Source organism: Barbus barbus, assembly GCF_936440315.1.
Source record: "Barbus barbus genome assembly, chromosome: 16".
NCBI classification, from domain to species: Eukaryota; Metazoa; Chordata; class Actinopteri; order Cypriniformes; family Cyprinidae; genus Barbus; species Barbus barbus.
Window position 1 is genome coordinate 15,194,534 of NC_136744.1, and position 122,572 is coordinate 15,317,105.

Here is a 122,572-nt window from a genome sequence, read left to right on the forward strand (position 1 = left end):
ATCAGTGGCACACAGGTGGCGATTTTGCTATTTCACAGTAGTGCCTTTGACATGAAGCAGAGGATTTTGAAGCTTGGATGTATATCTCATTTGTCTTTTTAAAGTGTTCCACCGTGAAAGGGAGTGCATGAGGTCTGATATTTTGAATGCAAACGTGAAGGTGGATAATATGAAAAAAATATCAGTTTATGACTGATCTTGTATGTGCTGTGAATTAATGAGACTCATTAGTAAGAAGCAACTAGACTTATTAGGCTGTTAAATCTGGTCTTCCGTGATTCACAATGCATTTTCTTCTTGCAATTTTTTTTTTCTGCAGTGAGGAAGAATACATTTATGACAATAACAGATTAATGGATGATGCTTTCTCTTGGGTGTCTGTAATTCACACACAAGACATTAAATTTGCTGTCAAATACTAGTGGAGTTTCCATCACTGTTGAAAATCACTGTTGTTTTCTATGACAGAGTTGGGCATCACATAGAGAGCAAGAGACAGAGATTCGTTTGAACAAAAGGGCTTTAGAATCATCATCACATTTCTTTCGCATAGTTGGAATTATTTGTTTGTATAAAACAAATACAGTTGTGGCCCAAACATCGACTTTTAATAAAGCCATGATATTAAAAACTAAGGATACTTTCACAACAATTCAAAGGCACAATAACAAAAAATATTTTTTTGTATGTAAAATACCTTCCTCAGCTACTGACAGTTTTGCTTATATATATATATTCATGGAGGCTGCATTTTATTAACATCTACAGAGTATCAGCACATCAGAACTAAAAATAAACAAGACAAATATAAAGAATATCAATATTAACTACATAAATTTTAAATCACATATGAATATAAAAAATTGAACCACCTCAAACACAAGAATGAATGTTAAAATGATTTTGTTAGGCAGCATGGTGCTTGAACACATTACATGCTGGTCCTGTAATTCAGTTCCTTTGGGTTTAACACAGCAGGAGAGCAGACAAACTAATGTTAAGGACACAAAGCTCTTAACTGTACAAAAAGAGAAAGCGACAAGCTCCAATTTCTTAGCAGCATTTAGACCTTCGAAATGTGGGATGATGAGTCTTGTTGGTCTTTTCATCTTTTAAATTGTGGTTTTATTTTATTTTATACTCCTGTGATGTTGATATCCCACAATATAGTGCCTCAGTTAAAGCCATTGTATGGGAATTAAACAGACTTTTATGACTCGGGTTTGAAAGAGTGTATGAGCCTCCCGAGCCTCTTCAGAGGATTCTTCAGGAATGAACGTGGATAATGGAAAGAGACCAGTTAATCCAGCCTCCATTACTTTTCCATAATCAATAATCAGTGAAGACGATGTAGAGATTTGAAAATATATCCACTAAATTCTTTTAAATTAAGCTAGTAGCTTTTATTTAAGCCTGAGAATGTATTGTGAGATGTTGCCTATGTTAAGCCATCGGACAGTCAGCATGGAGGAGAGTGAAAGAAGATACAGCTTTTTCTTCAGTAGATCATGAATCATAAGCAGTGTATAAAAATCTTTAACAAACAAAATATCCGAAACAACTGCATGATGTGGTTTGAGGCAAAGAGACGCGTCAGGCTATTAATTCTTCAACAAATTCCAGTATGTCAGACTGTGGTCATATTCATATTATTTCATCTATCTTCAGGCAAGATTTTAGACACATATCATCGCTGAGGAGGGTATGACTGTATCATCAGCAGTTCTCTGACACCAAGTCCTCCCACATATCCAGCTCTGTCTCTGCCTTTTATGCTGCCAAGAGTAGGATATCCCTTCCTAGCCTCTCCTTAAACGTTCCGTTTGTTTAACCTGAGTAACACCTCTTCCCTGCCGTTGCAGGCACTCTGCAGTCGATATGTGGAGCATACTGATAAAAAACAATCAGTGAGAAGTGAGGGGGCTCCGTCTCATTTGGCTGAGGAAGTGCTTATAAACAGTCTGTGCACAGAAGCTGTATGCCAGGTAAGTAGTGTGTTTGAAAACATGGAAAGCGTAGCCGCAGCACTTCAACATCCAATTACAGAAGCCACACTTCCTTGACAGGATAGATGCAATTTCATGTTACATATAGAGTATCGTGTATACCTGCCTCTGTGTACAGAAAGCTTAGCGGAAAATAAGTAAACCGCCTTGACTTATAATAGCCTTAGTTTATATATTATTATATTACTTATAATAACAGTATATCAGATTATATGACAGTTAAGGGCCGTTCACACCAAGGATGAAAAGATAACTATAATGATAACTATAACTATAAAGTTTTAATAATTGTTGTAATTCTGTGATCACAGCTATAAAAATAATGACACAGAGGAACGATATTGGTGGAATATCTTTCAGAATTATTCTTTTTCCACCTGATGAATAATAAAAACTTTTAGCCAATAAATATCCACCCGACCTTAAAGAGCTTAAAACTGTTATTGTGCATTGATGTGGACACTAATATTGTTATCATTATAGTTATCATTCTTGGTGTTCACACTGACAACAATAACTATAAAGATAACTAGTATTCACAGTAACATCTGTTGTACTAAATGCGCTACAGTGTCTGTCCCTTAAAATGCTCAATCTTGTTAAAGTCAGGTGGATTCTGATTGGCTGTCAGTGTTTTTATTGTTCATCAGCTGAGGATTTCTAAAAAATAAAAAAAAAGTCCAACTATATCATTCCTCCATTTTGTTATCATTGTAGAGTTCAAATCAAATCAAATCAAATCACTTTTATTGTCACATCACCACAGCACACGTGCCTTGGTGAGTGAAATTCTTGAGAGCGTGCTCCAGACAGTGCAGAAACAACTTACATATAAACATTACTATACATACTTACAGACTTATACAGATGACAATGTGTAATATACACATACATATACCTAGTACACACAGTGTACTATTAGACATACATACAGTTATCGATACACACATTCTACATTATGTGCACATATACACACAATAATATGCGAAGATGCAGCAGATTATATATAAACTGGATACGCAAATGTCATGGATGTGCATTGGATGGTATCCAGTGGTAGCAAAAAGATTGTTGTATTAGTGCAGTAGTGTACTGGTAGTCCAGTTTGAACTGTATGGAATTAAAGTGCAGTGCGTGGTATACTGTAAGGTGGGAGTATGCTGTAGGGTGTATTAGTTCTGACTGTTCATTAGCCTGATAGCCTGAGGAAAAAAGCTATCCCTCAGTCGGCTAGTGCGGGATCGGATGCTGCGGAGACGTCTTCCTGAGGGAAGCAGAGAGAGCAGTCTGTGGGACGGGTGGCTGGAGTCACTGATGATCCTCCAGGCTTTCCTTATACACCGCCTGGCATAGATGTCCTGGAGGAAGGGAAGCTCACCTCCAACAATGTGATGGGCAGTTCGCACGACCCTTTGCAGAGCTTTGCGGTTGCCAGCAGTGCTGTTTCCAAACCAGGCGGTGATGCAGCCGGTCAGGATGCTCTCCACAGTGCAGGTGTAGAGTTTCATAGATAATTAAAATGCTATATTTATCCCTACAGTTATCGTCCTTGGTGTGAATGGGCCTTTAGTTCTTTTCCTCAAATTTAATTGGCTGAGCGGCATTCGATGAGAGCCAATAAACAGGCCAAAATTTCTAGGACTTTTACTCTTAGCAGCACTCTGCGTTTGTCCGTGTTTGCTTATTCCAGATAGACAGATTGCCATTCTATGCAGTAAGATTGTTCAACAACTTGTTCAACAGTTTTCATAGATACACCAATAGGAATGAATAATTAATTCAAATGATTTGTTTAAAAGCACTGATTCATTTAGGAATGATCAAGTGGCTGTCTTTATGAGGGCATCATTGAATCATTCACTTTATTGATTTGTTCAAAACCACAGGAATGAAACGCAACTGCTTCAATTGTAACTATTTTTGTTATATATTGACAAAGTAACTGGCAATATTGTGTGCAAAATGTGAGTTACTCAATATTAACATCTTGTTTATTGAACTGTTAATAAAAATATTACACTTGCAATATCAGCGCAATTACACAGCCATATCGCAGCTGTGCATCAAAACCGCTGCACTTTTGATCGTGCGATAATCAAATATTCAATTCAGCATGCGAGACACAATGTAATTATCCTTTAGTTTTTAATGACTCTCAATTAGCAGTAGTCCCACTCTTCTCATTATAGAGAACTTTCCTCTTCATTTAATAAGCACTCCATACGCTTTAGGAAGACATGCATTTGTGACTTATTCTGTCTCCTCTAGTGAAAATAACACTCCTGTAGTCCCTCCTGAACACATCACCTGGAAATTGCAGCCATGTTTGCATAGCATCTGTTTATTTTTGGTGTTCGACTGATTAGTATTATGGGGGTATAATGGATTCCAGTGTTATTCGTGCAGTTTTGGCAGACACATTGCACCGAGCCATTCTCATGCTGAGCTTATAACTGAGCCAGGGGCCACATTCCCAGAGTGCCTAGCGCCTGTTTGTGAATTCAGAGTGCAGCGAGCCTTGCTGTTTTCACCTGTTTTCATGTAATCAGTTTACCACTCACCCATCTCTTTATCTGTTTAATTCTTTGCAAATTACAACTGTTTTAGGAAGTTAATTGTTCTGCTGTTCAAGGACATTTGAACACAAGACAATAAGTGATTCATTTAAAACTTTGAGTGAGATCTTTGTGTAAAATGACATTTGAAACAAGGAGGCATGGAGAAATCTTCTCATTTATGTGCTGTGTGCTGTATGAAGTTCAAAGGATATACGGCATACTGTATGTTGCGTACAACTTTATGTCAGAATATGAAACTACTTTTTAATTGGCCTTCAATGGTGAAAGAATTTTTATATCCTCATAATACCCCTTAATACTAATACTAGGTAGTTACAGTGTCCCTAACATGATAACCAACCAAACCTTGACAACACTTGATAAAATGCTCCACTGCTCATAATGCATAGTATTAATAGTAGTAATAGTTTGTATTTATAATTGCATTTATGATTCACTCTTAACAAATTTGATTTAGTCTCATGCTTGCTTTTTTTTTTTTGTTTTTTTTTTGCTATGCACCAAAAGCTGTGAAGATTATGTTGTGATTGAAGAGTCAATTAATGCAGTCGGACTAAAAATTCAGAGGTTTGACAGTGATACAATGACATGTGCTTGCAGGAGTGCACTTGCTCTCTCTTATTCTCTGCCATTATGGTAACACTACACACTTGGCAAGTCGACTGAGGAATTTGTTCTGAAAACCAAAGATAATTGCAGGGCTGCAGACAACAGAATCCAACTGACAGATGCTTGTCAATGTAACTGCGCTTTCTCGAGGTCACTGCCAACATTGCTTGAGATGTGTTTCAGCCCACAGTTTATGAGCTGTCTTACTTGTGTATGATAATGTTCTTGTATTGGCAGATGTTGGTGGAAAAGCATAAAAAATGCACCTGAAATAATGGTGTGAAGAATCCACACACACACACACACACACACATAAAAAATGATCTGTCTCTTTTCTTTCCCCACCAGTGTGGAGCTTCTCATTTCCATTGATCTGAATAGAGCTGATCTTGACTGAACATCACTGCAGGGCACAGATGACCACTGCGTAAAAAATAAATAAATGGTGCTTACCGGCTGGTATGTATTGATGCAGAATATAGAGTCCTGTAATATAATCCTATTTTTCCCAGTGGAAAAGATACATTTATGATAATTTGACTTCGGAGCGACACTAAGTTAAGACACATGTTTTTATTGCCTTTTTCAGATAATGAAATCTGAACAGCGTCTTATGAGATGGATGTCACCCCTGGATTGGCTCATTCAAACCACGTAAAAGGTCCAAGCAGATACCTTCAAATTGAATCACATCCAGTTTGAATCAATAACAACATAAGGCATGCCACATATTGTGGTATAATATGAGGCTATGCTGATCCTAACATTGTTTTCAGGTTTTCAATCCTTTCTCATGCACAATGCTATGCTGTAAGGTCTTGCATTTTTTGGTCATATATCCTCTTTTCGCTTAATCTTTTTTATCCCACAGGACAAAAAAAGGACATAATTGGATTAAATGGCTGTTGAAGATAGAGTATATTTTGTCTAAGTACGTCATCTACACTGTCACCTCAATGACAGCTAAATGAGAAGGTTTAACATGGTGCATTAAATCTTGATAGATTTACAACCACTTGCAGCTAAATACTTATAAATATCTTCATGCAACAAACAGTTTTCTTGTATTTTTGGGGTTATAGAAGCAGCTTTTTTCTGTGCTTTCTGCCACTGTGACATCTGTGAGCATATGACTCAGTTTGCGCTTCGTATGTCATTACTAGCAGTGTCAAAATGCAGCACATATTACTCATCAGAACCTGTGCTTTCAAAGCCTGAAGCTTCAAAAATTATTTACCAGTTAGATAATACAGTAAGTGAATTTCACACAAAGGCTCATCTTCATGGAAATGTGTCGTATGTAATCAAAATCCAGTGCATAAATCTACACATATTCTCATTAATGCTTTGAGTTCCTCAGCTGAATGTGTTTTGAGCTTTTTCTCCTTGCAGTGGAAATTTCAAAACATTCAATCTTATTTTTTAAGTGGCATTTTAACGCTGTTTAAGTGCCCTTGAGGTTATCAACACAGTTCAGACCGAATTTTAAAATTCAATATTCTTATGGCTGTACAAATGAAACTGCATCTTTCTGGAGAATGTGAAAAGCTTGTAGGATTCAACGGCTATACCTCAAAGCAATCAATAGTTTGTACAGAACAGTCTATAGGTTTGTCAAATAAGAGCTTGCACACACCTCCACTAAAACAGTAAAGATATCATTTAAGCACATTCTTTCTAGTCATAAATAAATCTTATATATTTAAAACTGCTATGAAACCAGTTTACTGCCAATTTCACTCAGTAGTTGTCAGCAAATCTAGCAGTTCTCTCTGTTATCTATCTGGTAGAGGGAATAAAGGAAATGCTTTTATTTATTCATTAATAGTATATTACCGCTTTTATTAATAAACATAGTAAAAAAACAGGCAGGGTCAAACAACGGCAAACAGGTATGGTACGGGCAAGACACAGAGCAATCCTAGGGCTAGCGATCGACGAACAATATCCAACAGGGCAAGGCAGAGAGATAATCCAGGTATACGAGCAGTAGTCCAAGAGAGGTGCAAACAGAGTCCAAACGGCAAGGCAAAGGATGAATCCAGGAAACACGGGCAAGAATCAAAACACTAGAAAAACACACAATACAGTTATAAATGCAGAACAATACTGGAACTAAACAGAAAAACACAGAATGGCTCAGTAAGGCAGCTAACACTAGGGGAGTGATAAACGCAATACAATACTCAGCAGAGAGGAAGAGGAAGACCGTGGTTTATGTAGGGTGTGTGATCAGTGCAATCAGCTGTGTGTGTCGTCAGTGCAATGGATGATGGGAATTGTAGTCTGAGGTGGCGTGCAACAGTTAATGTGGTGCAAGATTCCATGTGGTGAGTTAACGGAAGTTCATAGACCAGATTCATGACAGGATCAGACTTGTATCCAAAGGTGTAGACAAATAACAGTAGTTTAAAATATACCCCTCATCCAAAGTTTAATATTGAAAAATGTAGGCTGGTTTGTCCTGTATGCATTCTCTGTGTGACAGTTTTGGCTGTCGTATATTATTATATTTATACAGAGTGTTTTCGATACTTACAAGTGGAGTGCACTTCAGAATAGTGACGTTATCATGCAGAGGCATGGAAGAATGCTATAGCAGTCAATAATATATTATAGAAAAACAGGGAAAGAGACTACTGGACAAAAACATAATACTAGAATTTTATTCTATGAAAATACTGAATACTTGTGTGATTAAACCTAGGTATCTGATGCTGGATGTTTCATATAATGCATCTTCTATTAGTTAAAGGGTTAGTTCACCCCAAAATGAAAATTATGTCATTAATTACTCATCCTCATGTCGTTCCAAACCCGTAAGACCTTCGTTCATCTTCGGAACACAAATTAAGATAGTTTTGATGAAATTGGAGAGCTATCTGACCCTCCATAGACAGCAACGCAAATGAAATGTTCCCAGGTCCAGAAATGTAGTAAATACATCGGTAAAACAGTCCATGTGACATCAGTGGCTCAACTTCAGTTTTGCGATACTACGAGAATACTTTTTTTTTTTTTGCGCAAAGAAAACAAATATAACAATTTATATTTATATTTACCATTCTTCTCTCCCGAGTTACGTCGTGCGCCATTTTAGAGAGTATCACAATGCATACGCACACATTCGCCTAAGCGTAAACAACGCTTATTACGCAGCTTTCGTTCATGCGCGCGCTTTCCCCCCGAACGTAAACAACGCTGATTACGCCAAATACATTCTTGGGTACTCTCCAAAATGACAGAAGATGTAACTCGTGGGAGAAGAATGGTTGAGTAAATTGTTATTTTTGTTTTCTTTGCGCAAAAAAAAAAAGTATTCTCGTAGCATCGCAAAACTGAAGTTGAGCCACTGATGTCACATGGACTGTTTTACCGATGTATTTACTACATTTCTGGACCTGGGAACATTTCAGTTGCGTTGCTGTCTATGGAGGGTAAGATAGCTCTCCGATTTTGGGGTGAACTAACCCTTTAAGAACAAATTTTACAGGAATGCCAGAACAATAGAGCATGAAGTGTAAGCCTGTCTGACAGGACTAGCTTTCTCACACAAATGCCTGCAAACACTGTGAGCTTGAGTGTACCATCATTAAAGTGTGCAGCAGACCCTGGTGTGACTTTCTCTGACGTTAATAAATGGTGTGCAGTGCAGTGCCAAGCACAAGCATGTCCCTTCATTAGGCAGCTAGGCCCACTGCTGCCATAAAGGCCAGATGTCACAGGGGTTCTGTCCTGCACAAATCTGTCCCCAGCAGCAGAGATGAGGACAAAATAAAAAGCCCCTTTCTTACACCGCATCTGAGGGCCGTCTCTGTGACAGTGAATGAGCGTGTCTGGTGTCTGGCATCTGGCAAGTTGGAGCTAACACATGGAAAAGGCTGCAGTGGAGCTTTGAGAGGTGCTCTGTCAACTCCAATGTTTAGGGATTTTCATCATGTCTGTATTATTACCGCAAGGAGGGAAATCGGTGTCTGAGTGTCTAGTTATATTGCAGTGCATTTACACTGTTTAAATGGCTCAGCTGTATATGCACTGCGGCCACCGTTCATGAGTTTTCAAGTGTATATCACCCCTATCACTATTATTTCACTTCTCTTTTGTGTGAATAATGTCTCATAAAAAAACCACAAAAAAAAAAAAACTAAGGGAACATATCTCAATGCAAATCTCCTTACCTAATCTAGACCGATTATGAGGCAGTTTTAAGAAATCATTATTCCTGTGACACAAAAACCATTATGATATTACCATATGACTGACCACATTTATATATTACGCAAGTATGTGGATGATCATAATTTTAAAAAAATTCTCTAACTTGCAATAAAAACTGAGCATTTAAATCTGAGAATTATATATATATATATATATATATATATATATACTGAGAAATATATACTGTATATAATTCTCAGTCGAGCTTTGAGTATAGTATAATTCAGTATATATATATATATTGGTTCCATAAGTGTGCAGTCCCTTTAAATGCTCAAAGGGTCATGGACTAACTCCTTTTTGCTGTCATTAACTGCATTAACAATTTTGCTGTCATTAACATTTTGCAAACTGCTTCATTGATAGTTACAGCAACCTGATGGGTCACCCTGAACCTTGCAGAAATACACAGTAAATACATTTATTTGGTTTTGCCATACAATTTTGTTTTCATTAAAGAGAAAATAAACGGGATAAATTTAATCAGCTCTCAAAATATTGATCTGAAAATTGAACATTTGGAGTGTACACCATAAGAGAGTGTGTGTGGAAGCTTTCAATGAGATAAAACAACAGTGTAATAGGTCAAGCAGCACACTTCCTCATGGATGGAGACAGCTTAAACGGTCAGTGTTATTGGAGGATGAACTGTAGTCTTATCGCAAAACAGTTTAAAATTGGAATTTCAATGATGAAACAGTTAATCAGAATTTATCAGTTTTAGTCTGGCAGGAAGCCAGACCTGATGTAAGGATGAGCCGACGGCTCAAATAGGTTCTTTGCTACACACATTCTGACAGTATCGAATTCAAATCTGTCTTTCTAGGATTTGTACTGTTAGCTACAAGCACAAATGTCAGCGATTTATAACTGTTGAGCTCAGAGTGTAAGCTGGAATGTTCCAGACTGCAGCATCCTATAAGCAACATTTCACATAGCATAGGACCGTTTCAAATCAACCAGAGAAGGCAAAAAAAATTTATTAATTAATTAATTAATTAAATGGTGACCCAACGACTCATTTCTACAATCCAGTCATTTTGTCATGTCTTCATCAAATCTTAATATATTGGTTGAAATATTACTATCTTTAAACAATCTTTAATTGATAATCAGTTTAACTTTTCATTAGCCATGTGTAATATTATGTAAAAAAAACCCCGAAATCATCCCCCAGGAAGTGACATGATTTTGGTGGGAAAACGACAGCACAAGAAAATATTAGTATCGAAACTGATATTTTCTATTCTATTCTATATTAGGAGTGGATTTTATGTGAAGTTCTGTGATGTTTTGAAGTGATAGTTGGTTTGTCTCATTTTAAAAATCCAATTCTGTTGATAAAATTACAAAATTGGTTATAATAATATGAAAACTATAAAAAGAAATTCAAGTAGACTCACTCTCAGTGCTTCACTGAGCAACTTTGGATCTTTTTATCATCATCTTAGTCATCCTGTTAATTGTCTTGTCACTGTGTAAATAACCATGTTATAATTAATGAAGAAAATGCCTGAGCTTGAGCAGAGCATATTTCTGAAAGTCTGCTATAACATTTCATAGAATAATTTTATTTTTATTTTTTTTACTGAAGAGTTCAATGTGTACTGCAAATCAGGAATAAACCTAAGATACTCTAAACCTTATAGGCCTACTTACAGTATATGTAAACTGTAACCTGTAATCTTGGTTTTGAATAAAACATATCTGCTACTCATTTATGTCATTCTAAACACTAGATAAATGCTTTTTTACAAAATATGTAGTGTACTCTAATTTCCAACGTGAATGCTTAGTTACTTTAGTAATTTTGCTACTGGCCCATGTGTTTAATTATCAAATATATTTTTTAGCATTTCCTCCACAAAATCTTTTCATGCATTTATCTTGTCCAATAATGATCTACACAGCCTTTTCCTTTTGAGTTGATCAAATAAATGTATTATTTAGTAGGGTTCAAACCCAGCACAGAGATTTGTTTTAAAAATGCGCATGTAGCACTTTATTTTCAGAGCTGTATTAAATCGCCTTTGAACATGCAGGGGTTTAATGCAACAACCTTTATAAATCCCTGGGTCTTGGTACGCTAATAAAATATTTCACATCATCCATTATTGCTGTATTAGTCTTGCCTTTTTTTCCCACATGATAATACAACCCACAAATGGCAGACATGAAATATGATTTGTTTTTAGAGCTGCCGCAATATGGCTTTCCAGCACCATGTTGCTTGCAAATTGTTCATATGGAGAGCACTTTGGAGCAGTTTGCACATGAAGGCAACCCCTCTCCTCTGCTTTGTGGTGACAGCTGCTAAAAATAGGCTGTTAAAATCTCACTGTAGTCAAGGACTCTCCACTGATTTACATAAAAGTAGAACTTCAAACATGTCACTGACAGAGGTAATTTTTGCCTCACTCCATACCAGCGATGGACTTTTCTGTGAGAAGAAGATAAAGAATTTAAAGAGAACATGGTGTGTGTTCCAACACACTGACTAAATTTTAAGGCACAGCGTATCTTCCAAACCCCTAGTAAAGTCTCCTGGAATGAAATATTTTATAGCACGTTTAGAAAAGCTGCATGTGAAATCTTAGCTTTTTCCTGAGGTATATTGCTCTGAAGCACGTCTGAAGTGAGAAGAACCTTTTAACGAGATTCAGTGAGATTTTCACCAGCTGTTCGTCATTAAGGATTCTTTCTCATATGCAGCAACACCACGTGACCCAAAACTCACTATAGCTCCACACAAAAGCATCACACAATACAATGCCTTTATCCATCTGTTAATTAAAATCCTATTCTGACAGTAGTTTACTGTCCGGCATCTGGGATGTCTTCTATTATTTCAGTTTGCTTCAATTAACTATTAAAGGTAGGCTTACAGTAATTTAGGGGCATAGGCCCCACCCACTAAATGAACAGACCCGGACAGTTATTTCACAGAGATTTTATTTATTAAATTATTGTTTTAATATAATTGCAAGAATGATTATAACAACCTAAATCCTAAAATAAAAAAGTGTTTCTGGTTAATGCGTAATGAGTGTGATTGACATCTGTGTTGTTAGGCAATTAGCATATTATCCAGACTGACGACTATTGCAGTTGTGTGTTAGAAAATCAGCTTTTCAGCCAGCAGTAATGTTTAAGCGAAAACCACAATCTGGCCTTTTTCAATTCCAAATCTCATTCTGTAGTCTCATGCTGGCCAGTCCAGCTCCAGAGAAGGTAAGCAGGTTTTCTGGCAAATCTATGGAAGAGGCCATGAATTATTTCCTTTTTCTTTCTCATTTTTTTGTGACCTTGACCCAAAAATGAAAATTCTGTCATTAATTCGTTACAAACCCGTAAGATCTCCGTTCATCTTCAGAACACAAATGTGACCCTGGACCACAAAACCAGTCTTAAGTAGCGCGGGTATATAGCAATAACCAAAAATACATTGTATGGGTCAAAATTATTGATTTTTCTTTCATGCCAAATATCATTAGGATATTAAGCAAATATCATGTTTCATTATATATATTTTGTAAATTCCCTACTGTAAATATATCAAAACTTAATTTTTGATTAGTAATATACATTGTTAAGAACTTCATTTGGACAGCTTAAAAGGTGATTTTCTCAATAATTAGATTTTTTTGCACCCTCAGATACCGGATGTCCAAATAGTTGTATATTGGCCAAATATTGTCTTATCCTAACAAACCATACATCAATGGGAAGCTTATGTATTTAGCTCTCAGATGATGTATAGATCAATAGACGAGGAGACACCACCCCTCACAATGTAGAGCGCTTTGAGTGCTTAGAAAAGCGCTATATAAATGTAATGAATTATTATTATTATTATTATTATAAATTTCAATAAAAAAAAAATTGACCCTTTGACTGGTTTTGTGGTCCAGGGTCACAAATTAAAGGTGCCATAGAATGAAAAACTGTCTTTACCTTGGCATAGTTGAATAATAAGAGTTCTGTACATGGAAATGACATGCAGTGAGCCTCAAACACCATTATTTCCTCCTTATGTAAATCTCATGAATAAAAAAGGCCACTGAAAAATAGGCGAATCAGAACATAACACCGACTGTGACGTAACAGTCAGGATCACTAATAGTTACGCCCCCAACATTTGCATAAACCCGCCCATGTTCTAGGCCAGCCGCCAGCCGAACCATCAGAAGTTCTGCAGGTATTGTGAAGAAACAAGCGAGGACAACAGTGAAAAGGGCAGATCATGGAAATAAAAGTTATGCTCCAGGCTGTGCAGGGGATGTGATGTGCAGGGATGAGTTGGTGTCTGTATTCAGAAAGGCACAGAAAGCAAAAAATGTGTTCAAATAAAATAACACGAGCCACTAAAGGGACACGGTTAGCGCCTTGCTAGCTGTAGCCTGTTACAGTACATAAGATTTCACTTACCACATAAACAGAGTAAGGAGAGATGCCTGCGGATGATAGTGAATGATTTACAGATCCTGAGCACCACAGACAAGCATCTGATCTTGTAAAATGTATGGTAAGTACTGCCGCTTCATAGTATAAACAGAGTACATGCGATCGCAAACCTCAAAAGCAAAAGTAAAATGCGATTGTGCATTCCAAAGTAGTTTCAATGCCCAGCATATTAATAGCGGCTCCCTGATGCCCGCATTTTATTTACAGTATAATTACCCAATGATATAACTGCACAAGAACGTATTGAAATATCTATTTTTTCCCTGTGTTTCCTTCCTGTGAGCTACTGAAATGAGCCGTGCTGTAAAACAGCCAATCAGAGCAGAGCTCAACATTGAGCCGCACTGTGAAACAGCCAATCAGAGCAGAGCTTAACATTATTATTCACGACCCTTCCAAATAAGCCAATAACAGACCATTTCATTTTGGGGAGAATTATTAGGGTTGTAAATGGACATGTAAAACTGTTTCTTGAGAATTTTTGTCCTTACCTAAGCCACATACCTTCTATGTAGATATCAGAGAACAATTTAAAATATTGTATCAACGCATTCTATGGCACCTTTAAGATATTTTTGATTAAATCTGAAAGCTTTTTGACCCTACATAGACAGCAATGCAACTGACACATGGACTACAAAATAGTCACATGGACTATTTTAATATTGTCCTTACTACCTTTCTGGGCCTTGAACGTGGTAGTTGTGTTGCTGTCTATGGTGGGTCAGAAAACTCAGATTTAACAGATTTAAAAAAAAATATATCTTAATTTGTGTTCCGAAGATGAACAAAGATCTTACGGGTTTGGAATTGGGCACAATTTTCTAATGCTAGTTTCTAGTTCCCAGCATGCTTTGCTTCATACTCTAGGAGAAATGTTGAAATTAATTGTTATTTTAAGTGTTTTTGCTCAATATTAATAGGGTTTGTCAGTGTTCTATTTAGTTTTAAAAGCGTTTCTGTTATATTTTTGGGGAGGTTACCACTGTGCTGGAGAGTAGAGCCTGCAGGTCGCAGATGGGTCTGTAGACTATGATGCAGTTATTCTTTTATTTAAAAACAACTATTGTTGTTTAGCAGTGGTAGTGTTTTTGTTGGCATATTAGTATGTACATGTATGTTATTGCAAGTTGTACAGCTACAGCTTAATTTACTGGAGTGACATATTTGGTCTCTTAAGAGAATTGATTTGAATGTTTTTAGCAAATAAGTCGGATTACTGTTAAACAACTATGAGAAATTTGAAGTTGCAGTAAATGTTGCATTAGCTAACTCAATGTAAATTAGTTGTTTGGAATACACACCTAGTATATTTAATTTAATATGAATTAATAAGAGTGTTTAATTTTTTTTTAAGCGAGGTTATCTAATTAGATTCTACAGTTGTTTACTCGTGATCCTTATATAAAACCCAACCTATTATCCAGCAACACAAATTAATTATGATTCTTACAATAGCCAGATTTAAAAAAGTTGAACTGGAGGAGGAATATTATACATACTTGAATTATGATTACTTTCTACAATGAATAATGAGTTAAATCTTGGTACAGTACTTGTCATTTAAGGCTTATAGACTGATTGTATGGACATTCTCACTATGAACTGTCATAATGTATATAAAGGTATGTGAAGATTCCTCAAAAATCTCTAAGCAAAAGGGTTTGGAACAACATACCCTCATAGTAAATGAAAGAAACTATCCCTTTAAAGTGAACAGCCAAGATGTGTAGACTAATAGACTTAAAGTCTGCAGAGACACATTTCAAAGAGACATTTGACAAGAGCATCAAAAAACTATTTGATTCAAGTTAGAGATTTCGGTGCATGCGCCCTTCAGTGAACCATACCCTCACCAAAACAACTGTTTCAATGACAGCCACTGCAGAGTTGCTCTATTTCAACATTGTCACAGCTAAAAGTGTGTTGCACCTTAACTGGGTTTGATTCTAATGCCTACAGACTGCTGTGTCAAAACATAGAGGGCAAAGTAATTCTTCAGATATGTAGAAGGGTAGAAATAATGATTTTATGGGGTCTTAATCATGAAGGTCGTGTGCTTTTTCCTTCTGCAGCATATGTCACACACTCGAGTTCTCGCTGGAGGGATCAAAACACATGACAGCATGATGTATATTCCCCATGTCACACTGTAGAGAGTTCATGATCCATCACAGTGATGTGTCCTCTGATACACCAGCCTTTGCTTATGGGTTGGCAGGTAGGATTGTTGGATTCCTGAACCGAATCAACTTCAGAGGTAGCGTTTTACTGGATAATGACCAAAAATTAAGAGAAAATGACAGTGGCCGAGAGAGCTCAACGCACTGCAAATAGAAAAAACACCTGCAAATTAAGAAAACAACTTCCTCAATTTTACAACACACACGCTGCAAATACTCACAACACAACCAAATAAAGAAACGCACTGCAAATAGAAAAAACGCCTGCAGATTGAGAAAACAACTTTCGTCAATTTGACAACACACACGCTGCAAATGCTCACAACACAACCAAACAAAGAAACGCACTGCAAATGCTCACAACACAACCAAACAAAGAAACGCACTGCAAATAAAATGTATTTGGTTGTATTGTGAGCATTTGCAGTGTGTTTCTTGATTTGGTTGTTTTGTAAGCATTTGCACCACCCGCTGTCAAATTGATGAAGATGTTTTCTTGATTTGCTGGTGCTTTTTCTATTTGCATGTGTTTTCTGAAGTTGCAGCGTGTTGAGCTCTATCGGCCACCGTAGAAAATACTCATGTTCAGGTTTTGAGCTTCTTAATATGCAGCGATTCCTGCACAATCATTATGATTTAATTACAATTTACATACGACTTAAAATGTGAGACGCATTTTAATATAATCCTTTTTAATGACACCAACAATGCTGAATAGAAACACGTAAATGGGTCACGAACAACAAGGCTGATTTGACACACGTCAGTAGTCATTACCCATGTTGACATGTCATTGAAGCTCACTTTGAGTTATTTGTGAATACATTCATTTAATTTGCTTAGAGACCGCAGCACTTTAAATATGCCATGAAGCAATGTGCACACATACACAAACTGTCAGGAAAAGCACAACTACAGACATTTCAGCTGCAACTACAGGGAAAACACATTTATGTAGGTAACCAAAGTAAAGCAGAAATGCATTTGTGTTCTGAGGCCCAGAGGGTTTAAAAAAGATGAAGACAAAGGCCTCATAGAGAATTGATAAATCACTTAAAGCACTTTTCTCTTTTTTAGAAGGGATTTGTTTGGAAACCATTTCGGAAAGCCGCTGGCGATGGTAGTCCCATGCCACAGTCCAGATATCAGCAGATTATTACTTCCTCCGCCGAGCTGCTTTTGTTGATATGTCGAAATTCCCAGAGGGCAAGCGCCATAAGCTGTTGAAGTCGATTATGAGCTAGCATTGACCTCCCCTTATCAATGTGGCAAGCCCTGTAGCCGTGTTTGCTCAGCTTTTGTCTCTTGTGAAAACACCGCACCTCAATTTCTGCAAGGAACAGAAGTGAAATCTCAGGGAGTTCCTGATAGAGACACTTTGACATTTTCTAATGTGTCTTCTCTCCATTTGCTCATGGACTTTAGATCTCAAAAACACATTCACTCCATATAAATGAGAAAGAGGTCAGAGAGTTGTCTTTGGGTGATGAAACTGTGGTTGACCATTTGGTGAACTGCTTATCCTTCATGAATCTCTCAACTTAAAAATATAATCTGTAGAGCCAAAGCTTTCAAGTCAAACGACAAATATTTGTCACAAACTGATGTAAAAATGCCTGAATTCACATTTCTGAGCAAAAAGTTCCAGTGAAATAGTTCTTACAAAACAGCTTTTTTTATTAGTTGTTTGTGCTCCTGATAAACTGCACTCTTGGTATCCCTCATCCTGTGTCATTATTTCCCAGTTTACCTGTTGTGTTAAACTTGGAATAAATGATATAAAGAAATTTCTCCTTAAAAGCTAGAATAGAACACCAGCAAAGAAGAACAATTATCTCCTTTGGGGGCCCATTCTGTCAAAGAACTTAGAATTGCGTGAGACCCGGCCATGGGAATAATCGACTAATTTTGAACAGAGCAAATGGAACTCAATTGACCGGTAATCTTTTCTGCATGAACAGTCTTCTTGACATTACCAATATTATTCATCTATCAATGTCAAGAGGACAATTACAGCCATGAGTGAACCTGGGCTCTCTTATCCAAACTGCCGGTGACGACTTTAAAAAAAAAAAAAAGGAAGAAATTGAGCATATGTTATGCAAATGGAAAAATCAAAATCAGAGATTCTGAAAAAAAGCGGTCCATGATAACTGCAGAAAATACACAGGTCAAGAATGTCAGGCTATATGTTGTTTGCAAACACGTGTGATTCTGATGACGCGCGAAATGCAGCTGGAGGGCAGCAAGTAATTTTTTGTCCATAGGAATCAGTGGCAGAAACTCAAGATGCCTGTGTTTTGTGTTGTTTATGAATGCTCAAATCGGTCAAACAGAGAAAACACAAGGAGATTTTATCGTATACGAAAATGTGTTGTTCATAAGGAAGGAAAAGTCAAGAAATTGACTGAAAAACGCAGGAAAAAGTGGCTTGTAAACCTGCGTCTGCGGTCGGGAGGAGCGATCGGATAAAGCTTGTGTGTGCAAATGGTTAATATAAGATATAATAATAAATTAATAAAGACATATATAAATAGATACAAGGTGACCCAGTCCGAATTCACTCAGTGCTAAACGCCACACGTAGACACGATGTAAATAAGATTATTTGCAGTTCAGAACCGTGAGATTGCGATAAACAGCATTAGTGATTACATGGAAGCGCTATTTGCTTGTTTTCTAGGCTATAATCAAATCAGAATTTAAATAAAAGTTGTTTTACGTGCTGCTAACAGGACCCACGGCCAAAAATCGTTCCTGTTTATAACATAAGGATCACGTAACATTGTGTTATTCTGTTTATACCTTTCTATTGTTATAGCACCTAAACCAGTACAGCACGGACTTCTTCGGAGAGCTCATCCGTTTTCTTTTTTTTTTCAGTCACTCCTGACACTTTGCTGCATACAGGGTTTATGTATGAATTGTTTACGGCCTAGACAGCGAGTAAATAGCGCTTCTATAAAAGCAATCTCACAATGTTCCGTTATAATCGATGAAGCTCTCTGAACTGCAAACATCTTATTTACATCGTGTCTGTGTGTGGCGTTTAGCATTGAGTGACTTCTGACTGTCTCACGCTGAATGCTTGAGGTGGCAGCCTTGTATTATCTATTTATATCTGTATTAATATCTTATTATTATATCTTATATTAACAATTTGCACACACAAGCATTATCCAATCGGCTCCTCCCGACCGCAGCGCAGGTTTACAAGCCACTTTTTCCTGCGTTTTTCAGTCAATTTCTTGACTTTTCCCTCCTTATGAACAACACATTTTCGTACACGATACAATCTCCTTGTGTTTTCTCCGTTTGACCGATTTGAGCATTCATAAACAACACAAAAAACAGGCATCTTGAGTTTCTGCTACTGATTCCTATGGAGAAAAAATTACTTCCTGCCCTCCAGCTGCATTTCGTGGCACAGCAATGACGTCGTGCAAACAACCTATTATCCATCCAAAAAAGTTTTTCTTAGCTGTTACACATTTTCATCAGCTCAATGCAAATTGTTACCCAGGAGGATGAGCTTTTCTTTAGCTAGCTAAGTTCCTCGTTATAATTCTCCATGCCAGCACCGCTGAAGCTCTTGTGCCTACACAAAACACATGTAAGGAGTGATAAAGGCCACCTCCCAGAGAACGTGGGCATTAGATTCAGCGAGAGGAAATGTTCACTTCTGCATACTACACCACAGCTGTTGCACAGGGACGTTTCCTGCTCAACACAAACACTCGCTGATATGTTACTCAGTCTTTCAAGTGTGACTCCTGTGCCTCATTTAGAGCATCTTTAAGGACATCTCTGAGAACTTTGACAAGATTTAATGTGTATACTCACGTCAAATTATACACAAGACTGTCTGTTCAAGTTCCCATGGTAACAAGAAAGTGGATAATGGAGGAAAACAATTCAAATACAGCTTCTGATATTTTCAATTATAGACAAGAATAAAGCAATAAGGTTCTTTCATATCACAATTGTCATTTCCACACAAGATGAGCTCATTTCAATCAACAGCTAGTTCAGTTACATAAAGCACCGAGGTTATTTAGGAACGACATTAGTAGGTGTATTAGCACTAGCTTGCAGACTGACAGCATGAGGTGAATGTTATACATTAAGAGTAATACAGTCCACAACGTAATTAGTGAGTCTGTCAATCAACCTAAAAAAAATATTGAACCTGTCAATCTACTTTCTATTGGAAGTTTCTTCATGCTAGTCATCGTTTTTCTACATAGATAAAATTTGTCAAGAGTGATTGATAGTAATTGTTCAGTTTCTTTTTTTGTAACGTTTTCTGTTTGCTTTTTAATTTGTGATTTAGTTTTGTGTCTAGAAGGGGCACATTTCTCTGAGACGAGGGGATGAAATCCAAATGTCGTTATTTATCTGGTTAATTGGAGCACTGGCACTCTTGTGCAGAGTCTGTAATGCTGCTTTAATTGGTTGTTGTAAAGGTCGTGAAGGTGATGTTCTCCATCTGTAATGTAAGCAATGCAGTTTTCAATTCAACAGCAGTTAGTCAAAATATTATAATATGCTTTCTCAAGTCCGTATTCCTCATCCTCACAATGTCTGTTTCCAAAAACATTTATTTGTTTAAATCTGTGCAATTAAACAGCAAACTTAAAGCAACAGTCAGGTTCAATACAAATTCTCAATTGTGGATAGTGCTGGACCCTCATAAAAAGGACTTCTCTCGTTTTCTTTAAATAAAAAAGCAAAAATTAAGGTTCGTGTGTCCAAATTTAAAAAGGCTTTAAAAGCTATAACTAAAGTTATATAAAAGCATTTTATTCTTCACTTTATTGTCAGCGCCAGTTCTTATTCTAATAAAAGATGTTTTATATCGTTTAAGCTGTAAAGTTGTTTTACAATATAAATCTGGATATAAATAAATATATATATATATACTGCTTGATAAATTTAAAGCAACCCAATTGCTGGTCATTTTGTTTCTACTTTGATTGTGTCCAGTCTATTTATATACATTAATTAGTATACATATATAATAGGTAAATATAAATATGCATATGTAAAACTGAACTTTTTTTTTTTTCAGGGCGTTTCCCTGAATCATTTTTGTAAAGCACTGAAACTGGGCAGTGGATTTTTTTGTTCTCTGCTTGTTTGCATAGGGATAAATCAGGGGAGTAAATGTGGAGTTGGAAATGTGTTATTTTATGATTTGGGTAAAGTGAAAGATATTTAAAAGAGTTCTTGTTATGTTGAGGTACCACTGTGCTGAAGAGTGGGGATTGTGGGTGTTATGTATTAAGTTTATAGTGTATGCTGTGCTGTTTAATGAGCAATAGTTGTAGTAAAGTCAGTGCAGTGACGAGTAACTTCCTGTTTGTTCATTGCAAATGTTTGCTGTGCAAGCTGCAGAAGCTATTTTAAATCTATTTGACAATGACAAACAAGAATTTGTATTTTTAGTAACTAGTCATGCATATATTTAAGGGCACAAATCAACTAAATTACTTTTTGTAATAATAAATATTATGCCACAAGTGCAATACAGATTGATAACTTGTATTGAACTGAATATTTTTTCAAGGTATTGGATTATAAAAGAGTCCTTGAGGGGAAGATAGAATTAGACTGATATAGTGGCAGAAATCATATAACTGTTTGTCAGATGGGCTAATCTAATGTATCACAACACATGCTTTCAGATGCCAACTCTGTTAAAGCTGTTGGTTTCCAGCATTCACACATCTTCTAATCAACAGTAAATATTTATGTGTTTTGCAGTATTGCATTCTTTAATTATAATATCAAAGCTGACAGCAGGATGTCTGGTATCCTTCATTTATCTGAAGATTTGGACATTGTTATGAGTGTTCCATCATGATTTACATGTTAACAATTAGGCATCTACTCTGATATGAAGTGGCTGTGACGTCCGATGAAAAACCTGGACGTTTGCAATGTGCACTGCAATCAGACTCTTTCACAGAGATAAATAAGTACCCAGAAAGGAAAAGTGATTTTAAACCTGTTGTTTACTTTGTTAAAGCTGCAAGGTCTAAAAGAGAAAAAAAAGCAATCACACCTCCCATCAGACAGAACTGTGACAGCTGCCATCTTGCCACGGAACTGTGTGTGATTTTTTTAAGGTTTATATTGTGATGTATTCCTTTATGGCCACAACAAGCTCAACGCTGAGCTTTGAACGTATGAGCACTGATTCTCTTTCTTTTTTTCATTTAATCTATCAATGTTACAGGGCGGTCTGTGGGATTATGGGTAACTGGGTCGCCACACAGTCTCCTGGTGCTTATCTTTGCTCCACTTAAGTCGAGCTGACTCCCCGGCTCTGTGTCGGGTTCAAACAGACACAGACACAGGCATCCCCCAAATCCCAGCCGATGAAAAGAGAACGAGGAAGGCACTCAGCCAGTTGATTGTCAGTGCCATTATGTCTTCCCAGCATCCTCTGAGGACTCCACTCTTGCAATTCACTCTATTAAAAAGAGCCTTTCCACCCTCCATTTTCTTCCTTTTGATATGTCACACTCTGATGTAGACCTGTTTTAATACATGACAGTATTCACTTCACTGCAAAAAGAAAAAAGGGAAAGCTAATTTTCTATACTGGTATTTTGGATGGAACATTATGTGGATAGAAAGCGTCTACTCTTGTGTACAGTAGTTTGAAATGGGCTGAATGGTTTTAAAGGCAGATCTTCATCAGCGTGGGAATAATTAAAGCGAGCGTGCATCACACACGAGTAAAAATCGGGGACAGACAGGCCGCTGCTACATCGCCTGCTCTTCCGCTGCTATTTCTGTGTATATCACGTCACATTCCAATTAAAATTAATTACATGCCCAAAAGTGAATCTTTAGGGAAAAGAGCCACTAACAGGAAATTGGAATCAATTTCACGTGTCTTTTCTTGAGCTGTGGAACTCCAGCGGTTACAAAGTGAAAGGAACTTCCTTTGTGTGGCTTTGTATTGCCACACTGTCTGACTGCAACAAATTAGCACATTTACATTCAAGGTTTCATGATGTCAGCTGGTTTAGACTATAAAAACAAAGAAGGAAAAAACAGCTCTTATGAGTCTGCAAACACTGTCTCGGGGGAGCAAAAATAGATAAAACAGCCTCCAAAAAAACTATTCTGAGGTAGAAAATGAATTTCACTTCTGGGTTATAATTTGATTTGTGATCAGGTTAATGGATGCTTATCTTTGATCTGGTATCACTTGAATCAGCAAATTCTGCTGTTTAATTCAATATATATGCTAACATTTGCTCTGGTCTTTCTGACCCAGAGAGGATTGTCTTTTTCCCAAAAAATGCTAGTAATGTTATCACACTGGACTTTTGAAATGTAAAAATTTGTGTACTTTTTGGGTATTTTTCAAAAACTGAGGCACATAAGTTCAGATCAATCAGGCCTATGACCAGTTCAAAACTTCCAAGTTTCAAATAGAAAAAAATAAATAAAACAAATTGACAAAAATGTTGAATTCAGGATTTGCTGATAATATAGCATATTAAAAGAAAAACTTTTTTTACAAGGCCAGTCATTTCTGTCCAGGAACACCAGATTTTCAGCACAGCACAAGGGCTAACACCATTTTCCCCATTTACTGGACCACAAAGATTGAACAAAATAAGACATTAAGCCAACTTTTGGCACAATTATAACAACAATCACACACTCTTTCTGTTATGTTTCTAATGCTTAGTCCATGTTTTATGTATTTGTTCAATTAATTTTAAAATGCTTAAAATGAAATAAGTTTGATTCGTCTCGAACCTCTGTTCCAGATGTCGTGTCCTTCTGCAGGTTTAATGCTTCTGACAGCAGCGCTGCAGGTGAGGCTTACTGAAATGAGAGGACTTAGGGAGTGAAGTTAATCAAATGTGCTGGGTAGGTCATATGGTTGAGAGGTTAATGAAGCGAACCCCAGTGGAATAATGAATAGTTTACATACAGCCTCAAGAAGTCCACCCCCACTTTTACTACCAGCAGGGTTTTTTTTATTGCCGGGCTGTCCTTTCTAATATTGTCAAGAGGACTTCAGAGCTATGAGCATTTTATGCAATTTGAGAGCAAAAATTTCTTTTTTGGACTGTTATCAATCAATTACCGTTTAGATACAGAAATTAGAATGGCTTGCTGATAACACAATAGTGTCAATAGAAAGAAGGACATACTGTAAGAAAAATATAGAATGAATGAATGAAAGTATATTCAAAAGTTTATACATGTAATTGAATGCTATTATGAAGCAAGGACATTTTGATCAAAAGTAACAATAAAGACTTTTACATTATTATAAAAACAAAGCACAAATGCTTTTCTATCGAACTTTCTACTCAAAGAAAAACATCAAGGTTCAGCATCAGAATGATTTCCGAAGGATCTTGTGACACAAAACTGGAGGAATGATGCTGAAAATTCAACTTTGCCATTAGAAATAAATTACATTTTAAACAGAAAAAGTTGTTTCAAATAATAATATTACCACAATATTACTGTTTTACTGTATTTTTGGTCAAATGAATGCAGCCTTTGGAGTATAAGAAATGTTTTTCTAATTATATAGAGAAATATTACAGATCCTGCATGACTGAATGGTAATGTATATAAAGAAAGATTTTGAAATTGTTAAAGAAAAAAGAAAATCATAGAAAGAAAGAAAGAAATTTACACTTTAATCGATATTTTACTAACTGTAAGTAACTTTGTAACTATAGTCTTTGCAACAATACATTTCAGAATGTGAAAAATGATTGAAAATGATTGATAAAGACAATAAAGTAGAAAGAATTTACAGAACAAAAGAAAATTCATTATAAATGAATTAATGAAAGAAATGAAATTGTATATATATATATATATATATATATATACAGAAAAAATAATTATAGAAAAAATAACAATGAATGAATGAGAGTAAAAACTATAAGAAAAGAAAAAAAAAAGAGAATGAAAGTATAGAGTAAATGAAAAAATAACCAAACAAATGAATGTTTAGAACAGAATGAGATTAGAGATGGAAAGTCAGAGAGAGGAAGGAAGAAAGCAGGGTTCATTTCTCAGGTGATCTGTGCAGCTCTTATTAAGGTAACAGCAGATGATCTTGCAGTAGGACATACAGTAACAGTCATTAATCTGAATGCAGCACAAACATCTGCTTTGCTTGTGAGGATTATAGCTGTGCTCTTTGGCTGGAGCAGTTATTCATTTCCTTATCCTTTGTGTTAAATCACAGCAGTCTGTCTCTACAGCCCAGAGCAGTGTCTAAAGGTGAGAAGAATGTATGAGAAATGTTATTGGTTCATTGGGCTTGAGGTGATCATCTTCAGAGCGGCTCACAGGCACTGTTTACTCTGGGTCACTGAAGGATTTCATTGCCTTAGTTGTATGCAAGCAGAGTTGCTGATGCTAGTAAAAGACCTTCTTATCAAATACATTGCTGTGTTTATTACTTGTGTTTTAAAAGTTTCTGCTTTGTGGCTTTTTAGTATTACGCAACAACAACAAAAAAAAAGTATTAGAATGTCTCATCAAAATAAAATTCAATTATTGTTTCTTTTACTTTGTTCTTCAAATGCTTTTCTATCTGCCTTCATGACCTCCTCTTACTTTGCTTCACAACTACGGGCATGCAGTATATTCTTTGCAGTATACTGAAAGCTTGATCTATTTTTGCAACATCCTCCCTGCTGCGCCTGAAATTCTGTTAAACAGGCCACAGACACTGAAAATTGTGCTGTCAAATGAGAGCTGTTTAAAAACAGCACCACCAGCTTCTATAATGAACGATACAGAGATGTCGATCAGCAGACAATCACACATAAATCAACACAAGCAAGCGTACTTTAGCACATCAAACCGAGGGCAGAGATAATTAACCTTTAGCTATGGAATAAAGTAAAGCTCAGCAAAAAAGGGTGTGTGTTTTTAGGTGCATAAGATTCATATCAGACCTCTGCCCCATCTGCTACTGCAATAGCTCTTCTCCATAATACAAGAGGAACACACTCAAGTTGAAATACTGTATGCCACTATTATTGGGGTTTTCAGACTAGAGGACAAGTGTAAAAATCATTTCTTCCATTTTGCCATTGAGGAAAGTATTTGTATTTACTTTTGGAATAAAGTGGAACATGTTCTTTTATCTGTTTGGACTGTCGTGTAATTGTTTTGTATGTAAACATGCAATAGAAGCATGCTTTTGAGCAATATTTATATTAAAATATATATGTATGCATGTTATAAATTTATGTAAAACTGTCATGCCATCTATCTAAATTAAAATTTTAACATTTTTTAACATCAGCAGGGCTGTTTTTCTAGGCAAAGATTACAGTCATATGGCTTTACATTCAAATTTGAACTGCAGTTCTACATACTGTTTGCAACAAATTCAATACATTAGAATTACAGGCATTCTTAATTCAGAGTGCACAACCTTTTTGCACACTTGTGCCACAATTACTATTACATTTTTGATGCTGTTTCAAGATACTTTTATAGGTCTAAATTAAATTGGCCTTAAGTAGGGTGAACTTATGTCCTTTTTTGCATAAAATGTCTGGAATTATGGCTTTGTTTTCCTATTCCTACACTTGCTGAAGGTAATGACTCAAAAGCAGTTTGAGCAATGGCGTGCAGGGATCGACTAATCGTTGCATGCGTTTAGGTGGGATCTACAGAGAACGGTCAGAGCAATGCAAATACGAGTACATGTAATGTATGAGGTCTGTCGTGTCAATAGAAAATCAAAGCCAAAACCTGGTCATTTTAGGCAATTTAGAAACCCCGGCCAGGATATGTCCAGAAAAAAAGAGGATGTATGGTCACCTTACCATAAAGTGAAGACTTTTTTTGCTTTGTTTGTACAAAATTACATTTTAGGCAGCTAGGTCTGATTTTGGAGTAATTTGTAAGTGATGAATAAGTACAACCGCTGCAAAATGTGTATGTCTCTGGGATTACAGAGTGCTCTATTACAGAAACATCTTCACCTGAGGCCAACCTTTGATTTGATGCAGGGAACAATACAGAAAGGCATCGTCACATTAATGCATGCAAAAACAAAAGATGAACATTTAAAGCATATAGGTCGAATGGTGGTAATTTCAGTTTAAAGCAGGCTAATGTTTGTTGTGTTTATTGGACCAGAAGTGCAGGAAACATGCAGAAAAACCCCCCACTGTTTGTTTGTGCACCGCTGAATGAAAAATAGTTTTAAGACGACTCCCATGAGAGAAGCGTAGTCTGTGCAGGGCTGGTTTTGAGATGACAGGTAAACTAAAGCCCATGAGAAAGAAAGAAAGAGAGACAAATACAGAGAGAGAAAGCAACAGCATATGCTCCTGATGAATGGGGAAGCACAGAGCAACTCATTTATTTTCTTGTTCCTGCAGCCATGGCAGGACATCTTGGGGATTCAGGCCTCTCGCAGACACCCCTACTCTCACCATAACGCCACTGTGATACAGGCACACAACTGCACAAACTTATTAAAGTTATTGGAGCCATATACAACTGGGATAATGATTCTAGTCTGCAATGAATTGACCGTGTCTATCTCTGAGCCCACAAGACAAATTTAGAAAGAAATGTGTGGGAGGATCAACAGAGGAGACCAATGTCTGCCTGATGCATTGTAGATGCCGAGGGTTATGATGGAGGAATGTGTGGCTGTTTTGTTTCTTTCCCAAAAACACTCACCGTGCCCTATTGACCTCCGCTCATGCCACTCAGTCTGCAGAGCATATTTTAAAATGGCTTATGGATATGGAAACCTAATTACATCCCTTGATTATTTTATTGCAGGACTAATTTCAGACATAAATCTCATCGGAAACTTTAAAACGTACCTCTGAGGATGAGATGAGAGTTTGTATGCTTCTGAAATCTAAAAAATCATTAAGAAACAAACTACCGTCAGAATCCAAATCGTTCCGTTCAACTCGTCCTGTGAATTTACGACTTCCTCCCTGTCATTTGAAACTAATTATTTCATCATTAGCATATCTGAGCTTATAATTGGGCGTTAGCTGTCTATTAAATGTTGCACATGAACATTATCTCAGATGAAAAATAACTGCTAAATATCTTTCATCATTTGTGGCGCAAAATAATATCACATTTTTATGCTGCTCGTCATCAGGAATGCTTTTTCAGTATGTGAACAACAGTTACAATGCTAATGAATGCAAATAACAAGTCTAAACACAAGCTATAGAGAAGAAATCTGTCATTGTACATCATAACACAATTCAGACCTAAATGGCACATTATCTAAAAGCACATTTTACATACATTTTGTGATATGACCGTATGTTGTTTTTAAGCTAGCATATAAGATAACCTGTTGCATTTCTAATTAACCTTTCATATTCTGCCTAAATTGTAATGACACACTCACTGAGTTTATTCAGATAAATACAGTACAATTGCATATTGACAGCAAAGGCTGCATGCAATTAAGGTAATTGCAAAGGTCTCCATAGTTGAGAAAATAAATTGAATCAGGAATAATGATGTAGACATATAGAAATAACACTGTGAATCCAGTCAAGGTCGAACTGGCACTGCTGTGAATCGAACTAGTCTAAAAAAAGATTGCACCAGCCCAGAAGCCCATGACCCCTGCTGGACAGGCCAATCACTTCCTGTCCAGTAGCACCATTTCTTAGATCTGAGCAGAACAGATTCTCAAAATGTTATTTTCTAGTTTGAAAATTGTTTGGCAGAGGTTCTTACCTCTGAACCACAGCGAACCTTTGCATATGCAATTTTAGAAAAAGTTATTCAGTTACAACAATGAATATTCATTGATAGCTGAAAAATGTTGACATTTTTCTTTAAACATTCTCATCTTCACATACAGCGAGATTGCCAAAAGCAGCCTGGTTAAAAGAGGTAATATTGAGGAAATGTCCCATTTAAAACTGATGAACTCATCGTACCGGATGTCATGAAAAATTGATTGTTACTTGGAGGTGCCGGGAGGGAGTTTGAAGGAACGAGGCAGTAGCTCAGAGCTCTCCCATTAGACGTGTAAGTGACTCATTTACAGCGGTCCAGGTTACTGACACTCTCCTCTTCTGTCCGGACCACTCATTTGTATCCTTTGAGACATGAGGGGAAAAAATCCAGGGCGTTAATAAGTTCCCAATGCCCCTGTCTCCCAAGTTCATTTGCATTTTTGGAATGGATGTGGGAAAAAAAACCCTGTGATACACAAAGAGGACTGAAGTATTACCAAGGCTTCAAACTCCCACTGGCATTTCTTTGTCAGGGAAAGCAGCTAGCTACCATAATGACCTACTTCCTACTTGAGTGCATGCCGTTCATTCACTTCACAAATTAGATACAAGTGCAGCTGGGAGTCAAGAAATGCCCAGGTTGACAAAGGAAAGAATGACTGGTCTCTTGTTAAAAGTCTTATTTAATACAATGGTTTGTAGTTGGAGAAGGATTTTGCTGAAGTTTGGATGACTGCAGTGCAGCTGTAATATTTTTTTTTTTCCCCCACAAAGGTCTTTCTCAAACATCTCAAAACAAGCATTGTGTAACTTTTAAAACAAAGTGATTTTTTTTTTCTCTTGCTAAGGCTACTTTCACAGCTAACATTTTTCATTTCTAAAATGCACAATAATATATTCATGTCTTGCAAAATTTGGAAATGGTGAATAAAAAATATCACAAGTGATATTGAGCTTATAATATAATACATGTCATTATTTTTTATCACTTTAAAAGTCTGGATTTTACTTTCTAGGGTCAAACAAAATCTATACATAAAAGGTATTTGAAAAGTAGCTAATAACTAATAAAATAAATAATGAAGTTTTAAAAATCTAAAAAAAACAAAAAAACAATATCCCTTATATAACAGTTGTATATAACAAATTCAACATAGTTGAAGAAACAACCAAACGCTCATGCTTTTTTTCCCTTTTTTTTACGAGTACAGGTAAACAATGCACTTCAAATCATAAGAGGAAAAGGAGAAGTGTCTAAGGATGGCTGGTTTCTTATGAATCCTTCAGTTGTGCTTCATTTGATGGAGGTCACATATCTTGAATTTTGGCCTTGTGAAATCTTCTACTCCTTTATTCCATAATTCATTATAATTTCAGCAATATTTTTCAAAGACAAGGAGTGCCATGGGAGATGGTGAACTTTGCTATTGGCACGCATCTCCGCCCTTCTAAACAAACACACTACCCCCTTTCTTGGCAGGCAGTGCAATAATCTATCAGTCCAGGCCTAGATTAAAAAAGAAAGACATGACAAGGTCAAAAACTAATTTTCAGACACAGTTGGGCTCCAAATAGAGACGCATAATCTGTCTGTGTAGCGCGAAAGTTTTGGCTGCCATTTGTCCGTTGAGCTGAAGTGCGCTTAAAAGGGAAAAGGTCATAACATTGTACAATTAATAAATTGGGGCGGCAGTAAATTTGCACTCTTCTCCCTCATGAGAGTTTGAACTGCCCATCCGGTGGGACGGCGAGACATTAGCACGAGCTAGCGTGATTAATGAGTATGGATTGCTACGGTACTGTGGTTTTGAGAGACATGCTTTATGAGAAACACAAAACAAACCTCTTGCCAACACCTCTGCTCTCATTTTAAATGGAATGTTTAAATATGGGTAAACACAATCACGCATTTGTTGACATTCTTGGACAGGGACTTGGACAATAATTGCTAAGCATGTTTGAGAGCTCGTTGGCATGCAAGAGAATTGTGTCCCAAATCTCTAGCCTGACGAATTCAATTCATGAAGTGCATCTCAATGCACTATATTTAGTAGCCCATCTCCCATGCGTCATGGGGGGGTCTAATAAATGTCTTTGTGTCAGTGACGTCATGCGAACTTCGGGGACCATTCAATTTGTATTAGACTAGTCAGTCAGTCAATGCAATTTTAAAACGGCGCACATCAAAATTAAACCAATACGTGCGGTCGAAAGTAGAAATTTTCAGAAGCTGCAGTAAAGCTTTGTCCATATTATAGACTTGATGAAAAATGACCCCCTCTGGGCTGCTATTCAACATTAGAAATCCGAAGGAAATCACTACAATAGCTTGCCTTCATGGACGACTGTGACTTTGAAATGAATAAATGGGTTTTGATTTACCTTCTGGTTGGATTTGGTTGAGCAGAACAATACCTTCTGTAATCTACATGCTTGTAAATAGAGGGTTATCATTTCCCCACTTCTCTAATGGGAAGATTACACATTTTGTGCTTGAAGGAACACATTAATCTCCATGCATGGATTTTGCGATCCGATACTGTTTCTTTAAAACTTCCAATGGAATAAGCTGAAATAAGTAGAGAACCAATTGCTCCTCTTTGACTTTTATTTACACTTTTATCATTGTACAACACCACCTCAACAGCTTTATACAATAAGACAGAACTCGGGACTCGCGGATGAATGAGTAATGACCAAAAAGCTCCTAAAATTACACAACCGTTAATGCTTGCATTTCATTCAGTTCTATGTAGTCCCTCAATGTGAGTTTTTATTCCACAAGTATGTTGACTTTCTGTTTTTTGCTACTGTACGCAGCTGCTTATTACAACAATACCTGCATCGCTATGGAAATGGAAACAGCATGTGCATCCATGAATAATGACATCAAACAACACTGCATTAAAATTCATTATGCGCTTCATCCAGTAAATCAAAGTAAATGGATATTCTTTGGGCATGTATTTGTTTTGAGGCAACAAGATGATGTTGCTTCTATTGAAAGAATGAGGAGGCCATGGACTGATCGCTCTTCATGAGGAAACAGATTAGAGAAAAGCGTGTAATAATGCAGCTTTGTAAGAGCGTGTAATTTAAACTACTCCATTGTAGTCACGTAGCTGGCAAGTTTGGATTCAGAATGCTATATTTTTACTTTGATATTGCTTCTTTATTACACAGCTCTGTGGAATAATTTACTCCGATTCACGCTCTGATGTTGACACTCTCACAGCAATTTGTGACCATTTTTTAAGATTTAGCGAATTCGTTTGAATTCATACAATCTCATTTGCAAGCTTTCGTACAATCTGCTTACACCCCACAGAGGGTTAGATTTGAGAGGACCTTCAGCCTTAATGTATTTCTAAAAATCTACATTTTTCCACAAAGCAAACTGTATGAATTTCTTACAAAATTGACAATAGTTTTGTTTTTAATTTCTTTCCCTTAGTGGATGCTTTAAGATATCATACAGGTAAAATTATAAAACAATTTCAACCCAAATCAATATTTCATGTCCAAGAATTTATTTCTTTGGTAAGGATTCAGCATATAATGTACAAAAATAGGAAATCTAGTCCTGCTCTAGTGCTTATAAGTTGTTCTAAAGAAGAGACTGCAACATAATTTCCATTACATACTGGATTGTATTACTTACTCACGGTAGCTGTAACTCAAGGCCCTACAATGGTTCAGATGTAACCTTCAGCTCTTTAATGCCTCTAAAGACTTCTGTGTGGTGGAGGAAAACCTGTGATTTTTAGAAAAACAAAAAATTAGCAAGAAAGTCTACATGAAGGGTGGACCTTCATGCTTATAAATACATTCTATTGTCCTCAATATTTCATGTCCATGAATTGATTTCTTTGGTAAGTAGCCATGTAATAACCAGGATTTGCGCCAGAGTTGCTAGAGTTTGTTTATTTTGTGATACTGACCAACTTACATTTCATAATAAGCAAACATAGGAAATCTAGTCCTGCTCTAGTGCCTATAAGTTGTTCTAAAGAAAAGATGAGCAACTAGAAAAAAACATAATTTCCTGGTTCAGTTGTATTGGACTGGACTACTTGCAGTAGCTGCAACTTGCTCAAGGTCTCTACATTGGTTCAGATGTAACCTTCAGCTCTTTAATGCCCAGCCTCAACAGATGGTAAGACTTCTGTGTGGCTGAGGAAATGGCTACAACACATTTAAGCTTGTTCCAAAGACTCAGACTCATCATCCATGTGCTGTGCAGATCAGAGCAACACGCCTAACCCACCACCCCCGCCGCCAGCAACCACAACTGCTGGCAGAGGCTCTAGTCAGACTGGCTTTTCCACCAGCAGTGCAGGCTGTCACTGTCACAGGCATTGTCAAAGACATGATCAAATACTCTTCCACTCTGCTGCCTGAAACGTGCGCACACACACACGCACGCGCATGCGAGCACACTTCTCTTCTCAGCTCCCACATACATTGAGACAAACTGTCAAAGAACCAAAGATTAGTAGATGCGACTCACAGCAAACTTATTGTTATGCATGGATTCTGAGCAGAGAAAAGGTGAATAAATTTACGGGGAACCACAGGAAGAGAAGGAACATCAGCAGGATGCGTACAATTCATTCCAGACCGGCAAATGCACCGGAGGCCCGTGCTAATTAGTCAATGTCCAGACATATTAGGTACAAGGTGGAGTGTAGATGTAGCTGCAGGATATTTCAAATCAGTGTAATAGTTTCCCCCCCCAAATCTAACACTATACAGAGACTATATGGATATATTTGGCTTCAGTTCCTACAAGCCAGGATCAGTCTATAAATTTCATGCACCAGTAAAAGCAATTTAGCTGTGAAAATACACCAGTGTAATTGGGAGAAAAAATGGGCTTGAATCGTCATCTGAATTTCTTTGTTTATTTTTTTCCTCCTCCATACCCAGAAACTGTAGATAAGGAAAACAGGGCCAAATATCTCACAGCCCATTCCAATCCGGTAATATTTACACACCCGTATTTATTATTCATATAGGACGGGTTCTTTCAAAAGACAAAAACTTACATGATAAACTGCTGTACCCTTTTCCGAATGTCCTATATTTGAGCACGGCTAAAGCACAGCGAATCAAAAACGCTTCTGTACGAATGCCGGTCTTTATACTTCATCTCTTACACTGCTTACGCCAAGGTGGAATGCTTGAGAATACCAAATTACTCCCTCTAGGCCACAAACAAGTTCCAAAAAGTGCTTATCTATGACATTTCAAGCTTACTTTCTGCAAGATTAGAGGTGGAGAAATTACACTTCCAGTCGATAAAAGCTACCACAAAGAGCCCTACACATCAAGATAAGGGAGGTTGCTGCTGACAGAGCCGTAGAGGGTTTTGTCCATGAAAATGAGAGAAAGCTAAATAAAATTTTAAATGACAGAGCCACAGTTGGAGGCTTCGTGGTCATGAGGTCAAAGTAAACAGCTGCACAGACAGACAGAAGATTTACTCATTACAGTGTTACACACCTTCTTGAGCTGGAGAAAAAAAAAAGTTGTTTAAAAAAAACAAAAGCCATTTCAAATGATAAAAAACAACATGAGATCCCACTTAATCTAAATTAATATTTAAATAATTCCAAACTTCAGAAAAGCCCCAAGGGTTGAACAGAAATGTGTTTCCGACCTTTTTGTCGCATGTACCACCCCAGCCCTGTTTTGAACAAAACAATCCACACTGTGCCTCATCAAGCAGATTCATTTTCCTTTAATAAGACACCTGAACTTGTTTGTCTATCACAATTTTTGACCGTTTCGTATGTAAACGGAGATAAACTTTCTCAAGCAAACTATACCAGTCAATTTATTTAGAAATTAAGCTGTAATTTCTGTGTTCAAAAAAGCAAAACAAAATTCTTTGTAAGTACTGCCACATGGTTTTAAATACAGGTTTGGAATGACATGAGGGTGAGTAAATGACGGCAATATTAATTTTGGGGTGAATTATCCCTTTAAAACTAAAAAAAGCGAAAGAAACATTAGTTGAAGTTTGAATAGATTTGGTAGCTCATGTTTCAAAAGTGTAAAGCTGTTACCCCATGCAGCCAACTGCATCTGTCCCAGTCTCAGGCTGGCCATTCTCAGATATTAACCTCACGAAAGACTGACAAATGGAACTAATTACCATCCAGTGGCATGAGAGCTCTTGGTGCCCACAAAGGAGGACCACACGCTCTGCACCCTTCAACTCATCAAGGTCATGTTTTATATAAACCACCAGGGCAGGGCTCTTTACAAAATTTCCTATCAAATACAGCATGTCTCATTGCCAATGCACTCAAATGAATGACAACTGATTTAAATACTTAACTAAAAAAGAAAATCATAGGAATAAACCTGTGCTTTTAAAAAATTAGCATTAATATTACATTTAATTGTATACATTACATTATAGTAAATACACATAAACTTACAAAAACCCATTTATCTCACTTCCAAAAGATAAATGGGCAGAAATGATGTGCCTATATGCACACAGGTAAAATGCATCAATGCTTTTAAGCACGGATGAGCACGTCATTGAATACATTAGACTGTCTCTTCCTCCACCGAACACGCTTTCCTAAACTACCCTCACTTCCACAGCAATTGAAGCATGAAGCATATGTGCAGACTATATGCTCCATAATACAGCGTTGTGCACCATGCATTCACAATTAAAATTAAAATCTGAATTCAAAAAACAACAACCTTAATTTAGATTCATTTCCCATAAACATTGTACACTAACGTTCAAAAGTAACCGTAAAGGAAAGAAATTTATTCAGCAAGAATAATTTATAAAATTATTTAATTTTATAAAGATTCCTATAAATATTAACATTTTGATGTTAATAAATGATCTGAATAGAATGTGGTAGACACTTTGTTGAAAAAATATATATTTTTAATTAATTGTTTGGACAGTATTAATGTGTCAAATAAGTAGGAAAGAAAATGTGTTCTACATAAAAAATAAATTAGTCAGAATGAATGATGTTGTGTTTTGTAACACTTATGTTGAACTAATTAAATTCTTCTGTTGTGTGACTGTTGAATTCAACACCCAATTCAAATTCCAAGACATAACTGAACAGGAAATCAATTTTTACATTTTGAATTTAGTCCAAACCTGCTTTAATATGGCTAAACGACTGCAAGCTCGTGCGTCAAAGCTAAAAGCAGCACCAGGGAACTGCTGTGAGGGAGGGCTTTGTCAAATGCAGTCTAGCTCTACCAAATATAAAACATGTCTCTTGCTGTCAATACCCCAGCTGTGCACTGCTTATATCCAGATGCATATTATTTTGCACTAATCCCTTGTCTGTCAAGCTCCATTTTTAAACTCCAAAGCTAATTTAATTCCGCTAGTGTGATGTGGTGAAGGATTGAAGCACAGCCGGCAGTGCGGCTCCACTGTCACAACATGCTTCATAGCTCAACATTATGGCCCGAGGTCATATAAAATGAACCTCATATACAGTCAGTCTGTCATCAAGCATGAAAATGCAATTTCTTTTGCTTCCTCCATTCAACATCATTATGGTTAAGACAACAATATGAACGGAGCAACAAAGTTTGAGTTTTTGTTTTGCCTGCAATTCAAAATGAAAAGGGATAAAGATTTGTCACACCATTGATCATTATGTGTCAAGAAGCATTGGACTGAACTAGAGCGGGTTATTCTTCTGACAGCAGATTTTTGGTTTCACCTAACCAAGGGACGTTTTAGTGATTCAAATATAACAAACAAGAATAACAAAGAAGTGTGCAAACATTTGGAGAATAACAATTGTGCTGAAACCATATGCACACTCAAAGGTAAGAGCATTCATTAAATTTGTCCCTTAATGGTACCATTACTTGTCTTTGCCCTACCAAGGGGACGCATTTGCATTCACAATGCAGGTCTAACTCCACGGTGCCTCTAATTGCCTCTAAATTTAGCATGTTGGCTTGTCCAGGGTACAGAGTAAGAAAGAGAAGGCAAGAACTAAGCCATTATGGAGGGAGTGAGAAGTAAGGCAATCCTAGGAGAAGGATTTTGATCGTGCGAAGGGCATATTTCAATGTTCAAGGACGTTTTCAGAAGAAAACAATGTGACACTCCATAGCAATGGCGCCACCACAACAGACACTTAGAAATAACATTTGCGGAATACAAAGAACAAATGCTGCTCCAATTAATGATGCTTGACATTCAAAACAAATGTTCATTTCAAGCGCAATTATGTTTAAGAGTCAGAAGTGAGGAAGAAGGGTTTACAGATAGCTTTAATGTTGAGGGCTGTATGGAAAGCACCTCCTGTGAGGCCAAACTCAACATCCTCAATATGACTCGCTTTACTTCTTGCTCCAGCATGATGAGCATGAAAGAGAAATCAAGGTTTTCTCATTTCCAAAATAATCCATTTTACTTTCATATTTGTCATTTAAATGAGAAAAGTGCAGCTGGTTCAGCCTGAAAAACTCAAAGTATTTGGCATCAAAATGGCACCCACCTCATCTTAACCGCCTACTGTATTGTTTTTATTTTCTACAGTGAAGATCAAATGCAGCAGTACCCTCACAGCCGCCTGTATACTTTTGTCAATCTAGATCAATTTGGAACAGCATGGCACTAACACCACCAAGGTCATCGGTTTGATTCACTGGAAACGGAAAAAATTTACAGCTTGGATACCAAAAGTCACTTTGGAGAAAAGCATCTGACAAATATATTTAAGGCAAATGCAAATTCTGAAATTCCCTTTTGGAGGAATTCACTACCGTTTAAATTTTACTGCTTAAATATTGTGAAATATCATTACAATTTAAAGCAACTGTTTTTAATATATTTTAAGTAAATGTAATTTCTATGTTTGCAAAGCTGAGTTTTCACCAGGTTTTTCTCCAGTCTTCAGTGTCACATGATCCTTCGGAAATCATTTTAATATGCTGATTCATTGCTCCAGAAACAATTCTTATTAAAGATGAAAACAGTAGTACTGCTTAATTTTTGTGGAATCTATGAAATATTTTTTTTCCAGGATTTGTGATAAATAGAAAGAGCAGCATTTTTTTTTTTAAATAGAAGTCTTTTGTAACATTATAAATATGTTTTAGTGTCACTTTTGATCAATTTAACACATCCTTGATAAATGAAAGTATTAATTTACTAAAGATTTTACTGACCCCACACTTTTGAACGGTTAGTTTGTCAAGACGTAATTGCACCACTGGAAACCAAAGAGATTAAACAGATTATCATTAAACAGATTATTGCTTTATAGGTTTAGTAAAAATTAAAAAAGCTTTTATGAAACGTGAAATTATTTTAATTTTATTATTTTTATAAAAAGGTAATTTGAAAAAGATCATCATCACCAAAAGGACAAGGAAAAACAGCCAGATCAAATCTTTTCAGTATTGAAAACACAATTAGTATCAAATAAGTGAACGCAAGTATGGGCCCTATATGGTCTATTCATTTCAAATTTGATTTAACTTCTACAAAATCATTCATCCTGGAAGAAGGAGTCTAAATCACCCATCTCCTCATGGGCCTGTTTGGAGTTTGCCTGAGATGGACGGGTCACGTTGGCAGGATTTTCTTGGCTTTTTTGTGACACATCGACTTCTTTCTTGATGTCCCGGCCTCCACTGAGAAGCTTCTGACTCTCAGTGAAGTACTGGTTAGGGTGATTGAGAGAAAACCCAGCATCCTCAACCTGAAACAAACAAAACAAGTTCAGTAAGCAAATGACTATACTTGCATTTGAAATAGCGCGTTTTATTAAACCAGGTTTTAATAACTACATTGAACCAAGCTACACAGGGATTTTTAGGCTGGTAGCTTCTATGCAATCTCTCCTTTCTTTCAGCCTCATCTATGGATGAGCCTCTCGCTGATGGATTCCTGAAAGCTGCATCGCATTCAGAACGCTGCGCAATCCATTTGTTTCTAAGTGCAGAGGATATGGCTGTTTAATTATACTTCAATCACAGCACGTCCCTGATACTCCTCATGAATCAAACTTTCAAACCCATCTCTCTGAATCGAGTGCATGGGGTCCCTGCGGTAGTTAAGCTGTGGACAGAAAGATCCATTACACGGACTCATCTCAGAGTTAACACATTACAGTGGACTACCCTCGCCCGGCGACTCTGCTCCAAATGAAATATGCATAAACATGAAACAATCCCAGCCGAGGCCTAGAGACGGATCAATCCGGCGGATGCGCAACAAGCTCTCCTCCTTCCGAGGTCCGTCTCTCTCGGCTCCCCTCCTCCTTTTCATTATTCTCTCTATTGTTTGATTTATTGTGGTTGTGTAAATATTTCATCAGAGAAGTATTACATTTTGACCTTTCAATAAATGCTGCCAGGGAGGGAGGAATGTAAGTGTCTATTTGTTATGTGTCGCGGATGTGAAAGCAGAGGGCGCATATGGCAGTGATTAAAGTCTCCTACGCTCGAATCCAACAAGCGTGTTTTTGCGGCCAAGATGGTTGCTCCGTCCCGTATCAGATGGAGGGAAGGCGAGGTGCTGCGGATCCACCGATGCTCCAACAAGAATGTTTTATTGTGCCTGTTAACGCCAGGGGTTTCTTCATTCACCTACCCTAAAATATGAGTCATGAATTTCAGAGATGTGATTTTCATTGGGCTTGGTAGGAGGGAGGGGGCAGTTTATCTTTCAAATCCTGTTATTGCAGGCTGTTCATCAGGGAAGCCGTCTTATTCATTTTCCCGCATCATAAGCCGTTCGCTCTGTTTGGCTCGGGGCTATTAGTCATCAGCAATGACCCCAGTCCCGAGCGCCCCGGGGCCACGAGCTAAATGATGCCCTTGGACTGCAAAGGCGCTGGTGTTTCACCGGGAGCCATTAAAAGCCATTATATCCTATCAATGACACTTTGAGTGCATTACGGCATTAAAAGAGGGAAGGGACAGACACAAACACTGTTATAAACCTTTCTTATTGAGGGAATAAATCTAGACGTGCAAGAGATTAGAAATGTATACACGCTCTTTGATTTACTTATCTTGACATTGAGCTAAGCATCAACAACAGCAAGAACAGCAGCATATATGATCTGAAGTGTTTACAAAGATGTGTGTGGGATTTTACAATGCAGTGTTAATGAAAACTAAAACTATGAACACAGATTAAAATAATAAGACAAAAAAAAACAATAACTGAGGAAAACTAAACTAAACTAACTTTTCATGTACAGTTTACAACTGTTCAAACATTTGAGGTCAATATGATTTTTTTTATTAATATTTTTATTAGGGCTGCCCCCTAATAGTAGACTAATCGTTAATCGACCAGAAGAGGCTTGGTCGACCAAAATTTTATTAGTCACAGAAAAATAAATAAATAAATTAGCATGTATATACTGTATATATTCCACAGTATATAAATCATACTGGGCCCAAACCTTTGAATTTTAGTTTTAAATTTATATATATATATAAAAAAATCCACTATATATCAGTAATACTAGACGGTGATGAAAATGTAACACCATTAAACTTTTTTTTTTTTTTTTTTACTTTAGCAGCCGTAAAATACTAAAACAAAAATAAAACTAAGAGCTAAAACACAAACACAAAAATGATAAATAATAGTAATAATAATAATAAGCTAACAATGCTATTGAAAACCAAGGAAAACTAAAGTGAGAAGACAATAAATTTAAATGAGCCAATTAACAACTAATTAAGACCAAAAAAGTAAATACTAAGTAAAAAGTATAAAACATCTAATAAACTACTATGAATTTTTTTACTATGCATTCTTTTACTATGAATTCGCAAAGTCAAATAATTAAAAATACTCAGAAAAATAGATTATTTCACATCAGCATTATAAGTAGTTCTGATTTACAAGTTTCTGGTATATTCTGAAATAAATCTCATGAGTTTACTTGTTACTAAAGCCTCCCTGTTTAAAATCCATCTAGCACTGCTGACAAACATCTGAAAGGTTTACCAATCTCTTTCATATCCAAGACTCTTTTCCCCCTCTTCATATTAACCTGTCACCTAGAAGATAGCATGCGTTTGCGTGGCGTTGGTGTGTGCACATTTTCATTCTCAACCTGTCAGCTGGGTTGCGTTTTTAGCAGAGGGACAGGGCACAGGTGCACATAGGTAATCTTGACTGACATCGCTCTAAAATATTTCTCTCCTCTCAAAAAAAGAAAAAAAAAAAATGCAGAAAAGTTGCTGCCAGAGTCATATCCACCCCCACCAATACAAAAATACAAAAGAGGAATCAGAAGAAATCCATTTAAATAGAGCTGTAATCATTTGCTTTCTCAACCAGTTCTGACACAAATCCACTGCTTTTATGCTCCTGTCAAAAGCATGCATATTGAAACCACAAAGCCCTTGAAAAGTCCAATCTCAAAGGGCAATCTAAATAGAAAAAGTAAGGGTTCAGCACATTTATCATTTAATAAGAGCTTGTGCTCACTTTCCCTGAAAATATAACTACAACATTAGCCTAAAACACACTTTGAGAATATTAATGACCCTGAATGGACAATGTTGATCTAGTCTTCACCAAAAAAGCTTTAGATGATAAAAGTTGTAAATGTATTGAAGGTTTACCGCTTTGATGCATGATATACTAAATCAGAAAAGAAAAAATATGTAATGTCTCTTGTTACTTAAAAAAACATTAAAAAAAATGTCCAACCTGTAACTGTGTCTGAAAGAATTACACATCTGTCCATTGCAATAAAATGTAGATATTCCAGAGATACAGTACCTGATGCATTACCACTTCCGTCAGCCATGCTGAATTGATGTTATAAATAAAACAACACTATGACATAAAGGTCCTGTCCTAAATGCCACCCTAAGACCTCAAATGTCAAATGCGACACCCTACGGGTCCAAGCAACGGTCATCTTAAGTCTGCAAATTCACATCAAGTGCGCCATTTGGGATGGAGCCAAAAAGCATCTGTCCTTGTAGCAGACATCATGTGTCAGTGGGTTAATGAATTTTAAAGCGCTATACAAAACTTTACAAATTAAAAAAAAACGTATTCTATCGAATTTTAAGCTAAAGCCTCTGTAGGCTCTGTAAAGACTTTGCAGGGCTCTCCCTGAGCAGGCTAAATTACAGCAGGCCAAAATGAAAAGCATCCTTACATTGTGTGTCAGCTCAAAGTACTTCTGGCAGGCCAGCTGATAGTGCATTCCCTTGACCAGCTCCAGAATCTGTGAAAAAGAGAGAGAGGAAAGGGTTGAACGGTTGGGAGCGAGAAAGGAATAGGAAGACATAAAAAAAAAAGTGGAAAACAGTGAGAGTGATAATGAAGTCGTGGCCTAATGGTTAGAGAGTCGGACTCATGATCCAAAGGTTGCGGGTTCGAGTCTCGGGCCGGCAGGGATTGTAGGTGGGAAGAGTGAATGTCCAGCGCTCTCTCCACCCTCAATACCACGACTGAGGTGCCCTTGAGCAAGGCACCGAACCCACAACTGCTCCCCGGGCGCTGCAGCATAAAATGGCTGCCCACTGCTCCGGGTGTGTGTTCACGGTGTGTGTGTGTTCACTGCTGTGTGTGTGCACGTTGGATGGGTTAAATGCAGAGCACGAATTCCGAGTATGGGTCACCATACTTGGCTGAATGTCACTTCACTTCACACGAATGAGAGTAATAGAGTGATCTTAATTATTTATAATACGTTTACATGTATGCTCTAAAAAAGTATCTGTGTAAATGCTTATTGCCATTCTGACAGATAAAAAATTAGGTATATGGTCCTCACAGTAAAGGATGCTAGCAGAAAAAAGAACAAGTCACAACACAACACTTGCTTTTTGTGATATCAATGGTATATTAATAAGATTACAACAAGATAAAAATGGAGCCTGACAGAAAATTTATACCCAAGACCATCAAAGTGACAGATAATGATTAAGTATAGTACAAACAGTGTCTGTATTACATATCACTTGTGTAGTTAGATAACACAAATGCATTAGTATTTGTTTCACAGAAGAATATGGTCAGAAACGGTCCCTGACCACCTCTAAATCCAAACACAATGAATCTGAAAGGATTTTAATGTGGTCATGTGACATCCAACTACAAGCTGATCGCTGACAATGCATGTTTAATGGCAGATGTAAAGGGGGCCAGAATGTCACATCAATATCTAAGCAGTCTTTGATGAGCAATAAAGATGAATAACGCTGTTAATGCATTGTGCTACTTTCGCTGACACAGCACACGTTTATGAGGTTTCAGGTGAGAGACAGCAGCAAAATGCCATCAAAGGGAGAAGGAGAAGTGGTTACACATTCTGCTTCTCTTTCCTTTTCTTTTTTGCTCAGACCTGCCCTCAGGTGATGCTTTTAACACCATGTATTCCCTGTGGTAAAGTATGGCATTCCACGTCAGCTAGCATTGGCAAGAGCTGAAATGCATAATACATGGGCTTAAAGGTGAGAACCAACACCATCCAACACCTAACTCAAAGCTCCAGAGGAAACGCTACTGGGAAGAAATAGTAAAATATACAGCAAGACACCAGCTAGGGGTTCAATGTATGCTGCAAAAACAAGATAAATATCACTAGTTCAACATATTGCCTGCGGATAACAGCCAAGAACAGCTAATAACATGCATTACACATTAACACTGCACTTATTTGACTTGTAGCGATTTGTGAGTTCCTTAAAAATATATTTTTGCTGGTAGCTAAAGACACTTTTTGCCTATTTAGCTACCCGCTATGATTGGCTGAAAAAAAATATATGTTTATAAAACATATATAGAAATTAACAAGAAGCCTTGAAAACCCTGATTAGCTGGTTCAGGTGTGTTTGATTGGGGTTGGAGCTGAAATCTGTAGGGCAGTAGCTCCCCAGGAGCAGGGTTGGACATGGTGGTGAAAACTTTGGGGTTGAAGGAAATTTTATTCTTGCATTCTCGTAAAACTTGTGTTAGTTCTGTCAAAATTAGTTCTGTAAAACTAGCGTTAACGCAGGCAATTAATTTTTTCCAGTTTAACAGTGTTAAGAATATATAGCACAATTAACGCAGGGGCGGCGCTAGCGTTAACCACCCCACTCACAACTGCTGCTTCTGTCTCGTTTTTCTTGACAAGAATTGTTTATTTAGATGCAGTACATCTTTATAAGCACAAACAGAAAACGTTTCAGACGCGCACTCCACTTCCAGTGCCAGGCAACAGTCAGCCTCTATAGCCTGTATCACTTCATATTAAAGCGCTAATAAAACTACGAGCATGTATGTTATATCCGTGTCATGTTCAGCAGCAGCAGCTCTTAAAGTAATAGAAGCTAAAAAACCTAATAACCCAGCTTCTGTGATGTCTGTTAATCAAAGAACAAAAAGAAAAAAATTCAATAACTTTTGTAGCTTTAAGGATTCATCTATTATTCATTTTGAATTTAGCGTTGAAAACAGCAGTTCTCTTTCCAGACTGAAGTCTCGGCCTTTTGACTGTAATGTCACTTTGTCAATAGACAGGTTGACTGAGAAGGTTGACGTTCTGCATTTTAATCACCCTACTACCCGGGCTTTTCACATTTTCTGAGGTTTTTAATAATCCAGCGCACTGGGCTGGCGCTGTGGCGAGAGGGTCACGTGCTTCGAGAGCTCCTGGGGTGAACATCAAGCTGTTGCTTCACACGCCCACAGGTCTAACGGGTCTAACGGGTCTAACACGCCTTGGGCTGGCATGTCGGACTGCATTAGGCAGCCATCAGCCATTTCCCTCAACCGCACGATGGGTGCTAGTGGACAAAGCATGCAAGAGAGAGAGAAAAAAAAAAAAAAAAACCTCATCAAATCCAGCACACCTTACAGTGGGAACAAGCTAACGCTTCTTAGATAGCGGAGAATGATTTTTCGTGAACTTCAAACTACATGCTTTATATAACAAAAGTTCAAAAGTATTATTTCAACATTATATGTACATCTTCAACATTATGTGTAACATTTATTACCATCATTTAAAGTTCAAACACCCCCCTAAATAATACAAAACATGTAAATATGTAATATAAAAATGTATTTTTTAATTTTTGATAGCTTCACTCATGCCAGGTAGAAGTCTTAACAGTAAAACCAGAGATAGTATGCAAGATTTGGCTTTATATATATTCTTTTTAAGAGCCTTTTAACGCTGAACTTAATGGCCTTATTAAAACCAGCCCGTTAATTGCATTAGCATCAAAGGATTATAACTCCAGGAGAACATTACAGCAAGGCTGGTCCATCTCATTTCACTGTCTCGGCTAGCTGCAGCTACTTTAATATGTGAGAAAGAAAATCAGCTGAAATTACTTTTAAGAGTACTTTAAAGAACGCACCAAATCACTAGATACAGCAAAGGTCAAAGTAATCAACACAGAGCTGAAGCTGTCATTACACTGGAGAATCCTGAGCGTTAATTCTTTTTGTCATTAATATTCCAGAAGTACAGCAGATTCATTAATATTCCAAAAGTACTGCAGGATGGGGCTTTCAGGGATGCCTTGTTAAAAATGAATCACACCACTTTTGTATGATTACTATACAGTCGTATCATTTTAATTGTCAAGCTAATGTCCTTTCTACTCATTATTTGGTAGCTTTTGTTTGGTCTGTGGTCATGGAGGGGTGAATTTGTGCAAATCATTTTAATGGATGCCAAGTTAAGTTTTAAAAAGCCCTTTACACGCACAGTGCAGAACCTGGTCAAGTGTGTGCTAGTCGTCGGACAAACCTGATTGATCCCACTAGGGGAGACTTTATAGTTCTGCAGCTTCTGTTTCAACAGCTCAGGGTCGCTGTGGCGGAATGGGCACCCTGTGAAGACGACGAAGAGAAGGAGAAAATGGGTTTACAAGCATCACAAACAGTTCAAACAAGTGTCTGGAAATATGTCCTACAGGACAGTTGGAACACGACCCATGTGTTTTTGTGTGCCTTGAAGGCCACTGCGGGAAGGGGTACTACTTGTGGGGTCGTGTTTCCAAGCAAAAGTGAGCAACTAAATCTTAAGTGCTCTTCCACAAGGATATTAGTGAAGGGTACATACTTTATGATGGCCACTTCAAAGAAGTAAATTAGCAGTAATGATCATGTGATCCTGGGTGGAAGGTACAAATTTTTATTAAAGTTTTTGCGGTTTTGAAAGTAGACTCGCTAAGGCGTGTTTATTTAAGCAAAAACACTAATACTGTGAGATATTATCACAATTCAACATAACTGTTTTCAATTTGAATATATTTTAAAATGTAATTTATTCCTGTGATGCAAAGCTGAATTTTCAGCATTAATACTCCCGTCTCGATTATCCCATGATCCTTCAGGAAACATTTTATACGCTGATTTGCTGCTCAAGACACATTTCTCACTATTATCAATGTTGAAAACAGATTGCTGCTTAATATTTTTGTGGAAACCATGATACATTTTTTCAGGATTCTTCGATGATTTATTAGAATAGAAATCTGTCTTTACGGTCACTTTTGATCAATTTAATGCATCCCTGCTGAATAAAAGTATCTTACACGTACTAAATATTTCAAATAAAATACATAAAAATATATTATATATTCAATCAAATTTGTTTCTCATTTAAATAACAGAAAATTGGTCATTTTAGTTTAGATTTCAAACAACACCACATGGAAATAAGACAAGATTTCACCTCATTAAAAAAGACATCATGTAAGCACTGTCCAAACAGCTATAAACAAATGTTCATACTATGTTCTCAAGGGAATATTTCATTTCAAAAAGTACCAATGGTGTATATCTTTGTGATGGTGTATTAAAGCATGTAAGACAGTAATGCCCTCCACCCTTTAGTATATACAATCTAAAGCTTTCTGGCCTTCATAGTGAGCAGGATATAGTGATATGTTCACTTTCGGATGCATTTTGTCCATTATGTGCATTGCGAAAATCAGGTGTTATCAATTAGGCTGCGTGTACTTGCATTTATTTATTTTAATTTTTTTTTACAGCTAATTCAAGACCACCTGCGTACTAAGCAGTCTTTTAATTCTCTTCGTTACAGAACTAAAGATGTGCCTCGGGGGGACCGATTGCATTTAAAACCAACAGTCTGGCTCAGTATGACTCACCGTGGTAGTCGCCTTGGCTGGGTGGGTTTGACAAAATCACCTTCATGCAACTGTAGGGGGTGTAGTCAGTGCGCTTGCCTTCCTTCCCAAACATGTGGCGGACGCTGTAGGCATATGCTTTATCAAACTGCAGAGCAAAACAGACAAGAGAGAAAGAGAAAGAGAAAACGTGAGTTTGAGGGAGAGGACAGTAAAACACGTTAGAAGAGGATAGGAATAGTGGGGAGGTTGTGGGTGAAACGAAGACATTGTCGTACATCAAGTGGGTTGTGTCAGGGCGTTTTCCGCTATGAAATATAGAGCTATTAGCAGGGACCTGCTGTAGCGGTGTCGCCAAACTGCAGACAGCTGTGACTGGATTATGGATAATGTGGCTGCTCTCTTTCTTGCTCCCCTCCCCCATCTCTGTTTCATTCTCTACACACAAATCTCATGTCTCTGAGGCATCGCCATCAAACCAAATAAAAAAATATTAACACATGCAAAGGAAACCCATGTTAAAGAGCTGCTACCTCAAGCAGAAATAAAAATAACAGCAAAATATTCACAGAGCAAAGGATATTTAGAACAACATTGTTCTAATTTGTGATTTTAATATTACAAATTTAATGGTTTAGGGTCGGTAAGATTTTTGTGTTTTTGAAAGAAGATGCTCTTCAAGGCAGCATTTATTTGATCAAAAATACAGTAAAAACAGTAATATTGTGAAACACTGTTATAATTTTAAAAACATCTATTTTCAGGGGTGCAAACTCGTCAGGAGTGAAAAATGGGACAAACTAACCCCCCCCCCTCCTAGACTAGAAACAAGACAAAAACTCTAAGTAGGAAAGCATTTTTTGCAGTGCACCATTCAAGGATAAACACCTTTATATGATTAAAAGATGTTTGAGTGACAACTACGGTCTACAATCAACAAGCATTGTTGTGAAGATGTTACATGAACTTAGGGGAAATAAACCACTGTAAATCTTAATTTCAGCACTCAAATTTTTTAAGCAGCTGACGGGCTAAACGCGTGGCGTTTCTCCGTCTTGAGACAGGTTGTTACAGGCTGACACCTAGCTATGGCTTAGCGCTGCCTGACTTGAGCTGAGTGATACTAATATTACTACAAACGGTATGCTTTACCTGTAGGTCGAACAGTTCTCAAATCGACTTCATGTCAGAGTAATAGCCATTACAACACCATAATTTACAGCAGATACATATGCATTCCGTCCGAAATATGGACAGTTGCCAGCAGCGTCTAAAAGTTAGGTTCAGGAGTGAGATTGGTTGGATGAGGGAAAGAACATTAAGGTAAGCCAATCAGAGGCAGAGTAGGGCAGGTCCATTCCTTTGACAACAGGGGAAAGGTGACGTGACAAAGACGACTCGCAGATACGAAAACGACTACGTTGAAATGGGCAATTGTCACAAAATACAGTAAAAACAATAATGTTGTGAAATAGTGTTACAATTAAAACACTTTTATATTTTGATATATTTTAAAATGATGACATGATCCTTGATTTTTGTGGAAACTGATACATTTTTTTCAGAATTCTTTAATGAATAGAAAGTTCAATAGAAAAGCATTTATTTGAAACAGAAAGATTCTGTAACATTTTCAATGTCTTTACTGTCACTTTTAATCAACTGAATGAATCCTTTGCTGAAAAAAAAAAACAACACCAAAATAATCTTATTGACCCTAAACTTTAGAACAGTTGTTCACATAACAACTAGAAACATGATCCATAAACAAATTATAAATAGATAATTTAAGAATAATAGAAGAATTTGTCCTCTTTTCAATTTGATGACAGCAGCACTCAAGATCAATTCTACAAATGTTAATTCTGATGAGTGTGTTCTCTTTTATCTAAAGCGCAGGAACAGAAAAAGAACATCTGTCCATCTGTGCAAAAAGTCACATGATCAATGTCACAAATTTGCTTATTTGATTAGTGACCTAGAAATAGTGCAGAACCCTTAAACTACATTTCCAGGTTTAAATTAGATTTTGAATCCTAGATTTTCAATGTGGAAATTTTTGTTTGCACAGGGCCCGGGTAGGACAAGAAAAAGTAATAAATACATTGAAGTTGTCTCATTATCATACAAATTAAAAGTGACATGAAATCACCTTTGAGCATTATTTGTGCTTTGCGCAGCTTTTTCTGCTGTGTACATCACCGTCCACCTTGAGAAATATGGCGTATGCTTAGGAAACCATTAAAGTGTTTGCATTTGATGAGGGTCAGTGCACTCAATCTCAGGCCTGAACTCAATACACCAATCATGTACACTCTGGTAACTATCCAAAAGGGTTACCTAGCCTCCTGAGCTGGTTATGTCTCAGCTTAGAGAGGGAGAGAAAAGAGAGCAAAGAAGGGAGACAAAGAGATAATTACCTGCAGCAGTCTGATGCCATTACCGTGGTAATAAACTTGTGAACTTGACACGGTGACTATCTACAAGGCTGCAATTAAACAGGCCATAAAATCAATTTACTCAAATCACAAATTAATGACATGATGGGTCTATGGTTTCAAGCAAGCCCTTCAGTTTTAATATCATATCACTATTCCTCAACTCTTCTTGTGATCTATTTTGCCCAATTGAAATTCATTTTTAACCTGGGAATTTTGTCCTTGTTGACTGAGATCCCATCCAGGTTTACATTTCAATCTCACTACAGCCTGAGCCATGCTTGATCTGCTCTGAATGAGCTTTAAATCTAATCTGCCTTTATGGAGCAGAAATTCTCCCCGTTTTCACTCAAAGTCAAATAGCAAATGACCTATTCATATCTTTTGTACATTTAAAAAACCCCAATGTGAATTGCATTTTGAAAACCACTTTACTTAAATAATGTGATGTATTTTTGAGTGAAACATGATATTCGGGGGGTAGAGAGTGAACAGATTTCTTAAAAGGGAGAACTTTGCTCACACTGTTCACCCTGCACGATTTTAGCCCGATTTTTCACTCGCCGACAGGTTTTGATAAATCGCCGACAAATGCCCGAAATCGGAGGCAAACCGGTGCCCGTTCACGCGAGTGACAATCACGCAGTGTGAATTATCAGAGGAAATCGCCGATGCGTCGCCGACGCCCGTGAAATATTTGGCATGCTAAATATCTGGAGCTGTCGGTGATTCACAGTCCTGCTGTGTGACAGCCATGAGAGAGCACGACACAGGGCAGCGGGAAGTTCGGGGAGGACTTCTTTTTTTTTTTTTACAAAGCGATTAACGTTAGCCAGAACAGGTAGGCTACGTGAAGATGAAGAAGGGCCTTAGGTTTTTCCTATAAATAATATTCTTCTATTAAGGACAAAATATTTATTGCATTTTTCTTTTTCATCACTTTGAGGGCTTTTATAGGCTATAAGAAATAAACTCATTATAAAATGCACAACATGTTGGTTTCACTTTCAAGTAGGCTACTTATTTGTGTAGGCTATATACCAATTTCCCAGCAGAAGTATGTTTGTTAACAAGTCATCTTTGTTAATAATTGTGTGTTCGGGGAGGATTTATAGACCATAATGTCAGCGTGATCTTGCGTTATTTCCTTATCACTTCTCGTGTGCGTTTGGCTGTAGTCTGCGGACCAGACAGAGTTGTCGGCGATTCTTCCTGTTGTAAAGTAATGTAGTGTGTAACTGTCGCCGATACATCGTGCAATGTGAACACAGCAGCGACTGAATGCTACCTCAGATACTCGTGCAGTGTGAAAACAACCGATGACTTTGAAAATCGTGCAGTATGAAATCGGCATAAAGGTCCATTTTTTTTCTTAAAATGCACAACCAGGAATAGGGCTGAATGGAAGTTGCTAAAATAAACAATGCCTGAATTTGAAATCGTTTAACATTATCCAACTGCCCACATTGCCTAAGCAACGTCAGCGGAAAAGTCATAAAGAATGTGCATTATGAAAGTAAATGGGGTCAATTTTGATTTCACGCTGACTTTAAATGTTCACACACCAGAACAAAGTAAGCACATTTTGTAATGTGGCAAAACAATCATACAGGGTCCCCCGGCTCACAGCACTCTGCTGCTGACTCCCACTTACAGTAAACGCTGTCAGGCAGTAACCCGCAGACAACTCGCTGCTGTTGGCTGCCCCATCAGCTCATTAGAATGCAACTAATTACTGTATTAATGTCAACAGCCTCTCCCTTAATGTATGCAAATGCACATCTGAGCCATTTCATATCCGTTCCAAAGTAAACCTGGAGAAAAATCTGTACCAAAATAAACGGTGAGTTAATCAGTTGTCATTTTCTGCAGATTATAAAACAGGCTCCTGGCGTGACCTGTTCCTTGCAGGATTCAGGCTTGTCTCATTTCCAGATGTTTTCTGGAAATTGACTGCTAGATTATTACACTTGAAAGCTCCAGTGCTTAATAATGCTGTTCATTGAATGCAACAGGAAGGAGAATTTGAGATGCTTCTGTCGTGCATTTTCTTGCTAATTATCATTTAATTCCTCGGTGAAAACAAGAAACTATGAATTAAAAATATCATAAATATAAAAAATGTTGTATTGCACTGTATATTTAAAACAGTATAGTTACTGACCCCGTACGTCAAAAAATATGACTTACCGTCTTTGCAATGTAAGCATGTAATGTTACAGAGGTTTAAAATTTTTAAAAATCAATTGACAAAATCTATAAACAATACTGTATGTAAACATTATATTATCATATGAAAAAAAAAAGTAAATAAAAAATAGTGTTTGTGCTCTAACACAATTTTTCAGTTTTCTCACAACTACATGACTGAGAGATCCTGGATATGGTCATAAAGGCACTGAGTTAGGGCTGTGCGATTAATCGAAATCGAATCGCAATCGCAAAGCCTTCGATGCGGACGCGATATTACTCTGTTCCAGAACATATGCGTGACTGCCAGCCTTGAGTGGCGGTCTTACTAACCAATAGAGTGAGTGCACCTCCGTTCTCTCCGATCAGCACTGCTCTAGCCAACTGGGTAAACGCCCACCATTTAAAAAGGGTCAGATCGAAAGTTAATAATGTAACTAAAGCTTCGAAATGACAGACAATGAACAAAAAAGGTCATTTTTTAAAGTTCCCTTATCGGTTCTGCTTTCAGTACTGGAGAATAAAAGATACATTTTTAGATGTTTTTAGTAGGCTACATGAACGTTATCTTACACATTTTATCTCCCCAGCAGATTAATTTGAAATAAGTTTATAATGCATGTTCGCTAATTCAGAAGACCGCACACAGCCTGTGTCTCTGAATGCTTCTCATAGTCGCTCCGCTCTGCCCCACGCTGCGCATCTCCCGCGTCTCATGGACGAGCCGTTTACACACAGCCTGTCTCGTAATGCTCTTTTATACTCGCGGCCTCACACCTGGTTCTGCTCCGCAAATTTCTCACGAGTGCATCTGGCAATATGGACAAGGCCTGACGCACGCGTGCAACCTGTGTCCACTCGCGCCTGGCTCCGCGTTTAAAACCAATGTAAATGAAGTCTAACTGCTTGCCAATTTCACTTGCATGAAATGAAACCCACATGAAAAAATACTCTAGTAATTTGTAGTAAATACTATAGTGTTTTTGAACCATACTATAGTAAAGTGCTTGAATTAATTTGTTGTGGTAATTCTATAGTTGTGGTAATATAACAACTATAGTATTATAAACAAATGACCCAATACTGTACTACGTTTTCTACAACTATAGGTTATGTTATGCCACAATACACTACAGTTTACTGTAGTAAAAACTAAAGTTTACTACAGTATTTACTACAGTTTATCAGTTCACTATGGTTAATAGTACAGTATACTGTACCATTCATTAAAAAAATGCTGTAAATACTATAAAACAGTATAATACACTTTACTATAATATGGTTCAAAAACACTATAGTATTTACTATAAATTACTATAGTATTTTTTCATGTGGGAACATTCAGCACATTTCCCACTGGTTCTTAAAATCACAAATACTTAAAAATGAATAAATCAGCCTGTGTAACATGTAATACTTTAATAATTGACTAAAGAAATACAGTTCTTTATTTATAAAAAAATAAACAAATCCTTCCTGTAAAATTCAGCAATTCTGTAAAAGTAGTAATACCATTATAATCTTCCCTGCAGAAAAAAAACAACAAAAAAAAACAGTAGAACCCCTCCCAAAACACAATAGAAAATGTAATGGATTCAAGGGTTATGATGGAAATTGTATTGGTTTTAATGTAAACTATAATGTGTCTACTGGTATTTGATGCATTCTATTGGTGGGATGTAATCTAGCAGATGGCAACCAATAGAACAACAGTAATTCCTATTGGAATAATGCCCAAAACAAAAAGGAATTTTGTAATGGCTTTTATGGAAACTATAAGATGTGATGGTTTCTATAGTTTTTTTGGTGTTTTTTTTCAGCAGGGTAACGATACTCATACTGTGCTGCACATTATTGACAATATTGAGCTGAAGCTTGACTTTGCAAATTTAAAAATCGCAAATCAAATCGCAATGTGTGTAAAAAAAAAAATTGCAATTAGATATATTTCCCCAAATCGCACAGCCCTACACTGAGTTATTGAAGCCATTTTTTCCCCACAGTCGACCGGCACCTAATATGACCTAGCCAAACAATAGGAGTTTAAGCACATTGCGACAGAAAGCTAGTAAAACTCGATTTAAGCTGCGACAGTACACCCACTGTATTGAAGAGCTCAGGAGAGTAGGTGATTATATTAGAAAAAAAGACTGTCTGGCAAATCTGCTAAAACACAGCTCACTGAATTCATATTGTACCCTGTGGGAATACAGATAACATCATAGGAAATCTCTCTCTTTTTGTCAGCAGCACACAGATGTATGTGCCACAGACAGACGCAGGATCTTAGTATGACCATCGGCAAAGCAGTTCTTTGTGACTGCAGTAAAAGTCCATGTTAAATTGATGCCATTTATGCCAAAGTGTGGAAAGAGTGATAAAGTGATACTGACTTGCTAATATGAGATAAGCTGTGAAAATGTAAAGCGTGTCAGGGATGGCAACATTGAAAAATATACATAAACCCATTGAAGTCCAAAATCACTGCTCAGGGGTGATACAATCAGCCTTTCATATCTCTGACAAAAGGCAATGCTTTATGTTCCTAAAGAATGGAGTGTGGAAAGGAGTGCAAACCACTACAATTTCTTAAGATTGCTCTGCAAAAGAAGGAACAGGAAGACAAAATGTGAGTTCAAAAGATGGATGTATTGGTAGAGGCATTAAGTGCAAACCCAGATGAAAAGAGAGGTTGGGCACGGCTCTCTGCCAGTCTGTGGGGCCAGCTCTGAGTCTCACTGACAACAATGGATGAAGTGCCACAGATAAACTGTTGCTGTTCTTAAGATACACTAGACAATTAAAGAACACAATTTTAATTATTTGCTGTCCCATACAATTGTTATTTGTCTGACTGCACAATATATATGCTGTCAAATGATTAATTGCGATTAATCGCATCCAAAATAAAAGTTTTTATTTATGGTTATTTGTTGAATATTTCGAACAATTGAAATGAAAGCTTACTTGAAATGAAGACGTCTTAATAAAAAGTCACAATTCAAGTTTACTAAAAAAAATTTTGCAAACAAAATGAATTTTGCCATGTCAATTGTAGAAAAAAAACAGCATCTCTTACAAACAAAAAACATTTTAAAAATGGTCGTGTGAAAAGTAGAAAATAACTCCTGTAAACAAATGTTTTAAATAATGAACGTAAATGCTGAGACAGTGATCTTGTCCTGTCACGCTATATGCACGTATTTAGGGGAAGACTTAGGGGAAGTCGTGGCCTAATGGTTAGAGAGTCGGACTTGTAATCCGAAGGTTGCGGGTTCGAGTCTCGGGCCGGCAGGGATTGTAGGTGGGGGGAGTGAATGTCCAGCGCTCTCTCCACCCTCAATACCACGACTGAGGTGCCCTTGAGCAAGGCACCGAACCCCCAACTGCTCCCCGGGCGCCGCAGCATAAATGGCTGCCCACTGCTCCGGGTGTGTGTTCACGGTGTGTGTGTGTGTTCACTGCTGTGTGTGTGCACGTTGGATGGGTTAAATGCAGAGCACGAATTCCGAGTATGGGTCACCATACTTGGCTGAATGTCACTTCACTTCACTTTACTCTACGTTCTTACTAGCCGTTCACACAGAACACGTCTTTGCGTCTAAAACTGTGAGACGCAGTGCCCAGGAATGGTTTTTAAAATAAGCACAGCGCAGAATGCCTACTCAGACATGTTGCTGTCAAATAAAAAAGTTGCCATGCCAACATGCTACTGTAAACAAAAGCTTGCAACGCTTGCCCCGCCTCCGGGGTCTTCTGATTGGTCCACTGTTGTGAAACTGACATTGATGAGCGAAGCTGCGTGTAAAAGTTTAAATTATTTTAATGCACCACTCACGTGCGTGATGCTGCTATAGACACGAGCACAATGCTCATATGCGTCCGTATAGCGCAGACTACACTCTCGGTAGTATGTTTTTAAGGGGAAAGTATTAATAGGATTTTTTTTTTTTAACTAAATGACCGACATGGGAAGATTGCTGAAACACACATTACAAAGACTGTGAACTATGCTGTACTGAACTGTAGAGTTAGACTGTTACAGTTTTACACCATTTGTGTGTTCAAGATTTTTTGGGTGGCCTGAAATCATGTCTTGATGACACACTAGAGCTTGTGGTGTGACAAACCTTAATAATGCTTTATTTTAAAATACCGTTATACATTTAAAATATACATTGCATGTTCCTCTGTTATTCACTGGCTTTTTTACTATGTTAAGCTTAAGCTTTTGTGGTGCATGCAGACTCGGCTGAGTAAACAGTGTGAACAGTTAGGGGCCTGAGTGATTGAGAGGGTCTGGATTTCTCCATACAGTGTGCAGGAGGAGCTGCTGGTCTCTTGGGGGCCCGATGCTCTAATTAAACAGGCAGCTGCTGTGGGGGGCGTGGGGGACATTTTAGACAGCCAGACTGGTAAACAACGCAGCCACTTTTGTCACCATCACAGTTCCTTGTAGAGCAGTTACCTTTTTGACACTAGGAAGGGGAATACATTTTTTTCCATAAATTATTCTCCTCACTCTCCCTGAGGGAAACATTAAGAAACGGAGGTGAGGAAAAGAATGTGGGAATATAAAAAGGTATAGAGACAGGTTTCAGGAAGATTCCCATTATGCCTTCACAAAACACCTCGATGCCAAGCGCAATCTGAGACAAAATGATACTTCTGGCCAGACGATTTCTTATGTTTTATGATTATAATAAACAGGTTCAACTCGAAAGCAACACAATCAAATGTTTGGAGGGTAGAAAATACCCACAAGTGTCAAAGCCAAAGAATCTGTAGCTTTGGTATCGTTCCCGTGTGCTGCAAATCCACAAGCTGTACTTTCTAGTGCTGAGGCCATTGGTGTAGAATAATAAAAAGGCATCATGGTTCAATTAAATAAAAATAGTGAGGTGTGAGATGCCCCGCTTCCAACATCCATCCTTCAAGCCCCCCTCAGCATGGGTGAATAAGCCAAACAGTGATTCATGCGCCTTAAAGGTTACTGGCAAAATGCTCAAATGTATTGTAATTACCTTTGTCTTTTCATGGAATATTTTGCATGCTAATGCTCTTTTGAAGAAGATTACTCACCCCATGTGAATGTTAAATGATTCAGCGCTGTGTAAAGACAAAGTGGCTATAACGTACTTTAGAAAGAATCGAGATGACCTGTTATGAGATTATTCTACATGCTACGCATCCTTAAAGTAACTCATGGCTGGATTATTCACAGCAAAAGCTTTTTGTTATTGATTAAAGTCTATTATCAGAAAACAGAAAATCTCTGGGAGACAAAAAAACGTTATATGTTCTTTCTTCCTTTTTGAAGTTTGTTGAATAAAATACAAATGCAAACCTACTTGATACTTGCTAATTAGTGAGGGGAATGAATATTTCAATTAGGTTGCTTAACAATTAATTTAATAAATCCATATAATGAGGAACAGTTCTTTAACATACTTAACAGGGAAGCATTAAAACAAAAACGACACCCTTAACAATTTATCTTAACCAGGATCGTTGCGGTAAAGCTACGATATGAAAGCTTTGTTTCCATGTAAACCTGAGTTTCTATCCTAACCAGCCACAGCAGGACATTTTATCAAGTTTAGCTTTCACTTCTGTGGCATCACACAAGACAGACCCACACACTGTGAAATCACATTGACAACTGGACCCAAGAATATATCTAGAGACTGGAATAGTCACAGGAATTTGGGGCAGTGAACAACCGCCACGCAAACACTTGAGAAATACACTAATAAACATTTAAAATACCATAGAAACTGCACAGCAATGCCCTGCTAACCATCCACAACTCTTACAACTTTGCAAAAGCCTCAGTTTTGAAACTGTATAGGCCTGTTTACACAGAGATGAATGTTCAGTGCCAAAATTCGGTGCGATAAACATTTTAAATTTGAATCAACAGCTGTTAATGCAACTGTTCTGATGGAGACAAATTGCCATGCTGTTAAATGCACACGATTTTTTTGTACAGAGAGGTTGTAATATCTTTTACCTCGCACTGTGAATACAGCTGGCCCACCAATACGATTCACACTAAAACTATGATTATTTTTTCTAAATAACAGTGAATAGCAAAGGAAAAATCCAGATGTGGCTCTCTGAACTTTTGCATTTGGTTTTGTTTGATAAAATTTAATTGTGTCTCTGAGAAAACACGTAAGTACTGTATAACTTTTCCTTCTCGTGTCAGAAACTGAAAGGGATAGTTCACCCAAAAATGAAAATTCTGTCATTACTCACACTCATGTTGTTCCAAAACCCTAAGACCTTCATTCAACTTTCGAACACAAATTAAGACATTTTTGATGACATCCGAGAGCTTTCTGACCCTGCATATACAGCAAGGCAACTGACACATTCAAGGCCCAGAAAGGTAGTAAGGACATCATTAAAATAGTCCATGTGATATCAGTGGTTCAACCATAATTTGCTGAAGCTATGAGATTACTTTTTGTGCACAAAGAAAACAAAAATAATAACTTTGTAAAACAATTTCTTCTCTTCTGTGTCAGACTTCGACGTGCGTTCAGGACAGTTCCACAATGCATGCGTGCGCATTGCTCTCTTTGCAAACAAGTCGCAGTGCAATCGGGTTCTATGTCAGAACACTGGCTCCTGCGTCAGCAGCACCATACGCTTGCATCGTGGTACTGTTGTGAACATGCAAAGTCTGACACAGAAGAGATTGAACCACTGATGTCACATGGACTATTTTAACAATGTCCTTACTAGAGGTCGACCGATATATCGGTTTTGCAGATTAATCGACACCAATAGAGTTGCTGGAACTATCAGCAAAAATCCATGCTGATAGTTTTCCGGGTTGCATCCATTGCTGGAGCAGCTGAGAAGAGTCCGCTGTCATTATAAAATACGAAAGCGGCTGTATACACAGAGTGGCATTATACAAAAATCACCCCAATTTTTTTTTTGCTGAAGATCTGTGTTGCTATGAAGAGACCTTAAATATGAAAAATCTAGTTTATATAAACACACAATATAAACCAGTAAAGCCACATTAATTCAACCAGACTCTCCCTTATGGCTGAAGAGTAGAATCTCTTGTGCTCAAGAAATGTCCCTCGGCAGTGGACAGTGGAGTGGTATGTGAGAGTCTAATGAGCGTCACCCTGGCGCACCTGACATTGTGCTCACTCAATCAAAATGAGTGTTAACAGCAACCATTTAGCCAGAGAGGAGCATGGAAGGCCATAACTGCCAGCCCTCAGCCGTTCCTGGGTGAATGAGACTGCACACAAAATCCATGCCACTGATATGTAGCAGGTGCCATCAGGGTCCCGCGCTTCATGCAGCAATCAGACAGATCAGCCTCGGGGTAAACAGTAATTTATTCAACCAAAAATCAATGACTCGTGACAATATTTTCCATGTAAACCATTTTGGTGCTGCATACAGAATGTTGTTAGGTGAACTCGCAGTTGCTTGTACTATAATTATTGTCATCATTATTTATTATGATTATTGTTGTTGCTTTACTGTCAACTAAAGAGCTGTGCAATTTACTGCAGATTAATAACCGTGGACCAAAGGAGCAAAAAAAAAAAAAGTGGATTTTACCAAAACAGCAGAGTGCTTTTTTACTCATCAGGGTGCATAAAACCTGAACTGCATGTATAATGCACAGCTACCGTTAACAAGAAGCGTATCTGAACATTAGGTGCTAAATGGCGGCATCCCTTCACGCATGCCAAAGTAGAAAGTAACAGAAAGCTGTGAAAGGCAAAACAACATTGAACCAATTCCGTCATAAAGAAATGCATAGATTATTCCTCAGGATATTATCTGCGACCACCCACACCCACTACCAAATCAAAACAAGTGGTCCAGACTGAGATGTTGCCGCGGTTGTTTATTTGCCAGTGAAAGTGGAATGCTAATGGGGGCTTTGTGCCGTCTGATATCCTTGACACCTCGCATACATCACTCACAGAGCTGCGACCTGCATCCCACCAACTCCACCATGCGCTGTTTGTAAGGAAGGCTGTGTTCGCTGTGAGTGGGTGGACTGAGTTCCACCTGAGAGGGCAGACTGAGGGGGATGCAGCCACCCTGGAAATGGGGCACTTTTGCGAGTGGCAGTGCGTGACCATCAGAGAATGTGTTTGTCTGGATGTGTTCTTTTATTTATTTTTTATTTTTTCCACCTCCTGACTTCTTCCAGAGGAATGGCTGGTGGCTAAGAGAAGGAATATTTGTAAATGGACACCCTCTGACTGCTTTTGAGTCTGTGAAAGTGGCTTAGCACTAGTCAAAGCAAAAGCACCTCTTTGAACTCGAGCATGTTCGGTGCTGGCAGTGCAGCACAGTAAATGTTTGGTGCATAGGAGAGCTGCTTCAACTTTTAGCAGAGGCGGCAAACTGTGAAAGGTTTTTACTAACACAAGGACCATTTCCAAACAGATTTTAACCATTTACACCATTACCGTAATAGTAATACAATTCTATACCAATGTCTAAGAAATAAAACAAAAAACTAAACTCAATCATTTAAATGCTATAATTGAAATTTAAGCATCACGAAATTACAATGTACAGCATAAAAATGTATATATTTTGAGATTTGCTGTTGTTGATATTTATTTGGGATTAAAAGTAAAAACGGGAGAAATGCGCAACTAATATATCCATCCATCCATTGAGAAAGACAGACAGACAGTAGGGATGTGTAAAAAAAAAAGATAAGACTTCTCCATTTTAATCGATTCTTATCCCAAGAATCGATTAGTCTAGCCTGTTTTCAGTTATTGAATAGAACACTGCAGTGCACCTCCCATCCAATAAATTGCAGTAAGCTTTGTGCTTTGTTACTTTTGAACAAGCCTGGCTCCAGAATCAAATCACTAAGGGTGCTTCTTACTAAAACTAAAATCACTAAAAAGCTGTCACTAATCTTAGTTCATCGCAATCCCACAAAGTTACATTATATTCAAAGAAGTACTCAACACTGCACAATGAATCTCTTATTTACATCATGTCTACACTTTGCTATAATGAGATAATATGCGCTGAACACTAGGGCTGTCCTCCACTAAGGATTTTTCTGGTCGACTAGTAGTCGTTCATTTTAAGCATTTGTCTACTAATCGCACGTTTATTAATAAACCATTTAAATATGAGCCTTTAATTGCCTACATAGCCTAATAAGCGCTCAAGCACACGCATAAAGCTTGCCACAGCACACTTACCAGCAGAAGTAATGATTATGAATGCGTCAATGAAAAACAGTACGGAGACTGCATTAACATTTTAATATTTTGATAAACTAGTGCTTTCTTCGTTCTCTGTTTAAGAGATGAAGTTGGTGACACTGACTCATCTCCGCAGTAGTGATGCACCTGTATGCATGTTTCATACGGCACATCTGTAAGGCAAAGATATACATGGAGTTTCGCGCTCAAGTTCACAGACCGAGACAGCAGTAAGCGCATACTGTTTGCTTTCATTATTTCACAAAAGTGCAATTTGTTTTTATTGTGAGTGCACACAAATAAACGTAGTCTTTACAGATACTAAAGATGTATTACTCTTATCTGTATGACCAAAAATGACCAGTATTTTAGGAGTAAGTGAGCGCACCGGTGCCTCCATCTGTCCTGCAGTGAGCGCTATCCAGCTTCCACACTCCGCACAGACACTTGAACAGAGCACATTTCTCTAGGATAACATTACATTGAGCAGCCATGTAATGTTGCTAATACTTATTTCAGATGATAAACCATTTTTGAGGTCGATGAATGATAAGCGAGCGATCTGTTAGTCAAGGACTGCGTGGCGTCGCCTGTCGACTTTTAATCGACTATTAGAGGGCAGCCCTACTGAACACAACACCTGATCAAAATCTCAGGCGATTTGAGCAGTGAGTGGATTCTAACTTAAACGCCTCTGATTGGCTGTTCCAAAATAATTTATATTAAATTTCAACTTGAATCAACTTGAAATGAAAGATTGTGAGTCAGAATCAAATCAAATCGTGAAATTTGCCCTAATAGAACAAATGAATTTATTTGAAATTTAAAAAAGTAAAAATGTAAAGGTCTTTACATGTTTGATTAATTTAATCTATCCTTGCTAGAATAAAAGTTAACTTAAAATAAAATCCTGACCCCAAACTTGACAGCAGTAATGTAAATGTTACATAATATAGGTTAAAAATACTTCTATTCATATATCCATTTTTCAAATCACTTCTCCTTTGTAGGGACACAAGGGTGCTGAATCCTATCCCACCAACTCAGGCCGCAGGCAGGGAAACATTGTAGGGTTAAACTACTTTGGCATGCCCATCCAAATTTACTCATTCATTTCCATGCTCACTATATCTGTACTTGAATTTAGCTTCAGGGAACATGTTAAGAGCAAGGACAAAAACAAAGAATAGGGCACACAGGATATGAATATTAGATTTTTTCCACTCGACTGTGCACAGAAGTTTCAGATGGACTTGTGCCGCAGCATTTCTAATAGAAATAAATTGGCCTGGATTTTGATTTACTGAAGGCCGGCCACTGCAAACCATTCTTGTCCTGCGAGTCCTATTTTAAGCTACTGCCGTGGAGGCAAGTGTGGAAGTGAAGCAGCAAGAACTGGGATAGCGCTTGAATACACAGCTCCAGGGCATTATATCACAAAATGTAATTGCTTTGCACAGGGGCACTGGTCTTTACATGTAGGGTGGCATGTGTCCGCTGACTTGATCTACATACTTGAAAGGGACCAAAAAAGGGTGTGCAGAGCAGTGTTAATTTTTGATTTGATCTTAGTCTTTATCTTGAGACAAAAATGCTTAATAGTCTTAGTCACATTTGAGTCATTTGAGTCTTTCATAGTTTTAGTCGACAAAAAGTCATTGCATTTTTGTCAACTTTTAGTCATTACTTTTAGTCAAACTGCAGTAACTTACCAACATTTATTTTGGTAGCTATTTTATATGTAGTATTCAAACAAAAATAGTCATCGATTCTTCTCTCTTTAGACCAAATCAATTAAGCTTAGGAGAAATTTGAATAAAGTACTGAATTTGAAAAAACTGGAATAAATTTAATTTTTTGGTAGAGATACAAATTAAACTAATTTTTCAGATACAGTAGATTTACTTAAGTATACATTTATTTAACATCTTTTGTTGGTTAACTTTTATGACAGATAATTAGGAATGCTGTCCATTTAAGACGGAAGGTATGTATGTAATACTGACACACATTCAGTTTTCACCCACCTGTTTACGCTCACTTAAGGCATAACCGACTGTATTTACGTGAGATACTCTGACTCTATAGACATTTGGACTGATGTGTGTGTATTTGAGCACTGAGAACTGATCGTGCTCTGTATGAGAACTGAAGTGGAGCGTGCACGAGAGAGAGCACTTCTATCAGCGTGATTTCACCTATCCCGCCTTCACTAACTTTAAGTTAATCGACAACGAATTGTGACTCCCGGGAAAAACGGGGTGTCTGGCCACCCAGTCCCTAACCCTTCGGGTGCTGAGGCCATTGTTTCAGATCGCTAGTTCGCGTTTTGGTAGCCTATCTGTCCACTGAGGCTGCCATACTGAGACTAGATAAGAAAACGCCCCTTATCAAATGAAAGAGATGCACATGTTGTAAGACAAGACAGTTACCTTAGCCTATAGGATGTAGGTAGTCCTCAAATAACATTTTAGTCCAGTCTCGTCTTGTTAACAAAGACACGGCATACATTTTGTCATAGTTTTTATTATCAGATATTAGTTTTAGCTCATCAATGTCTCGTCTTAGTCAGAAAAAAGGTTCGTTGACGAATATTTTTCGACGCCGTCTTCGTTGACGAAATTAACACTGGTGTAGAGGGCCCTAAAAAAAGCGTGTCTAATGAATTTACACTGTATATATGCAATAGAAGGGTTCCAGAATTAAAAACCACAAAAATGTTCTCCATAGGGGAGTTTATTTTTAATGATAACTTAAAGACAGACCTGTTGGGTTCTCTGAGGTTGTTAATAAATGGCATATGCTTTTTTCTTAATCAGTCTACATTATTTCAACTTACTTTTTAAATAATCATGTTTAACAGCGGAATTCCTGTTGAAAAACTATAATTATCCATGATTCTATTAAAAATAAACAACAATCAGATAATTGCTACAAGGAATTTGTGCCAAAACAGTTCTGCAATCTCCTGGAAGCCCTATGGGAAAATATGTCCAGAAACAAGGCTGCTGAAAAATAGGGGTGCTCCGATTGATCGGTTACCGATCGCTATCAGCCGATAATCGTGTTGGGATGTTTGATCGGCTGGCTCTATAAAGGCCGATCTCAAAAAATTCTCAAGCTGATGACGCACCTGCCATGAGGTTTGGCAGGACATGCAGTCTCATCATCACTAAAGTTTATAAATTGCATTTCGGTAACACTTTATTTAGACTTTAGACATTTTACTAACTCTAAGCAAAGACTATAGAATACCTAAGACATGTCACTCGTATTGTTTTGAATGGGGAAAAATGCAACGCTCAATATGGCCACTCAATCGCAGGAAGCCCCGCCTTCTGACTGAAAGAACCAATCATTAATCAGTAAAGTCAGCGCGTCACTGCAGCTGCCGTTAGAAGTCCCGGTTGCTATAGAAACAGTCAGCGCTCTGAGACGCGCGCTCAGGACTGCGCATGCGCACTGGTTGATCTAGCCTGAGAAATAAGCTTTTTATAACGCTATTTGAGCAAAAGAAACAACATTTATGACACAGTTGTTGTCCGATTTCATTGGTGACTTCAAATATTAAATTTAATCGTAAGCTTAGTGAACCGTTTTGGAGAATTTGATGGTTCCCCATACAAAGAGATAGGAGCTGCACTTGGATGCCCGAAAGGCGTTTCAAAGATTCAGACCCCTACTGAAAAAGTGGGCTGGCACTTTTATTAAGATCAAACTTATTCCAGCTATTTTCTAAAGTTTTTCTTTGGTGATGGTATGAAAAAAAAAAAAAGGTCATTTACGGTAAATGCCAAAAGTCAACATGATTTGTTGAACATAATCTTACCATTTAAGAATGTCAGTCTAACCTATTTAAAGTCCAGCAATTTGTGGTAATTTTCCATTTTGCTTTGCAGGTGCTTGGTAATACATTTCCCATTTCCCCATCTTGTCTGTCCTCTTGATCTTCTTGCATTGCTTTTTAAAAGTAAACTGACATCTTATTTCCTCCAAAATACAAAAAGCACTATTCTGTAGAAAATGACCCAAATTTTTCACTTGTTTTGCATCACAACGATGTCACAGAATATTGCCCACCATTCATCTGTGCCCATGTGAATGCAGAAATCGGCAAATTCATTGTGCAGCTTATTCATTTTAGCTTATTCACTTCAGATGCTGATCTTCATCTCAATTGCAGACCACTCAAAAACTCCCATGTTATTGTTAGTACCATATTGTTATTTCTAGTACAGCTAGCACAGGCTGTGCTGTCCTTCACTCAAGGTATCTACTCATTCATCAGAACATGACAAAACCATTTAGTATATGTACCACCATGCATTCACTGTGGTGGTACAATTGAATCATGTTGCCTCAATCCAAAAATTAACTGAGTATTAGCTGCTAATAGTATAGATGATTTATAGTATGATTTGAATAAATTACATTACAACAAAATGCTATCCTGCACCAGTCATGAATACTTCACATCTTTCCGAAGCATCCAAACAGGCAGAGCTTCAGAGAGTTTCAGGAGATTTCCCTTGAAGTTCTGCCATTGACACAAAATATGCCAGTGCTTAGGAATGCTCCGTCACTTTAAATTTCTTGGACAGTCAAACACTTGTGCACAAAAGTAGATCAATTGCGTATTCGATATCTGAGCTGCTGACACAAATACAGTCTAATAAACCCTGTAACGCTTTAGGAAGGGAAAAAAAGGAGGAGGAAACGTTCAGGCACAAATTCTGGATGGTTAGCATTACATCAGCTCGACAAGAGCAAAAAATATTCCTTATTCACGGAGTCAATATAAAAATAAGAAAGCACCAAAATTTCAAATGTCCACAATATATGATAAATCAGAGTTTAATTCATCTGCAGAGTTTTTCAAATCAAATGTAAGACTTTTTATAACTGTTTAAGACCTGCAAAAATCTAATTAATATCATATACCTATTAGGGATGGCTCGACACCATAATTTTGGCTTCGGTACAATACCAGAACTTAATACCTCGATATCGATGCTAAATCCATACCATAGGTGACAAATAACCAGCCTCAAAAATAACTGAATTGAAAACAATTTTATAAAAAAAAAAATATAATAAAAACTGATTCTTATCTTAATACCTTTGTATCAAACTGTAACAAGAAACCTACAGCGAACATAGGTTACATTTTGATGTTGAAGGGAAAAAAAATATATAACTTAAGTAATACAATGAAAATATATTCAAATCTTCTTATCTTTTCAGTTCAAACTGTGTGAACAAAAGGTCTCAAAATGTAACAGAAAACATAGGTTACATTTTGACTGAGTTTGAAGAAAAAAATACAAGTAAATTAATGCTTTATTGTGAAGTGTTATTCTAACTAATTAATATTCAAAATCATGTTATTATTTCTCTCTCTCTCAGATTGTTTTCAGATTTCAGACTCAGATAGCCAAAGAAAAAGCATTAAATATAAATCTCGCTCTCTCGGCTGCATCATATTAGCGGTAGGCAGCGCAGCAGAAACATTCCCTTCATATTATTGATACTAAAATTAATATAGCACTCTTGTTTAATTCAAATTCAATTAATATTAGATTGTATGAAATGCAAGTGCATATATTACGTGAGCAAAACTTCACTGGTTCTAGTGTCACACATGCACGTTTGATCTTACTGTATCACATCTGTATGTGCGTTGAGCAGTTGTAAATAAAAGTTCAAATTAAATCTGAATTTATGAATGATCTACTCACCTGTCGATCTCTTAATTCTCTAAAAACATTCAGTTCGTTCACTTTTGTCATCTGTTTTGTATGCAGAGTAATGCCATATTTCACTTCTACTGTTCTCTTATTAATTTCGGGTGCGTTGATAGTTTAATATGTTTGATCCATAGCATTGTTCTGTTGTCACATTTACCGGTTGCGCAGCAATTTGGGAAGCACTGCCACCTACAGGTGGACTTCGCAACAGCAGCGTATGAGCAAAATTATGATATCGTACCGTTTGAAATATAATATATACCAGTATTTTTCCAGTACCGGTATACCGCGCATCCCTAATATCCATGCAGAAGGACCTGCAGAGACCCCATATATTACGGACTAATAACTAAGAAAATTTAGTTAATTTAGTGTTGTCCAGCTCACCAATATGCAAAGGTTAATCAACACCTACTTTGTGTCAAGTTATGGTTTAACAATCAGTTAGTTATTGGATATTTTATTGGTTGCCATCAGCCCAAAAAAACTAATGTAGGTGCATCCCTAAAAAATAATAACAAAGCAGCTACAATCCCAAAAGAAACAGGAAAAAAATAAAACTGGGGGTCCCAGAACAGCTGGAGCAGCCAGAGAGAAATTCATCAAGTAATAAGTGATTTCTGAGCTGATCTCTCATGAGACTGACAATTACTTCAAAGGCGTGCCCGTCAGGACGGCCATTCTCAGGTAAGGATCTGAAATTCATTTGTTTCTCCTTGATTGAGCATCAGCTGGGAATAAGCATTCATTTGCGGAGTGCAGGGAGGGAGGGAAACATGGTTCTGAGATTGGGAGTGTAATTTTCTTGTTTAATGTACCAAGCACAAAAAATAAGATCTTACGTGTTCGTCTAGAATTGTAATTAAGGACACGATGGAAGGACGGCAAATTATCTCCAGCATCAAAATAAGAGAATTTAATAACTTGGCCTTCTAATATCTTCTCTCATTCATTTGGGTGACCCTCTTAAGAGTTATTGAGGGATGAAGAAAGAGAATGACATCATCAAAAAGAAGTAGAACATCAAAGAATTGCTACAAACACAAAAATATACTAAAGTAACCATCTGGGGACAAAAACCTGTGGAAAACCAGGACAATGTGAGGGAGTACAAGCTGAAGATGAAGAGTTACCTTGTCTGCATCGACTTTCCCTTTGACAAACTCTGACCTCCAGAACTGCAGGGCCTGTTCCAGAGAAAGACCAATGCCTTTGAGGAAGAGGCCGTACTGCATGCGCCCACCGTGCCGCAGGTGGTGGTTCTCTCTCAGTGCCTTGTGGAGATGCCTCATACACAGAGGAAAGGACTTGCCCGAGAGCTGGTGGAAGCGAAGAAAAGAGAAGAGAGTGGTTATTAAAAATGGCTTGATTTATAAATTTGCAAATTCTGAGGTGCAGACAGCTACAGTATCAGTTCCTTAAAAGACGACAAACACAGAGACCAAAGGTCCACTATAAACAACTGTGACACAATCACAGCCAATCAAGAAATATTTGATTTTAAAATGTACAATTATGTGTGATTAGGAAAAAAAAAAACATTTGCATTTACAAGGAATAGTTTTATCGCACCTGGTTGCAATGTGGTGAAATACTGACATGAGGATTCGAAACAGAGGCACTTTGTTTTAATGCAAAGGCTTTAATTACAAAAGACTTCTGTGCATCCAATAATGTTCAAATAAAAGCAAAAAGTGAAGGACAAAATTTGCATGTACTGATGAGCCACTTAATTGGAACAGCAACCAGCGTACACACACACACACACTCAGCAGATCTTTCCACAGACAGCTTTCTTCCCAGGAAACATCTGTGCACATCCACTCCAACCACCAAAGTAGGACATGCTCAATGTCCTAGTAACTTGAGAATTCAGGGAAAGAAAAAAAAATTTTTTTTTGACAAGACTCGAGCCAAATATAAAGCAAGTAGTGAAGGACACTCTCCTGAGACCCAATAAATTCGTAAAATTCCCAATAAATCCTTTTAAGCACAAATCATTTTTTAAAATAAATTAATTAATAAAAAAATACTCCTTTGCATATATATAGCATTTTAGAGAATTAATGCAACTCTGTCAATAACTTTAGTTGTTACTTACCGCATCAATCTGCTCAAGAGAAATTTTCCCAATGTTCTTCTGAATGCTGTAGTCCTGACCCACATAGGCATGGCTACAACAAAAGAATAAGGGAACAAATGATGAGAGCCAATCACAGTGAAGAGAAATCACAAGGTCAGAGTAGAACACTGACTAACAGGCAAGTTATTCAAACGCATTCCTGTTTTCTGGTGGAGGAACAAAACACTGCAAGTGGAGCGCATACCTTGAAACAATACAGATTCTGTAAGATGCAGACCTGCTTTCTTCTTAGCAATGCTACATTCTTTAAAAAATATCTAACTTGGAGGGAATTTTAGACACTGAAGTAAGCTAAAGTTTTAGCCCACTAAAGCAAATTTTAGTTAATTTGTTGCACATTTTCCTCAAAGATGGTTATGCCCTGATCTCACTTTCATAATATGAAAGTCCATTGTATCCCTAACACATTCACCCCTCTACTCTGAACCAAATGTAGGAAACAAGACAAATATTTTGCCTAGATTAAAAAAACTATAAGACGAAATGAAATGGCCTAAAGCACAGTGTGCAAGAATGAAGAATGGTGCATAAGATATTTTTGCAAATGGAGAAAGATTGAACTGGAACACATACACTACCACTCAAACTTGTATACTTTTATTCAGAAAGGATTAATTAAATTGATCAAAAGTGACACAAAAGACTTGTAATTTTTCAATATATGTATTTATATTTCAAATAAATTCTGTTCTTTTGAACTTTCTATTCACCAAAAAAAATTTAAGTAACAATAAGACAGAATAAGTAATAAGAAATTTTTCTTGAACACCAAAACAGAATATTAGAATGATTTCTGAAGAATCATGTGACACTGGAAGGCTGGAGTGATGACTGCTTAAATGGCTTTACTATTACGGGAATAAATGACATTTTAACATATATTAAAATAGAGCAGTTATTTTCAATTGTAATAAGTCTCCACAATATTACTGTTTTTACTCTTTTTTGAACATTAGTATTTATTATTTATTATAGTATTAACTACATTAGGGACAAAAATAGTAATGTTATTACTCCCATGAATAAGTCTCAAAATGGTGCTGCTGATGGTTGCCTCCGTGGCGTGCTCCGCAGTTGTTTTTATGTTTTTGTTAGTTTGTCCTGTCTTTAGTTATATCCCTGCAATCAGTTTCACCAGAGACGAATTGCTGGACAGTACACATCGCTCGATATTTCACAGATTTTCGCTTATTCTGATGTTTTGCTGGACATTGTAGTTGGTGGAGCAGTGGCGCTGATCAAACGCTTCAGGACTTGCAGCGTTTGATCAGCTCGTGAAGCTCAGACAGTGCGGATTTTTAACAGCGCTGCCAAGCATCCATCTGGCGAATCTCCACGCTCTACCCAACAAAACGGACAAACTCCTTCTGCTCTCCTGGACAAATAAGGATTTTTTTCAAACTCTGCTGCCCTGTGTTTCACGTAAAACTGGCTGAATGACGCCATTCCGGACAGTGCGTTAAGTCTGCCGGGCTTTCAGCTGATCATAGTGGATTGCAACGCAGAATCAACAGGGAAAACACGTGGGGGCGGGACATGCTTTTACATCAATGAAACGTAGTGTACACATTCTCAGGGACTTTAATAAAGCAAATCTCTCCAGTGAACTGCCAAAATACAGACAGTGTGTTGCATGTCCCACCAGAGACAGTAATATACTGGACCACTGTTACACCACAATGAAGGATGCATATCACTCTGTCCCACGGGCAGCTTTAGGACTCTCTGATCACGGTTTGGTTCATCTTAAACCGACCTACAGGCAGAAACTGAAATCAGCTAAACCTGTATTAAGGACTGTGAAGAGATGGTCTAATGAAACAGAGCGGGTTTTACAAGCCTGTTTCAACCTCGCTGATTGGAGTGTTTCTGAAGCTGCTGCAAATGATCTGGACGAGCTCACAGAGACTGTAACATCTTATATCAGTTTCTGTGAGGATATGTGCATTCCTACCAGGACTCATTTAACTTACAACAATGACAAACCATGGTTCACTGTAAAACTCAGCCAGCTCCGTCAGGCCAAAGAAGATGCTTACAGGAAGGGGGACAAAGTCTTGTATAAACAGGCCAAATACACACTGGAAAAGGAGATCAGAGTGGCAAAGCAAAAAAAAAAAAAAACTAAGGATTCAGTTCACTTCCAGCCACTCTGAGGTCTGAAAGACATCACCAACTACAAGACACCATCCCCCAGCACTGTGGAGAATCTACAACTGGCAGATGATCTGAATCAGTTTTTTTGCAGGTTTGAAAAAACACCCCACACTCGCTCTGAACACCTCTCCACACAACCATTAACACCTCCTGCAACCTCCCTCTCCCAACACCTGCACTTCAGATTAGGGCTGCTCGATTATGACAAAAATCATAATCACGATTATTTAACACGATTATAAGTGGGACATATAACCCCAAAAAATTCAGAAAAAGTATTCAGTTAACAGCCTACTATAGAAATTGAATAATCAAATGTGAAATAAAACAACAGACTTCACTGTAAGAATTAAACTTCCTTTGTTTCTTATTAAAGCTACAAATGACCTTCTGTGAAGAGCAGCGAGTGGTTTTGTCTTTATCTTTTGTTGTTTGATTAATATTAAGCACACAGTCGGCAGCAGGAATATTAGCCCACTGTCACTTTAAGAGCTACATGGATGCAATTTAACGTTACACATGTATTTTCATTCTCATCGGTTTACCTTAATTTATTACATAACCGACGAGGGTTTACGTGAATAATCACTAAGCGCTGCATTTTGACACATTTTTGCGTGTATTTGACCGTTTAGGCACATACTTTCAGCTAAAAGATGACATTACATAGCCGTGTTGTGTTCCGTCTCTGAGCGCACAAGTTCTCTTTCACGCTTTTAAAAACATTAATAAATCTAATATAATGTTACTTCAATAAATCAAGCACGTCCCATCTTGCAAAAGTCACGTTACATGATTTTACTGATTTACGCGTGAAATCTGGCTTTTAAGAGGGAACAAAAGCGCAGTGCTTGAAAGGGGGCGGAATGGGGCGCAATAATCATTTAATCTCGATTACTGTATTTTCATAAAGGTTGGAGGCCGAAATTGAAATCAAAACAGAGCATAAAGAGACAGGGCAACTAGAATTGAGTTCAGAATTAAAATATACAGTTTATAGTTTATTTATACAGAAGGTATATTTGTGTATAAAGTTGGGTATCATTACTATTCCAGGTCCCACCCACTCCCGCTGACATTTTTTCCTGTCCTGTCCCAATCACGTGATTCGTAGTGATTTTGTCTTATTGTAAATACAGTGAAGAAAATTGCAGTAGACAAGGCAAGCTGACTGACATTATCAAGTACGCTGCTCTTTGCAGAATTACGTGACCCGCGGGATTCCCGAAAAATTGTCAGCCTCCATTTCAGATCAGTGAAGATAATGTGCGCCAGGTCTTCCGGAAGCAGAAGAGAAAGAAAGCACCAGGCCCAGATTGTGTTACACCAGCCTGTCTGAAATCCTGTGCTGACCAGCTGACCCCCATCTTCACACAGATCTTCAACAGGTCACTGGAGGGGTGCGAAGACCCTTCATGCTTCAAACACTCCACCATCATCCCCATCCCAAAGAAACCCAAAAATACAGGACTAAATAACTACAGGCCTGTGGCTCTAACATCTGTGGTCATGAAGTAATTTGAAAAACTGGTGCTGGCCCACCTGAAGGACATTACTGGACCCTTGCTGGATCCTGGGTCTGTGGATGATGCATATGGGACTGCATTATGTTCTGCAACATCTAGACAGACCAGGGACTTACGTGAGGATCCTATTTGTGGACTTCAGCTTGGCTTTTAACACTAACATCCCAAACCTCCTCCTGCCCAAACTAACTCAGCTCTCCGAACCCACCTACGTCTGTCAGTGGATCACCAACTTCCTGACAGACAAGCAGCAGCTAGTGAGGCTGGGAAAATTCTCATCCAGCAACCGCATAATCAACACTGGAGCTCCTTAGGGCTGCGTTCTCTCCCCACTGCTCTTCTCCCTCTACACCAATGACTGTACATCTAAAGACCCCTCTGTCAAGCTCCTAAAGTTTGCAGACGACACCACACTTATCGGCCTCATTCAGGACGGTGACAAGTTTGCTTACAGACTGGAGATTAAAGAGCTGGCTGTCTGGTGCAGTCTCAACAACCTGGAGCTTAACGCGCTCAAAACAGTGGAGATGATCGTGGACTTCAGGAGAAACCCCCCTGCACTCCCCCCACTCACCATCATGGACAGCACTGTAACGACAGCTCAGCTACCAAATCTGACCTCAGAAGACTACGGAGGGTAGTCCGGACTGCTGAGCGAATCATTGGTACAACCAATGGAGAATTAGGTTATTTGCCGTCTAGCCAATCTATTTTTGTATGTTTTAAATATCCTGTACATAAGCGCTTCATTTGAGATTTTTCCAGTGTGTATTTGTTCTACAAATACAAAGACTGTTCTACTGAACCCACTGACATCCAGTAACAGAAGTGGTGAGATCATGATGACGGCAAATACTACAAAACATTTTCATAAGAAGCTCATACAAAAACGGGACCTGTGCAAAGCAGCAGATTCCTTTTGGTCTGGTCCCACCAAACAGTGCCACATCGGCTGAGGCCGTGTGAATAATTAAGCATTTCCAGGCCCTGTTCTCCCATTCCTCTACACTCTTTCACTGTTCCCTTCAAACCCTCTTATCTGGCTTGCCCAGTGCTGACAAAATGTTAAAGAGTCTACTAACCAATCCTCTGCAGCCACAACAGTCGCCTCTAAAGACACATCCAATTAAAATGCTCTCATTCAGAGTCCATCAAAAAGCAAATGAATTGACTGCTGGGAATGCTGCCATTGTTCCCCTTCACTGCGAGCAAGTGGAGGGACACGGTCGTCCATGCATACGGCGTGGCCAATGACTGAGAGGCCCAGCTTTAATCTACACTGGTATCCCCGCTGAGCTGCAGCCAAAATGCCAGACCAGGTTCACACGTGGAGGACCCTTGGCGCATCCTAATGGGACTGTGCCCAGAGCATTAATGAAAGAGACTGAATGAAAGCGAGTGCGAGAGATAAAGGAAAGCAGTCGGAGTCACTTTAGGTGGCCTCGAGTGGACCGTTTGATCTGCCCTCAGTAGGCCAAGAAAATGGCAAACTAAGGATTATTGTATGAATGTTTTTCCGACTATTTTTTAAGAAACAAAAAAGAAAAGTCCCATGTGGATATGCCTGAATAAAATACCTGTCTTTTGTAAAGCTGCTGTAATCACAATGCAATAATAAAGAACGTAGAATATAGTTTTACGTCACAAGAGATTAACATTTTCCAATGGCATCAATTACCTGAGGTGGCTCAAAAGTGGCTGGAGTCGTTCATCAGACTGTATCGCTGGCAGGGATCGTGCAGTCATCTAGAAGGAAAAATGTTTTTTAAAATATGTTAAGGGTCAGAGGTTAAAGTAATTCTTACAGTGGTGCAGTAAAGATAAATTCAAAAGGTCATTAACTAGAGCATGCACTGTGAATTTATCCGAACAGCATAATGAATAATTTTCCTGGGGTAATAAAAGGTACCAATCAGCTAAAAGTCTATTAGATGGCCAAAAGATACATAATATAAACATTATTTCCAAACCAAATGATAAACACACACACACACACAAAAAAAAAGTGTTTAGTAGTTGAAATGGTGTCAAAACACATTTCAGTTTTTTCAGTAAATAATGTTTTTAAATATCTTCAACACAAGATCATAAATCAATGCTGGTGCTAAAGTGGCAGGATATCTGTTAACTGAAGCAAAACGGAGACAATGATGAAGAGACGCGGAGGTCTGAGGATGATCAAGCTTTCGAGACGCTGACAAACTGCAGCGTAGGCAGCAAACTTTCCAGTCCAATGACCACTGACACAACCTTTAAAACTAGATCATCCACCGTCCAACTACACAACTATGTTTTACTAAAACATATGTATCAATTATCAATGACGAGATTTAGAGGAATAAAAAGGATAAAAGGATAAAAGCTCAGCAGTGCAAAAACAAAAAAAAATTTAAGAAACATTTCTCAAATAAAAATAAGAGCACCAAGACTTAGTCACCAAGAATACTCATGTGGGTCAATCCATCTCAAGTGGGCCAATGGAGGTTGTTTGACTATTTTAAATTTTTCCTTTTATCTATCTATCCATCCATCCATCCATCCCTCCATCCATCTATCTATCCCTCTATCCCTCTATCTATCTATCTATCTATCTATCTATCTATCTATCTATCTATCTATCTATCTATCTATCTATCTATCTATCTATCTATCTATCTATCTATCTATCTATCTATCTATCTATCCTCCATCTAACTATCTATCTCTGGTAATTACCTCAAGCACTGCAAAAAAAAAAAGTTCTAGTATTGCAAAACATGTTTGTGTTTTTTATATTATTTTAATGTACTTGTTTAACCACATGAATTATTTTTGGGCTGATTATCTCTGTTGGAGGACCAGACTGGAGACTGAAATCAAAATTTCAAGAATACTTTGTGAAAATTAAAAAGCTTCAGTAAGAATAGGTAGAAAATTACTGAAAAAAATGAATGAAAACTATCAATAATGCTTTGGTCATATACCATTACTGCTCAACAAGACTGTATTGATAGTTTTCAAAGAATTACAGATGTATAAAAATCACTAGCACAAATACAATAATATTAAATAATAAATATAAGATTTAGTTTTTTTCTGGCACAAAATGTGCCCAAAAATCATGTATAAACATTTTTTGGTGGGGCCCTGAACTTCTTGCTCAGAGAACACCCTTCAGCCAAAAAAAAAAAAAAAAAAACAAATATTCCAAATTAACAGACTATAAGACATAGCCAAGCCAGACCATGTTCCACTATCATCCTTTCGAGACTTTAATATCGTAATGGGTGACTTTATATTTTTGTAGAATTCCAGCATTGGTAATAATATTATGAAACATCCAGGAAAGTACTTGATTAACTTTGTATTTGTCTATTTCTGAGCAATTGTGACACTTCTGAAAATCAGAGTGAACAAACAAACTTCATAAAGGAGACTTTGAGGAATCATTTTATCCTTTTGTATTATCAAGTGAAACCCAACTACATGTCATCGGAGATAAAAGCTCAGCACAAAGTCTATGTCAGATGGGAAGCAGCTTTCAATTTCATGCTCATTTAATGAGCTCCCAGTAATGTCTCCTATTTGTCCTCCATTGCCATGAGAAGCCATTACAGCAATACACAAGAGCCACGACGGCTCACTAACGCAGAGAAAACGAGGCAGTCATTACGCCACAACAGCCATGTTGGTGATCCAGATAATTGGCAGGAAATAGAAGTCAGAAGCAGGAAAGTGGCATAGATGGCCGGCCTGCTGAGGGTCAGTGTGCAGAGCTGTGGAGAGCCAACAGAGAGATGAGGAACATGGTGGCGGTGGCCCTGAGCCAGGTCACTTCTGTCCATTCCTGAGCATGACAATCACTTTCAGTTGAGCCTGTCAGGTATATAAGACACTGAAAGGACGCTAGATTGGAGCCTGATGTGATTTTCACAAGGTTGCACTCGTCACTTCACTCCTGCAACTCAGGACAGGCAAGTACATTAAAACTTTTACATGCTGCTATAACATATGCAGTGCAACCAACAATGTACCTTAAAGTTCATTTAAGCTAAACATCTTCTCTTCACAGTGTTCCCGAACATATGGCACTGCGGATTACATTGCCACATGATCACCATCATAAAGACTTTTCGCTATAGCAACTGAATTAAACTTGAAGAGATTTTTCATGGATCCCACTTTGTACATCCTGTAAAAATATCTGCATCTGCAATAATGACATACACAAATATCTGCCTTTTCAACTAACAAAAATCAGTAGCTGATAATAATTTCTATTGAAATCATGAAACTGAATTTCCACAGCACATCCTTATTAAAAAGTAACACTGGAGTTTAGCTTTTAAGTAGTTCTTATTTAAATGCTATTTAAAGTATAAATAACTCCGATTGATCGGCTACCGATCACTATCAGCCGATAATCATGTTGGGATGTTTGATCTCAAAAAAACGATCTCAAGCTGATGACGTGCCTGCCATAAGAGGATTGACAGGACATGCAGCGGCACAGTCTAGGTCTCTGTCCGGCGCGGGTGAAATAATTATAATGCTGAAGGTGAGGTACAAGGTTCATATTTTTTTCATTAAATAAAGTAATTTGAAAAATTTCTGTGAGACATAATTTCATAAACAGCGTGAGAAAATCCCTGTGCGTGCACTCTCGCAAATGGCTTCAAATAACATTGCATCTGCACTATAATCGAGCTGCACTCTGCACAGTTGACAGGAATTGTCACTTGCACAATCGAGGCAGTGTCGCATAATCACTAAAGTTTCTAAATTGCATTTCTTTTTCATTTTTGCTAGTGTTTAAACCATTCAGCGCTCGCACGCTCTCCTGGAGACCGTGCGCTCATGCACACACATAACGCCAGGTTCACACCGTTTACCCAAACCCACACACACCGTTTGCATTGCGTATGAGATGCGTATTTTTTCCACACTCATGTTAACAGATTAGAGCGTTCATATTGCACACGGTTGCTGAATTAAAGTGACAGCACATTGTTTGCGGTAAATATGAACATGGATTGACACGAAAATGCAGTAATTAGACCCTAAATGCATATAATTAAAGTCTACAGTGTTTCACAGTCAACACAAAAGTTCTTTATGAACCGCAGGATTGCTTGTAATAAAGATTTAAATGCAGTAGAAATAGGCAGGCAGTAAAAGAAAAAAAGGCAGTAGAGCTGACTGTTTATGTCACTGGTAAGTTTGAATTTAGAATGTTTGTGATAATGTAAGAAAAGTAGTTTAAATATTTTGCCACTTGCTTGAGCAACTTAATATATACATCTAGAAGTTAATGCAAAAGTAAAAAGCATTAAATAATAGCTTGCTTATATTTATTGCGTTTAACATGTCTATGAAAGATTGTATTACTTTACTGTGCTGTGTAAAAAACGAATCACAATGCTGAAAAGGCATTTTAAGTAATGTTTGGATTTGAAATCAAAATAATGGATGAATGTTGTGTTTGCAGTAAACAGCCATGGATCAGAAGCAGACTCCTGTGTGAAAGCAGAGTCAGTGCTGCTTCCACACCGCTTACCTACCGCACATGGACTGCATACGCACTGCAGATGGAGTATACAGCTCATAAAATCAGGCTTGTGTTGTGTGTAAGCTATTGTGCAATTGCACGATTGTCAAAACAAAAATGCAGTGCATGATCAAACGTTTAGGTGAGATAAATATATATATATTTGAAAAATGTCTAAAAAATGCCCTCCTCCACCCCTCAAATTAAAAAAAATCCCCCTCACAAGAGTTACCTAAGAGGGAAATTCATTTTCAAAAATGAAATTCAGGCCCTGAATAAATGTCTACAAATCTTGATTGGATCATCACTATAAATAATTCTACATGATAAAAAGAAGCCTTTAAAAAGATCGATATCGGTGATCGTATCGGCAGATACTGCTTTCTGTGATCGGCCTCAAAAATCCTGATCGGAGCACCCCTAGTTAGTAATAGATAATATGCACTAAATTATTAAATTGCATATAATTAATTAATATGCAATTTAGCTTTATTTTTTATTTTATTTTTTAAAAGCAAAATATTTTCATACACATAACATGCACGATTAGGCTATAAGGAATGTAAATGACTAACATGTGGTTTATGAATATTCTTAGTCCCAAAGGAAACAGTAAGATTCACTAATATTTTACTTATTCACAGCTAAACATATGCTTGGCATCTTTCTGTCTGTATTAAACCAATGTCATTAGTTAGAGTGTTGCTATACTGACAAAAGAAAACATGCACAGGAATTTTTCCACAAAGAGATAATTGCAGCATCTCTATCTTTGAAGGGGATTCTTAATAGTTACATGGAAATCGGAACATCTCAAAGAATAAAATTCATGTCAGTCCCCTTAAAACTAGAACCTAATTTGTTCATTTTCTGTTACTCGACTAACAAATCAGAAACGCAGTGTGTACAAATTAAACACTTTGTGGAGAGTATGGCGAGACTTCCTTTTTAACTGATTATCATGTTGGTTACTTAAGACACATCACTAGGGAACAGATGTCGCAATAAAATATGCTTGCTGAGACAAATAAGGGAGAATTGGAAAGACAACTCCCCCATCAGGACAAAACAAGTAATGCAAGGACATCCTTACACACCAGCTGAGCAAATACTGTACAGTGTGTCCTTTCATACAGAAACAGAGCATATCTGCTAACTTTCCATTTGTTTCGATACAACATCACCGGCTGACAGGCTGCTGAGACAGAAAAGAAACTGATCAAACATGCCAACTTGAAGCTTTAAGCATGATATGAAAATTAATTTACTTCAGCTGGTGTCACTTCAAAGATAAGCAGAAAAGAGCAAAGCAATGACTCTATAGACACATCTGTATTATGCATACTGCAGTACATTTACCCAATGTCAAGGTCTGAACAAACCTGAAAAGACACATTCGTTCAAGGTAGGAATGTCAAGAGTTAGGGGGGACAAAAAACACTGCATCTGTATTAAATGCTTCAAAACTAATAACCATGCATTAAACCCTATGACAATCATTTTAGTTTTATTTTAAATTATTATTAAAAATACTAAGCAGCACAACTATTTCAACACTGACAACATTTCACAAACATTTTGTGAGCAACAGCTTTGCCGAATTCAGCTATACCATCACGTCATTAATTACTCACCCTCATGTCATTCCAAACCTCTAAGTCCTTCGTTCACATTCGGAACACAGCTCTTACGAGTATGGAGAGACATGAGGGTGAGTAATAATGACAGGATTTTCATTTTTGGGTGAACTATAAATTTAAAGGGGTGGTTGACTGCAATTTCACTTGTTTAACGTTAGTTATGTTGCTGTTTGAGCATAAACAATATCTGCAAAGTTGCGGTGCTGAAAGATCAATGCAAATGGAGATATCATCTTTTAAAATTCTGGCGATTTAATGCCTACAAAAACGACTGATAAGGGACTACGAGTTACTTCCCAGGTCCGTTACATCACGAACCCAGATAAACCCCACCCTCGGGAACACGCAGCAAAGGGGGCGAGGCCATGCTGCGCTGAGAAGAGAAAGAGAAAACTAGGGGTGCACGTAAAAATCTATTCATATGTGAATCGCGATTCTGTCTTCTAACAATTCTAATGGATTCACAAGCTTAAAAATCATGTTCTAAAACAGTGGTTCCTCGCGTCACCCTGCTCTGCACCTCTCTCTCTCTCTCTCTCAGATCAGCTCCAGCAAACTGTTCCAATTATACACTTATTTTCTCATAGCAATGAGAAGCATTATACATGGCGTGCGGTTGCTATGCTGTATTAAAGCTTTAATCAGCCCAAAGCTTTTAAAACTGTATATTAAAAGCTAACAGAAGCAGTAGCACTTACAAATACGGTACGCAGCACATCACCCGCGACGACGATCATCGTGTCAGGACCGCTTCCCACGTTTCGACGAGGACACGAAAGGTTCAGTAGACTTTTTGCTTCAAACGAATGGTTATTGTCATGGTGTAAAGAACAGAAACTGCTCTTTGTTAATAATTGGAATCTTTTCTGGGAGCGTCCTAGGCTTTTCTGTGCTGATGGCCTGCACCCCAGCAGAGTCGGAGCGGAACTCCTGTCGGACAACATCTCCAGGACGCTACGCTCCATCTGACTAGTGAGCCAATTCTCAAATAACTGCTATGATGGCTTTTGTTCTACCCACTTAAATGATAGAAGTACTTGCGTTGTCCAATCTATACAGATTGTGTCTGTTCCCCAAATAGCAAGGTCAAAATATAAATTTAATGCAGTATCTAGAAAAAATCTGATTGAGATTAAACTAGAAAAACGCAAAATAAATGAACAAAAACAATTTTTAAAGCTTGGGCTCCTAAACATTAGATCACTCGCACCCAAAGCAGTTATTGTAAATGAAATGATCACAGATAATAATTTTGATGTACTCTGCCTGACTGAAACCTGGCTGAAACCAAATGAATATTTTGGTCTAAATGAGTCTACTCCACCAAGATACTGTTATAAACATGAGCCCCGTCAGACTGGTCGTGGCGGCGGTGTGGCAACAATATATAGTAATACTCTCAATGTTACTCAGAAAACAGGATACAGGAGGTTTAACTCATTCGAAATACTTCTGCTTAATGTTACACTGTTAGATATGCAAAAGAAATCTCTCCTGTCTCTTGCTCTGGCTACTGTGTATAGATACTGTGTATCTGGCTACATATACAGATTTCCTAAAAGAATTTGCAGATTTCCTCTCAGATCTATTGGTTAATGTTGATAAAGTGCTAATTGTCTGAGATTTTAACATTCACGTTGATAATACAAATGATGCGTTAGGACTTGCGTTTACTGACCTAATAAACTCTTTTGGAGTCAAGCAAAACGTCACCGGGCCCACTCATCGTTTTAATCATACGCTAGATTTAATTATATCGCATGGACTTGATCTTACCGATATAGATATCGTACCTCAAAGTGATGATGTTACTGATCATTTCCTTGTATCGTGTATGCTGCGTATTACTGATATTAATTATATGGCTCCGTGTTATCGTCCGGGCAGAACTATTGTTCCAGCCACCAAAAAGAGATTCACAAATAACCTGCCTGATTTATCTCAACTGCTCTGTGTACCCATAAATACACATGAACTAGACGAAATGACTAGCAACATGGGCACGATCTTCTCTAATACATTAGAAGCTGTTGATGTTTGGCGATGAGTTTTCGGCTCAAGGTCTGCATTTAAAGTCACACCAGAGGTGTTCAGCTGAGATTAGGACTTTATGCAGACCAGTCAAGTTCTTCCACACTGACTGAATCAATCATGTCTTTTTGAACCTTGACTTATACACAGAGGCACTGTCATGTTAGAATAGAAAAGGGTTCTGTCCAAACTGTTGCAATAAAATTAGAAGCACACAATTCCCTAGAATATCATTAAATGCTTAAACATTAAGATTTGTACTTATGGAAATTACTAAAGTAGTCAAACCTGTTCATTAGAAGGGGGTGACCCAATACTTTTGGCAATATAGTGTATTAAATGAATGAATGAGGCATTTATTAATGACATCAACATGCATGTATCATTCTTACAATCACCGCCAGAATGTCCAACTTCACCATGATGAACTTAAAATTGGGTTCTATTATTTTTCCTCAACAGATCTCCTCACAAAACGAAATTCATTTCAAACACAAATTTGATAAGAACAGAATGGAAATTATTAGCAACACCAACATAACAGCAAAGCTAATGTTTTCTGTTAGTTTAAACACAAACTAAGAATAAGTAAAACTGAAACTTTAATGTGGCAATAATTAAGACCAAACTGAACGTGTGTTTATGGTGCATGTCGGCAATGTTGTCTCGGCTGGGGCGGGGCGGAGTGGAGGTGGGGCTTGGGTAGACGATATTATCGGATATCGTGATATTTTTTACGCCGATTATCGTTAAGATATTTTTGACATATCGCCCAGCCCTAGTCTGGATCCAACCCTTAAATGATCTGAGACGACCGAACACCTGAGAAAAGATGATGCCAACCCCTCAGAGGATGCCAACGCTCAGACAACATACAGAATTACCAAATTTTGCCATAAATTAAATATATTACGTTTCTGCGATATATAAATATATTGTGGAAACTTAATTTCCTGTAGAGCTGCTTTGCAACGGGGCTTCATAAAACCAGGAAATAATCAGGGTGTTTGTCAGAGAAGGGACAGAGCGGTGTAGAATAAAGGTAAATTATGTGAAAAATAATGCGTTTTTAAAAAAAACGAAACATGAACACATGTTTGACTGCACCCCATAAACACAATCAAGCCTAGAAAAAAACCCAGTCAACCACCCCTTTAAATAAGAAACAGTGTTATACTATTTTTACTGTATTTTAATAAAATGGGTTGTATCAACATTGGTATCAAAACCTCAAAATCAATTGTTATTCACTAGCAGAATAATAAAAACAGCTATTTTTATTTTTTATCTTCCCCTCTGAACATGTCATACTGACTCGAGAGCTGGCAACAGAAAACATGTGAAATTGTCCAGACAGGAAAAGCTAATGAGCGGACTGGTCCAGATGGTGATTCAACTGTGATGAAACATACAAGAAATAATTTAACTCCTAGATAGCCCTTGCGAGCACTGCTAGAGGCTATGCAAAATGGCGAGAAGACGATGCGGCTAATTGGCATCATTGAGGTCCTACGGAGGCTTGTTGGACTCTCTGAGGAATGGCAGGCAATCTAGATTTTGCTTGTTAGCGCCAACAGCTTAGTCCATCTCTATGTGAAAGGAATCTGGTGATCTTTAGTAGAGGAAAGGTACAGTCACCACCACACTGCATTATGAGCACAAGAGGCCAATCTAACAAGATTAGCAGCGTGTATAGCACATACTGATATACTGAGCAGAGCAGGTTTTGTTGACGTAAAGATCAGATATAGATATATATATATATATATATATATATATATATATATATATATATATATATATATATATATATATATATTACACACACATACATACACACACACACACACACACTATCATGATAATTTTTTTTCATATCAGTCGATATCGATAATTATCACGATAAATGTCAAGTCTTTATTTCTTACAGGTTTAAAGTCAGAACTTTGCTCCATTTGCTAATTTTCCTTCACAAAATAAATATCTAATAGAAAAATTAATTTCTTAGTGTCTGCATGTTCTAATGAGTGACATTGTTTCAAATCAAGAAACAGGTTTGGGTTGCCTGATAATATCAATAATAATAATATCACTTTTTTGTCTCTTAGAAATGCACATTTGATAGTAGCTTGAGTTAGGTTGCAGAGGTAAATTGTTCATTTTTAAAATCAGTAATATCTGTAAAAATTGTACCAACCTCAGTTTTATATGGTTAAATTTATTCTGACCAAGTTTTTATTTTTATTTTTTATTAAGCATATGGTTACGGAAGCGTATTGCATTCACTTGAGGGAAAAAAAATCTACTCTGTTTTTCTGAATTAATGACTTAATTATCTCAGAATTACGAGATAATTTTTCATAAAAAAAAAAAGTTTTTGCTCTGTTTTTCTGAATTAACGAGTTAATTATCTCAGAATTACGAGATAATTAAGTCATTAATTCAGAAAAACAGTAGATTTTTTTTGCTCAAGTGAATGCAATACGCTTCCGTATATGGTCTCCCATAGTAGCATACATTTAAATCATGATAAACACAATTAAAACCACACATATAGATAGCACCTCCATACCATGGTAAAATATAACTATATGGTTTTTAGGTAGCCTATTTGTATGAAAAACTAGTCTAAAAACATTCTGTACACAAATACATACACTATAATTACAGACCATTACTCCTGTATTACAATTCAATGTGAATATCCCACATTTCTGCCACAATACCTTGGTGCAGTGAGTGTGACTACAGTAAATCCATGTATATGATGGCGATGTGTAGATTGAAAAGCCTTCTGACTGTCTTATTGCACACAGAGTTTCTCCTGTTTGGCTATAAACTAGTTTAAATCACGAGTCATTCATGTACATCGCTGAATTCAAGCGCTTCACACGATGGATCTCACAGCGCTGCTTAGTGCTCGCGTGACCGAGTAAACACATCTGCTCTAGTAAGCTGCGGCAGTTTGAACTGTGATCTGAGCGGATAAACGGTCTGTGTGTCGCGATTCCAATGAGGCACGCTGTTTCGTTCCGCTTTTGGTGCATAAACGTTATATCCAACATTTATCGAACTCTTCATATCGTTTTATCGACGAAAATTATATCACGATAATTATCGTTATCGAATTATCGCCCAGCCCTACATACACATAAACATATATATATATATATATATATATATATACATACATATACTGTATATATATACACATGTACATACACACTTATACAACAGTTCTTTCTGATAACAGAGCTCCTTCAACCGCTTCACCATTTGTTTCGTGTATCACTCTGCTTGCTGTATTTCTCACAGTGGCGGACGCCCAAATACACCTTAATTTAAGAATAATACTGTTTTTGTGTCACGGAATGTACTTCTAAGAGATTTGTAGTCGAGAACGTACTTGTTTAGACTCCAAATATGTGGTTTGTTAATAAAGATAACGTCTATTTGAAAATTTGTTTCAGCGTTTTCGGAAATGTGAGCTTCAGGACGTCAGCGGCCGTTCAGTGCTCATAAACCCACAGAGATAGCGCCTCACCTCGGCCAGATCTTCTGGAATTTACCGCTGGCTCTGATGTTTAGTGGTTAAACATGAGGTATAATTCACTTTGGGTAAATCTAACGAGCAGTCTTTGGTCTCATTAATCTATTATTTGTTCCAGAGCAAACAGTTTTGGCTAAATCTCACCATGTTTATGTAACTGCCTTTGTACTTTTGACTGAATTGCCTAGCAACTTTTATGATGGCTGTTGTTGTTGTTATTTAAATATCATTATTCAATAAATAATATTTTATATAAATAATAGTAGCATTTAGCATTAGAATATTATTAGAATAGTATTATAAATTGTGTGTTCGTGATGGTGATTTTAGTTCCATTGTTCTGCCATTAGACAGCGACAAGAGACAGTTTTTAAAAATTGACAAATACTAAAGCTCAGTTTTGAACAAGTTTTTTTTCAAAACGCTTGTAAGTAGCCAACAAACGCACAGAGCAATGCTGTCATCAGGAATCACCCTTAACATTTTAAAGGATAGTATGAGCCTAGTGGACATTCATACTAATGTTTTATCATGGATATGAGATTGCTCTGAAGAATGAATGCTGTATCAGATGCAGGTATTCACGATCACTCAGTGAATCCCTCTCGTGATGCTCTACTATACGTAATACACCGCTTTTAATGAACCAACTCAACGTTCCTTTGTTACTAGTTCTAAAGTGACATTTTGGAATTAGTAACAGGCTCACCTGTAAAACTGTCAACTTTAGATCTGAATTCTTGGTGGAAGGAGTAGTTCTGCACAAAAGAAGGTAGGGGTGGGCGATATGGAAAAAATATCACAAATTTTTTTAGAAATATCACGATTCATGATTTTATCACGACTCTTTGTCATGTTGGTTTTACTATTTTGTAAGTTGTCTGAGCATTACAGCCAAACTAATTTCCCTATTATAAAGACAAAGCCTTTCAAGCCTTTCAAAAAAAAAAAAAAAAAGGCAGATATTTAGGCAAAAGTGGGCGAAGATGATAAATCTTTGTCATTATTTTATCTTTCTTATTAAAAAATAAAAACAAGATACACATTACAAATACACATAATATACAGATAAAACAAACAGTGCTTTATTTTCAGGTACAATAGGCGTATTTAGCAGGAGCATTCAAGAAATTGAATGAACAAATATAAAACTAGATAGACTGATTCCTAAAGCAACTGTATTAAAGATTTTCAATCAAGAGTAGGGAGTGATTTTTCTCTTTACGTTTTGCTAACATTAAAGGAATAGTTATAGTAAAAGGTCAAAATTCTGTCATCTGTCAGTCAATTCTGTCATAGTGTTTTATTTTTATACCAACATTTACTCAAAAGTTGTTTTAAACCTGAGTGAGTTTCTTTCTTTTGCTGAACATAAATGCTATTTTGAAGAATGTGGAAAACCAAACATTTGCTGGTCCACATTGACTTCCATATGATTTTTCCCTACAATCAAAGTCCATGTGGACCAGCAACTGTTTTCCACATTCTTCAAAATATCCTCTTTTGTGTTGTAACAACTCCTTTATTCTTTAAGATGTTACTCTGAGGGGGTTCAACAGAAATTTGATCGGTACTGAAAGATAAAACACAAATATTATTTTTCCTATTTTATTCCCACAAGTGCACATAAATAAAAATAAAGAATATGAACAAACAAGCAGTCTTTGTCTCTGTGTAAATGAGTCAATATAATAAATGAAACTTATCAATGATTAGATGAACTGAAGTGATGATGGTGATGAGATGAGTATAAATCCTCAAGGTTATTTGAGAGCGATGCAATGATATAATCCAATAAGTGAGAAGTCAAGATAGTCAATGGCGTTCAGTGACTCGTTAACCTCAATGCCGCACTAATTCAAGCCATGCGCCGTAGCCTCAGTACAGTGTGGTGATAGACAGATTCAGATTCATACTTCCGCTTCCCGGAGACATGCAGTGAATCCAAACGGTGCTCATATAATGAACACAATGAAGTAAACAACAAGAGAAGTATAGACCAATAGTGATATCAATGAGCTGATATACAAGATGAAAAGTAATAATAACTAACATCAGTCATAACGTATACAAATACAAGTCATTATCAAAGTCAGCCAATACTTACGTTTGAGCGTAAACTCTACGAGTTCTCAAACCAGGACTTAAAATGTGAAGGCAGGTAGCATTAGTTCAACCAAGAGGTTTCCCTCTACCAAACGAACTAACTTGCTCGTCGGTGACCAGGCTTATATCCGGTAACTACTACGCACTAGCCTCAAGCGGCTCCTAGTGGTATTACCTTTGAACCAGATACCTCTTTTTAAGAAATAGCCAGTAAAATAAATAAACAAAAATCAGGTAACGTTTAGACTGTTACATATCCCTCCCCCTGGTCTTAAAAAGTTTTCCTATGGAAATTGTTTTAATTCTGGGTATGGTAAGAATCTGAGCTGGATCAGACAACATAATCAACCTATAGGTTTACAGGTCCTAGCTTTTTCAAAATCTTAGCTGGGCCCTTCCATTTTGGAAATTTTTGCCATAAAGGCATCATCTGCACGAGAGAGAGGATGAGTTTTAACCCAAACTAAATCTCCTTCATTGAAGTTCTGAGCTCTTCTTTTAAAGTCACAGTACTTTCTTTGTTTACTCTGAGCCTTCTCTACATTTTCCTTTACTGACTTTCCTTTTCTGGCGTTCAAGAGTACTATAGGCTGGTTGGTCAGGGTCTTGAGGATTCTGCAAGGCTCTCTGCAGAGGTCCTTTCAGATGTCGGCCTAGGGCTATCTCTGCTGGAGTATAACCTATGCTTTCGTGCCATGCAGTATTTAGAGCAAATCTGAACTCAAAGCCACTGATCCCCAGGTACGGTGGTTCTGATCAACATACGTAGCAATCATCGTCTTTAGGTTCCGATTGACTCTTTCAGTGAGGTTAGATTGAGGATGGTATGCTGTGGTGAGTTTTTGTGTTACGTGCCATTGCTTACATACTTGGTCAAGGAGGTTGGAGGTGAATTGTGTACCTCTGTCAGACACAATAAAAGCTGGAGTTCCCCACCTTGTGAAAATCTCTTCTATTAAAATTCGCACAATGGTACCAGATTTGGCAGCTCTCATGAGAAACACTTCTACGAAGTCGAGACGAAACTCTTGAGACGAAGTCCACTATAACCAGCAGATATTCATTCTGTCGGGTGCTTCGGGGAAATGGTCCCATGATGTCCATTCTAAGCATATAACCAGGCTCGACTATGGGTACACTTTGTAGACCACCTGCAGGTTTCAATTTAGATGGCTTATGTTGTTGACATTTCTCACACTTTTTGCAGTGCTGCCATACATCTGCACGAATTGAGGGCCAATACGCAAACTCTAAAAGTCTCAGTGTTTTAAATTTACCCAAGTGACCACTCAGGGGATTGTCATGTGCATAATTTAAAATTGCTTCCTTCAACTTAGCAGGAATGACAACTTGAAGTCTCTGGCCTTAATGCATGGCTTTTCCTTCTGGAGCATCAGTGAGCGTTTGAACCTTCTGTAATAGTTGCAAATGAGTCCCTCAGTTGTCCTCAGTGTGAAAAGATGGATCTCAAAATCATACAGTCATTGTTGGAAAGGGTTCAAATAGACAAAAATGCTGGAAAACCAAAGAGTTTGTGGGACCTGAAGGATTTATCTGAAGAACAGCAGGCAGTTTAACTGTTCAGGACAAACAAGGGACTCATGAACAACTATCACTAAACAAAAAAAACAAAAAACCACAGCTTTGGATCGTTCTGGTAACAACACAGTATTAAGAATCAATTGTATGTAAACATTTGAATGGGGTAATTTTTATAAATTCAACTTATTTTCTCTTGTGGACTATATGTAAACATCTTTTATGTGAAATATCTTATTCAGGTCTGTACTAAATAAACAATAACGTGCATTTTGTATGATTCCTCTTATTTTGGTAAAATAATTAACATTTTGCAGAGTCTGAAAGGTGTATGTAAAGTTTTGACTTCAACTGTGTATACACATATACATATACATATATTTACACACACATACATATACACACACACACACACATACATACATATAAACTGTACGCAAAGTAACATAGCACTTCATTTTATTTCAGAAAGTATTTTTTCTGCTCATTTTGTTGAACATATGACTATTATATTCATGTGCAAGTTCAGGGTTTTGGTACTTTAAAGTTTCATGGTTCAAGGTACTTTAAATATACACTGTGTATGTGTTTGCTCCTGAAATAAAAGTTTAGGAAGATGTGATGCATTGTTTTTGTTAATATGACTCATATACAATCTCTTTTCAGGGTATAATCAACTATTTTCCATTGTCTAGTCTGTAATAAGCAAACAAAAATCACAATCAATTGTAATATCGAATCACAATAGTGACTGCTGAAGATGTGTGTTTTTTGTAAATGTGACAGTCTGTATATAAGTGTATCATTCAACTTTTTCCCATGGTCAACAGTAAAAAAAAAACCCGCAACACATAGCAATATCGAATCGCAATAAAAAAATCCCAATACATATCGTATCGGCACCCAAGTATCGTGATAGTATCGAATCGGGAGGTAGGTGTACCGTCCCATCCCAAATAAATGTGTGTGTGTGTGTGTATGTGTATGTGTATATATATGTGTGTGTGTGTGTGTGTGTGTGTGTGTGTGTATGTATATATGTATATATATATATATATATATATATGTGTGTGTGTGTGTGTGTGTATGTATGTATGTGTGTGTGTGTGTGTGTGTGTGTGTGTATATATTATATATATACACATTTGGAAGACTGCCATTTCATACAATTTCATAAGCAGCTTACAAAAATACATTACTGAGAGCAGAAACTCAGACTGAACCTTATGAAAGAATCACATGGTTCGGCACATGAGAGAATGGCTTAATTTTCATGTCCTAAATGTCTTTATGTGGCACAGAAGACCTTGGAGAAGACAAACCTCTCAAAACCCATAAGCCCACAACAACAATAAGGTTTATGTGAACGGCCAGCAACTCTGAGCAACCTGCAAGCTGCTTAAATCCTGAACCACAGAGCTTTAAATGTTTGGATCTGATGATAACATATTGAGCAGACCTTTCCGCGTGTTCCTGAAGATGGATCTGTGTAAAGCCGTAAATCAGAAAGCCCACTGTTGCTTTCATAAATCCCCAGATAGGCCATATTGAGCGCTGGATTAGCATAGTCTGGAACGAGGCAGCAAAAGTCATCTCCCCTTTGTTGGTGGAGACATCAGCATCTTGATAAGCAATCAGCAATACCAAAACCGACAAGATTAACTGGAACCACTAAAGGGAATCTGCCCAACAAAGTTACAGAGATGCAGGATGCATGTCTAACACGAGGCAGATAGTGTGCAGCTTATAAGAGGAAGAATTTTTTAAAACAAACAAAATAAATTATGCATCGTACATTTAGTTAAAAATGAAAGCAGTCCTACAACAAGCTTAGCTTTTATTTGCATTTGCTAAAAATGTTATTAAAAAAAAAAAGTTTGTTTTTCCCCTTTTGCATATCAGACAAATTACAGATTCATCACCATTACATTTTAATAGGTCATACAAACACAGAGAGACAAAAAATCTATATATTGTATCAAAATATAACACTGTGGCTGCGTGTAGTAAAGGGATGTTCATATTGACCGTTTAAACATTAACCGAAAGTAAGAATTTTAACTGATTAATACTATGTTAAAATATTCTCTCACAAATATTTTTAAGTTTTCTGCATGGTAAAGGAAAAAATAATGCTATACACAGTATTTGTTTACTCATGGGCATGTCAACATGTGCAGCGTGCATATAGACATATTTCGCAGAGCAAGCACCTGCTTCGCCTTCACTTAGTTAACTGATGTAGTATGTACGTCACACAATGGAAAGTGGCAATATTAGATAAATGGTTATCGGAGAGTGAATCCGTGAGTGAATGTATGTAAATTCTGAATTAATTATATAGTGCGCAATGGGCGCACCCCTTATAATCACTGGAAACCTGTCACTCATCTTACAGTAGATCATTGCGATCTCACAATTAAGTTAATTAAAAATAATCAAAGAAGCTTTACACTGCACAATTAATCTCTCATTTACATCATGTCTACACTTTCTTTGTTTAAATTAGAGAATTCGCAAACATGTAGAACTCAGCAGAACCTAACAGAACACCGCATTGGGGTGGGGTGAGTGGATTGCGTTCATGAAATCAACAGATACGTCTGTGATTGGCTATATTGTTAAATACTGCTGCAAACACGCCACGAATGGAAACATATGACCAGTGCATGAAAAGTCCCGAACCGCAAATTGACGGGGTTTTTGTGATGGTGACGTACATGATGCGTGAGGACAAATGATTTTGTGCCACAGTCATGTCATCCCCGGTGTGGAAATACTATGACGTTTCGAGAAACAATGAAAAATTCGCTATTTGTCGTGTATGTTTTGCATGATGATATGATGAATGGATGGTTCATTTTTAACAGCAGATTCAGTGACGTTAGAGCTGATCTGCACATCACTGCACACATTTGCGGCGCGTTACAGCTCCACGGGAACCAGAGCTGATCGCAGCCACTCATGGCTCGTTTCCACTGAGCTGTACAGTTCGGTACACTACGCAATTATGTCCGTTTCCATTGTCAGAAGCTGTGAATGGTACCAAAATAGCGAACCATACCGTACCACTTTTTTGGTACCGTTTCGTTGGGGTATTTAGCACGAGGGTACCAAAAGGGTGGAGCTAAACTCACTGCAGAAGTTGATTGGTTTACCAGAATCGTCACTTTTGCGTGATACAAGGGGATAAAGCTTCTCCTTCACTCATTCCGCTGTGTTCTGCTTATTACATCAGAGTGCACACAAACACACAAACACACACAAAAAATATAACCGTGTATTTTATACTTTTATATACACACAGATAATAACTGTTTCTCAATGTGTTCATCTGTTCTTGTGGACTTGACGTCATTACTCAAAAACCAGCGTAATTTTCAAAATATCACTGTTATTCGGTCATGAAATGTAGTTTTAAGAGTTTTTCAGGCGAGAATGTAGTTGTTTAAAATTCAAATCTGTGGTTTATTTATAAAGATATAGTGCCTATTTGAAAATTTGCTATGTCGATTTCGAAGCTCCAGGCGATCACCGGGTGCTCCGTGCTCATGTATCCGCCTCGAGCAGCCTTACTCTCGGCTAGTCCTTCCTACATTTGCCGCTGGCTCTGATGTCTCTGTAGTGATTAAATGAGAATCAATTAGTTTTGTGTATATATAGCAGGCATTCGTGGTCTCATGAATCTGTTATTTGTTCCTGGTCATATCATTTTGACTGAACACAAAGTTTAACTTTATATTTATTTTTAACTTTACCGTAGTAACATGCAGCGCTGACTTTGTAGCAAACGTTTGACTGAATTGTTTGCTTTTGTCTTTATTTCCTCTTATATAAGCCTCTTATACTTTGTACTTATACTTTTATAATGGCTATTATTGTTCATTAAAACTGACATAAAAGAGGCAGAGTTGTGCTTATTGTCACGCTTTATTGTCGATCGCTACTTTCCGGCATACACCACGCCTATCAAGTAAAGGGTACTGTTGGCAGTGGAGACGCAAGCCTGATCAGGATTACCCGTACGCTGCGGCACGTTTCTGAAGCGGCGCTCCACGCTGCTTGGCTAAAAATAGTCTTTTGTGAGTTGGCACAGCGTGGAGGACGGAACAAAACCTCGTCAGAGCCGTAAGGGGTAACGGTAATATAATACGCTGATCGTGGGCTGCTTTTAAATTAACATTTATTTATAAAACAAAATATCTTCTTTGGCCATATTAGCCTACTCAATAGCATTGACTCAGGCTTTACTCCTTTCAAACTTTATCTGGAATGTCACCGTTTGTCACTGCAACTTCCTGATCAGGCGAACATACAGACACACACACACACGTTAAAACATGTTTTAAAAGTGCATCTCTGCAGCAAGCACAAAACCTTTAACCTTATTTTGCTTTAAGGAGTGACCGGTGAGCTGAGTGTGTTGCCCTCTGCTTTTCCATCCTGTCAAAAAAAAAAAGCCTGAGGAAATAAAACCACAAAAACACTGGAAACCTACAATGGCTACAAAGCTGAATAAGCGACAAAACTTTTAACCCCAAAGGTAAGTTCCAAAATGACAAGCTTTATATCTTAATAAGCTCTGCAGGGTCCTTGAGACAGACGCAGATATAATTCAGCGGTAACCTTGGTGACCAGCATCACACTTGCTGTGTAAGCACAATAATCTCAGGCACTTCCCACAGAATACCTGTGCTGACTTCAAGAGCCTTTCACAAGCTGATTGATTGAAAACACCGGCTTCTCTTGTTAGCATTACAGCAAAATGTCATTCAATGCAAATTCACCAGAGCTCAGGGACAGTGGCAGTTGCAGAGTTGGCGTTAAAACTTGGCAGACTGTACAACCGGCTGACTGCTGTGAATTGATGCATGGTGCAGGATCATTTACTATACTTTGGTCCGCATAGATCACTGACTGACTTTCCAAAAAGGATCCAAAGTATTTCAACACAAAAGATACTTGGGAGACACTTCAAGGTTTTCAACTTTCACATTTTGTGAGGAGACCAGTATTGCCATCTGGACACTGGATCAGAGGTCATTTTTCTTTTATGAAGGCATGATGAAACCTATGAAATTGTGTATGACTGCTGCCACGATGCACAGCTGCCATCACCTGAGACTTTCAGCCAGCCTTGGCAAGACAAAATGAAAGCAGGGGTTTTCAAACTTTTTAAAGGCAAGATCTCTAAAATATTTTAAAGACAGTTATATGCATTTGATGTATAAAGACCTATTTAGACAACAGTAATGTCACCCACACACTACATCATTTAAGAGCTGATTTACCACTCGCCAACAGTTAATGGAGATCACTGATTGCTTTGTGTGAATTTTCAAAGACGCGATCTGAGAGAAGCGCAGCTGACTGACAGATACTGTGGCCCGAGTCCTGTAGTGTAAAATGTGTTTTGACTGGAACTGACATTGGCGACAACAGAGAGTTGCGTATAGTGTGAAACGAACAGCAATCCGATAACCGTCACATACTGTATGGGTGGCATAAGTATGATATACAGACAACAGGTTATTGGTAAAATTAAACTGATGTATATAAACCTATACAGCCACTACACTAAAGCCAAAAGAAATAGTTATGTATCTGGAAAATATTACTTTTATCAACTTGAAAGTATATGTTTTTTCAGTAACACTTTATATTAATGTGTCCTTGTTATGCGCTACATTTATTTACTGTACTAGCAACAGTAAATTAAATATTTACATTACATAAATTACAAAATTTCAGAATTACAAGCAACTAACACTAAATCAAACCCAAAAGAGTAAGTAACATGAAAACTATTAAACATTTAAAATTTAAAAATAAAGTGACTTTAACCCACTGCAAACCTTAATAAGAGATACAATGTTTAAATATAATAATAATAATAATAATAATAATTCAGATATGGACTAGTTCCATATCCACAAATTGATTTCTTACTGTGAGAAACTAGAATTAATTGATCAGGATTAATCATATGATTAACAACTCATAAGTAACAAATAGAAAATCAATGTAAGAGTAAAATGAAATATTTGCTAAATGCTTAAAGTTCTGAACCCAGGTTTGAAAACCCCTGCACTAGACGAAGCAAACAAACATAGACCAACACTATCCCATGACTGACTCATTCAGTTCAACATCACATATTGTCCCCTTGGACACCTTTATTTTCCCCATTTTAAATTCACATTGTTCTCACTCAACTTGTCGCTGGAAAGATATGTGCTGGGTCTGCATTTTGTACACACTGGCATGTACTGTAGAGTTTGTACTGAGGTGATTTAGTGTGTTTATCTAACATCATCTTCTGTCTTTAAATGTATTCAGTGTGATATGAAAAGCAAACAGTGATCCAATTCCAGCCTTCATACGCTGTGCAGTTCAGTGGCCTTCACTCCATGTGCGACCAGAGGTACTTGAGGGATGAACAGACAGAGAAAACTCAAAGGTCACGTCTCACTGGAGGTCAATTTTACATTTCCCATGATGCCTATCTGACATGTTCACTTATGAAAAAACTATGAGAGGCAGAAGACAGGCTGAAGTCTAGGGCAGTGGCTCTCAAACTTTTTGACTCCAGGGCCCCTATTGTCTATGACAATATTCGAAGGCCCCATGATGTTTCCAGTTGTTTGTGATTTAGAGTCAGAGTGGCTTTATTGTCATTTCAATCATACAAAGTGTGTACACATTGAATCAAGGCAACTTTCTTTCCAAACCACAGTGCATATAAAAGAGCACCAGACCACAAGACTGGACAAAACAACATAAAAGTACTACATTTTAATTCTGTTTAGTTTATGTACATATTAAGAATTAAGATCTAAGATATGGACAGATAAGATACCATGACCATGAAACTGACTGTGTACAATACAGATACAACAGCAGAGGACAATGTAGGTTTAGTAGAAACTGAAGTGTAGAAATTTATTCGGAATAATACTGATGTAGTGTGTAAAAGACATAAACATCCTCAAGAAAAACCAGTATACCGTGTTAGAGCATATTTCTAGGAAAAATGTGAAAGTCACAAGTGGGAGTGAGGAATGGTTGTAAAGTTAGACAAGTCACAGGGTACTGGTATTACTTAGATCAAAAATAAGGATTTCTTAAAAAAAAAAAGTAATTAGGGATGCTCCGATTGATCGGGCGGAGATCAGTATCGGCCGATAATCACATTTTATGACTCAATCGGTACTCACTACACTTGGTCGATCTCACAAACCGATCGCAATTTGATTACATCAACGCGTGAGGACGTGCATGATGCGTGGGGACAAATGATTTGGCGTTGCAGTCGTGTCATCCCCAGTGTGGAAATGCTATGACGTGAGAAACACGTTTCATTTGAGAAACAATGAAAAATTCGCTATTTGTTGTCGTGTATGTTTTGCACGATGATATGATGAATTTCACAGCGTGGAGGATGGAACAAAACCTTGTTGGAAGCGTAAGGGGTAACGGTAACCTAATACGCTGATCGTGGGCTACTTTTACATGAACGCTTATTTATAAAACAAAATATCTTCTTCAGCCATATTAACCTACGCAATAGCATTGACTCAGGCTTTACTCTTTTCAAACTCTATCTGGAATGTCACCGTTTCGGTCACTGCAACTTCCCTATCAGGCGAACACACACACACACAAATGCAATCGTCTGCTGATTAAATAATTTATTTAAAAAATGTAGTCAATATTTGCATCATTTATGATTTATTTTATCCAGCCACGACCCACCCGCAAATAATCAGAATGCATTTTTTAATTACCTGACCCAAGGATTATCCACAGCGCACATTGATATAACAGTGATCGAACTACTCCGTTTTGTTCTATCAGTAGTTTAAATGTTTCTATTTCTTTTTTCCTCTTCAGTCTTATAAGTGGACAGCATTACACCTATGAGTTGCATCAGACTTCTCCATGTTGGCGTTTAAAGGGGTCATCGGATGCCCATTTTACACAAGTTGATATGATTCTTTTAGGTTCTAAATGAAAAGTCTATAACATACATTGGTTAAAATGTCTCAATGGTAGAGTAAAAAACACCTTTACCCTGTAAAAATCAGCTCTGTCTTCAGCACGCTGATCTAGTCCATGTTTCTTTAAATCCTAGTGAGCTCTGAAGGCTCCGCCCCTCTCTTCCGTGGAGTGACGAGCAGACCATAGATGTGTAGATTCCTATTCGACCGCTCCAGAAACGTTGATGCGTCAGCCATCTCTCATTCACATAATAATCAATGAATATTCAAAGATATACAAGCGTATAACTTGCTGTTGTAGACGCACACGGTCAATGCACTCAAAGTTTCACAGACCGTTCCAAAAATGGCGGATGGCTCACGTATTGCAGCCCATAGAAACAGTCGATAATGAGACATCTAGGTATATCTATGGCGCATATTAACTTCAGCCGCAATACTGGCTAACTAGCACTTTATTAGGAAAGGCGATTTGCAAAGATTCATAAAAACCCTTATACTCACTTCTTCTGTAGATAAAGCTGAATCACGAATGATTCGCGCGAACATAGACGGATATGTAGATCAGGGATCGGCGCATTCACTTCAAAGCGAAAGTAACGTTAATCCTCTGCCTTCAGCGGCTCAGACGTCAGAAGTAATTGACGACTGCTATATTCATTATTACATCCAACAATTAAACACTTCAATCGCTTAATCAGAGACATCTTGTCTTCCCCTGCACCGGAGCTGACAATGGCGGACAGGTCACAACTCACTCAGGGCGGGTCTAAGGTCTGTACAGAACTACGTCATTCTGACAGGGCTCTCAGAACATTTGAGAAAGGGGATTTTAAAATTGGGATTTAAAAAAGAAAAAAAAAGTGTCACTATAGGATGGATTTGTATACAAACTTCCAACACTCAGACAACTTGAAAAGTGAATTTTGCATCCAATGACCCCTTTTAATGTTTCTATTTATTTTGTCCAATGTTAACTTAAACCTAATGAGTTGCATCAAACTACTCCAATAAGTTCTTTTAGGAGTTTAAATGTTTTTTTTTTTTTATTAACTTTGTCCAGCTCACACTTGTATTGGACAATGTTTAAGTTAAATCAGACTTCTCAATTTTAGGAGCCTAAATGTTTATTTTTTCCTCCACAGTTTACTATTGGATAATGTCTATATAAACCATGTGTGTTACATCAGACTGCTCCATTTTGATTGTATTTATTTTTATCTTATATTAAGTATCCTGATATACATAATGTGAAAGTGAAAGTGACATACGGCCAAGTATGGTGACCCATACTCGGAATTCATGCTCTGCAATTAAGCCATCCAAAGTGCACACACACAGTGAACACACACCCAGAGCAGTGGGCAGCCATTTATCCTGCGGCGCCCGGGGAGCAGTTGTGGGTTCGGTGCCTTGGTCAAGGGCACCTCAGTCGTGGTATTGAGGGTGGAGAGAGCGCTGGACATTCACTCCCCCCACCTACAATCACTGCCGGCCCGAGACTCCAACTCGCAACCTTGGATTACGAGTCCGACTCTCTAACCATTAGGCCACGATTAATATTATTTTTATTAATGTTATGCATAAACCCAATTTTAAAGGAATATTAAAATGTTCACTGTATAAGGAATAATTTGTGATTATTTATATAACCATGTTACATAAGCACACAGTGCTCACATTCTCACCTCTTGTTCGCTGTTGTCGTTAACAGTTCTGTCTAATATGGATAGAAGTCTGTCTAATAATCAGAACTGTTAAACAAAGGGATTAAAATGTACACAAATATAACAAAAAAGCAATCGTTATAATATTAGTAATAGAAAGGCACACATTATAATACTTTCTCGTTTGCCATCAGCATTCAGCAAGTACGCATTTATATATCATTTAAACAAATCTTTGAATGGCTAATGAACATTTAATTTCACAAACCTTGCAAACTTAGTTGAATCCAGTTGTGAGATCTTGTGAAGTGTGCATGTGCATCCTGCATTATCGCGTGTTCTCTGCGTGACTTTGCAAATTGAATGCTTTAAACAATAAATTATGCTGCGCTTTCTGCATTTGCCCACTGTCAAATTCATGTCATTTTCACTGTGTGCTGTATGTAAAATGAGTGTTACCTTGGCTTTATTTGAAAAAATATGATTCCCAATGCACACAAACTTCCCAGAATACTGAGTGCACTATTGGTTAGTGTTTATATTTTTATTAAATATGCATTAAATATTTATTTATTTATGAAAAATACTTTGTCATCTAAAGTATAAGTATGTTTATTTTTCTAATTTATTTTTTAATCCATTTTCAAATTATTTCAAATTTCTTAAATATTAATTAAAATAAATACTATTATATCTGCTTTATATCGGCCATCGGCTGCTTTCCAAGATATCGGCTGTCAAGGAACCAATATCGGTTGACCACTGATTAAGGATACAAAATACATTCAGAATAAATACAAAAAGGTCCCATTTTATAATAGAATTCTCATATTTATAGAATATTTATCACAGTGGTTGCTTTGGAAATTAAAGTCATTCATCTGCAAATTCATCTGCAAATCCAGTCTGTACGATGGTGCAATATCACACAAGCACCACTTATTGGACATTTTCTGCTTTGGCAAACAGTCATTTCATCATCTATAATAAAATTCCTATGACCTATTCTGAAACAGCAGAGAAATAATACAAATAATATACCATTCTTGACGCTATCTCCAAGGCTGAATCCATCAACGAGTGAAAAATAAATAAACTAAATTACATGACTACCCTGCAAATTCATCCTTAAGTGTCCCACTGAAGTGTGGAGAATGTCAAGCATGTAGATCCAGCATCAAACCAGAAATCAAGATGCTGAAAATACAATTACCCGTCCATATCTGAGACTTTGTGCAATAAGACAGTTTGAGAGCCCCACTAAATACTGTCACAGCATACTGAAAGACGAAGCCTTAAATATTTAAACATCAGTGCTTCCCCCTCAAATAATTACAACTCTAAAATATTTATATTCAAGTGCCTTTCAGAAGCCCTGGCTTTTTGTGAGAGGAAAATTGGAAAATTGAAGCGACAACGCATTTTACAAGTGGGCGGTGTTGAGAGGCGCAGCGAGTGTGTGAAGCGTTCTTCTTGGAAACATTTCACCTCCACAAAAAGAGAAAGCCCTAACACTGTACTTTTGCTGCCACTTTCCAATTCTTTAACGATCCATAATGTCACATTAACATCCTCTCAAGGCTTAAATAGAGAAATTATCAGTATAAAATACAGCCAATAAATTTAAATGTTAGTCCAGTCTATAATAAAATGAATAATTCACACAAGATCATTATCATCTAATGAAGAGCTCCTTTCATAATTCAAAACGCATTATACTGGTTATTGGCACAAACATAAAATAAGCGGATAATTGTAAAATCTTCTTGAACATTCACCCGTTTGATATTTCCAATGGAACATTATGAGTCTTTAATTTCATTACTAAACAATTTAGCAAATTTCCATGCATCATGCTTTCTCAATTACTCTATTTCACAATTAATTCGCAGCTACCGTACAGGCAAAACAATGAGTAAACTAAATCACACAAATAAAAATCCTGTTAATTCTCAACGTCTGTTTCTTGTAATATCTCTCGCATGAAACTGACACCTGTGTGCAAGACCAGAAATATTTAGAAAACGATTATTGCTGTTGTACTGAGGAACTGTTTGTAAAAAACATGCCCGAAGGCTCCCAGCTTCCCTAAAGACAGGAAACTACTTATATAGCACTCCCTGTTCTGCATTTAAGCAAGAGGGGAGACGCTGAAGACAAGACTACAAGTGGAGCTTTGATAAATGCATGGAGCGCTCACATCATTACATCCCAGGCAAGACTTGCCGACAAGGTACCCAAATCAATCTTGTTATCTGGATCCCACAAGGAGGTCATCTCTCTCCTCCAGCATTCATCAGGACATTTGGCACGGCACAGAGTGGGAGAGATCTCCAGCCTGGCATTACACATTCATAAATCAACAGCACAAGACCACTGGACTGCAAACTTGTGGGTAGAATGTCTAGAGCGAGACTGAAAGACAATTAAAAATACAGAAGCGGATGTGTTTAATTGCACATTCTCTTCACACTGCCTCAAGGTGTTTGGTGAAATAAGCCAGTGCTTAAAAGGCCTCATTGACATAAGTGCTGCCTCTCCAGTTAGATGCCATTATACAATGCAAAACCTTTCTAGTTTCCCATCAGTGTTTACACCAGATGGGCAGAGAACGTTTTGTAACCTTTACCTGCAGTGTGAATACATTTTTGTAAGAGGATGCACTGGTTTGACTACCAAGAAAACTACAGCACAAAGAGGTTTCAAACACAAAACAGAGCAGAAAAAAAAATAAACACTGCACAAACTATCAAGAAATGGTACAAGCTATTTAAGACATTTATTTTAAAATGTAATTTATTCCTGTGATAGCAAAGATGATTTTCCGTAGCCTATACTTTCAGTGTCACATGATCCTTCAGAAATCATTCTAATATGCTGATTTGGTGTTCAATAAACATATTATTGTTGAAAATAGTTGAGCTGTAATATTTGTGTGTATTTGTAGTTTAGGATACTAGTTTTCTATACCATAGTATCAATACAGTATTCTTACAAAATCATAGTAAATCAATAATTAAGAGCCTGAGGAGAGTCCGCTATCGTTTCTGAAGCCCTGACAGAGCTGTGACCACAGTATTTAATATAACAGGTTACATTCACTTCACATTTGCACTCTATTCAGCCCAGCAATGTCTTTTTTTGTATACATAGTTACATATTTTTGCGCTGTACAATAGATGCTGATTTTCATTGAAGGTTCTATTTAAAATAATTAAAGTGCATTTATCCATCCATTAACAATCCTGTTATAATTCACTGCTTAATGCACTAGCAGACAGCATTATCACATGGCTGCATATATAGCTCATTTAAGTTCATTTATATGCCAACTGATTCATTTCAATGTGGGAATTTTATTTAAATACTTAACGTAAGATACAGTTAAATATTAGGCTATTCAGAGCGAATCAGATAATCATTACTCACTGATGCGAACCACTTTCCAAAAAAAAAAAAAAAAAAAAAAAAAAAAGTATCCTAGCCAATCCCTAAGCTTTGTTGACTCAAGTTGTTATCAGAGTCCCTTCGCATTGATCAGATAATGAAGCAAGCAATGCATCAGCCCTTCGTCTGGACACACAACAGCCATGCTTGCTCATTAATCACCCAAGAGGACAAGAGAAAATACACCTTCAACCGTTCAAGATGGCCTTTCAGTTATGGAAGGACCCAGCATGATTGAGAGTTTGACATTGCCATGTTCTTCAGCACGTGTCCATCCATCCATCGGCACCTCCACACAGCCGTAGCCAGACACACCAGCTACAGCCAAATGGATAAAATTGGGCTCGGATTGACAGCTTCAACTGAATTGTTGGCAGGCAGAGTGGAAGTGCTTGTGTTTTTCTACTCTACCCAGGTGACACTCAATTAGGTCAAACTTTACTTTCGAAATGTATGTGATGTCTGGCAAAACAAGGTAAAATTTCACAACCTGGTGATAAAAAGAAACCCTTCACAAAATTAAACGGAAGAACCTTGAGTCAGTCAGTGTGGAAACTGACTGACTCAAGTTAAAAGGGAGTATCTTTGGAGGCCATTTACAACCTTATCACCTGAATACAGCAAAGGTATTGGCGGCATAACATTACTGTGTTACAGTAAATACAGCAGAGATGCACCGTGATTGCAGCCAAAAGAAATTGATAATGTCATTTCTGGTTGACAGTCGAAAGAGAAAAACATGGCTGAAAAGGTGCATGTGAAATGATCCGGTTTAATTGGATCTAATGTAAACACAAAAGATAATGGATGATATTAGCATAAAAAGAGGTCACATTTATGGCTGATAAGACAATCTAGGGGCGTGCCATATGACATTAGGAAGTAAATCAAATAAAATGTCTTATTTCCTTATTCAATACCATTCAAACGTTTTAGGTTGGTAAGACTTAGATTTAGATGTAATAGCAATTATTTGAAACAGATTTTTTTTTGTAACGATGTAGAAGTTTTTAGTTTTAGAAGTCTCTTTTGATCATTTTAATGCATCCTTGCTAAACAAAGGTATAATTTTCTTTTAAAAAAATCTTACTGAGCCCAAACTTTTGAATGGTAGTGTATATGAAGCTGACAAAGCAACCTACATAAGAGCCTTAGAGACTGAATGAGTCTTTTTGTTTTTTTTCACTGAAAAGCACATAAAAAAAAAAAGGAATCATAGGAACAGTCTGAAAGTCAAGCACACTGAAGCTTTAAACCAAACCTCATTACCAATATGACAGAAAAAGAATTAGTGAGATGGTACAGTCTTTAACATGCTTTATAAGGCTCAGGCTAATAATAAAATCCATCAAAGGACAGTCTCATTATATTAGAGGTCTTATTTTCAAAAAGTGTTGAATATTTGCAGAGCGAGCAGCTTCATCCATGATGACTTTTGAACAACGAGCGGGAATTACATTGACTTTGATGGAAATAGTGCTTTAAATGTTGGGCCATAAGCCGCAGCTCAGCTTTGATTAAGGAGGGATCCCCATGCCAGACGTTCTGTTTGTTCGTCATGGACACAATTAACTCTACATGACTACCTTTGAATTTCACCACGTTCTGCTGGCTGGTGACCGCTCTTTTAAAAACCGAATACGATGCAAGGCTTTTAAATCATAATTGGCAAGTTGCTGCTTGCATGCCAGGAGAGCCTTTGAAACTTTCCAAAGAAACTAAGTTTCAGCTGGTTTGTCAGGCAGTCAATGAAACATGGGGTATAAGCAGGAAAATTGCAATGTTCACCATCCAGACACAGATCAGCATCACTTATAGATCTATTTACAGACCTTAATCAGGTTAGACACCATATTGAATTTTACATGGAGGAAAACAAGGCTGTGAGGGATGGACTTACAGTCTTTACTAGGGGTGGGACAATAAATCGATGTGCCGATTTATCACGATATTTCCGGCCATGAGACATTATCGATTCTCTGGCACCAAGTATCGATATTTTTTTAAACATACAAAAGATCTAAATTCATACCTACACTGTGGCTGTTTACCACTTTGGCTTAAGGAAGCGGCAGTAACGCTACCTCCAGACTTCTTGTGGTGGCGCTTCCCAGATTGCGAATGGTCAGATGAACGGAAATTGTAATTCACAGTGAAGAAGAAATACAAGCGTAATGGCAGACCAACAACAAATCAGAGATGCACCAGCGTCTTATGTTTTATCGAGATGAGAACTAAAAACCTGCCCTGGAACAGCTATCAGCAGTACAAACAGGCCAAATACACTCTGCAAAAGGAGATCAGAGTGGCAAAGAGGAATTATTTTGACAAGCTATGGAAAACATTATCTTCCAGTGATGCTGCTTCAGTGTGGAAAGGAATGAAGGATATCACCAGTTACAAGACACCATCCCCCAGCAGGCGACTTGAACGAGTTTTATTGTTTTATTGTTAAATCACCCCACACCCGCCCTGAACACCTCTCCACACAACCATTAACACCTCCAGCAACACTCCTCTCCCCCACACCAACAATTCAAATCAGCGAAGATGATGTGTGCCAGGTCTTCAGAAAGAACAAAAGAAGGAAAGCACCAGGCCCAGATTGTGTTACACCAGCCTGTCTGAAATCCTGTGCTGATCAGCTGGCCCCCATCTTCACACAGATCTTCAACAGATCACTGGAGCTGTGTGAAGTCCCCTCATGCTTCAAACGCTCCACCATCATCCCAGTCCCAAAGAACCCCAAAATTAATGGACTTAATGACTACCGACCTGTTGCACTAACATCTGTATCCATGAAATCATTTGAAAGACTGGTTTTGGCTTATCTGAAGGTCATCACTGGTCCCTTATTGGACCCCCTGCAGTTTGCCTACAGAGCAAAACAATCTGTGGATGATGCAGTCAACATGGGACTGCACTTCATCATGAAGCATCTGGACAGACCAGGGACTTATGTGAGTTTGTGGACTTCTGTTTGTGGACTTCAGCTCCGCTTTTAACACCATCATCACGGACAGCCTTCAGAATAAACTGACACAGCTCTCCATCCACACCTCTGTCTGTCAGTGGATCAACAGCTTCCTGACAGACAGACAGCACTTAGTAAAGCTTGCTAAATTCACATCCAGCACTCGTACCATCAGCACTGGAGCTCCTCAGGGCTGCGTACTCTCCCCACTGCTCTTCTCCCTCTACACGAACGACTGCACCTCTAAAGACCCCTCTGTCAAGCTCCTGAAGTTGGCAGACGACACCACACTGATCGGCCTCATCCAGGACGGTGACGAGTCTGCTTACAGACAGGAGGTTAAGGTGAGCAGTTAAGGTGTGCAGCGTGTGTCCTTGCGTCTACATTTGAAATAACGAACTTGAGCGCAAAGATGCGATGTGAATGTGTCATGTGCAGGGCTCTGTTTTTATGAAGAGAGGAAAGGTTGAGAAAGCACTAAAAGGTAAATTTTGAAATGTACCAAGTTTGTACCGTTTTATTATATATATATATATATATATATATATATATATATATATATATATATATATATATATATATATATATGGGGAAAGGGAAGTGGCGTGTGGCCAAGTATGGTGACCCATCCTGGGAATTTGTGCTCTGCATTTAACCCATTCAAGTGTACACACAGTAGTGAACATACACCCGGAGCAGTGGGCAGCCAATGCTGCAGCGCCCGGGGAGCAGTTGGGGGTTCGGTGCCTTGCTCAAGGGTCTCACCTCAGTCGTGGTATTGAGGGTGGAGAGACCTACAATCCCCAGCTACAATCCCTGCCGGACCTGAGACTCGAACCCACGACCGCTGGGTTACAAGTCCAACTCTCTATCCATTAGGCCACGACTGCCCCATATATCCTATATAAAGTTGATAAGCAATTAAATGTGTTGGTTTACACAAATAAATGTGTACGCTTTTAATAAGTCCAAGAATAAAATGATTAATTTAACATGTTAAATTTGATTTACAGAACTTTTTGTGCTGTTTTCTATCAGTTTGGACTTGAATAAAGAGAGAGAATCTTGCATTTAACCTTTTCACAAGCATTTTGTTTTCATAGTTAGACAGATATCGTGATGTATCATTATAAGATTGTCTAGCAATATATCGATAATCGCAGAATCGCTGTATTCGTGATATTATCGTATCGTGAGCAATGTATCGTATCGTGAGGTACCCTGCGATTCCCACCCCTAGTCTTTACTATGCCACACACTGCATAAAGGTTCTGGATCATGACATTTTTACTACTCATTCCTGTTTTATGGAGTTTTGACTTCTGAAAGTTTCTTTTTTATATATTCAGAAAAATGTTTTATCAGGTGAACAATCAATATGTTGATTGTACTGAAACAACAGTACAATCCATTGAACGCACTGTACTTCTATCGCTCACAACCTTGTTTTCATTCCTGTCAAGGATTAAATATGACACTACCCTGACATAGGTCTATAGGCCTTTCAGACTGATTAGATGTAGTGTCAAGGGAAGTAATGATAATTGTGATGAAGTAGTGAAGGGCTCAAAAATAATGTTATTTTTTTCCATTTAGCATTTTCTAAATTTGCACTGGCCCCACCACCAAAAAAGAAAAGTACAAGCTGGAAATTTAAGCTATGTTACTCCATAGGCAGTCGTGGCCTAATGGATAGAGAGTCGGACTTGTAACCCGAAGGTCGTGGGTACGAGTCTCAGGTCCAGCAGGGATTGTAGGTGGGGGGAGTGAATAACCAACACTCTCCACCCTCAATACCATGACGTGAGCAAGGCACCGAACCCCCAACTGCTCCCCGGGCGCTGCAGTATTGGCTGCCCACTGCTCCGGGTGTATGTTCACTACTGTGTGTACACTTGGATGGGTTAAATGCAGAGCACAAATTCAGAGTATGGGTCACCATACTTCGCCACTCACCACTTCCCCTTCCATAAATTTATAAACTGATGATATACAATTCAAAATTTTACTGACAAGCTTTTAACACAATCTGATGCTTTCAAGAGCATAATGAATCATGAGAACAACAACATAAATGTTTTTTTTTCTTTTTGTGCTGTATTTTATGTTTAAAGGGCATAAAAATTATGTACAGGATAAATTAACAAAAATTTCCATTGGCAAAATGGCAATGCAGCACTAGCCTGTAAGAGGACAAAAGGCCACCCTTATAAAACCTTAAAAAGATTTACAATGGCCAGGAAAATGATTCAATGGTCAAATCAGTCCATGTAACAACCAAAAATGTTGGTTTAGAGCCAAATTCAGAACAAACTTCTAACGTTTAATACTCTCATTATTTACCTTAAATAAAAACATTGTTACTAAAAAAAATAAATAAAAAATAAAACACAGAAAATGAATGCATTCCCTCACTTTTGGAAATATTCACCTGCAACAATTACTGGTCAATGACAGCTCTACTAAAATGGACATTCAGAGTTAAACTAGGTGATGCATTGTAAAGGATTTTGAACCAGGCAATTGATTTCAGACAATCTCAATGGAAATTATTCTGAGTATCATAACAGACCCATTCCAGGCCTGATTTATGGAGTCGACGAGAATATGAAGATTGACACATTTCATTTTCTTCCAGCGTGGCCATCCTGAACGCCATCATCAAAAAGAAAATGTGCAGGCAGCATATGTTTTCATTAGCCAGAATGGATTAATGCACTGGCTTATACATCTTCAATATGCTGGCAGGAGGGAGATTGTTGACTAGCAGTGTCTATTACCCGCTTCGGTCGGACAAGAGCTTACCGAATAATGCAAATGACTTTTCTGAGAACATTCCGCCGAAATAAAACCCATCCCACCAGCTGTCCAACTGCCTGGCAGACTCACTATGATGGCCGGCCTTGACGAGATGGCATGTAGATGACGAAAAAAAAAAAAAAAAATCCGAGACCAGCCTCTTAATTTTGCATCATCCATCTATGACATATCATAACGCCCAACATTCAGGTGTGATACAAAACTCAGAAACAGCACAGCACAAAACACATTTCCAACAAAACATCTTCAACTAGCACAAAGAGCGTTCAATCCCAGAAGCATGAGGAAATTTATGCAGACTACATGCCAGCACTAAATGCACAAGGCCTGTCTCTTCTCCACTTACAAGTGATCAACCGAACACAACCGCTCCCTAGCTTCAATTAAAATGCCCAATTAAACCCAAGCTGGGCAGACTAATGTTGTTAAGTAATCTGAGTTCACAAAGCTGCCCGATTTATTATTGTTCCCTATATCCTCCACACATTTTAATTTCTCCAGTTATAGCAGCAATTAAACCTGCTGCTGCATTGTTTAGCATCACAGGAACTCTCATTTGAATCTCGGATATTAATGGAGTGAAGATGACAAACAGGCGGCTATTACCTTAGCAGCCACCACACTGTTCTGCTGATGAATGAAATATTTAAACTGCACTTCATATTTAGAGTGTTATTTTATACATAACCTCAATGAAATAACCGGTGAACTCATGCTTAACAAAACCTTGATGGAAAAACAGAGCACTGTAGATCTTTTAAACTGCTTTATCTTCATTAAAGTAAATAACATAAGTATAAATAAATATTTGGGTTGGTAAGATCTTTTTAATGGTTTTTAAAGAAGTTTCCTGCACTGGCTCACCAATTGTGAATTTATTTGATGAAAAGTTTTTTTTTTTTTAATGAAATTTATTTCTGTGAAGGTAAAGCTGAATTTCCAGCAGTCATTACTCCAGTTTTCAGTGTCACATGATCCTTCAGAAATCATTCTAATATACTGTTTTGCAGCTCAAGAAGCATTTCTTCTCATCGTTATCATCAATGTTATGGAAACCATGTTTTTCAGGATTCTTTGGTGAAAATTTAAAAGTACAGCATTTATTTTTTTAACTTTTATAACATTATAAATGGTTTACTGTCACTTTTGATTAGCTTAATGCATTCTTGCTAAATAAAAGTATTTCTTTCAAAAAATAAAAAATAAACTGTCCTGACCCCATCTGTCTCTGTATATATTGCAATACATTTCTTCAATAGCATTTCAAGTACAGTGCCTAACTATTTTCAAAAGATTAAAGCCCGTTTGATCCTGTATATATTTTTTTATATTTGCGCTTGTGCTACTGAACAAAAGGCAAAGCTCATGCTCCACGTCAAGCATGAAATGCCTTCAGTGTGCCGTCTGCTGGGAATATCCTGACACACATCACATTAACATGCGTTATAAATATGATGCAAGGGGAGAAACTCAATGATAGGAATACAAACACAAGCGTCGTTTTTCAAAGGATAATAGCCTATCGCAGGGAAGCACATTTTGCAGCCATTTGGCAGAGTTGGGGGGAAAAAAAATCAAGACGCCTCCATGGTGGGTTACAGCAATCTTGGCAGGAGCTAACAGAAAAGCTGCTTTTGATTTCCTGACCAACAACCCTCCCTCTGACCTCCTCCATCTCCTAGCTGCCTTTTAATCTCCGTCTGAGGGTGGAAATGGCCCATGACTTCTCAGCGTGTGCCATCAAGCACTTTACTTTAAGCCTCTCCAAACTATGGTCTCTACGCCCACTCTTTCACACCTTAAAAAAAAACAATCTCATGACTGCTATAACCTCTCAGCCACGTTACCTTTCTAGTCATCCAAGACCACCTTAACGCAGTTCCCCCATCAACTCTAACTGAGAGCTACAAGCTCCGTTTCTGTAGCTTACAATAACCCCGCTATGAACCCTTCGAAAATAGGAAACCTTTGAGTTTTAGTGAAGAAATACATGTTAAGTGTGGGGTGTTTTGGAACTCTGAAACCATTCCCAATCAAAACCAAAAGCAAAATCCTTCCTAATAATCCCTCCTTAACATCCATCTCACCACTTACAAATGAACATCTGGTGGTGGTCACTGATTGTTTTGTGAAAGGGCTCCAATTTTGTTACTTACCGCAAGTGCTTTGGACAGTCTTGTCCGGAAGTCATTAAGAACAATCGTGACAATTTCATAGTGGGGAATGTAAGCATTTCCAGCCAGCAAGTAGACTTTCCTTGTGCGCACTAAATCCAGGGCATCCTGGAATGGCACCTTTGACACAGAAAAATAAGTAGTTATATACTTTATATACTATCAATTTTAAATCTACTGCACAAACATAATGTTAAAGTGTTACAGCTTATGCTTATTTTAAAAGATTTACAGGTAGGTCAATAAATAAATAAATCAGATAAACACTTACAAGCTATAGAACATGAATTATAAACTTTCACATGGTTTAAATGAATTTAATGATTTGAAATTAACCTTTCTAGTATGCCATAGTGACTCATTTTCCAGAACTCTGTCATTTTTCTAATGTTAGAATTAACTTACTCTGTAGACATCATGTTCTACCACTTTGGTTCCACTAAATCCATAACTGGAGGCAATGAGCTTGTCTTGTAGGTTTTTCTTGTCCTCTGCACTTACCTATAAAATGAAAGGTAAAAAAATGCACAGTTGACATTTTTGTAGTTTGAACTACAAGAGATGAAGCAGGGACAACATTTGGCAAAGACAAAAAGCACTTATAACCACAATTCAGAGAGCAACTTGAAAAAAAAAACCCAGCAGATTAAATTATCATGTGAAAAGGTTATGACAAAATATATTATTTAGCATTTATTCAGTGACATAATGGCATTAGCATTTATTTATGGCTATTAGGAATGTTAAGAGAGTGGAATTGAGAGACATGAACTAAAAGATGAACCATGTATTAAATGTTGAACAACTGCCCTCTACAGGACTGTACGTGAAAACACAGTGCATCACAGATCTAAAATATCTGTGATCATATGATGGGATCTTTCAAATAAGACAATAATAAGACAAAGTGATTAGTTGGCAATGCATTGGGAAGCTGGATGAAAGTTTTGAATCTGATTAGGGCAGAAAACAACACCTGAAAATAGATTAAGTTATTAGTTATTTAACAGTTTTTGTAATCTAAAATAATTAAATACACAGATTTTTCCAATATCATCAAGAGAAAGGGAATTGGGGGATGTTTCGACAATTAAATTAATATTTAAAAGTCTCACCGTCTCGTACTTCAAATTATTTTTATGCAAAAAGTCAGTCTTGTGCTTTGAAAGAAGGTAGTTAAATCGGTAGCGGAAAAGATCCATTTCCTGTTGGATAAACCATCGCCTGAGGTCCTCCCTAAAATAAAATCAAAGCATATGGTTTAATTTATACCTTACATTTAAAATATTTGCCAATAAATGATCCTAAATATATACATATAGATAGAGAGAATATGACTTTGGAGCAAAACCCTGCATGTAAACAGGTCTGTAAACTGTTTAGCTTCAACTTATATTATAAATGTTACATAAATGCAAATTCGTAGCTTAAGTTTCAGTACGCTTAAAAACAGGTTAGTATCATTCACAAAAAAAGATAACTGGCCAAAACAAAATAAGTAATGACTGTTTAAGTACATGCTGAATTGCACAAAGAATACTTACGTCTGGCAATAAGCCAAGCGCAGAATAAAATGGGAGATGTGGTCTTTTCTTCGTTTCTCATATTCAGATATTCCTCCCTGAGCCTTTTGTTCACCCTGGGTTATTAGGGCAGAATGGGGGAGAAAATGCGATATAAAATAAATGGAGTTTACTCATTTAAAGAGTTCCAAAGCATAAGGAAAACATAACATTAATAACTTTTTAATGAATTATTAAATATAGTCAAATTAAAATACCTACCCGTCCTCTTCATTACAGACAAATTCGGATTGAAGATTTTGAAAATGTTTCTTTTAACAAAATGTATGCAGTGAATGTGCAGCATAAGAAAAAAAAAAAAAAAAGTGTATATGAAGAATGTGTTGTCCTCACCAGTTCTGCCTTGTGTGGGAAGTTCAGGCCTGAAATTTCAGCCTCCAATTTCTTGGAGTATGTCTCTGAATTTTTCGCACAGCTCACCCCAAGGTTTTCGACAGTCTTGAGCACTTGGAAAAGCACATGGTAATTATATATACAAATATATTATTAGCATAGTAAAATAATTCTCACTTGAAGGCTCTTTAAACCTGAACCATGCAGATGACTCACATTTCAATCTCTCCACAGCAAAGGTTTCAAACTCAGTGAGAGAGATGTTCTCCAGAGGAGGCTGTCCATAAAACTGAAGACAGTGATCGTACAGATCATTCTGAGAGCTGCCGACCAGCTTCTTTCGTCTGACTGGAAACTGCATTGCAAATCTAGACAGAGTTTGAACAACAAGTTTACTAAAACTGGATAATGCCACGTCTTTTAAAACCATTATGATCTGATCCATATAAAGCCACTGACAGACCAGCAGCGATTATAATGAGCCTAAACAGCTGACGATCAATAAATACACACACAGATATTACAGTACCGCTCTCACGAGAGCTCATAAACAGTAACTATAATTTCTAAACCTGAATAATGCTAGGTTAACTAGCTAACATAATTTATATTTATATGTATATTTCTGACACCAGTCTTCACGCGTATTTATCACTAAATGCATACATTACAATAATATTAGGTGTCTTAACTATATATTTTTTACGCGTTACTGTCAGCTAATAGTAAAACTCACATCTCAAAACAATCGTTGCCTTTCTCTTTCCGAAGCCTAAATCCCGCCAAACGAGCTGACGTTCCAAACAAAGCGCGGGTATATGACGCCACTCTGAAAATTCACCAATCGTGTTGCGCGAATGCTGTTTCCGGGGGCTTGTTTTGTGCTCTGTTCTCTGTTGGTGAATAAAAGCGTCTGAATCAATTACAGAATCGGTTCTTTTGAACAGTTCGTTTCAAAGAACCGGTTAAAAAAGACAGTTCAACTATTCTTGTAGGCTACATCGAGACGTAATACGCTTTTCATGTTCCTGACGTTCCAAAAAGCTATATCTAAGCACATATTGTTTTTTGTATGTTTTTTTTTTTGGTAACTCATTTAAAACTTGGGCTGAAAAGCTTGTGTGTGTGTGTGTGTGTGTGTGTGTGTGTGTGTGTGTGTGTGTGTGTGTGTGTGTGTGTGTGTGTGTGTGTGTGTACAATAAAAGTCGTAAAACATTAGGTACATCACGTTTTATTTGTAACATTTCTGTTTTTCGGATATTAAAGTAAATTTTCGCCATATCAGTCAAATGTTCGGTTCAATTCAAATGCTACTGTCCACTCACTTACGATTCTTTTGAACAAATAGTTCAAACTGGTTTTGTTAACAGGCTCAAATTATACATTTAAAAGATTTGACTCATAAGAACGAGTTTTTGTTGCCTATAGTGCAAAAACAACAAAAACTGCCTTGTTCTAATTTCAATTTCACCAGTTTAATTTAATTTTGTTGTTGTTGTTTCTAGTATGAACACACTTATTATAATTTACTAAAATGGTAGGCTATATAATTTAACCCATTTTATTGTGACCGTAAAAAAGTTTTTCATTTATAAAGCTCTAAAAACTCATCACCAATTATTTGTATATGGGTACAGTTATTTTAGACACTTTCAAAACTGTTGCAACAGAGATGGAAATACAGTTTTTAAATACGTGAATTATGCTTCCATCTTTGTTGCCACAGTTTTGGAAGTGCCTTCTTCTGTTCTACAGAAGAGGGTGTCCCAATACCTTTGTCCATATAGTGTATGTACAAATCATTGGTGTTTGGTGATGAGTTTTCGGCTCAAGGTCTGCATTTAAAGTCACACCAGAGGTGTTCAGCTGAGATTAGGACTTTGCTTTATGCAGACCAGTCAAGTTCTTCCACACTGACTGAATCAATCATTTCTTTTTGAACCTTATCTTATACACAGAGGCACTGTCATGTTAGAATAGAAAAGGGTTCTGTCCAAACTGTTGCAATAAAATTAGAAGCACACAATTCCCTAGAATATCATTAAATGCTTAAACATTAAGATTTGTACTCATGGAAATTACTAAAGTAGTCAAACCTGTTCATTAGAGGGGGGGGGGGGGGGCAATACTTTTGGCAATATAGTGTATGTATTAATATAACAGACATCAAGGTCAAAATGATTTTCAGAGCTTTCGTTATTGTTAGAAAATTACACACATTAGATTCAACATTAGACACTTATGTTCAGCAGTTTAGGCTTGGTAAGATATTGAAATGTGTTCAACTGAATATTCAGCAGTCATTACTCTAGTCTTTAATGTCACATGATCCTTCAGAAGTCATTCTAATATGCTGATTTGCTGCTCAGTAAACATTTCTTATCACTGCTGAATATTTTTGTGGAAAACATGATCCTTATAAATAATGAATAAAAAGTAAAAAAAAAAAAAAGATTTATAATGGAAGTCTTATAGCATGTTACATGTTTTTTGATCAACTTAATGCATCCTTGCTGAATAAAAATCTTGTACATTTCAGTCCATTCTTACTTTTCGCTGGTAGTGTAAGTTTAACTAAAACACAGAAGTAGATGATTTTTCCAAATAACACTGCAGCAGAGGTGTAAATGCTTCATTATACTTAAGTATTATTTAAAATAATTAAGTTCTTACTTGAGTTCTAGTGAAACTGAATATTCTCAGTTACATTTTCGTTTGACAATGGAAATGGTTTTTGCTGGTCAGATTCTTTCCTCTTTTACTAAGCTTACAATCTGATCAAATTACACTCCAGGCTGAACTTCTCCAATCAATGACATCAATGCAGTTGTAAACTGTATCTGGACACAAGACATCATTCATCATTCATCACAACACAATCTGACCTAAAGCGATATGTGGTTACACTTTATTTCGATAATCCACTAGACATTCTACTAACTATAAGTAACTTTGTAACTACATGCCAGCTACATGTCAACTAATTCTCCTTAATTTTCAACTACATGTCTACTAACTCTCAGAGTAGACTGTTAGGGTAGGTTTAGGGTTAGTAGAATAAGTTGACATATACTTGCAAAGTTTTTCATAGTCAGTATGTTGTATGTTGTGGACCCATCAAAATAAAGTGTTAGAAGATATTAAGCAGACAGTCTAGTTGACATGTTGACATGTAGTTGCAAAGTTACTTACTGTTAGTAGAATGTCTAAAGGGGACTATCGAAATAAAGTGTTACCCGATGTTTTAATTACTGGCTTTGTTGAAGATGGATAAACATGACTTAAGTGTGAACATGGTCGACATTCAGTCAATATCTCAAATCTTAACTACAAACCAGCTTTTTTCTGAAATTAAAATGCAGTTTCTGGTAACAGGTTTCAGTTTAATATCTGGTCCTAGAGCACTATAGTCCGGACTTGTATTCAGGTATGCTTTGGCTAGATCATTTTGATACAATATGCATTCTTTCACTATAGTTTGTCAGTATTATTACACCTCTGTCTGTCAGCGAGAAAGGGCAAAGAACAAGGAAGTTCGAGCACATAAAATCTCTAAATGTCAAGTACTTCTAGCTAAAGCTATTTTACTTTCTGTACATTCATTATAAATGGGGGGATATATTTAAATTATGCAATTATACCGTACAGTGTAAATGACAAAATGATTTGAAAATGGCTTCTACTCTTATTTGTTGCAACATTAATTATTCCTCATTTGATGGTTGATAACACAAATAAGGAGATGTGCTTATACAGTCTCAAAAAGGTGTATAATAGTACGTTTAAATACCAAATTAGTAAGACTGTGTACCTTTTGAAAGGGTACCGCCCCATGTGCTTTGTATAAGTGCATGTTTACTATTTCTTTTCTTTATTTTATTTTATTTTTAGCCAAATAATGATAATATAACAGTTAAAAGTTGCTAAAATATTAAGCAGTTTGCTCTAATTTGAGCCATGTAATTATATTGGCTCAATGAACTTTGTGAACTTGCATTTTTCAGTTAATGGATTGGGAAAGTCTCAGAACACATGACACGGAACACATCCTGTGACAAAAGCAAACAGCAGTCAGATAGAAAGGGGTGAATATCTTGAGCTCTTTCTATTGTTCATCAAATAAATCAAACAAAGTGTTTCTAAGGGTTTTTCTTGGCCAAGTCATTATTTCTGTAGCACAGTGTTGTCCAAACTACGGCGTGCTATCACTCCTGTGGCGGCCCGCGAGGGATTTGTAAAAACAATGATACAAATCTGCAGAGGTGGGCAAACTACGGGCGTTTTCATCCAGCCCGTGAGGCAGTTGTTCCAATATGCAATATCAGTAAAATCCAATAGATGGCGCTGTATCCTGTAGTGCAGTATATCACCCCTGATTTACACTGTCCCGACGCAGCCAGCGGAGTTGATATGCTGATGGTGCCACTCTAGTCAATCCGCGGCACGTTTCAGAAGCGTCTCTCAGCACGGCTTCGCCAAAGGTGCCTAGTCTATTTTTGACGGACGCCAAATCAAGCCGCACAGCAAATACAAAATAAAAAGTCAAAATAGCTATATACACTACAAAACTGGCACAACTGTAAATAAATTACATGTTTTAAAAATGTCAAAATGTTCATTCGTTTTAAAAATGCTTAAAATACTTTCCCGTATCAAAACAAACGCCAGTGTTATCCTCCTGCTCACGGGTGCTGTAATTTTGTGGGGAAAACATGGAAATAATTAGTCGTTTTATCTTGCAAAGATATGCTTCTGTTTTCCACACACATTTTTATGAAAATGGATATAGGCTACTGTTTTTCTGGATTATAAATCGCATTTTTTCATCTGAAACGTGCTGCGATTTCCAGGGTGAGTTCTATATAAAGCAATCAAGGTCAAGGTTAGGATTGGTGATGAATGAGAATAGGCAAGTGAGTTTGTTTTGTTTGTGCATTTTCCAGCAACCACGCCGCTCGTTTCAGTTTTGCTTTAAATATTTAGTCTGGGCGTTTATAATATACGTTTATGGTGAATGTTTTTGTTTTTTACTTATATTTTCGTTCTTTTTTCTATTCTGAACACTGCTAAATTTACAGGATTTTTTGTGGAGTGTAGGGAATATAAATAGATGCTTAATGTTTGTAAACGTTTCGTTTATTTTACATTATTTCTGAATGAAATGATAAAATGCGTCTTGTACGTCAATCAACTTGTACACCAATGCAACTTATCTGTGTCATAAAGTGCTCATAAGAAATAGGTAGAGATGGTACAAGAATAGAACTGTGCAAGTATACATAGTACAGTAGTAAGTGAGTGTCAATTTAGAATAATTAAAAAAAAAATAATAATCAAAGCTTCATTTGTCATAAACGTATTATGCGGCCCCTCACTTAATGTGGAAAACTTGATGTCTGCTGTAGCACTTTCTCAGAACGCATGACTCACAGGCAGTGCACAAATCATTTTGCCAGCTTCCCTTTGAGATTCTCTGACTAAAGGTGAGGGGACACAGCCTTTGTTCTTCCTGGGAAATGATGTCAAGGGAAGCCTAGGGAAAACAGCTCAACGCGAGTGCACAGACCTCACAAGAGAGAGAGAGAGGGGGGGGGGGGGGTGATGATTCCAACATTTACTAAAACACTATTAAAATCAAAAGTTGTATCTATTTATGCTATTTAATGGACCTGACCTTATATGGACTAACAATGAGTTGTTTTTTTAATAACTGACATTATGAAAGATACTGTAACAAATGTATTGCTCATTGTTAGTTATTGTTTAATGCAATAAATATAGTTAACAAACTGAACCTTATTGTAATGTGTTACAGTACATTTTATAATAATTTTTTTAATAATCTTTTGTCATACAACCCTAAAACACATATTTTGAGATATTAACATGTATCAGTGAAAAGAACAATATCACACATTTTGTCTATTATAAGTGATTTTTTTTTGGAGACTTTACATTCTTCTGGTTCAAAAATGCACTTCTCCGGGTGTGTGTTTCCACAAATTCCGAGTATGGGTAACCATACTTGGCCGTATGTCACGTCACTTTCACTTAAAATAAATGTTCAAAAAATAAATACATAAATATTAATAACATTAAAGCACATGTAAAGTACTTTATTATAATTTTAATTTTAGTTCTTTAAATATTACATTTAAATTTTTAAAACTGTAAGGCCCAGTTTCACAGCCCAGTTAGGACATTCAAGTCATTTTTATAAACGTGCCTTAGAAAAAAACATTACTGGTGTGCATCTAAAGACAAAACAAAGGCACTGATATGTTTTAAGATCAGTCAGTGCAAGTTTCTGAACAGCTCAGACTTACATTTTAGTCTAGGACTAGGCTTAAGCCTTGTTTGTGAAACTGGGGGTAAATGTATTAAATTGGAATAGAATAGGATAGAATAGAAATGACAGTATATCTTAGTCTACCATAAATGGTTTAGTATACTTCAGCAGTACACTTTAACCATATTTCAAAGACAATAGAATAAAGATGTATTTAAGTCCCACTTAGGTGGGTCAAAAAACTTAAGCTTAGTTTAGTTATCGGTGTTCAATATACATTTAAACTCGGGATGGATGAGGAGTGGAGCGCTGGTGAAGGCTTCCTTGTTTCGAAGGCTTCAGTGGCGGCAGGTGTCCAGGACAGAGACTTGGGCTTGTTCTTCAGAAGGTTGGTGAGCAGGCTGGTGACGATGCTGTAGTCATGTATGAATTTTCTACAGAAGTTGGAGAATCCTAGAAAGCGTTGGAGTTCCTTGATGGTAGAAGGAGTGGGCCAGGTCTTAATGGCGTCCACCTTCCTCTCGTCCATCCAGATGCCACCGCTGTCGATGTAGTATCCAAGGAACTGCACTGAGGGTAGATGGAAGGAACATTTTTCTGCCTTGAGAAACAGTTGGAATTCCCTCAGGCATTTCAGGACCTCCGCAACATGGTGGTGATGTTCGGCCATGCTCCGGGAGTAGATGAGAATGTCATCAATGTAGACGAGGACGAATCGATGGAGAAACTCCTGGAGAACCTCATGCATGAAGTCTTGGAATACGGAGGGGGCATTGACTAATCCATACGGCATCACCCGATACTCGTAATGGCCAGTAGGGGTAATGAAGGCAGTCTTCCACTCATCCCCCTCGCATATCCTGATGAGGTTATACGCGCTGCGGAGGTCCAACTTGGAGAATACGGTGGCTCCGTGGAGATGTTTGAGTGCCACTGGAACGAGAGGAAGAGGATAACAGAATTTGACGGTGATCTTATTGAGTGCCCGGTAATCGATACAAGGCCGCAATCCTCCGTCCTTCTTGACCACAAAGAAAAAGCTTGAAGGAGCAGGGGACGTTGAAGGGCAGATGTAACCTTGTTGAAGAGCCTCTTCAATATACTCCTCCATGGCCTTCTGTTCAGGAAGTGAGAGTGGGTAAATTCTTCCACAGGGCACTGACTCACCCGGTAACAGACCTATGGCACAGTTCCAATGGCCGGTGCGGAGGTAGCTGGGAAGCTCTCTTTGGGCAGAACACGTCGCTGAAGGGGGTGTAGCAAGCTGGAATATCAACTGACTGTTTCTCCTTTGGGCGATGGAGGTCGAGTTGATGGTCAGCGTCAGAGGGGAACGTGTCGATGGTCTGGGAAGATTAGGGAAACGGTCAGGAAAGCATTTGTCTCCATTAGATGACGGGGTCATGTTGCACGAACCAAGGGCGCCCAAGAATGATCTCAGCGGTGGATCCCTCCGGAACCAGGAAATGGATGGATTCCTCATGCAACTGACCAACTTGAAGGTGAATGGGACCCGCACTATATTTGATGTGTCTACGACTGAGGGGTTTTCCTGTTATCGACTGGACTTGGTAGCTGGTTTTGGTCGGGAGATTGAGTTGGTGGCAGAGGCTCCGGAGATGAAATTCCCGGCTGACCCGGAATCGAGGAGGGCATGAACTGGAACACAGGCATTAGAGGCAGTAAGGATTACTATGGCAGTGAGGGGCTGCATATTAGCCACAATTGACTTTATAACACTCACCATCGGTCGAGGAGGACGAATTGGGCATGTGGAGATTACATGCCCGTCAGCACCGCAGTACAAACACAGGCCTTGGGTCAGCCGCCTCTACCGCTCAGTGGAAGAAAGACGGGTTAGGTCAACTTGCATGGGTTCGTGGCCTGCTTCTGGAGTGCTGAGAGTCGCTGGGTGGCGAAGGAGTGCAGAGCTGGGAGAATTTAGGGATTCCAAGAAGCAAGACTGCATATGGTTGGCACACCTGATGGAGAGTTGGATGAATCTCTCCAAGCCGTGGGAGTCATCGTATGCAGAGAGCTGGAGCCGCACTCTTGGTTCCATTCCCTGCTGATAGGTGGTAAGGAGCGAGCGCTCATTCCAGCCTCTGGCCGCTGCAAGGGTTCTGAATTGGAGAGCATAGTCAGTTACAGACCGAGATCCTTGACGAAGATGATACAATTGCTCTCCAACAGATGAATCACCGGCCGGCCGAAAACTTCTCTGAAATGTTCAATAAAACTGTTAGCAGATTGTGTCACAGTACCGTATTGGGCCCAGATGTCAGCCCACTGGAGCACTCGTCCTGTAAGCAGGGAAATGAAAGCTATCTTGGCTCTGTCGGTGGCGAAGAGATGCAGCTGCATTTCCAGAGCGATTGAGCATTGTAGGAGAAATCAGTTGCACTCCTCCGCCACACCAGAGAAGGGCGCCGGTGGTGGGTGCTGTTAGTGACGGGAGTTACCGGAGTTGTTGTGGGGTTGCGGAGAACTCACCGAAGATTATCCACGAGTTCCTGGAATGGATCGGGCTAACTCATCCTGCCATATCCCTCGGTTTTGGTCCGATATTCTGTTAGAGAAGCAGACTCAGACAGATGGTTAGAATACAGCAGGTGAGTTTTATTGCAATCGGTGGAGTCAGCGGTTTGCTGATGGAGGTGAGTAACAAGTTCAATGAACAGGTATAGTAGTACGATGAGGGTGATAATGAAATATCCTTTGCTTTCACAGGAACTCGTGGATAGGGGAGACGGAGCACACACCTCACAATCCTGGACAGGGAAGACACACTCGTGGAGATCCTTGGAGATACAGACGATGGAGTAGAGCTGTGAAGAACACGCTGGAAATGAGACAGGGGGTAAGTAGAAGATCAAGGTAAGTACACAGGTTAGTAGCTGTAGTAGCATCAGTCCACTTCGAAAGGAAACGAGATCGGACAATGAGCTTCTTCTTTTATGTTTAATGGCGGTTGGCAAACCAGCTTAAGGTGCATTTCCCCCACCTTCTGGGACGGAGTGTGAGGCCTCGATGTACGAAAATATTACATACTATTTATGTAAAAACAAACAAATAAACAAATAAAAACAAAACAAACTAACTAAATTCTTCTAATCAAATCAGTATCTCTCAAATATTTTAGAAGAAAATCATAAACCCTTAACTGTTTCTGTACATTCTGAAATATATTCTTAACTGAAATGTCACTAATTTCCATATCTCTTAATTTTTCAACAAACTGCTTTCTTTGACTATTATATGCCTCACAATGTAAGAGGACATGTTCAACTGTTTCTGTTACTCCACAATAATTGCAGCAATCTGATTCACTTTTTCCTATTGTATACAATGAATAATTTAGGTTAGAGTGTCTTATACGGATCCTGGTTATAACAGTATCTTCTCTTCGGTTTCCATATACCTTTCTTTCAATCCCCACTTTCTGTTGAATGCTAAATAGGTGCCTCCCTTTTGACTCTTTATTCCATACATTTTGCCACATACTTCCAACTGCTGTTTTAATAATACCTTTTACTTCTGTTTTACTTAAAGGAATTTCTATGTCAATCTCTTCTTTTCTCAATGCTGACTTAGCCAGCTTATCCACCTCCTCATTCCCTTCTACACCTACGTGGGCAGGTATCCATAGAAACTCTACTCTTACTCCTGTTTGATTTACTCTATATACATTTTGTAAAATTTCATAGAGTATATCCTGTCTAGCTGCTGATTTACCACTATTTAAACTGTTTATTACTGAGTATGAGTCTGAACAAACAACTACACTTATAGGATTAATTTCTTCCACCCATTGCATAGCCATTAGAATTGCCATCATTTCTGTTGTGAATACAGATACATCGTTTGATTATCTCTTAACACAGACAACGAGCTAGTGTGAGATGTGTGCTTTTATGTGCAGGCTGATGAGGGAGCTGATGAAGTGCAGGTGTGTGCAATTAATACTCCGATGAAGGAGTGCGTTGTGATTGGGAGGTGAATGAGCCTGGCTGATCTGTGACATAAAGATGTTAGAGACAGTTTATTTCAATGGAAAGTAAAAACCATGACAAGATGGTATACAGGTATAAAACGTGGCATTAGCTGGTAATACGTGACATTGTTCATCATATCAGACATGTAAATGCCCTTTTAACAATAAAAGTGAAGTGAAAATGTGAAAAAACAAAGGCTGGGGAACAAAGTAAAAGGTCAGAGTCTTAGCTGGGTTACACAACCAGGTAGATACATTTCAAAGCACACACGAAAGAGGAAATGTGGTTAGACCATTTCCAAAAGTCATGAACAACTGATCTCGCCTGGGTATCAAAGCTAATTAAATTTTATAGTGCACGTATTTCTCTTTCCTTTAGACCTCTGCTTCTTTCCTGTGAATGAACCAGAGGTTTATATGTATATTTTAAAGAACAGACGTGTCTGTCAAGCACAAGATAAAACCACACTATTTTTGTTTCCATGCAGTCAACTCATGCATCCTGTGGTTAGTGAGTGTGAGAGAGGTATTCCCTGACTTCCTAT

At 37.7% G+C, this 122,572-nt stretch overlaps 1 protein-coding gene across 1 annotated transcript; it reads right to left on the bottom strand.

Moving 5' to 3' along the window:
* Positions 1-37,832: 37,832 nt before the first annotated feature.
* On the bottom strand, positions 37,833-112,577 carry LOC306882619 (DNA primase large subunit-like). The gene is made up of 14 exons (XM_079437365.1): positions 112,481-112,577; positions 111,961-112,112; positions 111,745-111,857; positions 111,373-111,467; positions 110,944-111,064; positions 110,234-110,329; positions 109,811-109,948; positions 74,032-74,099; positions 68,629-68,701; positions 67,661-67,846; positions 46,944-47,070; positions 45,575-45,657; positions 41,984-42,052; positions 37,833-38,542 (listed from the first exon to the last, which is right to left on the bottom strand). The coding sequence occupies exons 2-14, from the start codon at positions 112,103-112,105 to the stop codon at positions 38,330-38,332; spliced, it is 1,527 nt and encodes a 508-aa protein (XP_079293491.1). The 5' UTR covers positions 112,106-112,112; positions 112,481-112,577; the 3' UTR covers positions 37,833-38,329.
* Between the last annotated feature and the right edge of the window lie 9,995 nt (positions 112,578-122,572).

What these genes read in the sequence shown, in the direction of transcription:
- LOC306882619 (XM_079437365.1), bottom strand. Translation starts at nt 112,105, where the DNA reads ATGCAGTTTCCAGTCAGACGAAAGAAGCTGGTCGGCAGCTCTCAGAAT. An exon ending in CGCTTGGCTTATTGCCAGAC is followed by an intron (nt 111,065 to 111,372) that starts GTAAGTATTCTT and finishes ATTTTATTTTAG; the next exon opens with GGAGGACCTCAGGCGATGGT. An exon ending in GGAAAGTCGATGCAGACAAG is followed by an intron (nt 47,071 to 67,660) that starts GTAACTCTTCAT and finishes TTTGCTCTGCAG; the next exon opens with TTTGATAAAGCATATGCCTA.